The sequence below is a fragment of the Barbus barbus genome (genome assembly GCF_936440315.1).
Source record: "Barbus barbus genome assembly, chromosome: 2".
Taxonomy (NCBI): domain Eukaryota; kingdom Metazoa; phylum Chordata; class Actinopteri; order Cypriniformes; family Cyprinidae; genus Barbus; species Barbus barbus.
This window is the reverse complement of record NC_136730.1, coordinates 27,944,737-28,074,568: the sequence shown is the minus strand read 5'-3', so window position 1 is coordinate 28,074,568 and position 129,832 is coordinate 27,944,737. Positions and strand designations below refer to the sequence as shown.

Here is a 129,832-nt window from a genome sequence, read left to right as displayed (position 1 = left end):
TTTTAATCCAAAAACAAACACATGAAGACTCGTATTCAGTAAGGACACATTAAATACAGTAAAGATGTACATTAGTACAAAAGATTTCTATTTCAAACAAATGCTATTATTTTGAACTTTGTTCCTCAAAGATTCCTACAAAAAAAAAAATGATTAATGTCCAAAAGGAACTTAAGCACCATAACTCCTATCAGCATTGATATAAATAAGTGGTTTCCTGAGCGTCGCATATTAGAATGATTTCCGAAGGATCATGTCACACTAAAGATTAAGTAATGACTGCTGAAAATTCAGCTTTGTGTCATAGGAATAAACCACACTTTAAAATTATTTCACAACATTACAGTTTTTACAGTATTTGTGATCAAATAAATGCAGCCTTGGTGAGCATTAGAGTTTTTTGAACAGTAGCATTTTACAATATTGTAAATATTTAGTAACGTGGTGGTTCTGACTGAGTTTGCTGAGCTTTGATGCTCATGCAGACGACAGAAGTTTAAGTCTGACTCACAACATTGGAAAATCTCATTTCCCCTTCCCTTCTCCCATTATTTTCAGTCTTCTCTTTCATTTCATCTATAATAAAATTGGCAAAAAGGCCAGTAATAAAAATAAAACATGGATATGGACATGGACTTAGCACCACCTTTCTTTGAAAGCAATTTTATAGTGAAAATCTCTTTTAGCCCTCGCAGGGCAGTCCAGATCACCTTTAAGCTTCCGTTCAAACAGTCAAAATTAAATGTTATTATACAAAGGTCACACATTAATTCCAGTTTCATAGTATTTCTATTCATGACATTGAATAGTTTGGCGGATATCTGTGTCCTCGTAATCAGATACGGACTTCTCATTAAAAGCGAAAAGGCTAGTGGCTGCCACGACATGCCACGGCTTTACTTTAAGACTACATCATGCTTTCCACCAAAGGACATTTCTTCCACAACGCTGTCACCACTGGCCTGCTCGCCGGGGATTTAAGACACTGATGTCAGCTTTGTGACGGCTGGTTTAAGTGTACAGCTGAGTTTTACAAGACAGGCCCTGTTGTCTGCCCTTAATTAAGGCTGAGAAAATGGGCCTGATTCACAAAAGCATTCCACACAAGCAAAAGCTGTTTTGCTGAGCAAAAGGAATATGAAATTATGTGAATGGTTTAGGCATCTGACAAGGCCCAATCACTGTTCTTTTAATGGCAATTTAATGATAATTGGATGTAAAAAGTACTGAAGGATTGGAGAAGTCAAATGCACTGAAAGAGCACTATATAATCCCAAAATGAAACTGGAACTACTGACACAAACTGACTCGTGCTGGCAACATAGGCTCACTAGGCTCAAGTCTCACAAATTCCACAAATACAACAGCTGCACTAAACCATCACTCCATTGGGTTACTCTTCATGCGTTCACCTCAAGTTAGTACATTAAGAACAAAAGGCAAGCGGAGATCAGCCTGAACAGGGGAGCCGTGGGTAGGGGGTTAATTAATACAAAGCATTTTTAAAAGAGAGCCCAACACATCCGCACTCAGAAGCAGCGGGGCTCCGTGATAAGCGGCTCATCAAACACACAAGTGGAGCTGTTTCTCAGCTGTTCTGCACCCAGATTAATAGCACCTCAGGTCAGGAGGCCCCCTGCGGTTCCTCAGCACCCCACCGTTCTCTCCAGCCAGATCATTCACTAACGCTCTGCCACGGTGGATAATTGGGGCACGTCGCTGCGCTCTGCTCACCTGTCTGCTTGCAGGTGCAAAGGTGTCAGCGCCTCTGAGTAACGTGCAAGCTACTCCGACGGTGAAGTCTTACACGGATCCACTTTCACGCTGTAGCGTGCAGCTGAAAGCAGCGGGAGAAGCTTTCGGAAGGTAAAGGTGAATAGAAACCCTACAGCAGGATTAAATGGAGATTGGAGGGAGGCGTGTCATACTCTTTTTGTCAGATGCAATGCGGCAACTGGTAACAACCTGTAACCTGTGCCCCCCGCAGCACTCTGTTTCTTTGTGGTCTTCAGGGGTCCCACACCTTTTGACCATCACTTTTCTAGTGAGTCTATATTACTGTATTCAATGGCAGTAAGGTTCAGTTGTTAATGTATAACTTAGTTTTTAAATTGAACAACCTTTTACAGCATATATTAATATGTTCATTTATAAATCAATTATCATTCACTTTTAATTCATAATTTAAATAATTAACAATGATGTGTTTCATAATAATAAATAAATAATTTAGTTACAAACTGAAATTAAACAAACTGTCAACTATTCAAAGGTTTTTGCGGTTTTTTTGTTTGTTTTTAGAAAGAAATTAATACTTTTATTCAATATTACTGATCAAATGTGACAATAACAACATTTACAATATTACAAAATGCCTCTATTTTAGATAAATGTTCCTCTTTTGAAACTTTTCAAACAATCCTGAAGAAGTTTCTGAAGAACTATTAAGCAGCATTTTCAACTGTATCAATAATTAGAAATGTCGATCTAGAGCACCAAACGGTCACATCAGAATTAATTTTGAAGGATCATGTGACACTAAAGACTAGAGTAATAGCTAATATTCAGCTTTAACATCATTCAGTAATAACATAGAAAGCCGTTATTAATAGTTCACAATATTGCTGGTTAAACTGTACATTTAAACAAAAACATGCAGCTTTGGTGAGTATAAAAAACTTCTTTCACAAACATTTGTTTTTGTTTGTTTGTTCTACAATCTTACCAACCCCAAACATTAAAACAATAGTGCAAATAGAAATCAACATTAGATGAATAAATGCTGTAAAAGTATTGTTCATGGTTACTTCATGAAAACTACTGTATCAACTATATTGTTGTTATCAAAGTGTTAATATTTCATTTATTTCTATTATTTTTCCAAGCATGGAAATCACAATCTTAAAAATTCACTGGTATTTCAAATGTTTTCCACGGCGGCAGGAACCTTGGGACTCGAAAAGTCACATCCTGTCTGATTTATTGCACTGCACTTGATAAAAGCCCAGTTAAGTGTGTCAAAATTCATAGTGGAGAGGGGGTGAGAAGGAGAGGAACAGTGGGAATACAAATGGAAGGAAGGCTGGGATTAATTGTCCGAGAAGCGAAATGGCTGTGGTGCGGTTGCTGTGCTTTGAGGGCTGGGGGGTCTCACTTGTTGTTGGGGCTGAGGTCAGGAGCGGGTCGATTCTAATGGTGTCACCCAGCACGCTCACAATTCCACACTCATTACACCATTCACAATTACTGCTACCTATTTCCCCGAGAGGGCTGGGCCAACCATTATCACGGCGACTCAAATGAAGTGGATAATTGTGTCTCTCTGCGGCACATCAGGAAATGGGGGAGAGAAAGAGAGAGAGATGGAGACAGAGAGGCAGAGGAGGAGGAAAGACAGATGGATCAGGAGGTGTATAAGACAGATATCAACAGACAACAAGCCAGTTCAAACAGAAGGAAGCCTTGTCACATTTACGAGCACAAAAACCGCATCGTTTCAGATCAAGCCATCTAAAGTTGGAATAACTTCACCAATTCATGAGGGAGAGACGCTCCGATTCAAGCTCGCTAATAACACAACCCTCGCAAGCGACTGATGTGTACGGGATCTGAAAACACTCTGTGCCACTAATGTTTAAGGAGCCAGAAAAGGGAATTCATTCATGGGAAATGACCAAAAATAGAGGCGTCACTTGAATGCTATATTTATAAGAAATGGAGGCCAACTCTCAGACCGCAATCCTACACAGACTTGTCAAACTGCGTGCCATTACTATCCCTTGTCTTTGCGCACTTGTCATGTAAGACTTGTACTCAAATGAAATATTTATTCTGCATAATAACTTTCAAAGGGGAATAAAGTATGGAATTAATTATTAATCATATGTATATTCAAAGCTTTTCTTTTTTGGGAGCGTTAGATATTCCCAGACAGTCTCAATCTTACAAGAGGCCCCGATGAAGTCTAAGACTCGGAAAAATATACGCTGAAAGACGTCGGTGTCAGAAAAACCGTAAGCATTTGCCCCTTGATTTAACTAGTTCACAGGTGTCAGAAGCGGGATGTTTAGCAACACAAATTACACGCCTCATTTGGTGGATACTAACTGTGCTCTAGTTCTGTGGAACAAAGTGCATTTGCCGTGGAAGGAGAGTCAAGGTCAGGTCATCAGCAGACGTCATAAACTCCCATTAACGGGAGTGAGGAAATAAAGAAGGCCACTGATGAGAGGAAATGCGATCTGAAGCGATAGATATCTCATTTACTGCATTCTGCCCCATTTTGACACAATTTGCTTCAAGCCAGTTAATATGCAAGTTATCCATCTGAGAGGGCGTGAGACAGACCATTTCAGTGTCAATTTACAGCAAAAAAAGAGAATGTGAGTACCCTCCATTCTTCAGAGCTCTTTAGTCTAATTCAATTGTACCTTTCAATACCTTATGATATGCAGGAAGTGCTTGGCTCGCCATATTACATTATGGGAAGATAAAATAGTAAAACGGATTTTTTTTTTTAAAGACGGCAAGTATGCACTGGGATAAAAGCAGATAAAAAGTCAAGCTTACTTTTGCCTTGTCTGGGGGTTGAAAAGTGGCTATAAGTGCTTTAGATAGCGCTTAGCGGTAAATGCAAGGCATCCATCATCTAACTGCCTCAAATAGTAATGGGAGAAGTTATTCCTTATTGACTTTATTCAACTCTGCCTGACAGACTATTCATAACCAGCTCTGGACATCACAGGAGCTCAAAAGGACGTTGCCCCATATTCGCACCTTACAAAGAAAGCAATGTCAACTAAAGAGGTGCGCCCTAATTTGTAGTATATATACAGTGTAAGTAGTGTGTTCACACTTCAAATTTCCCAAAAAAAGAAGAAGCACTGAGTGAGGAATGTTTGCGCTAGATGACAAAACAACCTTCTAAAATTCATACACTAGAGAGATCCTTTTACATCTTATTCATACATCTTTGTAATTGTTTGGGAAATGTACTGAATGAAGATTTTTTTCAAAGTAAATCCCACACTTTTTTTTTTTCCAGTGTCCATAGTGCATAGTTATGGAAGCCCGTTTCCACAATGAAATTAAAATAAATGTGAAAATTTGACAATTCTTTTTTTTTTCTCTCCTCACAATTCTGACTATTTTTCCTCACAAATCTCACAATTGCAAAACGTAAACTTAGAATTGCAAGATATTGTTAACTCACAAATAGTCATACTTGTGTGATAGTGTCACAATTTCCTTTTATTTTTTTATTTTGTGGCAGAAAAAAAACAGAATTGTGAGATATAAACTCACTTGTCTGACTTTTACATCTAAATTCTGTCACAATTGTTAGATTTAAACGAACAAAAATAAGTATTGACCATAATTTGGGATACAACTAAAATGGTCAGGGAATCATGTTTTTAGTGACTTGTTTCCACTAGTCCACGGGTGTAAGAAGAAACTGCACATTTAGCAGAGTGTGTTAATACAGGTGAGTGGTTCCATGTGACAAAATCACAACTAACCAGTGAAGTGTGTAAAAAGGTTCGGTGCTCAAAGAGAATTTGAGCTTCAACGCATGCTTGCACATGGCCAATGCAATAAAGCAACAGAGAAGATGTGTAGCTCCTGTCTTGAGCATCCTGGATAACAGCAGCATTAAATCAGGGCATTTTAAAGCACTGGGTTTATTCCATGATCTACTAAAATGAAACATTTTATGTATTTGTGTGCTGTGGTCCAAAAAGTCCCACAGACCGGCAAGTAGCACATGCATTCATACCAAAGGATACGAATGGAAATTTGGAGCCGACTTTAAATAATCCTTACCTAAAATGTCAGCAGGCATATTTCATAGCATTAATATTTACATCACATCAGAAGAAGGACTAAAATCTGAAGATGTGCGGTTGGACAAATTTAAAATGCATAGATAAATAACAACAGCTGGTAGGAAATCAGGTGGCCTACACTTGACATGCATGAAGACTTGTCAAGCATGAAGAAACAGAAATATTTAAAATAAGCTATGTGCTTTTTAACATGATAACCAATATCATTTTTACAGCAATGGAAACTTATTTTCATTTTATTACATTTTGCCAAGGGCGGTTTGTGTTGAAACTTTAATATGCATCTGGTTAACACCTCAGTGTCATGTGTCTGTACTCTTGTAGCATGTTGCCAGAGTACTGTACATATTTGTTATATTAATTATCATGGTTATTTGTATTAAATATTAATTTACTCTCCTGCAACAGTTTAGGATTAGCACGATTTGTTTTTATTTTTTTGATTAATACTTTTATTCACCAAAGATACTTTAACTTGATCAAAAGTGACAGTAAAAGCATTTATAAAGATTTCAATTTTATATATATGAATGGAATTCATAAAATTTTAAGAATGGAACTATCTATATATATATATATATATATATATATATATATATATATATATATATATATATATATACACACATACACTGTATAAGTGAGACTTATTATAGCATCTTCATATCATTGCTCTTTTATTGATTTTGATTGCTTAAATTTGTCCTCATTTGTAAGTCACTTTGAATAAATGCGTCTGCTAAATTACTAAATGTAAATACTGTTCATTTGAGTTTGAAGAATCCTGAAAAAAGTATCAAGGTTTTCACAAAAATATTAATCAGCACAGCTGTTTTCAGCATCAATAATAAGAAGAAATGCTTTTGAGTATATAAAAAAGCATATTAGAATCATGTGAGAGTGAAGTAATGGAGTAATGGCTGCTGAAAATTCAGCTTTACCATCACAGGAATAAATTGCATTTTTAAATATATTAAAATAGAAAACAATTATTTTAAATTGTAAAAATATTTCACAATATTAATATTTTTACTGTATTTTTCAACAAATATATGCAGCCTTGGTGAGCATATGAGACTTCTTTCAATAACATACAAATCCCAACGTTCTGAACAGTATATGTGGACTTTAATTGCATTACTTGAATGTATACCCACAATCAGCTCAAGACTATCAGCTTTCTAACATCGGTTTAGCACAATAACGAGAGGCTGAACTCTCCATCTTGTGATACCGGTTATTGGAGATGATGAGCCTCTCATGTCGATGAAAATAGCAACTGCTGCCGCAGCCCAATTATGAGCAGAATCTTCCCCGTTTTGTTACCTTGTGAACAGTAGGTCAGATGGGATCGACCGGGCAGCAGCGTTGAAAATAGACAGCTCGGCCCCTATTTGAGGATCAATAGCAGTTGCTAATGTCTGATCTGTTTCTGTCCATATTCAAATACGACGTGCTGGGATTGTAGCGCACGTCGTCTCCTCAAAGTCATGTACGATTAGGCACGCCTGAAAGACACAATGAGAAAGAAACAGTGAGTGAGACAGAAAAGGAAAATACGTTAATTAACGAGGGCCTATCCACGGTTCTGTGTCTCTGATTCAATATTAAAGGCCTTAACTGCATACATTTAAATGAGATCTGTACATATACTGCAATAAAAAGGTAACAGAGAGGGTACTTCCAAAAATGAAAAAAAAAAATTGAATGAGATGAAATGAAACACTGACTAAGAACACATTTTCTAGCTCAGTACATCATGATATAGCTCCAGGCGCTACCTTTTGTCTAAATCTCCACACTGACTTAAACTGCGCATTGTAACACGACACCTCTGATTTCATGCAATATGGAGGATTACTGAATTGAATTGAACGCTCAGCGTTTTTGTTCACATTTCTAAATTAGGATTTTCTGTCTCCATAATGACAGAGAAGTCTCTCTTTTTGCCGAATCAATGCCAGCTATTTATATGAACGGTAATCCTTCACCCGGCTCTGATCTGCCAGCACTGTGATGGTTTAAAGTAATGACTAAAAAACAAAAAAGACACCGAATGAATGGAAATTGGCTTCATTCCATGTAAAATAAGATTTCACTCGGCATCGGGAGACCCGTACAATGCCGAACTACAAGGAGTCTGAAATAAATAATCAATGCGGGCCTATACGTGTGCACGATTGGGGGGAAGGGGGTGGTTAGATGCCCAGCTTTTGTGAAAGTAAAGTGGAAATGGCTTGTAAGGAGATGTTATGGTTATGCTAGCGATTCAAATATCCTCCTTGCTTCTTGACAGAGCGAGTCAGCCTGACAAGTAGGCTATCAGCCAAGAGATCATTAAGCTAAAGGGTTGAAGTGCCATCACCAATGTGTGGGGGATGCCATGGCAACAAGGGTTCACCCTGCTTGAGAGACAAGATAAAAAACAATGAGAGGCAGGGTGCGGGGCCGTGTAACGATCGGCACTGATCGATGGCGCACTCTTTCTCTCTCGCACTTTGCCTCTGTTCTTCCCTCTTTACAGATGGAGGGAAAAAAGAAAGGGCAGCATCATTTAGGCTTTGTGGCTAGCAGAGCTTAGGGGGTCCTTAAACACACAAGAGGGGGGAAAACAGTAAGGACAGGAACACACTGTGAAAACGGCTGTCTGTGATGATATCAATCGGTGAAAAGTTCCTGAGAGAATCCTTCACACCTTTGTGGCATTAGTTCATCCAAAAATGAAAATGATTTCAACATTTACAGTGAGTGATTGCAAACCTGACTTTTTTTTACTCTATGAACACAAAAGAAGATATTTTGCAGTATGTTTCAAAGACTTTGTTTTCTTTTGTCTTTACAATGAAAGTCAACAGAGTGAACCAGTCTGTTTCCGGAATTAAAAATCCCATTCATTTTCTCCACAGAGGGATTGATTTTGAACAATAACTTATAAACCTTTAAAAACAGACCTGCTGTGAGCTACAAGGTTGTTAATCGATGGCACATGCTTTTTTTTAAAGACATCAGTATTTTATTTTTGAACTAGTGTTAAACAGCAACTTCCTGATGAAAAACAACATTACCCATAATTTTTCAAAAAAACTATCCACCAATCAGACAATACATCACGCAAATCGTGCCAAAATAACTATTTTTATCACCCGCCCATAAAACAATGCAAATTGTCCAGTTAGTTTCCCTATGATCTCCAAACTACTTAATATGTGTATAATATGCATATTGTGCAATAAACAAAGTACACACACATATAAAAGGTTTTATGTTTATATATATATATATATATATATATATATATATATATATATATAGAGAGAGAGAGAGAGAGAGAGGAGAGAGAGAGAGAGGGAGAGAGAGAGAGAAGGAGAGAGAGAGAGAGAGAGAGAGAGAGAGGAGAGAGGAGGAGAGAGAGAGAGAGAGGAGAGAGAGAGAGAGAGGAGAGAGAGAGAGAAGAGAGAGAGAGAGGAGAGAGAGAGAGAGGAGAGAGAGAGAGAGGAGAGAGAGAGAGAGAGAGAGAGACTTGCTGGAGATATATGTGACCCTGGACCATAAAACCAGTCATAAGGGTCAATTTTTTGTATACATAAGCTTTCCATTGATGATCCGTTTGTTAGGATAGGACAATATTTGGCCGAGATAAAACTATTCTGGAAAATCTGGAATCTGAGGGTTCAAGTTCAAGTTTATTTGTATAGTGCTTTTTACGATACAAATGGTTGCAAAGCAGCTCTACAGAAAATTAAGTTTCCACAATATATTTATATATTTCAGAACCTTAATATATTTAATTTATGGCAAAATTTGGTAATTCTGTATGTTGTCTGAGCATTGGCATCCTCTGAGGTCCTCTGAGGGGTTGGCATTATCTTTTCTCAGGTGTTCGGTCATCTCAGATCATTTAAGGGTTGGATCCAGACTGAAGCTTCTGTCATTCCTAGTTACCACGGGATGTTAATCCCGTGACAGAAACAGAGAAACAAATAGAGACCTAATTAGCGTAGCTGCTGTTCCATCTAAGCAAAAATTATTTTTTTCAACCCAAGCTAAAGAATAATAATAATGTACTTGATCAGATATATAATAATCTGTATTTGATATTTTGATCATCATAATAATGTATTTGATCAGATATAACTGCAGTACAAGATTATAAAATGCATTATGTGAATGCTTGGCTAAAGAGATGTGTCTTTAATCTAGATTTAAACAGAGAGAGTGTGTCTGAACCCCAAACGTTATCAGGAAGGTACTACCAAAAGTCCAGAGTTTTGCGACCTTAGGAAGCGGGTTGGATTGTAGCGTGGTAGAAGACTAGTTAGGTACGCAGGTGCTAAACCATTTAGGGCCTTATAGGCAAGTAATAATAATTTGTAAATGATACGGAACTTAATAGGTAGCCAGTGCAGAGACTGTAAAATTGGGGGTAATATGATCATATTTTCTTGACCTGGTAAGAACTCTTGCCGCTGCATTTTGGACTATCTGTAGCTTGTTTATTGAAGATGCAGGACAACCACCTAACAGTGCATTACAATAGTCCAGTCTAGAGGTCATGAATGCATGAACTAGCTTTTCTGCATCAGAAACAGGTAGCATGTTTCGAAGCTTGGCAATGTTTCTAAGATGGAAGAATGCTGTTTTTGTAACATGGGAAATATGATTTTCAAGGGACAAGTTGCTGTCTAATATAACGCCCAGATGTTTTACTTTAGAGGACGTAACAGTGCATCTGTCTAGTTGTAAATTGTAATCCAAGAGATTCTGTGTACTGTTTTTTGGTCCAATAAGTAATATCTCTGTCTTATCTGAATTTAATAGGAGGATATTATTGGTCATCCAATCTTTTACATTTTTTACACAATCTATTAGCTTAGATAGTTGAGAAGTTTCATCTGGTCTTGTTGAGATATATAGTTGAGTATCATCAGCATAACAATGAAAACTAATCCCGTATTTTCTAATAATATTACAAAGGGGCAACATGTATATTGAAAATAGCAGAGGACCTAGGACAGATCCTTGTGGTACTCCATACTTTACTGGTGATAATTGTGATGACTCTCCATTTAAATGAACAAAGTGGTAGCAATCGGACAGGTAGGATCTAAACCATCTTAAAGCCTGCCCTTGAATACCAGTATAGTTTTGTAATCGATCTATGGGTGTATCATGGTCTATAGTGTCAAACGCAGCACTAAGATCAAGTAATACTAGCAATGAGATGCAGCCTTGATCTGAAGCAAGAAGCAAGTCATTTGTAATTTTAACAAGTGCAGTTTCTGTGCTATGGTGAGGCCTGAAACCTGACTGAAATTCTTCATCGAGATCATTTAGGGAGAAGAAAAACAGTTGCAAATTCTTCCAAATATCTCCACAAAAGAAAAAAGTCAAACAGGTTTGGAACAGAATGAGGGAGAGAAAACAATGAACTGTGCCTTTAAGCTCTCCAAAATAAAGAAGACATCTGGCAGGGCTTTCATATCAGGACAACCGAGCGTCTCCCACCGTTCTACCACATAAGCACAACGAACGCCGTCAGACACAATCAGGCTCTCTGTGGCTGGTAGAAGCTCCTCGAGACGAGTGATAAACACCTGCTAACCGAACACCCTCCTAAACGTCTCTCTGGGCGCACTCGCTTACTAGCAGCATGTCCTGATCAATCCAGTGAAAGAAATCTGTCAGGAAATCTTTAGCATTAGGTCTGCCTCCTGAATGGGGATCAGGCCCTTTCAGCGGGGCAGGGTGCGGATGGGTCTTAGGAATCTTCCTTTCCGCATCTCTGGGTGTCAATAGGGATTATGAGCATAGCTTTTATCTTTTTGAGCACACAGACTATTTACTCATTTAAATGGATGAATAAGTGTTTTCCCCCCTTCTTCGATAAATAAAAAAATAAAGCGAATTTGAATGCATTCAAATCCTGCTCCAAATTCAAATGCGGCTCCCTTATGCATCCTTTGAGATCTAATCTGTCTTTTTAATCCACGCAATTCACTGAGGGCAATTTTTTAACATACTTCCTTAAGACCTGAACGGATAAACACAGTCTAGCTATTGTCAGCCCAAAGCACCTTTCTGTGCAACTTAAGACCAACAATTCGCTCGACGATTGACTGCTTGCCAGCAGATGCAAAGCAGGTGAGTTTAAGAAGCGTTTTCAGCGAAACGCCTGAGCCTAAAGAGCAGCAGAAACATAAAGAACTTTATTTACTGCTATTTCAATGGCTACAAAAATAGGCCTTTATATCGCCATGCCATCAACATAAAAAGAGCCAATAAAACCTGTGAAGAAGCGCCACAACGACGAACAAATAAAAGCAAATTTTGACATTTCGCATTCAGCACATCTCTTTATAGGTCAGAGGCAACCCTGGCCGACCCTGCATTGTTTCTAAATGCCATTTTGTAAAAGAGGATCTCAGGAATTAATTAATGCATGGGTAGCTGCCACTGTCAAGAGGCACGCATTAAAATCAATGATTAATAAATTCAAAACACACAACAAACTCAGAGGGGAGATGAAACTAGTATTGTGTTCCCCAGGAAGCGGCCCCAGTGCGGGTCCTCCCACAAGCGAGGCGGCCACTCAGATGCCTAATGGAAAGTCGCCGATGCCAGCTGTGTGCCTGTGAATAAAATCACTTTAATTAAAGGCATTACAATGAACAGAGAATACACGGGGCAGAGTCGACAGGAAACGGCCCTCATACTTGACACACACACACACGCACAGCCAAAGCAGCATAATACCTAAAAGGAACAGACGTCCCCTAAGATCTAAACACAAATAAATCGAAAAGCCCGCAGCTTCTTTCTGAAGCTATCAAGCACAACAATTACAGTAAAACACACATAATTACATTACACAGATCTTTCCCAATGTTCTTTATTATCAGGTAATCTGGGCATAAGGGTGGCAGCCTCCGCGTTCTTAGGAAATTTAATTGGCGTTCAGACATCAGATCATTTATTTTCAGACTTCCACAAACCACGCAAATCTTTTTACTCTAAATGCTTAAGTGTAAAAAGAAATCAACATAAGGATGCTGAACACCGAACCGCAAATTGTTCATTCTGCGGCAAAAAGATTTCCAATTGTCTGTATACTTTTGAAATATCATGCAGTCATGACAGCAAAATTACTGTCCACCCCCATAGAACAGACGAAGGGTTCCTCTTAATCTGATATACAACAAAGATGAGCCCTGATTATATTCACCCTCCTCTTCTTGTTTTAAATAGACTGGGAGCAGTGCCCAGAGACAGCTGGGGTGAGCTCAGCCCAGCTGATGCCGGATCAGTGGAGCAGTTTGTCTACTCAACCATAAGGGGGCGGCAAACACAAACTCACTCAGACATATGCAATTCATTCACCAGCAAATAGCATGCAAATGAAGAAATCTGACACATGCATAACCCTCTTCTGTATCAAATATAGAACGACTGCACATGTTTAAAACCAGGCTTAGCGGTGGTTCTCTGGCTCATAAACTTCATGGGAATGTGTCATTGTTTAGAGAAAAACAGTTGAGACTGAGAACAAATGTTTCTGTGTAATCTCTTGTGGAAACGCATCAGAAACATGTCAAGTTGACAAACTTAAGAATATGGTTTGATGCTTAAAAACATAATAGGTATTGGTAACTTACAATCCTTTCCAGATTGCGTTTTACTGCAAACACCCCCACATTGGTTTCCACTGCAGTCTGTGGGTGTATTTTCTGTACTGAACAGGAGAGGGAGTATGAGAGCGAGGAGGCAGACAAGATCAAATAAGCATAAAATGAGACAGACTTTGGGCTTGTCCCAAAACACACACTTGCATGTGTGTATGTGACAGAAAGTGCGCAAAACTGAAGAATGCCAAGGTCCCTTAATGCACACTAAATCCACACCATCTCTAACACTGCAGGTTGTGATGCTATGAAAAGTGTAACACATTTTACTGGTGCAGAGATGTGTGTATATTGTAATTTTGTGATGCATAGGGACTACTGAATAGAAATGTAGGAGTATATTTCATGGTGCAAAGTATTAAATGTACAAAATGCATAAATACAGCTCTGTAAAACTTTATTTGCGTTTACATTTTACAAAACTATGTTGTAAGTGTGTCCCATTGGTAATCAAAAGTCCGAAACTTACGCTATTGTGGTCAAAATATGTCATGCAAAGTAGACATGGTCAAGTGCAAAGGCCGCAGTTGTGGTTATTGTTTTTCACAGCTCACAACTTTCTAAATTTATGGTGTTTTTGTCTACAGAATTTTATTTATATTTTAATAAAGACATTTTGTAAGCTGAACAATTATTATGTGTTAAACAACAGTACGATATCCCACACTGTACATCTATTGATTGAGCTGATCGTTCACTGTACTTCTATCCCTCACAGCCGCCTTTTCATTTCTGTCAAAAATTAAATATGGAGCAACCCTGAATAAGGTCTATATGCTAATATATGTCAAACACTAGTCTGAACAGTCTGTACAGGAGCTTTATATATGCTGCCAAGACAGAAGTGAGTATGACTTCAAAGCCTGGTTTCTGCCTAACAGCCTTTCACAGTACAAGAAAATATTTCACAGGAATATTACACATTCAGACATTTCCTCATGATCAGAGTTGTGCAGCATTTGAACTGAAGGGCGCAGAATTTCAACTCGAATTCGAATCAAGTAGAATTCCAGTGACATTTAGTTTAAAGAATTTCTCATATTCCCTGTTATCATAAACCAAACAAACAATATGTGGGTTAATTATTTCTACATGTCTATATACAATATTATATGTCATTTCAAGCATTTGTATTGCTATAGGACTTTAATAAAACGTGGGCTAATTTAATTTTACATACCAGGGTGAAATAATTCCTCGTCATTCCAATCCAAATTCAGCTTCCTGTGAAACCTCGCGAAAACATTTACTCATGAATTGAAGGGGAGCCACTTATTAAATTCTGAAATGTGCTTAAATCCTGCTTATAATCACAAACAAAGCAGGTACGTTAAGTTGCTGTATTGCAGTTTTTCTTCCGCCTAAAGTTTGTCTAAATGTTTGTAATATGTTTGTCTATGGTTACGTTACACAAAATCTGAAGGGAAAATATCAAAAATATTGAATACTTTTGAAGCGGACTGACCCATAGGTGTGCCACCTTACTAAAACACAATAAATATCATTTGACAACAATGGCTGGTGGAAACTAACCTGATACATTTTAAAAACCCGCAAAAATCTCGTCAAACTGCACATTTTCTTGCGCTTCTGCGCATGACACGCTGAGCTGGGCTTCAAAACCGCGCCCATTCTTGACTTTTGTTGATGACGTCGAGGTGGGCGCCACTCGGCGAGTCACGTGTGTAAACAGTTGCCGCCACGTGGTTTGGCGGGAAAACTTCCGTGACAGTTGAGTTTGACAGCTCACGTGACACAGTTCTTGACATAAGAGTGGTGAAAAACTGAAACTGATATTTTACTTCTAAACAATGTAGTATCAATATATTTATTGCATGAATGGCTGTAAATATTAGTGTTTAATTTCTTTAGCAACACAGGGTCCAAACCAAAAACCCGCATGGAGACAATGAAGTATGCTAAAGTGTGTGTGTGTGTGTGTGTATACATTTATATTTTTATATATATATATTAGTCAACATTTGAAGTGGATCAAAACCTTTCATTAAAGTTGTCCTAAAACCTAAAACCAAAATGTGTTCTTTCTCAAAACAACTTTTTTGATCCACTTCAAATGTTGGCCTATCTATATCTCTCTCTCTCTCTCTCTCTCTCTCTCTCTCTCTATATATATATATATATATGTGTGTGTGTGTGTGTGTGTGTGTGTGTGTATAGTGCGATAAATATATGTATAGCTATGATATTATTTTGATATAAAATGTATATTAATAAAAAAAACATACATATATATATATATATATATATATATATATATATATATATATTAATAAATAGTTTTTGGGTGATAAGGATTATTAGACTGTACTGCAAACTATAAAATAAAGAGACCCACTTAATCATGTTTTTGCTTTTATTATAACAATATTGTATTAAAAGAAAACACAATCACTTCTACTCCATTAGTTGAACTGTTCTTAGTGAAAATGAGACAATGAAGATTGAATTTTCTCATTTGAACTAAAGAAAAGTTGTGTGAATATAGCTTTTTAGCCCCCGCTACCTCTATGAACCGTAGGGGGCTTTTGATGAAGATGGCTCACTAACAACCTGAGAAAAGTACGTTTATTTAGCCTAAAACTGAGTCATCTAAATTAATTATCTAAAACAATTTACTCCCCACCCCGTGTCGTACAGGAGACAGAACAACACAACACAAACTGATTAATGCATGTAGGCTGATTATACATTTCAACCCTGACAGCACCTGAACTACTCAATTAACAATTACAAACAATTAAGCAATTCACTCAAGGACCGGAAAGCTGACTCTATTGCTGGTCTGAAAAGAAACTTGTTCTTGTGTCTTCTCCACTACTAAGTGAAGTGACTTTCAGACATTGTAGATATTTTAAACAAACTAAGAGTTACCTACCAACCAAAGATGTAACTAACATCATTTGACATCAACATCACCTTGTTCAGAAATATTATGTATTATATACTTGATGTGCAATACTGTATATATTGTATTCACAAGACTAGTAACTGTATGTGTTTATATCATTCACTTACTAAATCAATCACATCCCACTGCTGCTACACTTCACTTATTTAACTGTTTTACTCTGTGTACCTTGTCATCTGTATACTACAAACAATGTTTGTTTGTTTGTTTTAATCCATTGTAGCCATCGCCATGTGATGTGCTAAAATAACTGTAAAGTTATATATTATATCTTATAATATTTTTTACCCCCACCCCCCACCCACAACACCACCACCAATTTGCTTGTGTTATAAATTAATATAAACATAAGTGTTCTGTGTCTTTGTGGTAGCATGGAGTCAAATATTGGAGACAATAAAATAGATTTCTTTTATTTTGTAATCTATTTATAAAAGGCATGACTGGCAACTGGGACTACAAAGCTCACTGAATGCTATTTATTTATTTTAGTATTTCAGTTTAAGAATGACTGTAAATATTAGTGCTTATTGTCATTGTGGTAACATGGAGACTAAATTTCCAATGGAAAAAAAAAATCCCATTGAATTTCCAAAAATCAGTAATGACTGGCAACTGGGATTAAAAAACTTAATGCCTTTAAAGTGCTTAATGTTTTTTTCTTGTAAAAGTATTGATATTTTTACAATATATGTATATATATATATTTTCATATTTCAATCTGCCATATGCATGACTGTAAATATTAGTGTTTATTATCTTTGTGGTAACACGGTTCAAATTTCCATATAGTAATTTTTATTTTGTGATCTATTTTAACCATCTATTTAAATCAACTGGGACTTCAAAACAGCTCTGAAAAAGACAGATTTCAACACAAATGAAACACACACCAGCATTTTCTTGAGGACACAATTTCTTCGAAATATTCTTCTTCCTAAACAAATAAAAACGTAAAACAATGCAATAAGCATTGAAATCAGTTATCATGTGTTTTAACCAGAGCTTTGAGAACTCTTTATTGGATCGTGTCACATTAGTCATGGCATTATGAATATTAGTGGCAGACAGGGGACACAGAGCTCTGACTAGGTGTGACTTTTGGTGGTGGTGGCTGGGAGATCATCCAATGGGCACCTGCTGCTGCTGCCACCAGCGTCTGTGCGGAGAGAACAAAAGGAGCCATTGAGCACATAACAGCTGTTGCGCTGTTGCCTGCCTGAGAGCCCCCCGGCCCCCAGGGTCTGTCTGCTGGGGGAAGACCCCTCCTCCTCTTCAACGTTGACCTCCATACAGCTCTTTTAAGAGACTGCATCGTAGCCATCCTGCTGCCACATTGTTAAATACAGACCAGTGACATGGGACTCCATTCACTGTCAATCTGAGGAAGGTGAAGAGCTTAACATGAGGGACACAAAGCTGCTAGGAGTTGATCATTTAGGTTGAGCAGCTTTCATGTACCTCATCTCCAAATCCCTTTTGTTATCAACTGCTTGATCTGCAATAAAACACAAGGTTTTTGTAATTACCTCGGTCTGCATTGCATGATACACAATGGTCATTGTTTGGGAACAGTATGTATTGAAACAATGTATGCATGTAATGTTTCATTGAAATAATGCAAAGCATATTCAGCAGTTTGCCATTTTCAATAACTGAAATAATAATGCCAAAACCACAATTGCCTTAAGCAGATTCCAGTCACCAGCACAGCACCCAAACACTGCCAGACCAAGGCAGCAGAGCGATTGTCAGTGTGCTATGTAATGAATTACCCTCATCTCAGCAGCAGCTGTTGAGGAGCTCAGACACCTCAAGTCCAGCCTTCTGATCGTGACAGACAAAGCATCACACTGACATCTAGTGGATCATGTCCTAGGTCTCTCCGTAACACTCATTCTCAGACTGCAAGCAGAGGGCACTGTGTATGTAGATGCACGAGCGAGACAGCCATTACAGGCCCTGTTCACCATTTTGTGACGTTTTTTAGATCTCATACATGATGCATCTGCTATTTTTGACTCATCTTGTAAAACAGCCTGCAAGTGCACTTTTTTTTTCTCCAATTTGCATGGATTGCTCTTTAATAATCAGATCAACTTAGATATAAGGCTGTTCATAATTCAATTATTCCAGTTCCATTAACAGCCAAATTAGGCTGCTTTACATGTACGTCACATTACACATGCTTGAGTTTTTCGCATTAAGTTTAATGCGGCGCACTTACAGGATGTTTTGTTGGGAAATTAAAAATAGTTGGCAACTAAATTATTTTGCAATGCCTTAATTTCTACATTTCCTCATCAGTCTTGTTTCACTAACAAATTAAGAACTGCTAAACAAAAACATTTTTTTTTCCAAGTAAAATGTTATTGTAAATACACCAAAAACTTTAATGAAATTAAATATATAGTCCACAAGACATTTTATGTTACAAAATTTTAAGTCAACAAATTAAGAAACAGATCAGCATGGTATACGTAAAAACTGTCCGAGACAGTGGCTTTATTTAGACATATATAGAGAAATGTAGCAGCATCTTGTTTAAAAAGAAACCTATAAAAAGTGAATGGTCAAATTTGGTTACAAACACTTGGGAGGCGACCAGAGGAAAATCTTAAATATAAAATCTGAGTCCAAGCTTCTGAAGCTGGTGATTTCTCTGGTCCTTTCTGGCATTGGAGACTCGAGTCCCCATGACAACCTGTCAGGATTTTGCTGGTCCAAATGGCAACCTGAGCCACAGAAACCCATGCCCATATTTGTGTGGGGATCTCTGTGGTCATCTTTCCATCTGCTCCAGTCCCACCCTCTTTTAGCAGCAATCAGAGCCAGTAGCAGCTCTGAGATTTTGGCAGGTAGTCTACATTTGTAAACTAAAAAAAATAAAATAAAAACACCAAACCTTTGGACCATTAAAAAAAAAATTAAAAATAAACTTTTATGTCTTTCAAATCTCACATGGGATAAAACTACACAAAAAAAAAAGCATAAGACTTTTTGGTCTCGAGTCTTATGCAGACGCATTTGAATCGATGCTTGGGCTTAAGCTGTAATGCCTTTGATTTGTTGATTTTCATTTAAATTCATCAGTCAGGGTCGTGTCCTATTCCATACATTAACAAAGTCAGGAGACTGTGCTCTCGGGCTTCTCACTGCTGGGTGGTGGTGTGAGCACTCCAAAGGGAACTGGAGACCTCTGACTGCTCTCAATGTCCACTAGCTGGTAGGAGTGCACCTTTCCCTGAAAAATAAGACAAGAAACGAGAAAACTTTAGGCCAGAGGAAGTAAAAGAAACAGATGTTGCAGCTGGGGAAAACAATTATGCAAAATTCTACAGTGAGAACAAGATAAAGGCTACGGTTTAAGCCCAACTTTTGTTTGTACATGAATACACGCACACACATATTACATACAAATAAACTGGGACTAAAACCCAATTTAAGACAAACTAAGCTAAATGAATTTTAAAAAAAGTAAACTTACAAGCCATTCCAAGTAAGACACATGGGTCTGGATATTGTGCATATCATCTGCTGCTATTCCTTTGAATGTCTTGAGGGTTGAGCTGCCTGCTTCACGGATTGACATGGCGAAAGGGACCATCCATCTCACACACTCCTCCAAGTCACACCACTTCAGCCCTGAAACCGAATAAATCAAAGGTCACTTCCAACCAAGTCAATTTATGTACATGCTGAAATGAACAGAGCCACAGAGAAGAAATTCACAAAAATAAATAAAAAAAATAAATAAAAATCATACCTGAAACTTTCATCACTAGCTCTAGAGAAGAAAAGTGGAAGAGTGCAGAAGCTGCGAGAAGGCCATAAGAGAACTCCAGACTTCTTACATCCAGTATACACAGATCCAAAAGCTATAAAAAAAAATTAAAAAAAGCCACAAAAAGTCAAAATAAAGAGACATCCACAACACAAAGGTTATAAACAAGTCTGATTTTGCTTTAACTGGATAGTTAAACAGGCTTACATGTGTGTAATTTTTTATTGTTGCAAACACGGCAACATTTCTGCTGTAGGTTCACAACTGTCAACCCTCAAGTTCTTTAAAGAAAAACTAACAAAACACCTTGGAATTTCAGTGTTCAGTTCACAAGTTTTAAAGATGCTCCTCATTCGAACTCTGGTAAAGTAACAGTAACTTGTGCTGAACAATGTCTAGAGTTGCATTCTTTTAAAAAGCAATTCGGAAGAGTTCTATTGTCAAAAGGGATTCCCAAAAATAAAAATTGTCATTATTTCCCCACCCTCATGCCAAACCTATACAACTTGATTCAAAATATTAACTTCCACAGAAAAAAAAAACAAGTAGCATGTTTGTGACAGCCATTGTATGGACACACAGTCATTTCTAAAAACAGCTTTCACGTTCCACAGAACTCATACACAAGTTTCTTTTTTTTTTTTTTTTTGGGGGGGGGGGGGGTTATTAGGCTTTTAAAGCACTTTTCCAGTGCAGCTCCACAGATGGACTTTGTAGGGTGCATTCACATACTGGGGGCAGCTTTAAGAAAGCTAAAATCAGTAGCCCGTGTAACCGTTTTAAGCCTTCACACTGCAGAAACAACATGTGCAGAATATAAATTTAATTGAACCAGAGCCTTTTGTGGTAAATATAGTCGCACACCATATTGTGATTTTAATGTGATTAATTGTGCACTCTTACTTCTGCAATCTGCACAAATGTAGCCTGTGGGTACTGGGCCATGAGAACTTCAGCAGTCTCCTTTAGATAGGCCATCTGCATGTAGATGTTGAGCCAAGCCACTGGGGTTAAAGGACTCAAACTCCAATTCAACTCCTGAAGAACAACAAATGGTGTAAAGAGTGGTCCAATACATCATACAAGCAGCAGGGCTGCAGGTTTAGGCACAGTACTGAGATTAAATGATATGAAGAAAACACCTTCATGATGATAATCTCCATGTTAAGAATATCATCCTCTGTGCAGGCCCCATCAGAAACGTAAGCAAACTGATGCACCTTAGGAGGGTAAATTTCCTTTGGAAAAAACGCAAGTCTAATTACATTTCAAGCTTACAACATTCAGACAAATGCAGCACTTCAACTTTGAAACAAGTTTTTAAAAATGTAAAATTACACTGCAAGGATATTACAATCCTTCTCAAAAAGTTCAGGCTGAAATATAAAGGCATCTACAAGTAAAACATACCTCCATTTTGGCAGCAATGAAGAGACAGGAGATGCCAACAAGCTGTAGTGTTGTTTTGAGAACATTGTCTTGTGTGGCCATAAAGCGATCAAAGTAATCCTGACCCAGGTAAAACGTCTCACGGTGTAACTTGTACACCTCACATACCTGGAAAAAACAACAACAAAAAAACCCCAGCAAAGTTCATTGAGTGTCAAAAGCCACCATACAACATCTCAATTTTAAGAAAAGAAACAAAACCATTAATTTCCAGAAAATTTAACCTTGCATGCATATGTTAGGATATGCGTTCAGTGCATGCGTTTTAGGGCTGTAACGGTACAAAACAAAATACAGCATATTCTTTGTACTGCAGTTTGTGTTGTGATGAGGGAATAGAAGTTTTACTTTCACTTTTGAATGCAAAATGCATTTGTCAGAACTATTGTGCTGTTTGCTGTGAAATTTAACAGAACCTTGTATGTTATGACAGGCCTTAAATGCAGTACGCATCTGAAATGAGGGCAAGCCATGTTAAATACATCTGACAGGAGTCAACAATTCGCTGTATGAATACATGTACCATTAAACCCCTATTATAACATACATTTCAGCATAGTACACATGTACTTGTGTGCTTCTAATAGTGCAATTTTATTCATAAATATAAATGGAAGAGACAGAAAAACACTAGAACTACTACAAAAACAACAGACTTTGTGTGAGGGTTAATGCTGCCTTCACATGCTATCGGAAACTTCCTACTTCTGGAGTTGTAATTACGAGTTTATCATGTTCAAGTGCTTTGTCAGAACGAACAGAAATCATGGTGGACAGCCTATTCATTCTCACCTGTTTCTTGAGGAAATTGTATTAAAGCTAAAAAGGTATACATTGGAAGATTTAATCAATATCCAACAGATTTTTGAAAAAAAAAAAAAAAAAAAAAAAAAGTGTCCCATGGTAGCCATATAAACATTCACAGTGCTATCTAGATTGTAGATATTCAGCTGGCTGATTCCTAAATTTCAGCCAAATAAATGCTATTTTCACTGTTCAATACATACAATATGCATTAAATGGTTATTTATATACATGGCAGGGGAAAGCAATGTAGGTGTTGTGAGAAAGACAAAACTTTACAGTACTGCTGTGCTTCTCTCATACGCCATTTTTAAAGTTTATTGCTCGCCCAACTCAGAAACTTAGGGATCAAAATGACCTACGAGTTTCCCAGTAGAAAATATGACTAGCTCATGTCCAATTTCTAACTAGGAAACTCGTATTCACAATAATTCCGATAGCATGTGAAGGCAGCAAAAGACACACAAAGATATTTTTAATCAGTTTCTGGACAGCACAAACATGCAGACAAGAACATGTCATCCTTGTGCATCCATGTGTTGATTAGACATGCCATCAAACGGAGGGTAATTTGGGCTGTACTTGTTACTTTTTAATTTAAGAAAAGGGTGTTCCCCAAGTTCTGAGGTTTTATAAACAACCTGAGGTTTAGACAAGAATGAAGGAACTTGTAGTGTCCCCACCCCTCTTAATGAGATTAGACTAAAACGTGTGAATGGTTAAACAATGATTACAAACCTCCATTAGCCAATCCAGCAGAATCGCTCTCATTTTAGGTTGGAGATTTGGATGTCTCTCCATAACATGTGTATCTCGCAGGTAGAGTTTGTCTTTTCTAAGCAGGTTGTTCCAGACGTCATCTTTGCTTGCCCAGCTGTGTGAAATTACAGATATTGAAAGTTACTGCGTGCAATGTTCCAAAACACAACTGATTCACCTATTGATATGATAGACCAAAATCAACATATTGTCTGAATGCATAAATAAAACTCCAAGTGGGCTGGGCTGAAGATTAATACTGATATGACGACAATTCTCTAGAATGTTAACTTTTGCATTTAACACCATGCATACCACAGGTCAGTCATTAAGACCGTATGAAAGATTCTTGTCAGACAAGATATTCTACAGGCAAATTTTTAGACATGTCAATCTAACATAGCTTAAAGTCTGAAAAGTCATAAATATCTCACCAGAGGGCTGGCAGAGGAGTAGAGCGCGTAGGGGTGACGAAAATGTTTTCTGAGGAGTACTGTGTGAATCCCACACTGCCAACAGCAACCGGTTCCTCGACTTCATCAGGTGTGGGGATCCGCCTGCATGGGCTTGTGTAACCTGTGTCAGGATTCCAGCAGGCCTGTGCAGGAGGACAAGAGGAGAGAAGAACGAACCAAAAACACAGGTAAGCGCTCTAACGGATATAAACAAATACAACAGCCCACCCTCTGCAACTAGGACAGCATTCAAAGGCATTTTGAAAAGGACCTTCCATGACAAAAACAACTTGCTATGTAAATTCAAGCCATGACATTAACCCTAACCACTCAACGATAAAAAGGTGGCTGTTGATGATAAATGTGTTATGCAGGGCTGTGAGCAGCATAGATATTTGATTAACTTGATGGTGTTCTGTTTGTTGACAATGTTTTAAAATATACATTTTTAGACTGTTCTTCCACAGCTGTCTGTCAAAAATATACATCAAAACAGGCAGATATTATTTACAGGCACCAAACATGAACTCCAGTGCGACACTTCAGTTTTTAACAGTGAAAGATTGTGAGGTAAGATGCAAGTAGCTAAACATGTATTACTTGACAAGAGTGGTGTGCTTTTATTCATGTATTCCCTTAAAACCATTTCAAGTTTAATTGAATTCCTTTAAATAAAAAAATAAAAAGACCATTACAACTCAGGTTCACTCCATCCAAAAAAGACATTGTCCAAAACATTGTTATGGCCTTGATATTAGGTTCAAACTCCGTGTATACATTTACCACAGATAATATTGAATAATTTCAGTACATTTTCGCATGTCTCATCATATATTACTTTGCAATCTACAGAAGAAATAAAAATAAGTGAAATTACTTTAAGGTCACTGATATGCTATGCCTGGTGAGGCCTATGCACACACACACACACACACACACCAGCCATCATGACTCATTTATACCTGGGAAGCACATGGTTTCTTTCTTGTCATCTCTGTGATCTCTTCATCTGGATCTTGTAAATGCTGAAAATTCAAAAACAAAATGGTCAGAGACTTAATCTTTAAGAGTTTTTAGTGTGCAAGTATTAGTTGAAGAACGGTGTCCTTACAATAGCCACGTCTGCTTTTCTCTTCCTGAGACGCACTGAAATAGTTGTAGGAGCTTCATTTGTAGTGTTAACCTGCTCTGTTCTTAGCCTGCATCGAAAAGTGATATTGTTAGATTTCCACATTGTCCTGAAACTCCGTGTAAGTCACAAACTGGGCTAACTCGCTGCTACAACTTTTCCATGCACACTGATGGTCAAAACCGCCTTAAAAAGACACAAAATCGAAACTTACACTTTCTTGCTTGGCATCATATCCCCGCGTGTGACCTTCTTGGGTGTCGAGAGCCTAAAATATAAAAATGTTACTTTATAAAAATGTCCGATTTGTGGCGTTTAATCCCAACCCCCCTCATGTAAATCTTCACAAAGCGCTTTGGGCGCGGGGAAGTAGAGCTGGGCACAATGTTCAAGAGGCCAAAACTACACGAAAAATACAACCAATCACTTCAAAATCCCAGATATATGCACTTCACAGTCTATATTTTCAAAGCAACCCCGGTGCATGGTCATATTTCTATCGTTTGTATTAAAACTACACGTTTGCTTAACTCTACCCATGGGAGGCAGAAAATGGCCGAGCCAATCATTATTCCTCATTTCATTGAACCCGCTCTCTGAGCAGCTTAAAGTAAGAAACTAAAATCTATGCAATCCGATATTCCCAAATTTGCTTCCCCAAACCCTTTTAATGCATCTTACAAGTTTGGTGTTACTTTTCCCGATCTTCAACAATAGCCCCACGGTTGTGCAACGCCCGTACCTTATTGTGATGCTCTCTGAAAATGCCTTCTCTCCACGGATGTCCTCGAATGCAAAAGTTAGGATGGTGTCACACAAGGCATTATTTAGTAAAACGGCTCCAATAATCTGTAAGCAGGCAGCATATGGCTAAACTGTGATGTGTTCCGTAGTCCGCTCGCTCTGAGCTGGCGCCAGTAATTTTGCGCCTTGTCTTATAACCCGCCAGCAGTCGTTAAAAGGGGCCGTCAACGCGGGTCATTTAAAATCCCCGCTCTGCTACAACAGCAGCGAAACACTTCGATCGGTGCAGCTGGGGGACTGACACCAGCAGGAGCCAGCACGAGAAATCCTGACGTTATACTTCAAATATTTAATGCCAATAAAACAAAGTTTAGAAACGTGAACATTTTGCCGGCAAAATGAGGCGTGTGTTTGAAGACGTCACTTGGGGGGCGGTACCGAGGTAGCGGAAGTGCGTCGAGCACATGGCTAGCAAGCTCAAGAAGTAAACAATCCGAGTGTTTGGTCTAAATAGTTGGATTTTATCACGCTGTTGTGTTGGTAACATATACAATGCAATGTTTTGGCTGTGCTGGGCTGGCTGTTTGAGATATCAAGTGTTGTCACGGTGATATAGCGCATTTTTGTGGTCCCGTTGCTGCTGTTGGGTTCCGCAGGCAAACCAGTTTCACTATTGACTGGCGCCCCCTTACAAATAGACTATATACTACAATATACAGCAGCGATTTAAATATCATATCAAATGCTCATGTGGAGGACTTAATACATGTAGCTTGGGTGTTGTCATTAGATCCGCACTTTCTATCACTAATATAACCTTTGAGCAGTCACATGACCATCAAAACACACAGATCTGGGGTTTGTTCACTGAAGAAATTAAGTTTTTCAATCTTTTCGGAGGCTTAAAATCAAATGTCATAGGCATGATTCATGTCGGAGCCTTGCCAGGTAATTAACGCATTTATGCCACCAGTACAAACTTAACAGAGAAGAAACACAGAGCTCTTAATGTATTTGTTTGGCAGGAACCCCCTTGAACCGCGCAACTATCTCTGAGGTCACAGAGCAGGCATGTCGACAGGCGGACATTTACCACCACGCAGGACTTGTATGTGTTCAATATAGGAGAAATGTATACATCATCATAGAATTATAATCATATCGCGCTTTCTCATATTCTAAAGTTTATTATAATGATCGAATCTTTTCCATGAATAACCGGTGTCGGGCATCGGTTTAAACGATTCATGAACCGGCGAGAGTCTGACTCATTGAACAGAGAATCATCTTCCACATGTCAGAGTCGTAATGAGCCAAGAACACAGGAGAATTTGAGTGAACCCAAGATTGGAATGATGGGATAAAAAGTTACTTAAAATACATGACAGTTATTAGTTATTAATTATAACGTTTTAATAATCATTCTTTTGAGAATATGTCCAAACTACTATAACGGCACAGAGGAACGATATCGTTGGAATGGAATCACTTTCCTTACTATTTTCTTTCAACTGATGAAGGATAAAATGTCGACAGCGATACGCTTTAAAGAACTTAAGCAATAACTCGCGCCTATAATAAACGATTATCTTTCATTGGTGTAAACAGTGTATGTATCGTTCTTGGTGTAAACATGAAGTAGGACTGAACATGGAATTGCTATAAACAACTTTATTAATGTAATATAGAAAATGGCATATGGCTTTGGTGGAAAGTTTAGTAAGAATTTTTCAACCGGTTCTTTGAAACGAGCTGTTCAAAAGAACCGATTGGTGGAAACGAGTCAGAAAAGTCTTTGGACTACTCTACGGGTGCCTGCAAGGCCCATACCTTGCGTTCTTTAGGAGATATTTTTACATGTTATTTCAAATGTGACTGAACGAAATTACACCAAAACAGTCTTAGACTTCAGAATTGTACCTTCGTCAGTTGTGTTTCTGGCCAGTGTGTGTTCAAAGAGTGACTGCTAATTTCAGACAATTCTGTCTATGACAGGATGGGCTGATCATTGAAAATATGCACGATATTCCATACACCCTTGAGGTGGGTCCAGAAGTGTGTGCATCCATGACAGCTGTGTGTGCAGCAGTCAGGGGCCTGTATCCTTCTTGGCCGCTTGGTGTTCAGATTCTCTCAGCTGCAAACCAATCAGCATTGGCTGCTGCCCTGGCCTCAGGTGTTCACATGACTGTACAAGCCATCACGAATGCCATTCAAACCGAAGTATTCTCTGACAAGATATTTAATGAATATTACCTTCTTCACAGGGCTGGATTTCATCCGTGCAGAGGGGTTTGTGTTCTCACATGTTGCAGATGAAGGCCTGTTAAATGCTTGTGCTGGTGAGCTGATGCGCTACTGCAGACACATTGGAGCAGAGCATATTCAGATCTTTACAGACATCAAGAAGAAGCACAGGTATGATCAGATACGAGTATGTTGCGTGCAACTGGGTGGCCACAGAGCTCTAAAGAGGCACAACACAGTGTGGTGGTTTCTGTGTTATTGTGTCACATGATCACATGAGTTATATTTGAAAACGGTCATTACAGTGCTCATGCCCTAACTTCAGATGTCAGCATAGCTGAGACGGCCCGAGCAGCTGAGTTCTTCCTCTCTGATGGAGTCATCGTCACAGGAACTGCCACTGGAGCACATGCTGATCCAGAGGAACTGAGGGGTGAGTCTGGCAGCCTAATGGCTTGATACACCTTAATGTGACTGTAAAAGTAGTGTGTGTATTTTTATGTTATATACCACATCTTCATTATATCATTAAGTAAATTGTGATGCTACCCACATCCAGTATGTCCTCTTATTCTATGCACAGCATTTAAAAGTTGGCAAGTTTTTAAAATGTTTTCCAAAGACGCCTATTATACTCACTTAGGTTGCATTTATTTGATCAAAAATACAGTAAAACAGTAATATTATACATTTTAAAATATATTTGTTATATTTTAATATACATTTAAAAAAAAAAATTTGATGGCAAAGGTTAATTTTCAGCAGTCATTACTGCAGTCTTCAGTGTCACATGAGCTTTCAGAAATGCTTCTAATATACAGATTTGGTGCTCAAGCAACATTTCTTCTTCTCAATGTTGACTTTTGGATTTGATGTATTAGGCCATACTGTGGCCATCCTAGTATGTTGTGCATGTTTCAATTAGGCAACTTTGATCTGCCACAGTACAAACCAACTTATCTCATATGTCATCTTGACATTTGTCTGCAGCTTCCTAACATCTCACAAAATAAAATCTAACTAGCACTATTGCTAATTAGAAATTTACTGATGCAAACATCATTTGCCAATGTATCTTATGGTGATCAGTTTATCATACAGAAAAACATATTTGATATATGGTCAACAACATGTGTACAGTGCCACACAAACAATTTTCCAGGGCTTTCATGTGACCAGCATGATGCCTGAGTTAACAGGACTTTAGACTTTTGCTTTTTCATGTCCCTTTACACTCCAACACTGCCTTTAACATTTTTTAAAAATACAACATTTATACTTTTGCAAAAAAATATTAGTAAGGACATTTACATTGATAAAAGTCATAAATACAATTCTTTTGAACTTTCTATTCATCAGAGATGCTGAAAAAATATCCTGGTTTCCACAAAAATATTAAGCAGCACAACTGTTTCCAACATTGATTATAAGATGTTTTTTTTTTTTTTTTTATCTTGAGCAGCAAAATAGCATAATTTCTAGAGGATCATGTGACACAGATGACTGGCGTAATAGCTGCTGAAAATTCAGCTTTTCCATCACGGGAATTAATAACTAAATATATTAAAATAGAAAACACTTTGGGAATAATTTCACAATATTACTGTTTTTACTGTATTATTTATCAAACAAATGCAGCCCTGATGAGCAAAGCAGTACAGCTTTAACATTAATGCACTTTTGTGATACACTCTCAGTGTTCAGTCCCATTCAGAGGTTAATATGCTAATTTAGTGGTTAATCCACATCTAATATCTAATGGAGCCCATCAGCCAGGTGTGTAAGTCCTTAAAACAGTGGTGTCCTTGGGCAGAAAGGATGCTACACAGCCCCAGCCTGCTTCCTGCCCTCCCTCAAAACCAGTGGCCTTGTATGGGCTAACATAGACACCAGCGCTGCCAGCTATTTTAAATCCCACTTCCAGATGGCTGGTGATCATGGAAGGCTGTAAACATAGGAATGAAAACCAGGCCCAGCCTAGTCTGCCACTGCCCTGCTGCCTACTTTGGAATTGTGCCTATTGCCTTAGTTCTGATCCATTGGACTGGGGAAGCTGTCAGATGGAGGATGAGCCACAGTCTGCCAGAATCCTCATTACAATTAAGGAACAACATGTTTTTGTATTTTTATGCATGCATGTAGCAGAAAAATGTTCTCACACGTTTTGCTGACCCATTTTCTGATTTGTGTAACAGAGGTTACCCAGTCTGTCCGGATCCCTGTTCTCATCGGCTCTGGTGTAACCCATGATAATGTGGAGCACTACCTTCAAGCAAGTGCCATGATCATTGGCTCCCATTTCAAGAAAGGAGGTTACTGGGCAAATGGTGTGGATGCGGAGAGAGTCAAAAGGTTCATGGGGAAGATGCATGAACTTCGGGAGTAACTGTTGTAATTGTACAAAAAATAAACAATGCGAAGATAAAATATTTATTTTTCACTTTTTAAAAGGTTTTATCAAATACATTCTTGACGATAAAAAATAAAGCAACACCAAAAAGGCATTTAAATACATAAAGTCAAATAACAGTTATGAACAATATAAATCACCGGCAGTAAATCGCAGCATATCGCTGTCATGCAAGTATCACCTTAATATTTGATGTAAAAATGCATTGCCTTATACAGTACAGTCTTTCATTTATTTTAGGCTTTAACACTGAATGTTTTTTTTTTCTTTTAGTTAATATTCATGCACCAGTCACAGCTAAACTAATATGGAAGCACACACACATCATTACACGGTTTGAAAATGTTTAAATCCTAGACTATTAATGCAACTCGCTTGTAATTTTTTAACACATGCTTTTCAGTTATTTCAGTGTCAGACTATCAGTGAGACTTTAATAACACACTGCATTTATCAAAACGTTTTTCTTAATCCACACTAGTCTCAGGGGAATGGTTTCATGGCACGATTTGCAAACATACCCCTTTAAAACGACTATTCATTTATCACAAGGCTTGCTGTTCAGTGGTTTCAGACGCAATTGATTTTTCTCAATAGTTGTACAGGCGCTGAGTGGGCTGTTTGAAATAGCCATAGTGGCGCTCTGAAGGTGAATTGCGTGTTCTTGCGAGGTTCTGCCTGTTGAGGGCACCACGGGTCAGCTTTCTGTGCTCATTATAGACTCTGGCACGCTGCACTGAGAGCAGAATGGTGCTGCAGGGCAAAGGGCTGCCCCATGCAGCTAACCGCCAAGAAACGTGACGTCTGATTGGCACAGGCCTAAAGGGGTAGATTGACAAATCACAAGCCAACTTAACCACAGTTACAACATGGATATATAGGTTACATATCAATGGATTTGTTTTCTTCATATTATTTTGGTATGACTTTTGTGCTTATGCCTAAAGTCATAAATGTGGCCCATATGGAATGTGATTCTCAAATTCAATCCACAGACCTAGCTTGTGTGTGTGTGTGTGTGTGTGTGTTCATAAAATATTGTTTAATAGATAATTTCGCACACATCTTATTTAAATTCCATGGAGGCCAGTAAGATTTAAGGTTTAATTTTGTTATAAGAAATCAATTTTATTCAGTAAGGATACATTAAATCAAAAGTGACAATGAAGATTAATATTTCAAATAAGTGCTGTTCTTTTAAACTTTATAGACCTTTTTCTGAACGCGGAAGTCTTGCCTGGCTAAAACGGTGATTTACATTTTCGGTTTCTAGTCACTTTTACATATTTTCCGAGCCGATAATATAATGTGAAAACTATGAAAATGTTGTTAAGAATTATGTGGCGCCATTGTTTCATCACTTTACAGTATCGCAATGACCGTCTTTTTGCAATAAAGGACCTGTCATAGTTTAATGAGTGGGAAGATGACACGAAATGAGAGTTTAGCTGCATCGGGGCGAAGTTCAGGGGATTTTGTCCACAGAATGATAAAATCAAACATTATTTTAACATATTTTATTATTTCACACTCAGTATTTTAACTTAAGTGCTGCAAGCCATGCATACAGCGCCGGACATGACAGATTTTCTGGTACGCAAAACAAGTACTTTTAAGTCCTTAGCTTATTGCTGTTACTGTGACAGCCAACAACAGCATAGCATAATCCTCCACACATTTTTATATTAAGTTATATCGAAAAAGTTTAAATTCAGTCAATCTTTTTTTACCCCGTCTTAACTGATTTTTATGGAGACCGGAAGACGAGAGCACCCAAACGGAAGTTAGAATCCATCATGGCGCCGCTCATCGGTTGGACCACAAAACCAGTCATAAGTGTCAGTTTTTCAAAATTGAGATTTATACATCACCTGAAAGCTGAGAAAATAGGACAATATTTGCCCAAAGATACAACTATTTGAAAATCTGGAATCTGAGGGTGCAACAAATTCAGAATATCGAGAAAATCGCCTTTAAAGGAACACTCCACTTTTTTTGGAAATAGGCTCATTTTATAACTCCCATAGAGTTAAACAGTTGAGTTTTACCGTTTTTGAATCCATTCAGCCGATCTCCGGGTCTGGCGGTAGCACTTTTATCTTAGCTTAGCATAGATCATTGAATCGGATTAGACCATTAGCATTTGGTCATCAAAAATGACCAAAGAGTTTCGATAATTTTGCAGCAGGCACAATGATATTACACAGCTCCTGAAAGTAGTCCCCAGCTATATCATAGGCTACTGAGCTGGGGACTACTTTCAGGCGCTGTGTAATAGTATTGTCAAAAATATCGATATTTCGATAAATATCGATACTGAAATATCTGAACGGTACCAATATTAATTTCCCGAAGTATCGATACACCGATACTAGCCGAGCTGTCACTTTCACTTCTCTCCAAAGGCGCGTGGACAAGCACCACACGTGACCGCACTCGTCTCCTTCGCTCTGGTTAAAGGATTAGTTCACTTTTAAAAAAACTTTTGCTCATAATTTACTCACCCCCATGTCATCCAAGATGTCCATGTCTTTCTTTCTTCAGTCGAAAAGAAATTAAGGTTTTTGATGAAAACATTTCTCCATATAATGAACTTCATTGGGACCCAAACGGTTCAAGGTCCAAATGACAGTTTCAGTGCAGCTTCAAAGGGCTTTAAACGATACCAGACGATGAATAAGGGTCTTATCTAGCAAAACGATCAGTCATTTAAAAAATAAATAAAAAAGTTTAAGTTTTATAAGCACAAATGCTCGCCTTGCTCTGTTCTGTGATGCGCGTTCGTGACGTCACGTAATACGCAATGACGTTGAAAAGGTCACGGTTGACTTAGGCGGAAGTACCGAGTCAGTGTTTACAAATGTGCGGAAGGAGGACCATATACACATATTCAAATGTCTTTGTGTCAGTTTATCGTTTAAAATGGCCATTTCGTGTGCGTATCCTGGGTGTTTTAATATTAAAAAGCCTACTGACTCGGTACTTCCTCCTAAGTCAACCGTGACCTTTTCCACGTCATTGCGTATTACGTGACGTCACGAACGCGCATCACAGAACAGAGCAAGGCGAGCATTTGTGCTTATAAAACTTAAACTTTTTTATTTATTTTTGAAATGACCGATAGTTTCGCTAGATTAGACCCTTATTCATCGTCTGGTATCGTTTAAAGCCCTTTGAAGCTGCACTGAAACTGTCATTTTGACCTTGAACCGTTTGGGCCCCATTGAAGTTCATTATATGGACAAATGTTTTCATCAAAAACCTTAATTTCTTTTCGACTGAAGAAAGAAAGACATGGACATCTTGGATGACATGGGGGTGAGTAAATTATCAGCAAAAGTTTTTTTTAAAAGTGAACTAATCCTTTAAATAGCAAAAGCGAAGTGAATAGAAAGATGACTGCTCTGGTTGTTAAAGAACACAGCAGGAGCACTATCTGTAGGGATCTATGATCTCCGCGATGCAGAGAACGCGCACGGAATCCAGTCATAAAAACGGAATTTACAGTTTAATGCGGAATGTCACGGAATTTGTCAAAGTTTGGATGAATTAATCAAAAGTAGGTCATTACACTTAAATCAAATCACCATATGGACTAGTATCTGTAAATATTAAGCTGCAAAAGTCGATTTAAATATGAATCCTGCATGTTCTGCGCGTCTCTGTGTGAATGTGCTGCACGTGCGGTTTTGTTTATGTGGCGCTCGCGGTGATTTCAGCGTCTGCCGTCTCAATGAGGACATAAATACATCAACAATATCTCCAGAACTGATCTGAAAGGCACTTTACCAGCATTTTACCATTTAATTCGAGTAAAACTAGCGTCATATCATACACACACAGAACTTTAGAAGTATTTACGGCAACCCGTCAAAATAAAGGTTCGGTTTAACTTTTGGTTTAAATTTGGTAACAATAAAACATAAGGTGAGAAAAAAATAAAACATTTCATACGGCCCTAAACATGTCATTTTTGTTACACTTTTAATAAATTAAATGTTAAATTGATAATTTTCATGATTTTAATGAATTAGACATGCTTTTAGATTAATAGCATTTAATTTGACCATTAAAAAAAACGGAATCCAGAAACATTTAAATGGAAAAAATTGAATGTAGAAAAAAATTTAACAGAATTTGGGGAAAAATAAAACGGATTTCATAGGGCCCTATATCTGGAAATATTTTGGTTATGAAGCAAATGAGAATATCAACAAATAGAACTTTGGATTTTAATTAGTACATGTATTAGTAAACGTTAGTTTCAATTAACATTTAACTAAGATTAATAAATAAATCAACAAATGCAGTACCTCGAGACATTTTTTGTTCATGTAAAATATACCGCATGTTCTGGACTTGTTACATTTATCTTTAAATTAAAAAAATTACCCCCTTAATATTGTGGCAGTTTTTTTCTCCATGGTATCGAAAATGGTATCGAATTTCGATATTTTTCAAGGTATCGTATCGAAGTTAGAAATTCCAGTATCGTGACAACACTACTTTGAATGAAATGTACAGGTAGATGGAACACCTGCTAGGCATTACTGCCGGTCGCACCTCCTCCGGTGCCCACGAGTCAGCTGCAGGTTCATCAGCCAGGAACCACCATTCATCAACGTTTCACTCCTTTAATCCTGGAACGTCTCCTGGTGGCGGAGCAGTGACAGGGACGTCTCCCTGTCACCCCCTGCAGCTGTTATTGAGGTTAGTTGTTTTTTCCCCAGCTCTTGTCTTTCCTCCTCAACCAGAGCCAAAAGCTCCCCTTCTCGGCCTCCTCCGCTAGCTCTTTAATTGCCTTCTTTAGAATCCCTCCAGTCACTCCTACTTCCTTCAGAAGGCGTGTGGTTGACAGCCCCACATAGCCTCGGCATCCAACCTCCACTGGGTAGATGGTGGTCTTCCAGCCAGCCTCCCGGCACTCAGTAACCAGTTCTGAGTACTTGGCCTTCTTGCGTTCGTAGGCGGCCTCCACCCCCCCCCCTCCGCTGGTATTGTGAGCTCAATGAGCAACACGGATTTTGCCTTGATGGACCACACCACTATGTCTGGGCAGAGAGATGTAGCAATGATCTCAACCGGGAAACGGAGCTGCCTGTCTAGGTCAACTCTCATTTTCCACTCCTGGTCAGGGGAAAACGGCCTATATCATTGCGCCTGCTGCACCCATGGTACGGCAGCAAAGTTCCTTGATTATTACGCCGGAACGAGTGTATAGTTCCTAGCCATATCAGCCTAGAAAATCGCAACATTTCATTTTCCGTCGGTTTTAGTACACAATGTAACTGCAGAAGAGTCAATCTTTAAATAGGAAAATTATCTACACTCTTTGGTCATTTTTGAGCGAGATGCTAATGGTCTAATCCGATTCAATGATCTATGCTATGCTAAACTAAAAGTGCTACCATCAGACCCAGAGATCGGCTGAATGGATTCAAAAACGGTAAAACTCAACTGTTTAACTCTTGGGGAGTTATAAAATGAGCCTATTTCCAAAAAAAAGTGGAGTGTTCCTTTAAAGTTGTCCAAATAAAGTCCTTAGCAATGCATATTACTAATGAAAAATTAAGTTGATATATTTACAGTAGGGAGTTTACAAAATATCTTCATGGAACATGATCTTTACTTAATGGCCTAATGATTTTTGGCATAAAAGAAAAATCTATAATTTTTGACCCATACAAAGTATTTTTGGCTATTGCTACAAACATACCCCAACGACGTAAGACTGGTGTTGTGGTCCAAGGTCACATATTATTATTATTATTAATAATAACAATTAAATAACAGTTTACACAAAGCACACCTGCCTATATTACGCAAACCTGTTTTCAAAATGAATAATTAAAAAAGTCTCCAAATCAGAATATTAGAATGAGACAATGAAGACTTAAGTAATACTGCTGAATTACACAAATATCTTTTGTCAGGAATAAGTGACATTTTATGTTCAAATGTAATAGTTATTTTTAACTAATATTTCACAAATATGTAGTTTTTATTGTATTTTTAATCAGTTGCAGCCTTTTTGAGCATGAGACTTCAAAAACATTATAAAAAATGTTACTGAGCACCAAACATTTGAACAATAAAGCATATAAACATGTCATTTTAAATGATTTAAATAATGAATATTAGCACTAGAAATTATACTTGAACATTTTTAATTGTTGTTAAATGTACCTAGCCATGTCCTCTGTTTCTTCATCTGAGCCAAGGTCTTCCTGATCACGCCTCATTTGGTATACAGACATGCTGGGGTGTTCGATCAACAGGTTCTCAAGAACGTTTGTGTCAGCGGAACCAAGTGACTGATTCTCTGCACAGGAAGCATAAACGACTTCAATTCAATAGCGTTACTTCAGTAAGCTGTACAATATGAGGGATACTGGAGCTAGTTGTCAAACAGGTGTTTTTCTCACAAGGACGATGACTACCTTTAAGTTTTAGAGTGTAAAGATAAACACGTGTATGCAATTAAACCACCACATTAGGATACATTCGGACAAAATAAAGAAGGTTGTTTGTAACTGCTCAACAAAAGGTTAGTTTTGTCATGTATTTTTAAATGTTACACTTTTTTTATCATTTATTACAATATGTCACAATTGTATGTAGCATTTACTTTTGAAAATTTTAACTTTTTTATCCCATGTTGAAAATGGTCTTTCATATGTCTAGTGAACTGGCAGGTTTTACTTGTATATCCAACACACACAGGTGCTAGAAATAAAAGTATTGACACTTTAAGCTGATACGATGTGATTACTAATTGACATCAATAAACCTAAGAATTATTCTTTATGGTAAAAAAAAAAAAATCAGTCACCTTTTATCAGTAATTGGAAAGTATAACCAAAATAACTCACCGTGTATCTTTATAATAACCCACTCTCCATCATCAAACTCAAGGAGGTTCGCACAGTTTTCAGTTTCTTCTACGACATCGCTGTCTTTCTCTTCTCTTCCTACCAGCTGTGCAAGGAATCTACTGATCATTTTCTGTTATGGCTTTGTCAGATCGCTATCTGTTAAAAATATACATCACAAAAAGAGTTATGTTGCCCTCTAGTGGAATCGACCCCCAATGCAATATTTCTTCTGCAGTAAAATATTGAAATGAGCATATTTTGCATGCAAGTATCTTTCCTTCTGTTGCTAAAGTTGTTGATGGAAAGTAACGTGAAAAGCGTTTCAGGTGTCACATCAGACACCATAGACAGCTTTATGTAGTATTAAATGTAAGGTCATGTTCTGCTGGCCTGGTACAACTAATGCACTTGGCACGAATCAGCTGATTGAACTGAGACATGGTGTTCCCTTCCACAGATGGCTTATTTTTAACATTGTCTGGTATTCCTTTCTAAATTTAGCTTGATTTTAGACTAAATTCATGTATGAATCAGATAATCAACGCTCCTGTAAAGGATAAGATATGTGCAGGCATGTCATCCTGCTCTGCTAAAGGCAAACACTAGGAGTTATTTTGCAAACTTGACTCTATGAGCCCACCTTACATACACAAAACTGCCATTTTTTTCAGGTTTGAATAGAATCCAACTTACAAACATAACTTATTTTTACACACCAGATGACTTAAACCATCATGACATTTCACAAAATCCTAATTGTTTATAGCACTTTGTAAGACCCTTTTGAATATATTTAGTTTATTTGAAATATTGGTGATGAAAACATCGGTTTGACTTTTTTTTCTTTCTCATTCCAAACAAAGGGCATGCTGGTTCATCTACTGTATTTTATTTTATTTTTTTGTATTTTTTACACGAGTTTACAATGTTTCTTGGTCGTTTTTTAATCATCAGTCAAGAGCTATACACTGTTATGTTTATTATTAATAGCCTAAAATGATCCACAATGAAGTGGGACAGGAAGGACTGATCAGCTAAAGCGTCGAGACTTGTTTACAAGCGCTGACTGTACATTTCTTCATATCTACAGAAATAACTCTACCATAAACATAAGAATAGTTAAATAGGTGGATAATCGAAGAAGCCAACGACATTAATAAATAACAAACTGCTTTTGTCTATCTATTGTCCTTCAGAAAGTTTCAAATGGAGCGTTTTAATAAACTAATAAAGTGTTTAAACACATTTGAGTGTTTAATTACAAAACAATCATCTTAATTAAACTGTAACGTACAGGTCAGTGTAGTTTTATCGACAAAACAAAACACATTCACAGGTTACTTTAAACTGCGAAGAAATTTGACATTTCAGAAAGATGCAGAACATTTAAGGTTTGCTCACCTTATTAGCTGTTAGAAAAGTAGTTTTTGCAGCTTGAAAACTTCTGTGTTATCTTTATTGTGTCGCAGTCGCTCCTGTCGGTGTACAGTCTGGACTTGTTTATGTACCCGAGGCTCCTCCCCCTTGAGCTTGACTGTACTCGACTGACGTCGATAAGCTCCACCCACGAGGCTTGGCGTCACAGTGGTATTCGCACATGCGGATGTCCTTGTTTACATACATACTGGATGTCTCACAGGTGTTCACAGATATCTTAAACAACACTGAAGAAAAACATTGATTTATTCACAGCCGCAGAGCTCACTTGTCAAACTGAATGGTCATGGTGCTGCACAATATAACTAAACAAGCTAAACCTTTCAATTAAACCTAATATAAAATTCGGAATTTAAGAGTATGACATTTTGTTTCAAAGTGTGTAATTATTTTTATTTTGCACTATATAGCATATGGACAAAAAAAACAACACTTTTTTTGGCTCACCTTTGCTTTGCTCCAAGACCTGTTCCCCCATCTGAGTCTGGTTCCTCCAGGTTTTTTTGTTTTGTTTTTTTCCCCTCCTTCATTCTGTCACTGATGGAGTTTTGGTTCCTTGCCACTGTCGCCTCTGACTTGCTTAGTTGGGAACACTTTCACCCTGTCTGGTTTCACAGACAAGGCTTAAGCCTAGTCCTAGACTAAAATGTAAGTCTGAGCTGTTTCAACTGAAAGAAGCTTGCACTGACTGATCTTAAAACATGTCAGTGCCTTTGTTTTGTCTTAAGATGCACACCAGTAATGCTTTTTTTTTCTAAGGCATGTTAATAAAAATGACTTAAATGTCCTAATTGAACTATGGCCTAATCCTGGTTTAGGCTAAACCCTGTCTATGAAACCGGGAGCCTGTACTATGAAGCCGGATTAGCTGGCTAGCCAGGTAAATTTCAGTTTGCACCAATCCTGGATTTTAAGTACCATGAAAGTGTCTAGGCTTTTAGCTGCATTCATTGCCATAGTAACTTACACTCCACAACTAACCTGCGCTGGGGCAGGTTATGTTCTGAGTTGGAGATCTCAAACTACAATTGGACCAATTAGATGTGAGCAAAGTAATATGTAATACAACTAAAAAATAAATAAGCAAAGTAATACAACTAAAAAATAAATAAATGAATTCTCTGGCCAAAACCAAAAATTGAGTTATTTTATATGATTTATATTATTATTAATCCATTACACACAATCAATTTTAGTTTAACAGTTATTATAACTCATTTATTTTAAATGAATGTTAATATATACAGATTGTATATAAAATGTAGAATCAATAGATAACACTTTAAAAATGACTATATGACCTTACGTGTTTGAGTCTTTATCGCTGTATATTTCCAACTAAACTAACTTAAGTTTCACTTGTGACTGCAAGATAATTTCTTTTATTTGTCTTCTTTCATGAACAAGTACTTTTTTCATTGTAAATGCATCTAAATTAATCATATTCTTCAATCTCTTAACCTTTAGCAAAACTTTTAACCAAGGCTCGTGATTGGCTGTTTGCCAGTGATGTCACAAATTCATGTGCACGTGCTCCACAAACTCAGGATCAAGCCTGAGTTGACAAAGAAAGTTGATGATCAGCATCATGGTACCAACAAAGCTGGATTGGAGTGGTTTGGTTATGTCAACTCGAAACTAATCCTGTAACTCTGAATTTGTTCATCTACCATCAAGGTATAGGCCCCGGGCCTTTCATTTCCAGCGGTATCGTCGACTTGATTGCACAGATTTAAACTGACCTGAGCTGGACGATGACATCACTGAACTCAATGATGAACTGCCTTTAACTGAAAATTGAGTGTTTACTTTTTTTTTTTTTTTTTTTTTGCACTGACACACTATTTTCCTATTTGATACTGTAAAGCTGCTTTGACACAATCTGTATAGTTAAAAGCGCTATATAAATAAAGGTGATGAGGCCTCCAACTCTAAACTTGACTTCCACACTTCGGGGGGTTAATAACAACAAGTAGTCCAGTCATTCCACTTTACGATTAACAGTTTATTTTTCCTCTTGTTTGCAGTTACAACATTACGATCACAGCTGTTGAAAACTGATTTGCTTCCCCTGATTCCATTTCCTGTCAATGCTTAAATGTGTGTCACCACAGGGGGGCGCCGACATAACAAATTCATCAACCAATTAAACTGGAATATTTATGAAATACACAATTAAATAATACAAACAAATATCATTAGCATGATTTAACATAAATAACTTAAAGTTCATCCAGGGCCAACAATAAGACAACACAAAATAAAAACAAAATATTAAAGTTGCCATAAAAGGTGACTTGACTCCTGGAGCCTAAATCTTTTTCTTTCTTTCTTTCTTTCTTTCTTTCTTTCTTTCTTTCTTTCTTTCTTTCTTTCTTTCTTTTTGTCACTTTGAAGGGTGGTGTTGTGACACACACTGCACAAACTTAATGTGGCCCTCCAGAGGCCAAAACAGCGTGGGACAATCTTCTGAATAACATAAGCCAATGCCAATTCTTTATTTTATTTTACCTGTTTATCTATGTAGAAAAAAAAAACACTTTATGAGAAACATCTGCTAATAATTACATTTTAAAATGAATTCATCTCATTTGGATGACTATCCTGGAACTGACAGGATCTTGGATGCATACACTAATCTACCTAATATGAATTATGAGTGTGAGATGCGTTGTCTGTCGTGTTCATATTAATGGTCATGGTGGTAACACAAATTAAAACGAGAGGGCTGGGGGCCCGCAAGGCAAACAGCTCTACATCAGATGAACGGACTGTGGAAGTGTGCAAATGTACTTGAGCAATCCCACACTGATTTCACCCAGAGTGACTTGAACAGGCGACTTCTAGCTCCTCTTTGAAGAAGAAAAGGTAAGCTTTTTAAAAACAAATTTCAATTTATAATCATATCAATATGTGACAAAATTATCTGAAAGTGAATTGAAATATATTTTGGTTTAAAATTATAGCCTGTATTTTAATTATTTTGTTTTTTTTTAAGATAAAATTGTTTAATCAATAACGCTGAATTTCTAACAAATAATTAAAAAAATTAGTTTTTAAATTAGTATTTATTTTTCTATTGTTTGTTAGCAGAATAGTGCAATCTAAATGAAGGCTGTATTACTGTGAGCAATTAAATTAGCATATCATGGAATGATTTTATATAGTTGATAGTGTTCTCAGATGTTGCATGTGAATGGGCAACTCGTTGATTAAAGTACTTCATTTATGTTTGCTATCAGCGTGCCTTTCTGTTCTTCTCATTTGTGTGTAAAAGGGCAAATGATCCATTAGTGTTTATTTCCAGGTTTCTCTTGACATCACAATGAGCAGTCGAGTGGATGATGTTATGCAGCTTTGCTGTGAGGTCTCGGCCAGCAGGAAGATGAAAGCAGCTGTGAAGAGCTCTGGAAAGGGAGCTGCAGCGGCTGGTGGAGGTGCTTTTGTAGGGGGGATGGTTGGAGGCCCAGCCGGAATAGCTGTTGGTAAGACTATGCCTCTGTTTTCCATGCAATCTACAAACTTTCATCTACTTTCATCACAGGGTGGTGTTATAATATAATTTTTAATGGCCTAGTGCAGTGTTACTCAACCGTTTTTGCCTTCAGTATAAAGCTACTCCATCAACACCAAACTAGATAAAATATATATTATTATACAGTCCATGGCCAAAAATATTGGCACCCTTGGTAAATATGATCAAAGATGGTTGTGAAAATTAATCTACATTGTTAATGCTTTTGATCTTTTATTTAAAAAAAAAATGAAAAAAAATCTAACCTTTCATTGGATAATAAGAATTTAAAATAGGGGGAAATATCATTATGAAATAAATGTTTTTCTCTAATACACATTGGCCACAATTAACAGCACTCTTTTATTCAATACTTTTTAAAACCTCCATTTGCCAGTTTAACAGGTCAACATTTTCTCCTATAATGCCTGATGAGGTTAGAGAACACCTGACAAGAGATCAGAGATCATTCCTTCATCCAGAATCTCTCCAGATCCTTCAGATTCACAGCTCTATGTTGGTGCTTCTTCTCTTCAGTTCACCTCACTCATTTTCTACAGGGTTAAGGTCAGAGGACTGGAATGGCCAGCAGAAGCTTGGTTTTGTGCTCAGCTACCCATTTTTGTGCTGTTTTTGAGGTTTGTGTTTGGATTATTGTCCGGTTGGAAGATCCAAACATGGCCCATCATAAGATTTCTAACAGAATCAGTCACTTATTGATTTTTTTATCTGTTGGTCTTTGATAGAATCCATGATGCCATGTGTCTAAACAAGATGTCCAGGACCTCCAGCAGAAATATAAGCCCACAACATCAAACATATAGCAGTATATTTCATTGTACACATGGGGTACTTTTTATCTCTGTGTTCACCGAACCCATCTTGAGTGTTTGCTGCTAAAAAGCTCATTTTTTAGTTTCATCTGACCATAGAAGCCAGTGCCATTTGAAGTTTCAGTCGTGTCTGATAACTGAATATGCTTGAGTTTGTTTTTGGATGAGCTAGGAGAATTTTTCTTGAAACCCTCCCAAACAACACGTGGTGATGTAGGTGCTGTTTAACATTTTTTTTAAGGTTTTCTGACCCCGAGACTCAACAATTTTCTGCAATTCTCCAGCTGTGGTCCTTGGAGAGTCTTTAGCCACTCAAACTCTCCTTCTCATCGTGCATTAGGACGATATAGACACACGTCCTCTTCCAGGCAGTTTCATAACATTTTATGTTGATTGAAAATTCTGTCAATTATTCAATTATTGCCCTGATGGTGGAAATGGAAATTTTCACTGCTCTAGCTCTTTTCTTAAAGCCACTTCACTAATTTGTGAAGCTCAATTATCTTTTGCTGCACATCAGAAATATATTCTTTGGTCTTTCTCATTGTGATAGATCAGTGCTTCCCAAACCTGTCCTGGATGACCCCCAGCCCTGCGTATTTTGTATGTCTCCCTTATCTAACATACCTGATTCAACTCATTAGCTCATTAGTAGGGACTGCGAGACATGAATTGGGTGTGTTTGATAAGGGAGGCATACAAAATGTGCAGAGCAGGGGGGCCTCCAGGACAGGTTTGGGAAGCACTGTGATAGGAGGGAAAACAAAGCCCAAATTCCCTTAATCATCTATTTATATTTCTGTGAAACAGGAAGCCATGGCTGGATAGTTTCATGTTCATAATCACCCTGCAGTGCTCAAAATGGTGAATATGAATGGGAATATACTTCAGAAATATTTTACTCATAAGAATTTCTAGGGGTACCAATAATTGTGTCCAATGTCTATTTGAGAAAAACATTTATTTCATAATGAGATTTCCCCACATTTTAAATTCTTATTATCCAGTGAAAGGTTAGATTTTTGTGATTTAAAAAAAAAAAAGATCAAAAGGATTAACAATGCAGATTAATTTTCACAGCCTTCTTTGATCATATTTACCAAGGGTGCCGATATTTTTGGGCATGACTGTAAGTGATAAATTAAAATAAAAATATACATATTACAAATATATTATAAACATACACTTAAAAAAACACTTCATTGATTTTACTTATTCTAATTATTTATAGCCCTAATATATTTTTTTACTTCGAAGTTAGAAGTTTTAGTTTTATATATGTTTATCAAAGCACAACACATTTATTTGAGCCTATGGTTATTTGAAATTGTAACAAAGCTATAGCTATTTACTCTTACGAACAAAGCTAATCATATTCTGAATCATATTCTGTGCATCTCTTAATACATTGTTTTACTCTATGTGGTACTTTGGGAGGTCTCTTGGGAACTTGGATGATCAGTGGCCAATTCAAACCTCTTCCTGAGATCATCAAGGAGCTGCCGCCAAAATATAAGGAGAAACTGTATTCTGATGTCATGGGTGCACTGGGCACACTGGACTGGACAGACGTGACTGGCCTCATTGTTGTGGTTATGGGCAGTGCCACTCTGCAAGAGCAAGTGCTTGCTGCTATCCTCACTTATGCCACAAAAGAGCTGAAGGCTGAAGTGCAGTATGGAAACTGACCACTAGAGGGCTAATGTCACCACCAGCCAGTGTTTCTCAATCCTGCATCCTGTTGCTTTTGTACTCGCTTCTGTTTCTCTGCAGCTCCTGTCCAAACTCCTTTTTAACAATAACATTGTAGCCTCATGAAAACGATTAGTTATTTCTGTGCACAATGCATGTTATTCTAATTAAACGGGTTAATTTGTGGAATGTTCTGTGGTCGTTTTCAGTTAAAACTGTATTGCTTCTTTAAAATATATTAAACAATGAAACGAGTAGCATTTTAAAAATTAAATGACATGTTGCATAATTTTAAGTGTTTTTTTTTTTTTTTAATCCCAAGCAAGACTATATTTTTGTAGCTACTTTTCATGCTAGGTGAATGTCATTCTGGAGAATAGTTTACCAAACATATCTAAGTCTTCGCCGACTAAATGCAGTCAAGGAAGTTATAAAGTAACACGCAGAGAACATCACTGAGCACAGCACGGAAGTGTTCAATAGCCTACATCACACTTATGAAAATGAGACCGAAAGTAACTTTAAGCTGCAAAACCCCTGCTCTGGTTCAAAGACAAACAGGTAGGAACTGGAACATGTCAAATATATTTACTTTATAATAGGATTTACAGCGCGTCATTATTTTCTCAAACAATTAACCGTAGCAATACCTCGGAATGATCGAAGAAATGTTTGTTTCATTGGCTGTTTTTTTCTCCCTCTCTCTCCCGTTTTCTTTATATGTGTGGTGTGACAATATGGTTTATCGTTGTTTATCACCAGGTTTTGTAACACTTCAAAATGGCAAATCGAAAAGATGATATAATGAAACTTTGCTGTGAAATCTCAGCAAATAAGAAGATAAAAGCAGCATTTAAAAACTCAGCGAAAGGCGCTGCTGTTGCTGGAGGAACTGCTTTTGTTGGAGGGCTGATCGGTGGTCCAGCCGGGATAGCTGTTGGTATGTATTACGTTTTATGCCTGTTTTCCTTCTGCATCTTTTCCTCCTAGTTTCATACATATTTTCATTTTTTCCCCAAGCTGTTGCTATAGTATTATTTTATATTAATTTATCTAAAAATGAGATTATTGTGGGTTTATCAAATATAGGGGTTAGTACATGGTATCAGACAAAGCTGTGGAGACACTGGTATTGCTATATTTTGTGACTCTTTATGTCAGTGAAAGATGCATATGTTGTCTATTGTCTTTTTTTAATTCTGGACCTTGAGTCTGTAATAAAAGTTTGATTGATTGATTGATTATATACTCAAGGTGCTGCTGTGGGAGGTGCGCTGGGAGGATGGATGACCAGCGGCCAATTCAAGCCCCTTCCTCAGATCCTCATGGAAATGACTCCTACACAGCAGGAGCAACTGTACTCTGAGGTCATGACCATATTGGGTACACTGAAGTGGACTAGCGTCCCTCAGCTAATAGCTCAAGTTAATGGGAATGCCACTCTACATGAGCAGGTTCTGGGTGCCATACTCAATTATACTAAAAACCAACTCAGTGCTGATGTGCGGTATGAAGACTGACCGCTGGAGAATAAATGTCTCTGGTTTAGTTTAGGTTTTATCTCTTTAATGCATAATTTTTTTTAGTTTTTTTTTTTACTGGGGGATACTTTTTACTGGGGTTTAGCCATTAAACTTTTTAGCCTATAACTTTTTAACTACTCGCTTTTTTTTTAGAAATAAGTATGCTTATGGATGTTAGGGCATTACAAGTTCTAAACATATTAATGTCAGAAGACCAAAACACTGGCTTATTTGTTACAGAGCTAGTTTCAATGCTTAAGGACAAGCTAGAAGAACAAGTTGCGACTAGTTTGCATTCTTCATCTCATATGTGAGTTTAAAACACTATAGAATGTATAAGATGTCACTATACGGAAGTAGAATATTACAGGCCTACATGTTTAGGCTACACAGTTTACAAATCAGAAAAATAGGCATGATCATGATCAGACATGATCAAAAGCACATCCTCTGTTCATTTAATTTGTCAATACAAAATGTGTAATGTAGGTGTTACTGCATATTGAGATGAATGCATAAAGAAAAACATAAAAGTGACTGTGCAAATGTGTCTTTTTAGCCCAAGTCAAAAATGTGTCAAACAAGTGCAAAATACAGAAGCATAGAAAAAAGTTATTGTTCCACTAAAAAGACACTAAAAAACTAAACCTAAACCACAGAAAAAAATTAACAAACAAAAAAGCCTGTGGCCATATATTTACATACACATACACACACACATCAATGCATGTAAAATACGGCCACTGAAAAAGATAAAATATCCAGCAAGTAGCAATTATGTGGGTGAAAACACCTTGTTGATGTCAGAGGAGAATGGCCAAACTGGTTCGAGCTGAAAGAAAGACAACAATAACTCAAGCTGAAAACAATAACTCTAATAACCACTCATTACAACTGAGGTATAGGGGAGAGCGGGGACAAAAGTAACACGGAATGAAAGTAACAAACTGATTTTCTCAGTTTACAAATCAGACAAATAGGCATGATCATACCTCTCTTCATTCAAGTTGTCAATGTAAAATGTGTAATGTAGGTGTTGCTGCATATTGAAATGAATGCATAAAGAAAAAATGAAAAGCGACTGTGCAAATGTGTTTTTTTATCCCAAGTCAAAAATGTGTCAAACAAGTGCAAAATTCAGAAGCATAGAAAAAAGTTATTGTTCCACTAAAAAATGAACTAATCCTAAACCTACCAATTATGTGGGTGATAACGCCTTGTTGATACCAGAGATCAGAGCAAACTGGTTCGAGCTGAAAGAAAGGCAACAATAACTCGAGCTGAAAACAATAACTCTAATAACCACTTGTTACAACTGAGGTTTACAGAAAAGTATCTCTAAATGCAAAACACATTGAAGCTTGAATTAGATGAGCTACAGCAGCAGAAGACCACACCGGATGCCACTCCTGTCAGGTACGAACAAGAAACTCAGGCTACAGTTTGCAGGATAACATGCCATGTCACAAAGCTCAATTCACCTCAAACTGGTTTCTCAAACATGACACTGAGTTCATTGTACTCCAATGGTGTGGTGGATTGAGAGATTTGCATAATGGATGTGCAGCAAAGTGATGCTATCATTTCGATATGAGCCAAAATCTCTGAGGAATGTCTCCAGCACCTTGATGATGTAGCATCTGCTTATGATCCTTGATGGTCATTGGGACTTCATGTCTTAAGAGACCCTTTTAGCCTTTTGAAATTTGCATATAATTCACAGCCTAGCCCCACATTCTACATTTATATGGGTGCTAAATTACCAGTGACTGTCCCCCCATTGTCAAAAAGATGCTAGACAGAATTTGTCTGTTCTCTCTCTCAGAATCTGTTCTCTCCATCGGACTTCAAACACATTCCAGAGAACTAAATGACCCTCGATACCAGACACCAACGGCCCCCCTTACAAAATATAACTGTAGTGTAACTGCAGTAAACTTAAGTACAACTGCAGTAAAGCTACAGCATATAAAAGGATAACTGCAATAAAACTGTGATTTGCAATTTAATGAAGTTTAAACACAGTACTACTACAGTACAATATTGTTCAACAGCAGTAAAATCTGCATTAAAAAGAAGCACAACTGGAGTAAAATGAATTAAAACTGCAAAATGGCAACATAATAAAGTAGACAAACAGTACAACTGCAGTTCAGTAATGAAGTTAAATTCATGTTTACTACACTGTGCTGCAGTTATGCTGTATTGTGCAACATGTAGCCAATTCTGTAGTTATATAGTACTGCTGTAAGTACTAGCTAAAGCAGTGGACCACTACTATGCAACATTAAATGATGCTGTTTAGGTGTGTGGTACTCAAAAGCTCTCGTGAACCATAATAAATTCCTTGTGTTGAGTGCACTTGTCCTTTATTATTGTACGGGGTGGGGGGATAATTGCAAGATATTCTGCATGTAAGGGTGCATCTATAATGACAGTCCATTGAGATCACCTAAGATGATATTGATTTTAATTTAGCAAATGTAAATATTAAATTCAGTTCAATTAATTGTTTTGCTTATTTATATGCTTTCACAATAGGTCTTACAAAAATATACATTTCATTTGTCACATTAAAAGATTTAAAGAGTTAGATTAAAACATCAAGGTAAACTGCAGTTTTACAAAAAATCTAGTAGGCATCTGTATGGCGTTCTTACAAATCATATAGGATAAACATACAATCAAGTTTTGTTTGATTTGTACTAACTGTTTCCAAAACATTCATTTTCTCCCCCAACACATTACATTGTGTCACTACAACAAATAATCAGAATGAATCTCGTTCATATGTATTTGGTAAGGGTAAAACGACAAACCCATCTGGTCTTTTTTCAATTTCTAAACATTTGTTTGTTTACATTTACATTTAGTCATTTTGCAGACGGTTTTATCCAAAGCGACTTACAATTGGGGAATACAAGAAGCGATTCATCTTGAAGAGGCAATCAGACAGAGGAAGTGCTCGTAACACCAAGTCTCAGTCATTGTTCAGATAAGTAAATGCTAGCAAGGGAAGGAGAGAAAGATAGAGGGAAAGATTAAGGTGGTCTGTATGCAAGCATCAGTGTCTTGAACTTGATGCGAGCTGCCACTGGTAGCCAGTGCAATGAGATGAAGAGAGGTGTAACATGGGCTCTTTTGGGCTCATTGAAGACCAGTCGTGCCGCTGCATTCTGAATCATTTGTAGAGGTCTGATTGTGTTTGATAGCAGTCCAGCCAGAAGAGCATTGCAGTAGTCCAGCCTGGAAACAACAAGGGCCTGGGTTTGTTACTTCAGCTGGAAGCACTGCCTTGTAGCCTGCACAGAATGTGACCTTCAGTATGTGAGAATCCATGCAAACATAGTCTGTTCGCTTTCTGAGAAAAGCTTGGATTTTATTTGTTAATCTTACTAGTAAAACTGTTCACTAGCGGCTGGTGTTTGAACAACAACGATGTGTTCAATTTTTGCAATCGCTTGACCGATAGTTACCAAGGAGTTGCATCTGGAGTATTTGGAGTCATACTTATCTGTGGTGTAAAGTGTTCCATCACAAACAAACCTCTGAATGTATGTGGCTTGGTTTTGTTCTGTATGAATTTGAGAATTCTGTAGTAAGATCTGATGAGACAGTGGAAGCTCTTTCACATGACCATGACCAAAAAAACTGCAGCTGTTAACCTGTGACATATTTTTGCATAAGGAATAACCCCCGAAGGGCTGTTGAAACGTAGTCATGCGCCATGGAGTCTTCTGCGATGTAAACTTTCAATAATATTTTTAACTCCTTCAGTCTTGCTAGATTCTGAGTTATCTGCAAAGGAACATGTTGTGTTCCATTGAAAAGTTTCAACAATCTACCATTATGTCCTTCAAAGACAAATGTTGGTGTCAAGAACAAAGGGCCATGTCTCCTGACACTCTCGGCTAAGTGAGTGAGGAGAGGAATGTTATAAGAGACTTCCTGTTTTCCATACAGAGACTCAGTTAACAATACAAACTCACAAAGAGCAAGATGAGCATTGTCAATATTCACATGTAAAATGTGAGAACTAGTTAACAGATAAATGGCAAAGACCAGTAGCATCCAGTGGTGGAAATACTTGGTGGGAATTAAACCCATCATTTCAAAAGGAGAAATTAGAAGAAAAGTTCTCCACTCACTTCCTTTCCATTTTAGCCGTTCACTGACTGTGGAAACTTCACACTGGACTTCAAGCAACATGGATTCTGTGCCTCTCCACTCTTCCTCCAGACTCTGGGACCTTGATTTCCAAATGAAATGCAAAATTTACTTTCATCTGAAAAGAGGACTTTTGACCACTGAGCAACAGCCCAGTTCTTTTTCTCCACAGCCCAGATAAGACGCTTCTGACGTTGTCTCTGTTTCAGAAGTGGCTTGGTAGCCCTTTTCCTGAAGACGTCTGAGCGTGGTGACTCTTGATGCACTGACTCCAGCTTCAGTCCACTCCTTGTGAAGCTCTCCCAAGTGTTTGAATCGGCTTTGCTTAACAGTATTCTCAAGCTTGCGGTCATCCCTGTTGCTTGTGCACCTTTTCCTACCCAAATTCTTCCTTTCAGTCAACTTTGCATTTAATATGCCAAATAACAGCCACTCCTTTCAGTAATGACCCTCTCTGACTTACCCTCTTTGTGGAGGGCGTCAATGTTTGTCTTCTGGATCATTTCCAAGTCAGCAGTCTTCCCCATTATCGTGGATTCAAAGAACAAGGGATGGTCATTTATTGAAACTCAAATGTAAATATTCTAATATTTTGAGATACTGATTTTTAACTTTCATGAGCTGTAAGCTCTAATCATCAAAATTAAAACAAAAAACTTTCGAAATGTTTTACTTTACATGTAATGAATGTAAAATATATGAAAGTTTCACTTTTTGAAATACGTTACAAGAAAAATGAACCTTTTCACGATATTCAAATTTTTTGAGCTGTACCTGTACTGCAGTTTCTCAACACAGTTAGTCTACATTGCATTTAGGTGATGCTCCGAAATAAATTAAAAGCATTATGAAAAGTATAACACAAGTTAAAGGGCCAGCACAAAGCAGCGGCGCAGACTGCGGAAGTGTGATGTCACTCGCAGACCAATTTCTCAAACTGAAAGTAACTTCAAGAAAACAAAGAGGTAGGCTAAAGTCTGACAGTTAGGCTATAAGATGTAATGTTGTTTACGAAACAAAACTAAATATTGCCAAAAACAGACGAAGGCTATTAAATTTACATATTTTATGTAGCCTAACTTGTTTAGATATAACTTGTCCAGCTTTTACTTTACTTCTTTAGTTTGTTGTAGTTAAAGACTGTTTCTTTGATAGAAACCATTGTTTATGTTCGAGTCTACGAATCTGTGCAGTGTTAAATCTTCTTACATTTGAGAATAGTCAGCACTTTGATTGATGTTTCTCCTCCTCAGGCAGTGTTTGAACACACAACAATGAGCCGCCAAATAGATGATGTTATGGCGCTCTGCGGTAAGATATCAGAGAACAGGCAGATTAAAGCGGCTGTACAGAACTCAGCCAAAGGAGCTGCTGCTGCTGGTGGAGGGGCTTTGTTAGGGGGGCTACTCGGAGGTCCACCCGGTATATTTATTGGTACGTACGCTTGCGTGTTTGTTTTCTTGTCGCTTAAAAACTTTGACACACTTTACTTCTTAACCACAGAGTGGCGCTATAATATCATCTTCTATAAACAATTGTATGGCTTGTTCTCTGAAGCCATGCATGCTAACTTTTTTTTTTTTTTTTGTAGTGACGTCTAAGCAAACACTCTTAAAAGGTTCATTATTGGGTTCCATTGTTTAAATAACTATGTAGAAAATGTTGTTATAGACATATTATTGTTTAGACAACTTAATATGATCAACTTTACATTTCAAGTGAGAAAAACTTTATTTTATTGATTAATAACTGTGGATGGTATATTAAGTAATCCTAGTGCATCTTTAGCCGTTTGTTTCTTGTCCTACTTGATCTCCTATTGTCATATGCAGGTAGTGTTTTGGGAGGTGCCATGGGATGGTGGATGACTAGTGACAAATTCCTTCCTCTTCATCAGATCATAATGGAGATGCCTCCTAAACAGAAGAGAATACTGTACTCTGAGGTCATGGCAGTACTGGGCAATCTGGATTGGGTTGACCTGGCTCAACTAATTTTTTTAGTGATGGGTAATTCCTCTCTACAAATGCGAGTACTTTCTACTTTAATCTCTTTTGCCACAAAAGAGCTCGGAGCCAAAGTGGAGTATGGACGAAAATAGCATGTTAATTTCACCTGCTTAGGCTAAGCCAGGCGTGTCAAACTCAGTTCCTGGAGGGCCGCAGCCCTGCAGAGTTTAGTTCCAACCCTGCACCAACACACAAACCATGCAGTTTTCAATTGAGCCTGAAGGACTTGATTAGCTGGATCAGGTGTGTTTGGAGCTAAACTCTGCAGGGCTCAAGTTTGGCACCCCTGGTCTAAGCCAAGTTTTACTATCTGAAGAGCTTTTTTAGGTTTAGGTTTTTTTTTTCTGAAAGATGTTTTTACTTTTAATTTTCTTTATTATAAACATGCTTGTAGCTGTGATCAACTCCTTTTCCAACATTTCTATTTCAATCCAGTTTACCAGAGCCACAGAGTTTCATTGTAAACCCCACCATGTTTAAAATATTTAAATGTTTAAAATACTCAAAATAAATCTTAATAATTAAGCAATAATCTTTTATAAAACATGTAAAGTCAAGACCACCACCTGAGCCATTTCAGTACAGTTCCGTCATCATTACTCACACCACATGTGTTGTGTGACTTTCCACTATATGGACCAATGGATTCTGCGAAAAAAAAATATTTTATGTTCTACAAACAAAAGAATAGGGACTTTAAGAAACAGCCACTGATGGAATGGCAACGGCATTCCGACGTCATATTACGCATGCCCGATTTGAACTTACAACGTGACAGTTTAGGTTGGTAAATGTTACGTTTTATGGTGTATATATATATATATATATATATATATATATATATCATTGTAATTGCATCAGTATGTGATTCTACCATTAGTCTTTAATTTAATCTGTGTTGATATGTTTTAAAATGGAACTGCTATTAACGATTTTTCCATTTTTACAATGATATGTCTGCTGTTAGTAACGACATCTCAGGTAGCACTGAGACTAGAGGTGATGTGAATCAAACAATGTAAGTATTGCATAAACATCCTCCTCATAATACTTCAATAAATGACCGAAAACCGTGTTGTTTATGGTTGCTTAGTGCTTTTTACATTCTCGGCTACAGCAGTGTAACAGCTTACTTCCGGTCATCGTAGCCATTCCATTCGCAGCTGTTGCTTAAAGTCCCTAATGTCATACAGGTTTGGAATGACATGAGGGTGAGTAAATGATGACGCAATTTTTTTCATTTTTTTGGTGAATGATCCATTTAAGCAAAGTTCATGTTCAGATTTAGAAGTAAAATAGTGTTGTTTTTTCATATTCATTTAAATTTTATTTTCTAAATCTAAAACATAGGATAGGACAGGACAGGACAGGACCGGACAGGATAGGATAGGATAGGATAGGATAGGATAGGACAGGACAGGACAGGACAGGACCGGGCAGGACAGGATAGGAAAGGATAGGATAGGATAGGATAGGATAGGATAGGATAGGATAGGACAGGATAGGACAGGACAGGACAGGACAGGATAGGACAGGACAGGACAGGACAGGACAGGACAGGATAGGATATAGTTGGGACGTTGTGACCTGAATCAGAATCATCATTGCATTTTCATTGTTCTTTAAGGCTAGAATACACTACACAAGTTTTAAAGTCTGAAAAGATTTTAAAATATGAGGCATCATACACTTACTGACTTTGTTAATAGCCGAACATACTACAAGACTTCAAGTTGTTCTGATCACAACAAACTCATGCATAAACGTGTGCTTTGTTGGTAGGAGACACGTGACAAATTAAAACAATATGCATTCTAAAATTGGCTCAAAATATCAAACGTGTTTGATATCCTCTAATTGGATAGAATCAGAAACTGAAGGCAAAAAATCTGAGTCAGACTGGCTCAGACTTTTGGCAACTAGCATCAACTTGTCCAAACTGTCGAAAATCAGGACAAAAGTGTAGTGTTTTCCAGCCTTCATGCAATAATCCATTCATGATAATATTTGCATTGGTGGAGAATTAAGCTATGTGTCTGCCTATGCGGGATCTACCAAAAATAACACTATAACAGTGACTTAAATGACTTTATTTTGACTCGATAATAACTATTTGACTATTTTCACATAAATGCTGAAAGCTATTGTGTTATTTGGGGGCTACACACTGTGCAAGATAAGCTGTAACACTAACTGTAACATGATTAACATATTGTTATTTCATAACTGCAGAATAACCCATTAAAACAAGTACCACATGTTAATTTATGTATGTTTACCTGGCACCTTATATGCACTACTTTTTAAAACTTTAGAATTGGTAAGGTTTTTAGTTTTTTCCCCCTTCAAAAATGTCTGTTATGTGCATCAGTGCTGCATTTATTTGATTAAAAACACAGTAATATTGTGAACTATTATTACAATTGACAATAACTTAATATATTTTAAAATGTAATTTATTTAGGTGTATGTAATTTATTTAAGCAGCCATTACTCCAGTCTTCTGTGTCTCATGATCCTTAGATTACATATGGTTAACGCAGACTATTTTAAATCCAATTTATTTTTTTATATTAAGAGGCGTGTGAACTGGATAGTCCCCATGAAATTGTATCCCATCATAATTTGATCTTGATAATGTTGTAGTATACTGGCCATATTGCTTCTTGAGTGTGGAAGAGATAGAGCTTGTTTTCATGTTTAGAAAACACTAATAGAAAGCTAAGTTGATAATATAAAGTCTGATGATGATTTCATTTTATTATGATTTAGTTTCTTTTTTTCTCATCACATTTCTTTGAAAATGAGAAGCGACTGGCCATTAAACCACAGTGCCTCACTCTTTCTGTACTGTGCACTTTGGTTTGTGGTATAGTGCAGTTCATGTGGTTTGCTGGAAATCCGAAAATTTGTTCTTAGAATTGCATCTCTGAGGTCAGCTACACTCGCACATAAAAAAAACACTACAAATATAAGTACAAGTACAAACACCAATTTATCAAATGTGTGCGTTTGTTTGTAAGTCAATGGTCACCAACATTCCTCAAAATATTTTCTGTTGTGTTCTGCAGAAGAAAAAAAAAGTCATACAGATTTGTAACAACATGAGGGTGAGTAAATAATGGCAGAATGTTTATATTTGGTTGAACTATGCCTTTAAAGGCAACAAAACCCTGTAACATTTCAAATTTAAGTCTTTTCAATGTAAAAAGGTTTTGCAATTTCCATATAGTTCATTATATATCTTGTACATTTATAGTCACAGTTGTGAATTTAATGTTAGGCCTGTCCTACTGCCTGTAATGCAAAGAAAATAAGCTTGTAGTAAGATGCTTATTTTCACTACCACTCCATTAAGCATGAGAGAAATATTCTTTGAACTTTAGAATGAACTTTGCTTCACTCCGATTCCCAGAATCAAGCTCTCAGACTGTAATCCATTGGAGTTTCTATATCACACTGCAGTGGACTCACAATCTGTCAATATTTTTTTTTAGAATTTTGATCAGTTTGCTGACAGTTTTCTTTGGTAATGGGTCTCTGATCATGTGGGTTGCGTTTTAACACAATTTGTGGGTTTCCTGAACTATTTTCATCTGTCCAATAATAGGAACAAGTGAAGTATGTGAAAGTTGATCTCTGCTGAACTGGTTTTGTTAGTTACTGATACATTTTTCTATACACAGTGTGCCAAAATTCCGTCATGGAAAATATGTTGGGTAATTTGGGTAAGAGAAGTTTTGAGAGTTGTTTACTCTCTTCCTGCTACCATATGCATTGTGTACAGTTCTCATGAGAGGGAAAAACTGCTTCAGCCATTATAACTCACTTAGGAGTCTGTCACTCTTCAGCTCTCTTGCCTTAGTAAAATTATGCTGAACTGATGCTTTCTCTGATTACTTTCAGAGTAATTGCTTGAGACCAAGAGATTGTTTAAAATAAATCAATGTTATTTTTGTTTTGTAAGGTAAGGTACACAGTTAATTTGACTTGTTCAACCAGTGTGCGGTTATTACACTCCAAAACAAGATTCACAAGGTTCTATTGAGGTCCTTTACTAGTTCTATTTAGAACCGTATTCTTCTGAAGAACAGTTTTATTAGTCCAGGTGATATGTGAAAAAAAAGTTCACTTTTTCATAAAAGCATGCAATTTGGTACACTTGTATCGTTTGCGGCCCTAAACATTTTCAGAAATGGAGCCATTGCAAAAACACCCAGTGGTTGCCATGGGGACCATTTTACTTTCCGCCATAACAAAATTATGTATTTTGTGTCATATCTCCTAAGCCAAACATGATAACACAGAAAAGGTGATGTCTACCCCTATGTTTTGATGATGAAGGATTACAATGATACCATATATAATAACATAAACTGTTCAAGTGAAGAGTTAATGGTCAAATCAGCAATGAGCATCACAGTATCACAGCATTTACAAAAGTCCATATTATGGCTATTCATTTTTTTCTTTCTTTGATAATTAACTAATATTTTATTCAATAATACATTAAAATATTTTTTTCAAGAATACTATCATATATATATATATATATATATATATATATATATATATATATATAAATCATCTCAGGTAAGTGTATTTCCAAGTGTGTTTTCTCAGCAACAATCTAACATCACACGACGCAGACAGCAACGCAATCAGTTGAACAGTTAATGGTTAATTTAGTTACTTTATGAGAAGGATTACAATGAAATTTCAAACATATTTAATGTAAATTTTATTTACATCACTCTCAATCACAATCAATTTTCAATCACTCTCTGGGGGCCAGAGTTGTCTATTATGTTGTCCACAAGGGGAAAGCCAGAGTCCTGCATGCGGACGGGTACACGCAGGTGAACCGCTAATATTTGGTGTAACAATATTTATGTGTAGAGTGTGGTGCAGATGCGGGCCGGACGATGACAAGCACGGGCGGGTTGCAGGTCCAATAACCAAGACTATTTCGACTCGGTCCAGTACACGCTGAGCAATGTAGCCACTTATCGGGAGCTGTAGTGATTATATTAAAGGGGGTGCTCTTTGTTTCTTTTCTGTATTTAATCTATTCACAATTTGAATAAAAGTTTTAATAAATGAGTTTTTTCTACCTACTGTAGGAGATTTAATGCAGGTGTGGTTCGGGTTGCAGTTTTGATGTCAAATGGGTCGGTTATAGGATTAAATTAGTATTGCTGTCAAATAATGTGTTGCGTGTTCTGTTAAGTACTGCAGTGTTGGATGATCATTTCACCAGCCAGGAAAGGTGAACAAAAATGCCTCTCTGTGATGTTACCACAAGGCATCACTTACTTACAGATCTCAGGTTTCTGGAGGGGATGTAGATTCGTAAGAGTGAGGAGGAAGTAGGAGGGTGCTAAACCTGTAGCTATTCTGTATGCAAACATCAATGTCTTGAACTTGATGCGAGCCGCAACCAATAGCCAGCGCAGGGAGATAAAGAGAGGTGTGAAGTGGGCCCTTTTGGGCTCATGGAAGACCAGTCGTGCCACTGCATTCTGAAACATTTGTTTGTTTGCATATGATGGAAGTCCAGCTAGAAGAGCATTGTAATAGTCCAACCTAGAAATGACAAGGGTCTGACCAAGAAGTTGTTCAACATGCTCTGTTTGGAAGGGCCTGATCCTCCTGATGTTGTGCAATGCAAACATGCATGATCATGCAATCTTTATAATATGGTCCTTGAAGGTCAGTTGGTCACCAAAGAATAATTTTTGATGAACCTAGCGGGATGATGAAATCATGCTGTAGAGTCGGAGTGGCAGGGAAAATGAGAAGCTCAGTCTTTGTCAGGTTGAGCTGCAGGTGATGTTTTTTCATCCATGCCGAGATGTTTATCAGGCAGTCTGAGATCCATGCAGCTACTATTGGATTTTCTGGTTGAAATGAATGATAGAGCTGTGTGTCATCAATGGTAGAATTTAGTAGGAGAAACCATGTGCTTGTATAATGGGTCCCAGTGATGTAGTGTATATGGTGAAGAACTGATCCCTGAGGAAAACTTGTGGCCAGTTGATGTTCTTTGGATACCTCTCCTCCCCAGGAAACCCTGAAAGACCTACCTGTGAGATAAGATCAAACCAGTGGAGTGCAGATCCGGTGACGGTAGACAGGATAATCTGATGATTCACAGTGTCAAAAGTGGCAGATAGATCCAGCAGAATAAGAAGTGATGATTTGGAAGCAGCTTTCTCTAACGGCTGGGCTACAGTGACCGACAGCAAAGCAGCCTCATTGGAATGGCCGCTGCTGAAACCTGATTGGTTAAAGTTCAGGTGGTCATTCTGTGAAAGAAATAAAGTAACTGTGTCTATAATGGTGTGAATGGTCCATCCAATTAGAATAACAAAGGAACAGAATTCCTCAGGAACATCTTGCAGATTTCAGGATTGCCAGTGGGAAGGTCCTACAGTATTGTTTCTAGCCCTTTTGTCTTCAGGTACACAATTATATCCCACAGTCAGAACTTTGGGAGAAGCTAGGATTCATACAAGGGTTAAGATTGTTTGAAGGAAGACATGCTAACATCACTATTGAAGAACTGCTATACCATCTTCAATAAATTCTTCTCCCCAAAAAAAAATTAATCAAGCATTAAGTATTGAACACGTAAGTATTAAGTATTGAACACGTCACAATTTTTCCCAATAAATATATTTCTAAAGGTGTTAAAGTTATTGAAAATGTTTGTATGTTTATTGCTATCTTGGGTAATACTGTCTACTGTGATAACTTTGATAAATTAAACTCCAGGCCTGCTGTTTCAGTGGCGTAGATGGTAAGGCGCGTGCTTTGTGACACGATTGATCCGAGTTCAAGCCCACCTTTTGCCAAACATTTTTTTCTCCCTTTTCAAATCTCATATCGCATCAGAAAGGCATTTATTTTCAATAAAAATGAAGGAAATAATCAAAATGTTGAAAATAAAGTATCGGGTAGGGATAGGGTAGGTGTAGGGAGGGCTTTATTGTCCCAATAAGGTGGCATCCATTTAATAATTTGAATTAAAATTATAATTTACACTCAGTATGTTATTATTGCGTACTGTTTTATAATGTACTACAATACTGAGGTGCAGATAATTGCCAATTGCCACTATTTGCAATAAGTAGTATAAATAGCAGAAAATCTTGCTATTTTAACATAGTGTAAATAGAATCTATAGCTATTTGCACTTAGTATAAATAGCATATCGTTAAAAAATACTGCTATTTTCACTTAGTGTAAATAGAATCCATTGCTATTTGCACTTAGTGTAAATAGCATCTGTCACTAAAAAAATATGCTATTTACACTTAGTGCAAATAGCCGCTGCCCAAAAAAAAAGCTTTGTGAATTTAGTATTTTTTCATTTCATTACATTGTTTAGAGCAGTGGTTCCCAACCTTTTTTAACTCACGGCCCACACAGCCAAACACATATGTTTCCGCGGCCCACTGCAAAAGAATTTAAACGATCCCGCTTTTTGTGTCGGGTTAACTAAGTACTCGGAAGCAAGGCTGTTAATTGTCTTTATTGAATAAACTGGTAATGTATTGAATAAACAGAAAATATACATAACGGATCAGCAAGCCCCCACAGGCTCGGGTTGACATTTCGAAAACGGGAAAACCAAATCCAGGCAGAGGTCGGCAGCGGGTAGAACGTCAGAGGGAACAGGCAGAGCTGGGTTGAAACGAGCAGTCAAAACCGTCAGAGAAATGGAGCACTGGACAAAGCAAGACTAGAGTCAGACTCGAGTGACAAGCGCAAATCGAGAGCAGGCAAAAAAATTAAATAAAATAAAAAATAAAAAAAGACACATTATAGGGAAACGGAACTGCAATATGTCAAGTCAAGTCAAGTCACCTTTATTTATATAGCGCTTTTTACAATGCAAATTGTGTCAAAGCACTGCACAATATCACAAAAGGAAAATAATGTGTCAATAAGTTTAAATAGTGTCTTTGCAATAAGGTCGGCGATATCGCTGGAAATGAAGCGTCCCCAACTAAGCAAGCCAGAGGCGACAGCGGCAAGGAACCAAAACTCCATCGGTGATAGAATGGAGAAAAAAACCTTGGGAGAAACCAGGCTCAGTCGGGGGGCCAATTCTCCTCTGGCCAACAAACCAGTAGTTCAGTTCCAAACCGCAGCAAGTCAGATTGAATGGGCTCAGCTGGTTCCAGTGGTCTTTTCCGATGGCTGTCTAAGTGGTGGGGTCCTCAATGGGGATCTGTCTCTGGCGTTCATCCAGGTGTTTGGCCTCTGCCTACGATCAGGGACACATACGTCATCTCCCGGCGCTGATCCTCCATCTCAGGTGTTCGGTCATCTTAGATCATGTAGTGGTTGGATCCAGACTGAAGTTCTGTAATTCCTGGCTACCACGGGATGTTAATCCCGTGGCAGAAACGTAGAGACAAGCAGAGACATGATTAGTGTAGCTGCTGTTCCATCTAAGCAAAAATAAATTGTTCAACCCAAGCTAAAGAATAATAATAATGTACATTTGATCAGATATAACTGCAGTACAAGATTATAAAATGCATTATGTGTATGCTTGACTAAAGAGATATGTCTTTAATCTAGATTTAAACAGAGAGAGTGTGTCTGAACCCCGAATGTTATCAGGAAGGCTATTCCAGAGTTTGGGAGCCAAATGTGAAAAAGCTCTACCTCCTTTATTGGACTTTGCTATCCTAGGTACTACCAAAAGTCCAGAGTTTTGCGACCTTAGAGAGCGGGTTGGATTGTAGCGTGGTAGAAGACAAGTTAGGTACGCAGGTGCTAAATCATTTAGGGCCTTATAGGCAAGTAATAATATTTTGTAAATGATACGGAACTTAATAGGTAGCCAGTGCAGAGACTGTAAAATTGGAGTAATATGATCATATTTTCTTGATCTGGTAAGAACTCTAGCCGCTGCATTTTGGACTATCTGTAGCTTGTTTATTGAAGATGCAGGACAACCACCTAACAGTGCATTACAATAGTCCAGTCTAGAGGTCATGAATGCATGAACTAGCTTTTCTGCATCAGAAACAGGTAGCATGCTTCGAAGCTTGGCAATGTTTCTAAGATGGAAGAATGCTGTTTTTGTAACATGGGAAATATGATTTTCAAAGGACAAATTGCTGTCTAAAATAACACCCAGATTTTTGACTTTAGAGGACGTGACAGTGCATCCGTCTAGTTGCAAATTATAATCCACGAGATTCGGTGTACTGTTTTTTGGTCCAATAAGTAATATCTCTGTCTTGTCTGAATTTAGTAGGAGGAAATTATTGGTCATCCAATCTTTTACACTTTTTACACAATCTATTATCTTAGATAGTTGAGAAGTTTCATCTGGTCTTGTTGAGATATATAATTGAGTATCATCAGCATAACAATGAAAACTTATCCCGTGTTTTCTAATAATATTTCCAAGGGGCAACATGTAAATTGAAAATAGCAGAGGACCTAGGACAGATCCTTGTGGTACTCCATACTTTACTGGTGATAATTGAGATGACTCTCCATTTAAATGGACAAAGTGGTAGCGATCGGACAGGTAGGATCTAAACCATCTTAAAGCCTGTCCTTGAATACCAATATATTTTTGTAATCGATCTATGAGTATATTATGGTCTATAGTGTCAAACGCAGCACTAAGATCAAGTAATACTAGCAATGAGGTGCAGCCTTGATCTGAAGCAAGTAGTAAGTCATTCGTAATTTTAACAAGTGCAGTTTCTGTACTATGATTGGGCCTGAAACCTGATTGAAATTCTTCATAGAGATCATTTTTTTGCAAAAAGGAGCATAGTTGAGTAGACACAACTTTTTCTAAAATTTTTGACATAAACGGAAGATTTGAAATGGGTCTGTAATTTGCCAGTTCATTTGAATCTAGTTGTGGTTTCTTAATAAGAGGCTTAATAACCGCCACCTTGAATGGTTTTGGGACGTGACCTAAATATAACGATGAGTTAATAATATTGAGAAGCGGTTTTTCTGCTACGGGTAACAACTCTTTCAGTAGTTTAGTGGGTACAGGATCTAATAAACACGTTGTTGGTTTAGATGTACTGATAAGTTTATTTAGCTCTTCCTGTCCTATAGTTGTAAAGCACAGCATTTTTTCTTTGGGTGCGATGAATGAAGCTGAAATACTAGACGCAGTAGAATCTACATTTGATATTGTATTTCTGATGTTATCAATTTTATCAGTAAAGAAATTCATAAAGTCATGACTATTAAACTGTGGGGGAATATTTAGATCGGGCGGTGTCTGTTTATTTGTTAGTCTAGCCACTGTGCTAAATAAGAACCTTGGATTGTTTTGGTTATTATCTATGAGTTTGCGGATATGCTCTACCCTGGCAGCTTTTAGAGCCTGTCTATAGCTGGACATACTGTTTTTCCACGCAATTCTACAAACTTCTAATTTAGTTTTTCTCCATTTGCGCTCAAGAATACGAGTTTCTTTCTTGAGAGAATGGGTATAACTGTTGTACCATGGCGCAGTGCGTTTTTCTCTAACCTTTTTCAGTTTGAGGGGGGCAACAGCTTCCAATGTATTAGAGAAGATAGTGCCCATGTTGCTAGTCATTTCGTCTAGTTCATGCGTATTTATGGGTACACAGAGCAGTTGAGATAAATCAGGCAGGTTATTTGTGAATCTGTCTTTGGTGGCTGGAACAATAGTTCTGCCCAGACGATAACGCGGAGCCATATAACTAATATCAGTAATAGGCAGCATGCACGATACAAGGAAATGATCAGTAATATCGTCACATTGAGGTACGATATCTATATCAGTAAGATCAAGTCCATGCGATATAATTAAATCTAGCGTATGATTAAAACGATGAGTGGGCCCGGTGACGTTTTGCTTGACTCCAAAAGAGTTTATTAGGTCAGTAAACGCAAGTCCTAACGCATCATTTGTATTATCAACGTGAATGTTAAAATCTCCGACAATTAGTAGTTTATCAACATTAACTAGTAGATCTGAGAGGAAATCTGCAAATTCTTTTAGGAAATCTGTATATGGCCCTGGCGGTCTATACACAGTAGCCAGAGCAAGAGATAAGAGAGATTTATTTTGCATATCTAACAGTGACACATTAAGCAGAAGTAGTTCGAATGAGTTAAACCTCCTGTATCCTGTTTTCTGAGTAACATTGAGAATATCACTATATATTGTTGCAACACCGCCGCCACGACCAGTCTGACGGGGCTCATGTTTATAACAGTAGCTTGGTGGAGTAGACTCATTTAGACCAAAATATTCATTTGGTTTAAGCCAGGTTTCAGTTAGGCAGAGTACATCAAAATGATTATCTGTGATCATTTCATTTACAATAACTGCTTTGGGTGCGAGTGATCTAATGTTTAAGAGTCCAAGTTTTAAAAATTGTTTTTGTTCATTTATTTTGCGTTTTTCTGGTTTGATCACGGTCAGATTTTTTCTAGATCCTGCATTGAATTTATATTTTGATCTCGCTATTCGGGGAACAGACACAGTCTTTATAGATTGGACAACGCAATTACTTCTATTTTTTAAGTGGGTTGAACAAAAGTCATCATGGCAGTTATTTGAGAGTTGGCTTACTAGTCAGATGGAGCGTAGCATCCTGGAGATGTTGTCCGACAGGAGTTCCGCTCCGACTCTGCTGGGGTGCAGGCCATCAGCACGGAAAAGCCTAGGACGCTCCCAGAAAAGATTCCAATTATTAACAAAGAGCAGTTTCTGTTCTTTACACCATGACGATAACCATTCGTTTAAAGCATTCGTTTATATGTAAATAAATTTAAAACAACAACCATGAAACAAATTTAGCTAAATGGATAACATGCACAAAAAAAAAATCTCAACTTGTTTACAAGACAATTAGACATGAAACTATAAACAACAATCTTTGTCACTCACCTAATGCGAAGGTTGGTGTTGTTTAGCATTTACTAAGCGCTGTATGTCGGGCTGAAGGGAAGAAAGTTGCAAGCGGAGATCAGGCTCGACGTTAAGCTTATTCCGGTATTTTGTCTTGAGTGCCACCAATGCAGAAAATCCTGCTTCACATAAGTATGTTGTCGGAAATGGCATCAAAAACTTAAGAGCTTTGTCAGAAAGATCAGGATACTCGGAGAATGTATGAATCCAGAAATCCGTCAATGTTTTTTGAGAAAACGTCAATTTTAAAGCACTGTCACAAGACATGTCAATGAGGCTGTCGTGCTCTTTTGCACTTAAACTTGTGACGCCTCCCTCACACAAGTTTGCAAAAGGATTTTCCATCCAGGCACATGAAAGTTATCTGAATCAATACTGACATTTCAATATATACAATTGAGTGTTAAAAACCATAATCAGAGACATGGTTTGACAAATTCAGATTTAAGTAGCTTTATTGGCATAGCTTTATCCATGAACACATGGGAGTCTAGCCTAAAGGAACACGGCTTATAAACCAACATGTTTTAATTGAGTTGGTATTTCATTTATTTATTTTGACTGTATGTGTAAATTAAAAGTATATAGTCACTGCCTGTGTGGCCGGGCCAAGGCCACGGAGCCTCCTGTCCCGCCATGGCCTCCTGAGCCTACTGATCCGCCCTGGAGGCTTCCCTTGTCTCCTCCCTGTCCTGGCCCTGCTCCAGCCTACAGGGCGCCCGCCCGCCCCTCCCTCCCCGATATCACTGTTACGGTGCGAGACGCACCTTCCGGGAGGGGGGGGGGGGGGGGGGGGGGGGGCGATATCGGTCACGTGCCACGTGTTGGTTTCTGTTCAGTTCCTGTTTGTCCACATTTGGTTTTTCCTGTTCTAGTTTAGTTAATCATCGTTTATTCTAGTCACCTGTTTTGTATTAATCATCTTGTTTGCTCCTTTGTTTCCGTTCCTTTATAAGTCCTCAGTTCTCCCTTTATCTTTGTCTCTGTTTAATGTTCATTAAAGGATATACGTGTTGATGCTACTTCGTTCTACTGATCTTTTGATTTGTTTTCTACAACCACTATCCGTGACAATTATAAGCTATTAATAATTAATAATAATTAATATTAATAAGTTTTTCCACCATGTTTCATATCGACTTAAGAGTTTTCCACTTGTAAGTATGATTTAGTCGGTCATTTGTTATATTTCAACTCCTTTTGAAGTGCACAATATTCCCTTCTCTTGTTAAGAACTGAATTTTCAAAAAGAAAAAATGTTCAAGCAATTTGTAATACGTCATATATATATATATATATATATATATATATATATATATATATATATTAGTCCCAACACTTACAGTACCAGGATGATGAAGATGAAACAAGGGTGGACATTTCAGCAAGACAATGATCCCAAATACAGCCAAAAATACTCAATTGGTTTCATAAATAGAAAATAAAGCTGCAAGAATGGCCCAGCCAATCACCTGACTTGAATCCAATAGAAAATAAGAACTAAAGATCAGAGTTCATAGAAGAGGCCCACAGAACCTTCAAGATTTGAAGACTCTGTGGAACAATGGGCCAAAATCATACCTGAGCAATGCATGCACTAGTTTCTCCATAAAGGAGGCGTATTGAAGCTGTCATTACCAACAAAGGCTTTTGTACAAAGTATTAAATAAATTCGGAAATTAAGTTATGTGTAGTAAAATGGAATGGCTACTGAAATGTATTTGTCTTGTTTATGATGAAAATTTCATATCAACAGCACCTTCAGAAATATATTTATTGGGAAAAATGGTGACGTATTCAATACTTTATTGAAGTATTGAACACGTCACAAATTTTCCCAATAAATATATTTCTAAAGGTGTTAAAGTTATTGAAAACCTGGACTAAAATACTGATTATGCCCTAACAAAGGATGTAATGTTTGTATGTTTATTGCAATCTTGGGTAATACTGTCTACTTTGATAACTTTGATAAATTAAACTCCAGGCCTGCAGTTAGAAGTGAGAATACTTCTGTTGAAGATATTAAATTGAATAAAATCCACACTATTAGCATTTATGAATATTTTAATTATTTCTTTGGTTTATAAATAAACATGTACACTCACAAAATATGGTGTGTGTGTTTAATACAAAGTATTTTATGATAATGCTTATTTACTGTACTGATTGCAAAAAAGTCACATTGATCCCTTAATACTAAACTATAAACATTTGTTATACAATAAAGTTAGATATATAAATACAAATATTAAAATACAAGTTAGATATATAAATACAAATATTAAAATACAAGTTAGACATATAAATACAAATAACATACACATACAGATGTGCAAATCAGAAGTCATAGAAGTGACTCATATACTTTAGTGCAAAATACTGTTATTTATCTCTGTCTCTGTGCTTCTGTTCTTGGGAGAGGTTCAACATAGTTCATAATAGTACTTCATCACATCTGTCAAGTTCAGAGTCCACTGACAGGAGGATTCCTGTGCTCAGGCTTTATGTAGCAGTATGGGGAGTAATCCTCATCCTCCAGGCTCTTGAACCACTTGGTGGGCACCTGGTATCCCTGCTCACTGGACTCGTCATCACTGGACGTCTCATACTCAGGAAGCGATGACGTGTCCTCTACAGAGTTGTTCTTCCAGTGCTTTCCCTTAGCTCTCTGCTTTCCTTGTTCTTTTCCCTCTTGAACGCTGCTCACACAGGCCCGGCAAATTCTCACCGGTCTGGAGGAGATGTTCGGTATCAAGGTCCGGCTCTTTGAGCAAGCTCCACATACTATATAACCGCATCTCCGGCAGTGGTGCCTCCGATTGGCAACACTGAATTGCTTTGAGCAGCGCATACAGATGGCTGATGCCATGTCAGGGATCCAGGTGGCAGCGAAGTTCTCTGCAGCAATGTCAGCGGGGAGGCCCTTAGCTTGCACTAGGAGGGCCTTGTACTGCTCAATGTGTCCCATCCACCCGTTCTTTTCCTCAGGCGAGGCCGCCGACACGTAGAAAGACTTGCGTGGCGTGCGGATGAGCCATTGGTTGGGCATGGCCATTCCGTCTTCCAGATCTTCCTGCTGCACATCCTCCAAAGGAATGATATTCTGCTTACTGTTCCAGCGACCGGACACCATGATGCTACCGTAGACCAAAATGTCATTGAAGAGGAAGAATGCTTTGGGTTTGGGTCCACGCCTGCAGAGCTTCGACAAGCAGCCCTCTCCCACCAGAATACGCCCTGGTTTGAGAAGCATCTTTCCTGTCCGGCCGAAGGTGCTCTCCACTGCCTGCATTCGCTCAAGGTTCTGAATGTTAAAGGTCAGTTGTTCTGCCATTTTGGTACTGCCTGTAAAATGTAAAAACAATGGTCAAATTGATTTTAATGGACTTGTAACCATTGGATGAATTTATCAAACATGTAGGTTTAGTTATTCGTTCTTAGAAGTACTTTCAAAGGACTTTCACCCCTGATTACTCTAATTAACAAAATTATACAACACACACACACACAAAATAAATGTTTAAACATCTTAAATATTAATTCAACAATACCTGATTGGTGTGGAAAAAGCAGTGAATTATCGTTGGGTAAACAGACGCTGTATCTGTTTGCAGTTCTTTTGTCCTTCAAGTTCCAATAAAAAAATTGTTATAAAAATATTCCTCTGTGTTCAGCACTACAAATCTCGTCTTTCTCTAGGCAGGTTGTTCGAGACAGCCCTTTTATAGCGTCGTCAGCTTGTCTTTCCTGTTTGAAAAGGGGAAATTCCAGATCTGCTCTGCCGTCTCTACTATTTTCGAGGTGTAACCTTCCTTGTGCTTGACTGGCATAAACTAAAATACATATTCAAAACAGATACAAAATAAAATGTTTTGACCCGATGTCATGTCACTACAGTCCTTTATAGAGGTACACTGCAATAAAAAAAGTTGTTGTTTCAACTTAAAATAATTTGTTACCCCCGCTGCCTTAAAATGTTTAGTTTAGTCAACTAAAATATTCCAGTTGTCCCTTAAATTAACATTGAGTAACTTCAAATTTCAAGTTGACTAAACTAAAAAATGTAAGTCAGCAGGGTAACAAATTATTCAACAGCTTTTTGAAACAATTCTTTTTACAGTGTAATATATGCTGCCAAGACATTATTTAGACCTCTTGTTCGTCAAATTGAATGTAACACTTATAATAAGTGCTGTATTTTTTGCACACCTGTCTATTTCACAGATCAGGTTGATTAATTGATTTTAAAGCTGAAATGAAAATAGATAAATATTAGATGAAAAACTTTACAAAAGTTTAAAATATGTTGCCTTTATGTTAGTAAAATGAATAAAACGCACATTAAATATTAAAATAAAATGCACAACCAATACACTGAGACAAGAAAAGCAAAAATGTGACATAGTGGTCAACTACAAGCACGATTCTTTCCATTTAAAAATTCCTGTTCTCAGTACTGTCCAGATGTTTCCCATTACATTCTTTTATCGTAAAATAAAAGAGGTAAATAAGTGCAGTCATTTTTATGGGTCTTATTCAAATAATTATGAGATGAAGAAAAATGTGCTTATTCATACGCACTTCCCATTACAGAGAAAAATGTGTTTGCTGAAGTGAACAAATAAGTCTATATTTGTTGTCTATCTGATAAACAGTATTGGGTCAGATAGCAGAGAACTCCATTATCAGATTTACTAAGCAATAGTGTCAAAACAACAACAGATCTTCAACCCTTAAACCAGTCGGATGCTATAACCAGCCTAACAGAAATTTCTGCAAAGTGACTGTAAACAACAGGGTTGCTATATGTGCAAGGCCTTATGTTTAATGCACAGCACAACCTGAAACTTTACGTGCAAAATTAGTTTGTTTTATGAAAAAAAGAAGTGATTTAGAGGAAGTGGACATCCTTATAATGCAACACACTTGACACAGTGATTTCAGAGGAGACATTTAATGTAAGAACCTCTTTTCTCATAAAAGACATTGCACACCAGAATGATGAATGGACTTCATGGGAATTTGCAAGAATGATGACACCCATAGTTGTCTTATTTCAGTACATAACAAGCAGTCATAATCTCCTTTAACTCAAACACTCTCTGTACACAAAATCTGTACTATGCGCTCTCAGAAAAAAAAAGCACTAAGCAATAAATATATAATCATTAAACAAACTCTGACGTATCTAATTTGAAAACCTGTTTTGTGTCTTGTATAGGAACGAGGGATTTCCCTGGCATTACTAGAAGAGGCGTATACGAGTCAACTAACAAGGAAAAAACCTTGACTAAATATCAGGCCCAGTTTCACTGTGGGGAAAAAAAAAAGTTCCTTGTTTTGTAAGCTGGCAAATATTACAACATATACTTCAGTGAAACAAAACCACATAACTTACTCAAGTAAAACCAATTTTACTTGAAATGCTTTTAACTGAAATCTGAAGTGGTGCCAGTTCAAGAACAATGAATTCTGAAAAAAAAACTGCTACTAACAGTACTTCACTTACAGTTGTATAAAAATAAACATTATATAACCTAGTTAAATACCTCCCACTATGAGGAAATAATCATACAATATAAACATTCTTAGAGTGGATCAACTATCATATCATCTAACATTAACAAAAGAGTTTAGAATTTATTTTTAAGGAAGAAGCACTTTTATTTGAAGCATTTGCAGTGCTGTCTAACCCTGACGATATAGTATGGCCATAAATAAATAGTTTGTGGGAACCTTGTATATAAATGAAGTGACGGGTACAAAAAGAAAAGAGGTCAAAATTAATTTTTACTCCCTTCTCCTGCGAAAAGGCTCCCCCTGGTGGACAATCAAAAACAACTAATTTTCCTAAATGGCCCATATAGTTTCATACCTGGTCAAAGCATAAGAAAAGAAAGAAAAAAAATAAAAATAAATAAAAAGTGTACTAACAATAAGAAGCAGCTAAAAAAAAAATCCATAATGATTAAATGTCTTCTCTTAATTCTCCATAATGAGTCCACAGTTAAAGTTGACATGATGTTTAAAACGTTTCATTACAAGTCAATAGTTCATTTTACTTTGCTGACCGCTCACTGGAGCGCAGTTCAAACTTGCTGCCATAGATGTGCGTTACGAAATCACCAGTCTCCACACTGAACACACTGAACACAAGAGAGTAGGGGAAATGTCAATATTCAAAGGGAATAAATGAAGAACATATGCTTTACAATGAATGAGCGGCACTGTCTGAGAGGTTAAAGTTAATCAGCGATCAAACAAAATAGAGGAACAGATCTTTCTACACAATATATTTTTGACAAGACTTTGTTCTCAGGTTCATTCGGCACAAGGGTTCTGAAAGGTGGCTTACGACCGAGGAAGAAGTTAGAAGTGTTTTCGTGACAGAGAGGACTCACTTTTGGTCTGGACTAGGGCTGTCATGATCAGATTTTTACTACACTATTATCAAGGTTAACAACAAATTCATGATAATGATATCATTGTGGTCTATAAATACATAATGCTCAAATTCGTCTTTAATATGTCAACAAGAGAGTTACTGGAATTAATGTGTACATTTTTGGGTGAACTGTCCTTTTAACAGGGTATCGGTCTTAATTTTTTTTAAATATCATGGTTGTCCCCTATACCAGTATATTGTGAAACCCCTAGTCTGGACAATGATAAAACAACACAGTTTTACATAATGTTTTTGACTTGATTACCATAGTACATATAGCCACAGTAAAACCTTTATAGTTAATTGCAAATTTCTCATATTTCATTTTTTTGGACTCCACCCTACTTTAGCTTAATGGACAAAAGTGGTATGGCATTTTTGAGTACTGACATTCAGTAGTGAAATGATGTAAAACCTGTAAAAAAGAATGTATATTTACACATATACCTTTTAGTTTGTCCTCTTTTGTAATGATTTTGAAGACATGCTTCAGTTCCTGTACCAGGATGCCAGTTAGACCAACATACGAGGGGCATTTTGATCTGACAACTACAAGGAAAAGAGATGTGAGAGAGAACATGAGGTTCCACTACATGCTAAAAATGTCACCATTAACTCAAATCAGAATATACCGCTGCTAAAGCAAAAATGTGTTCCTTTGTTCACCAACATTTTCAAATGTGCATGACGTTGTACCTGTTAAGACAGCACCGTGGAAATCAGCTTTCAAGAGCTTCTGCTGGATCATCTGTGGGTTGCTGCATTCAAAATAAACAGGCAGCACATTCATGGAGCGTTAGCAAGACTGGAAATTAAATTATACCCAAAAAGCCAGAAATTCTGAAGAGCACCTTTCGGAAATTATGACACACATCTTACCTTCCTGCTTTCAATCCATTACACAGATCCACAATGTACTGTTTCCATAGCTCATGCAGAGGCAAGAAAAGTTCATATCTACAATCATAACCAAAGATGCATGAGTGATTTTAGCGATAAGCAGTACTTTTAGTCACATAATACAATACCACAGGGTGAAGGAGAGTACACTTTTGATGTTCAGGTTTGAGCTGGAATATTTTCAGCTGTCTTCTTTCTTTGGCATCAGTCCCTTGGCCTTTCTTGTCTTTCCCTTCTTCTTGTTCTTCGGTCTTTTATACTCCAGGACCACTGCCTTGCCCACCAAACTTTCCTCAATGTCTTCATCCTTCATTTGGGAGAGGCTATTCCTTAGGAATGCTTTGGTGAATGCATCCGCTGCCGCGCCTTGGTGAGACTGTGATAGAGCAACATATTGACAAGTTTATAAAGTTTTTGTGCATCATATAATGTGAGTGCATCTGCATCAGTGAACTGTTCCATGATTTCAAATCTTTACAGATCCAAGGAGCCCCCATGCAGAACCCCAATATAAAAAGCTAAACTCAGTAACACTTTATGTATAAACAGATTTAACAGAATTACTAGTATACAGCATGAATGAGGAAAATAATGCTTATGATAATCAACGTGATTCACCTCAACTCCCAAAATGTTGCATTGCTCTGATGGGATTCGGGAGTGCAATACACCTGGGAAAGTGAAACAAGTTAAAATAGTATAAGAAACATTATGAGGTTGATTTTGTTGTCTTTTGGTAAAGAGTGGGTAAATGACCGTACAAAATCATCACCACACTTACTTTCCATAGTTCAAAAACACACAGGATCCAAAAAAAAAAAAAACCCCACACACTGCTGCTGTGAAATCACACGTGCTGCTGACAGGACAGACCAGCTGACCACAGATTCAGACCCGAGTAATCGAGCACGGCATCGCTCACCATAGATTTACAGTCTAAAATAAGAATAAATAATGCTGTGAAGATGATTTATGTCTAGCTATATGCTGAGTATGATGTACCATTATGAAGTCATCATAACATCCAGTTATGGCACAATTTTGATAAGAAAGTATGAGGTAAAAAATATTAAATTCCGATATGAATGATACAACGTTCATAATGAGGTCTATAACATACATTTATAAATTTCAATTCATGCTACTTTAAACGGGTTTAAAGTGTGTGCAGTGTCCCTTTAAGAGAGTGTCGGTTTGCTCCGCCCAGGCAGCGTTTGAAAATAGTTACAAGTAAAGGGAGGAGGCCGACAGTTAACGTTAGTTGAAAACTTGGTTAACTAAACACTTTTTTATTGATATCCATTTCTCGTTTACTTTAGCTAGATCGGCGTTTTACGCTTCAGTGATGTCTGAGGAGCTTGTGTGTTCAAAGCCGGAGGAGGCGAGAAACGCCGAGACAGAAAACAGCGTAGAAATCGTCCTCACACTGACCAGCGAAGACCCACCAAATAATCATGATCCTAATGTCAACCAACAGACAGAAAGAGAGGCAGAGACCGTCTGTACTGAGATCAGACCAAACCACAGTCGGGTTTCTAAAGGTTTGTCATGTTTACACGGTATATGAATGTAACTGTGTGACCTCTTCCATATATAAAGTTACTTTCTATGTCATGTAACGTTACTCCCATTAAATAAAAAAATATGTATCCAGTGTCAGGCTTTGAGACTGCTGTTTGTTTATTAATTTATTTAATATCAGTTGATCTAAAATACTTTTGTTTGGAAATTGGATGCAAGTCTGTAGGCCACTTTATTAAACTTCCATTGCTGATGTATATTGTTTTCAGAGTTATTTCAGACAGAAGAAGAAGATGGTGATGATGACAGCGGCACCCATTACTTGAATAGTGATGAGAGACCATGTACTCATCTACAGCGAGCAGAGAGGCCAGGAAAACTTCCGGACACCTTCCAGACAGACCATCTTCTGTACTATGAGAGATTCAAAGCATATCAAGATTACATGCTTGGTAACCATCCAAACACTTCTGACAGACACCCACAACAGTAAATGAGTTAATAAGTGTGTTTATAAACCTGAGTTGTTTGACAGGTGACTGTAAAGCATCTGAAGTCAAAGCCTTCACGGCTGAGTACCTGGAGAAGATAGTGGAGCCATGTGATTGGCAAGCCATATGGCACACTGATGTGTTTGATGTGCTGGTTGAAGTAAGTTCATTATAGCATGCTTTTTGGGTATTTACAGTTAAAACATGAAAAGTTAATGCTTATGATTGAAGCATCTGCACAAGGGAGTGTTTAGAAAGCTGAGGGTTGTTGTTGTAGGTTGTTGATGTCGATTGTAAGGAGCTGAAGGCAAAGGTGGAGCTGGTGCTGCCAATGGAGTGTGAGACCAGAGGCTGTGATCTTACTGAAGAGTCCATGAAGAGCCTGCTAGAGGCCACACTTCATAAAGTGCCTCTTCTCGAGCTCTCGGTTGTTTATGATGAATCCGGGGACTTTGATCAGACTGCTTTGGCCCTCGATCACCTCAGGTTCGTTAACCCTTTAAAGGCATTTTGTTTTCCTATTTTTGAGCAGCTGTGCTATTCAGTTTATGTTGGTAGTCCAACAACCATGAAATAACAATGAACAATAGTAGGATTTATAGTAGGATGTAAATCTGTAAATGATTTGAAATACATATATTTATATATACACATACACTACAGTCAAAAGGTCAGTTTGACAAAAAAATTAAGTTAGCCTAAATCATATTGTGAAATATATGCAATTTAAGTCTGCAGTGTCTTTTACAAATCATTCTAATATGCTTATTTGGAGCTCAGGAAGCATTTCTCATTGTCAAAGATAAAAGCACTTAATATTTTTTGTGAAAGCTGTGATATTTTTTTTCTCCCAGTGTTTTTTCTTCAAGGACATGTCATTCTTTTGAACTTGGTATTTAAAATATAAATAGTTTATAACATTCTAAATGTATTTACTGTGACTTTTGACATATTTAAAGAATCCTTACCGGATAAAAGTATCAAGTGTATGTTTTTATGTATATACCCACACAGGTTTTAACTACATAGGCTGTAAACTAATTAGTAAATTTACTTATTTCTTAATATATTTTTGTTCATATTTCATTCCTTAATACATGAACTAGTGTACATTTATACATTTTGAAATGTGGAATTAATATCTTGGTTTGAGTATAATGAAATTAAATTCGGTGTGTCATAATTTGAGTATCAAAAGAGTGATGCGAATGGACCGGTTTGTGATTCTGAAGAGGTTTCTCTATTATACTGAGCTGACCGGTTAAGCAGGTTTTCCTGTCACTCTCACCCCCCCCACACTGTCTTTCTCCCCCTCTCCGTCATTCACTCTTGCTCGTTTCTGTCTAATCCCCACAGGTTTTTCTATAAGCATATCTGGAGGAAGTGGGATGAGGAAGATGAGGACGATGACTTTGATTACTTTGTTCGGTGTGTGGAGCCTCGTCTTAGGCTGTAAGTGTCCTCTGTGTGTCCTGTCTCTCCCCCTGAAGCATGACCGCATAACACTGAATAAATCTGTTAACCCAGCAGCTCTGTGGCTACTGTAAAGAAGCTCTGACCACCGGGTGGCAGTGTGCACTCAGTAATGAACAGTTCATTATATGACAACACTGTAAATTGCTTCGACTAATGCAAATAAATGTACTTTGCAAATAATTTACAGAGTCATTATGAAATGTGCTATTTAATCTAAGTATAGGATATCTAATTTTAAAGTCACATTTGCAAAAACAACAGTGACTATATGTCAGACAAATAAATGAATCTAATGGAACCATTGTGACATTTATTCTTTTATTTTTTTAAGTTTGATTGCAGTTGTCTTTGGTGCCACTAATTATGCAGAAATTACACATTGTCACCTTTAATAAGTACAGGATTTTCTGTCTGCTAATGGCCATATTCATCTCTCCCTCGTATTTTCCACAGGTACTATGATATCTTGGAGGATCGCGTTCCAGCTGGTCTTGTAGCTGAGTATCACTCGACACTGGCACTCTGCTCTGAGAAGTTTCAGGAGTTTTCCAGCCTGAGAAGTGGCCTGGACAGCGACTCTGAGTCTGAGCAAGACAACGTATCCATGGTGGAAGGACTGCGTCTGTATGAGCAGCTGGAAGCACTTAAACGCAAGCTGCGTATTATTGAAAACCCGCTGCTCAGGTGATTATTACTGCTGCGTGTGTTGAGATTTGAGAAATGTTTGTACATATGTACCCACAACATGGCTTTGCTACTCAACCCCAAGTTAATCAGGAGAGCAACATATAAATGTGATTAATATTGCAACCAGGCGTTTTTTGAAGTATTGACTTATTTACGTTTTCCAAACCTCAGGATCAATACGCACTGCTCCATAATTAATCATCAGTCTTTCCTAGTTACCAGATACCAGATGGGATAGAAGACGTGTCAATGTGAACAGCTGTGTTTGAGAGAGTGTGCTGTTAGTTCTTTGGGTTGCTCACCCATTCCACCTGCGTGTCCTTTGCAGGTATGTTCTGGGCTACAAGGTGAACTCCGGTCAGCAGTCATGCAGGGCAAAGGGGCCACGTCCCGCTGGCGGCCGAGTGGTTCATTTGGTATCTGCCTCGGCCACAGTTCAACAGCTTCAAAGCTTGATAACTGACAAACTGATGCCCCACTATTCAAGTGAAGAGTTTGAAGTGCAGGTGTGTGGATGACCCCTTCTCTTTTTTATGACACAGATGCATGCTGGTCAGAAGACCTTGTACTCGCCTTTTCAGGATAATGGTCTTGTATTCTCTTGTACTGGCTTTGTAAATGGGGATTTTGGAAGGGGTTTATGACATCTTAACTGTGAAAGGGAAAACTATATTCACACACACGTGTGTGTGTGTGTATGTGTTTTAAATGGATTTAAGTGTGAAGTGGTCCCTGACCTGACCTGCATGTGCAAAAGAATAATAAAGACATCATACAGCATGCTGTCATACAGAACATAAAGGCCACTGAAAAAATCATTTTACTATACGGTTTTATTTATTTGTTATATTTATTAACGTTAGTTAAATACATCAGTTAACATGAACTAACAATTAGCAGCATTCATTTATGTTTATCAATGTTAATCTCAACATTTACCGATACATTGTCAAAAGTTTCATGTTAACTTTAGTCAATGCACTGTTAACAAACATTTACTTTTTATAAATTAATCTAGTGTTATTAAATTAGACCTTATTGTAAAGTGTTGCTGCATAAAATAGTTTATAAGAGATTTTATGCAACTCCTGTCAGTATGGAATTGTGATGCTGATTTAGAGTGACGGAAATCTTGCATGAATTCTGATATGACTGTTCAGACTGAGGTTACATTGCAAAACATCCGACCTGTATCTGATTTAAGACCACATATGGAAGTGACCCAAATTAGAAATGAGATTAGAAATGTTAGAAATAATAATAATAATAATAATAAAAGATTCCATGTAGTTTGTGCTGTTCACATTATGAAAAAAAAAACCCAAAACAGATCTGAGTCACATATGAGCAAACAATAATAGGATTTGGGCCACGTTTACCTGCATTCTGAGCAAAGCCTAGTTCCAAGCCATGACAAGACATTGAGTGGGAAATATGGTATTTGAATTAATCAGACAGAATGGAAAAGGTCACTTCTGCTATCCGGGGAGCTGAATCTGGATGGAGGATGGTCTGATCGTTTAAATAAAGTAGTTTCAGATAGGGAAGGTAGAGTGCAAATCCTCCCCAACTGCTGATATTAATGCCCTGCTCTCTTTCTCCCACAGCCTCTGATCACTCTTTTAATTTCCTGGGTTTACCTCCTAAAGGTTAATATCTGCCTGAGTTCGCTGGCCACCTCAGAACTCTCAGGAAAAAAATGAAAACATCGATTTCACTCGTGCTAGTATAATTTTATGACCACTAGGACTCAGTGAATAATTTTGCTAGTGAAATCTCATGTGTGCTTGCTCGCTTCTCCATCTTCTGTTTGGATGTAAGATTAAAGAGCGGTTTGTGGGGAAAGTTGTTAGGACGGTCCGATCACTAATGTGTCAGGTGCTATAATGCAGGATTTGTAAAGGTTTGTTAAAGCACTATGTTCATGCACTAGCTCGTGTTTGATCTCTCGTTCTGTGAGCCAGTTTATCTCTCAAGAACTTGTTAAAATGTGTGATCAGATGCCTCTACTCAACCCCACTGAGACGCACTCACTTAAATTTTTTTGTGTGTTTGACTGTTTTTCTTTTTTTCCTCCACTCACTGTGATTTGAAATTCAGTTTTTGGTGGTTTTACTTCAGGACAAAAATGATTTGAGTTGGACTAATGTGGTGTGTGTTTTGATCCCAGTTTCACAGTGACCCGGTGCTTGCGGTCAATGCGTGCTATGAGGGGGATGTGGTCATCGTATGCCCTGGCCTTTACAGCATCACCAGCTCCATCAGTATTGTTGACTCCATCGAGGTTGAAGGTAATCACATGATGGCAATAAAGACCATTCACATTCATTTTACTATTATTTAAAGGTGCAACAGGTAATTGTCTTCAGAAACATTTTTTGTTACGCTGAATGAAAGTCTCTTCACATCCCGATAGCAATCAAGTTAATTGGTCTAAATGTATTTATCTGTATTAATATATTCTGTGGAAGGGGTAGGACCAAGAAATGTTTGTCCAATCAAAACTCGGTCCGAGCGTTTTGACACACCTGAATCAGATAACCAGCTCATTAAAAGAGAGCTACGTGCATGAACTGTGTTCCCATTGACATGGTCCCTACACAGTGTTCATTGCTCCCTACTCCCTGAGCAGGGAAAATCTGTTGAAGTTTATTTCACTTCGGATCATTCATTCACGGATTTGCTCTGCGCAGCATCTTCACACACAGACGATACTTACTAGAGAAGTGCGAAGTGAGTCATAATATACCTCTGTAAATAAATGCAATTTAAATTCACGTCTCGTACACTTTATTGCCCTTTGTATGGAACATATATGCTCACTTTGAACTGGAATCATGGTGAAATATCTGGTGATGTCCACTTCGCAGGGCACTTATGACTTACGGTCGAACAGAACAACCGTCGGACGTGATAAGATATACATATGAAATGTGCAGAGCAGGGAGGGCACGAGGACTGTAATTGGAAACGGTTGATGTAGCCTATTGTAGTAATTTAATGTTGTGTCTTGTATCCTGCTTTTTGAGCATATGCATGTTTAGGGGACGTGGCTTTGGACAGCGATTGCAGGAAGGGTGGGACGTTCGCTTTTAATGCTATCGTGCTAAAGTTAGCATTTTCCGAGATCTCCTACTGCACCTTTAAGTATTAATTGTAGTCATTTGCAGTCACCTGCAGTCATCTGCAAATAGTCACTAAAAGTGGCTATAAAAATATCAAAGAAATGCTTTTATTTTGTGTCTGTGCATCTAATTTTGCAGTGTCCATTTGACCCCTAACACAAACAGAGCAGCCTTTTTTATTAATTCAGCAGGAGGGTTAAAATTAAAATTCTGTTTACTCAATTTTGTGTTATACCAGACCTGTATGACTTTTGTCTCTGAAAAATGAAAATGAATCTCCAAAATGTTAAAAAAAAAAAGTCATAAAAGCAATTCTTATGACCCGTCCCAAATATTACAAATCCATATGATTTGCCTTGTGTGAGGACAGTGACAATGAAAAATTTAATTTTGGACAAACTATCCCTTTAAAAGTTTAATTAGTAGTAATGCATTGCTTTTAAATTTGCAAATATGAGTTGCTTTTTCAAATAAGTAATGCAAGTTACTTTGTTTTCCCATTTATTCACTGACACCTCTCCTGTCCCGTGTTGAGAAATTGGAAGTGAGGTGCAGAGACACTTCCTTCAGCCGAAGGCTTATTAATTTCACCTTTGGTGTGAAAGGGCCTTTACAGCTGCCAAAAATATAACTTTAGTTTTTTTTTTTTATAAAAAAACCAAATAAACAAGCCCAGGCCAGGTGACAAAAAGAAACGTAATGCATCACTTTCTATAAAGAGTAATGCAATTAGTTACTTTTTATTGAGTAACGCAATATTGCATTATTTTTAAAAGTATCTTTCTCCAAAACTGGTAACATTAGTGGTGTCTGTTTGCCCAATCTTAGCTGCAGAGATGTAGAGACATTGACCTTTATCATCCGATTGATCTGGAAGGTACGTTTTTTTTTTTTTTTTATCACAGATATCTACCTCCATTTAAAACACAGAGGAAATCACCTGTATTTTGTACTATTCTTTTCCCTTTAATAAAGCTTTGATGCATGCTTCATAACACAAAGTCAATAGTCTGGCACCGGGCCTTGTTTGTCAAAATGGTTCCCTGGACGTGTATAAAACGAACACCGCAGTCGGCGTGTGATATTAGAAAGCCTGGCGAGGTAATTGAGCTCGATGGCGAAATAACCACCTTTCAATGATGGGGGGCGGAAATTAATGCATGAGGAATGTGGAGGCAGGCGAGCAGAGAGAGCACGGGGTCAGGGTCGAGTCTCTTTATGCAAATGGACGACCTGCAAAGTCAGATAGTGATGAAGTCAAATGAGGAAGAGGAAAGAAGGCCTGGAGGACGCTGTTTAAATATGGAGGTTTTGTGTGCTTGGCAGTTCCTCCTGCAGCGTCAGGGAAGCCCTGAAAGAGGAGATAACGTACAGGCGGCTGCTGGCTCTACTACAGGAGAAGAGCAACTCAATTAGACCACTGCAAAAACGTCACACATGCCTCTGTCTCAGGCTACGGCTTTATCGCCAAGATTATTTGAAGGAGCTCTAAATAGTTTTGCATCTTTTTGAGTCAGTGATTGAGTCATTGAGACCTGCAACGGTGTTGCATTATGGAGTGCAGTCTGTGATTCGCTGTTTTTCCAATTCAAAGCGTCCCACTGCTGTCAATTACGGAGAGATCTTCCAGCAAATCCACTGTTGTAACATGCAGACGTAGAAGTGAGGATGGTGCTGTGACCTTATTGGTCTATATTCAGCCTTTGGCATTTGCAAGAAGTGTGTGAGAGCTGACCAGGGTGCTCAAGTTCATCTGGGCATTGTTAGAAACTCTGGGAGAAACCTGCTTCAGGACCATCTGTCAAAGAGCAGTGTGTAATGAAGCCGGGCTGTCAAACTCTGCGGCTTTGAATCACTGCTCTCACTGACCTGCCACCACTATCTCAAACTGAGATGGTGCTAAGCTGACCTCTCAGTCATCAGTCTGCCGGCTGCTATAAACTCAGCACGCCTGTTGATGGTCATTTAGCCACATTGTTACTTGGAAACCATGCGTCTAGACGGAGAGACAGTCTAATTTCCATAGAGAATTAGGTCCTTTATGGAGAGGCTTTTTCTATAATGAGATGTTCTTTGCTGGATGGTAGACCTAGTGGTAAATGACAGTGATCCATCAGGGTTAAGGGCCTGTCAATTTCCCTTCAGCATTTTTTGTCATGCAGGTTCAGAAAATGTTTTATTCAAAGAGTGCAATTTTAACAGGTTCTTGTTACTGGCAAAACTATGCTATCACCGGCCTATTTTATAACAAGGTTATTTTTGGGTTTTGTGTTATTTAAAATAGGCATAAATAGCCTTAAACATCCATTCAGTGATTGTTTTTGCTTATTTTATTCTATTTTATTTTGTAAAATACATTTTGTGCTTTTTGTAAGTTGCTTTGAATAAAAAGTGTCAGCCAAAAATGTAAGGGGTGGACATAAAAGCACTTTTTCGAGAGCCATTTCCCTCCTGTCTTCCCTCAGGATACGGTCTACCAGACGAGGTGGTGATCGAGAAGCGTAACAAGGGTGATGCGTTTGTGGAGTCAACTGGAGCAAACGTCAAACTTTTGAATCTAAAGTTCATACAGCGCGACGCCATTGAAGGCATCTTGTGTGAGTTTCAAAGAAAATCGTCCTGTCTCTTTCCACCCTTTCCAGCTGTTTGTCAAAGAGTCTTGAGCGACTGCTGCTGTTGAATGGACAGCAGTATGTTCAACGGAGACCTGACATGCATTCTTTGCTCAGACGTTTATTTGGCCTCTACAGCAACACAGTAACAGGAGAGCCATCTTATGTTTTTCTTGTCATTTCATTGGTGAGCCGTTCTGGCATGCCTAGCCTGGAGAGCCTTTAAATCTGTATCCCTGTGTGCTGCTACACTAAAGGTTTGCTTCCTGTGGGTTTTCCGATCTGGTCAGAATAACAGGCTTGTTTATTATCCACTGTATGTCCTGCTTGCTTCCAAAACAATATGTTCCCCATCGTATTATTGCCAGACAATATAAATAAGAAAAAATGTCTGACACAATTTCAGATTTCTTTTTTTTTTAAATTACCATTTAATCACCATTTTGACCTAAATTAATTATGTTTGCTTTTATTTTGATCTTTCTATTCATTCAAAATGCATCCTGGTATTCACAAAAATATTAAGCAGCACAACTATTTACAACATTGATAATATTAAGAAATGTCAACTAAATCAATTCACTAATTCAAATCACTGGCTACCAATAGCTGCTCGCATAAAATTAAGGCATTAATGTTTGCAAACAAAACCACCACTGGCTCTGCACCCCTTTACCTAAATTCTTTACTTCAGGCTTATGTGCCCTCTAGAAGCTTGCGTTCAGCAAAGTGAACGTCGCTTTATTGTGCCATCCCAAAGAGGCACAAAATCACTTTAACAGACTTTTAAATCAAATGTTCCCTCCTGTTGGAATGACCTGCCTAACTCAATTCGAGTAGTTAAGAAAACCCTTGCTACGTGGACTAAGCTAACTGAGACTTGTATATAACACTTGCATATCATTGCTCTTTTGTTGATTTTGATCGCTTCCATTGTCCTCATTTATAAGTCGCTTTCTAGGATGATTTCTGAAGTATCATGTGACTGTAAAGTCTCGAGTAATGGCTGCTGAAAATTTAAGCATATTACATTTTAAAACATTCAAATATCATTTTTAATTTTTTTTTTTTTTTTTATATTTCACTTTTCACAATATTTTACTATAATATTCCTGATCAAATAAAGGCAGCCTCGGTGAGCAATAAGAAATTTCTTTCAAAAAAATTTAAAAAACAGTTGTACTAACCCTAAAACTTTTAAACAATACGGTGTATTCTCATCATAACAATTATTAGTAAAAGGACAGCAATAGATTACCCTCATAGATTTATAATAAAACATTTTTAAACATCATAAAAACAATGCCAGAAAGGGGTGTTTTTATATAATCTTATTGATCTACAATTATATAGATATCAATTTCTAGTTGTTCAAAACAGTTTGAAGTGATTCACAAATATGAATAAAACATTAAATAAAAGATGCTATCTGCCTTAATGTTTTCATACTCAGAACTCAGGATGGCACATCTAATTGTTGGTCTTTTGGAAACTCAGTAGTCAAAGAAAAATCATTCTGATATCACCAATGTTATTTCATTTTATATTGCTTATACTCAATATAACCTAGCACTATTCTATATCTTTATATGTGACTGGAAACTTTTCCTTCTTGCATGTCCAGTCACCGTCCTCCAATGTCTTTTCGATTTGTCACCCTTTATCTTTCATCAGGTGTTCGCCAGGGGAAGCTGGAAATGGAAAATTGTGTGATGCAGTGTGAGACCACAGGTGTGATTGTGCGATCGGCGGCCCAGCTCTGCATGAACATGTGCGACCTGTACGGCTCCAAGGTGAGCTGCACTAGCACACGGTACCTCACGTAAATTATAAAATGACTTCTTCACTTATGAAATGAATGTATTGCTCTACAATACTTTACAGTAGTTATTACAGCATGAAATAGAGATGTGAAAGGTCTTACCAACAGCCATTTTACTAAAGAGCCTCTTCTTCACTGACCAATACCGTTATCGTTCTAATAGTCGCTGTGCGCTCTCTTCAGGGTGCCGGTGTGGAGATCTACCCTGGGAGCGTATGCAGTCTAGTGGGCAATGGCATACATCACTGCAAGGAGGGGATCCTGATTAAGGTGAGGAAGATGGATGAGCTTCAGCTCTTCTAAACCCCTATAGATTAGCCCGTCTGGCTCCTGGTTACTGCTAATTGTTGCCCAGGCAACAGCAAGCATCTTACCTGACCCAAAAGAGCCGCACTTTAGCGCTGTCTTAGTATCGTATTAATGATCTAGTGGATTAATGCATTTAGAAGACCTCCAGGGAAGTTGGCGCCTTTAGTGTGTTAGTGGAGTGGGACTTCACTGGCCACCGTGGGGCGTCTTTGATGGTAATAGCTTTAAGCCGTGTCACCAGAGGTCAGTATGCTCACACAGTTCAGAGGAAATCTTAGAAAAGCCAGTGAGCACCCTGGAGTTGTAGACATGAATCTTTGTGGAAAATGTTGCCAGTTGGCTTCATTTGAGAAAGTGTGTCTTGAGAAAGCCATCGCATAATATTTCAGCTCAAGTCAGTGTTAGTGTTTCACCTGAGAGCAAATTAGATTCACACAGGTAGCAGCATCCCAAAAGGATTTTTCTGTAATTAACTCCAGCAGAATAATTGGATTTTATCTACCTTCCTAAAGCTTTGTGCGTTTGTGTACATGCTGCGCCTTCCCAACCTCAGTCTTTTATTCTTCCTCACTTTGCTTAGGCCAGAAAGAGATGTGACAGTGCGCGTGCACATGTTCATTTGTGTAGGCATGCTGCGTGTTTACCACCCCCTGCTTCCCCTTTGGCAGGATTTTGCAGACGAGTTGGATGCCATGCCTAAAATCACCATGGTGAATAACATGATCCACAACAATCAGGGCTACGGCGTTATCTTGGTCAAGCCAGGTGACGCTACCATGGAGGATCTGCCCGCAGAGCCCAATGCCGCAGGTACCATTTTCTTCTTTTGTCTGCTTCTGCCTCCTCAGTTCATTATCAGCAGGGCATATTCTCAAATTAACACCAGCTAGTTCATTAGGGGTCCTATTATGCTTTTTCACTTTTTGAATTTTAGTCAGCGTGTAGTGTGTATGTTTGGGCATAAAAAGATCTACAAAGTTACAAATCTCAAAGTCCACTCCAAATGGAGATATTTCGTTTAAAAAAAAAAAAAATCCCTTTTCAAGAGCTACAACGAATGGCTCGTTTGGACTACAGCGTTATTTTCCAGTGTTTGTGATATCACAAAGCAGTCCATTAGAATATCATTAAAATAAATCCCACCTACAGAAATTTGAAAGGTTGGCGGGTGGGGAGAAAGCTTGGTTGAGCACTGCACGTTTCAAAATCAAAACCCGGTGCGGGTGTTATATCACTGTATTTCTGAAGGAAACCGACTGTCTTCAGAAAATTTTGGATGTCATTTTAATTTCATCTTGCATGTAATGTCTACTAAAGCAGCGTTTGTGAGTGGAGCTCTGCTTTGTGTACAGCGTTACCGGGGAAACCTCGATCTCTTCCACTCCAACAGCGAATAGCAGAATGAATTTGCATATATTTGCTGCCACGAATAGTGTAAATCTGTGGGACTATGGTATAAATAAATTTAACTGTATAACTGTTTCACTGCAATTCATGTTATAATGTTAGAATTAAAGAATAAACATAATACATATTACCGTTGAACTTATCTGGACATAGTAAATTTAGTTATTTTTAAGCTGTTGTTGACATCCTATCTAAAACGTGATTTAGCCAAAAAACAACAACAATAACGTTACTGCTTTAATATGTCTTGCAATATCCGAACGTGCAAAGGTTCTGCGCGATCCTCAATATTCTCGGGGTCTGAATTTATATAGCGAGATTGATGAACTTGCTGCAAGGGGCGGGACAGTACTGAAACACCGTCTAAGCTGTTTGCCAATCACAACGCACTGGGACAGCTAACCAGTCCCAACACATTTCGTTTTTCGGAAGGTGGGCCTTGATCAAACCCTGAACTAATCGAGCCGTTTGTGCCAGGCTGGGGAGAAAGGTATTGTAATAATGTAAATTATGTGAAAAATAATGTGATTTTCGAACCACCAAGCATGAGAGCATGATCTAGTACACCCCCAAAACAAAATCAAGACTTTGTAAAAGAGCATAATAGGACCCCTTTAAGGGCGCTTCTCTTGAAGAACCTAGTAACACCTGAAGAAGTAGAAACGCTAGTAGAAACAGAAAAATTGTTGCAAGCATTATAGGGATTGTTCACCCGAAATGAAAAAAAAAATTTCCTTTTTTGGTTCTAAAGTAGTGTTACTTATTTTTTCATAATGGAAAAGAATTAACAGCTGTTCATAGTGACCAGCTTGTCAAGCTCCAGAATGATGCAACACTAAGAGATTCAAGATAAACTGTTAATATTTGTTATTTGCTGGTATTTGAGAATTTTTTTTGTATTAATGTAATGTTTAATCTTTAAAAATACTAATAATACTTTAAGTCTCCAGCAAATATTACTAATAATTTAAAATCCAATTATTAATTAGTAAATTAATAAATATGTTTTATACTTTACATCATGGATTCCCAAACCCAGTTTTTTTTTTATTTTTGTCAGCTGAACCCCTTTGACATAAAATGTTTTCTTGAAGTACCTCCTGATATTTTATGTTAATTTTTCAATACTTTTACACATTTGCATGTTTGTGGTTCACAGGTGCCATATGACATGTAGGTAAACAATTAAAGTGTTTTTGTATTGTTTTATTAAAAAAACTTAATAGCTTTTCATCAAATCACAAAGCACCTGCAGTGCTGTTACTAACCCCAAATTTATCTGTTATCGGCCATAACACAATTATCATTATAAGTCGGAATTGGTGAAATAATGCATTAAAATTATTTACTGATAATCTTGCTCTCAGTCAGCTGTTAACCCGAGAATCACTACAACTGGATCATTGGTCAGTGAGTTTAACCTAAGAACCAGTCCAATTTGTAAGTCAGATCAACTGTATGGCTTCAGAGATGACTCATATAAGTCATTGTATTGATTACTTGCGTATTTATTTATTTATTTTTCACAGAATTGGTCACTATGAACTGTCGTTGTATGCATAATGGGAATTATTATTATCATCATCATTATTATTATTATTTAATTTGATTCTGCATGTCCTTGGTTTCTTGTAATGGGAATAGTGTAACCTTGATGTTTGTGGCTTTCACACATCTCATCTTCTTTGCCACAAATTAAATAGGCCACGACCAGTCTCCCCATTACTGTAAATGGCTCTGTGCATGCCTGCATGCGTCTATATAGCTTATGAAGGAACCCTCAGGACTCAGTCTGGCTATGCGAAAACTGCTCTACTTTCTCCTGTGGTAATATCTGTGAAAATATATTCGCTTGCATAAAATTTGTGTTAAAAATGCCCCCCTGGGGCTGTTGGAAGGGCTGTCTGTAATGACTGCCATCCCGACGGTACCTTTCTTCAGCAGGATTTGCTTTTTTCCCCTCTCTCAGCCAGCTCCATTTTGAGAAAAGGAAAGAACGGAAATACGCTTGACAATCAATGAAGGGCAGTTTTGAATGCAGTATGCTTAATTTTTGAATTATGCTCGGCAGAAGGCATCTCAGCTTCAAAATAAAAGTAGACCCTACTTCTCCCTCTGGTTCCTTTGTTTCTGCCTCTCCCCGTCTGCCTTTGTCGGTAGTGACTTTCTGTTCTGCATTGAAACCTCGCTTACATGAAAAGACGGTGCAATGGATTGGTCCTTAGCCAATTTTGTATGTGCAAATTTAGATTCAGATGTATCCATTTGAATTAAATATAATACATATTGGAAAGAAAATGTCTAAAAAAGTCAGCAGTTATAGGAAATTTAAGCCTCTCAGGAAATTTAAGCCTCTCAGTCTAGTATTACAGTGTAATTTGTTCTGTGTCATTATAAACATGACTATGTTTGCCAGGAACAGCAGGGTTTAGTTTGAGTGCAGAGGCCCTACATTTAGGGGGGAGTCGTAGATGTTTCAAACACATCCTTTTATTGTACCCTATCATTTTCTGGCTGACTATAACCATCTATATTGCTCTCTGATGGAAGGGTGAATGAGAGCGCTTTGTTGACACATCAGTCTGTGCTTCCTGCTTTCTGGTGATGAATTAAAGGAATAATTCACTCAAAAATTGAAATTGTCATTTGCTCTCCCTCATGTTATTCCAAACCTGCACGATTGTTTATGCGTCACAACTGAGATTAATCTCTGTTTATTCCAATTATATTTGCACCAAGATTTCTCTAGTTATGATTTACTGTTTCCTTTAAGGTTTGGTGTTTTAGATTAAAAATGCTAACTCTAAAAAATTCAAAACCATATCTATTCTGAAACCTGTTGTGTGCCTCTTCTGTTTTGTCAGATGAGAACGAGAAAGAATTTGGGGACACAAGAGTACAATCAGAGGCAGATATAGATGATGATGATGTACCTGCCATTGTCGTGGAGGAAGAGTGCCCAGCCATCAAACATGGCCACTCCGGCCCTCCAGACTTCACTGAGGGAAATGATGCCATCAAACAAGAGTTGGTTGCCACATCAGCCAAGAAACATGTGCTTCAGAAGAGCCGGATGAAAGCACTAGGGGCTATGCAGGCTGATGAGAATCTACTCTCACAGGAAATGTTCATTTCCATTCATGGAAATCAGTTCAAGCACAATGGAAAGGGAAGCTTTGGTACCTTCCTGTACTGAAGGCTTCTCTATGGCAAGCATGCACAGACACACTTTACGGTTTAATTATTTATTCTGTATTTCTTCAATTTTGCTGCAAATTTACTTTGTGAGCTTTCATTAATTACTGTGTGAGTGAAATGGCAAAATTAGTTAAATGTGCTAAAACTTGTAGCCTTTTAAACTTTCTATTTTTATCCTGTGCCTTTTTGTATTGAGTTTTTGTTTATCAGGAAGTTTTCAAACACTGAAACATTTGTGCATATAATAACACAGAAGAGCAGCACCATGGAATTTTATTGTTCATACCATGTCATGTTTAAGAACAAACCAGTTTTTTTTTTTCACATTTTGTCCACATTCTAGTTTAATGGTTACTATAGTCACTAATAAGCACTAAAATGCATTCAGTCACTAAAAAAGCAAAGAGCAAAAGTAGTATTTTTTTCCCCTTAATTGACTCTCTATATTTTGTAGAAATAAAGTTGTTTTATTGTCCCAAATGGCAACGATCTGCTTTATGTTGTTTACTTTAAACAAAAAAGCATGGAAGAGTAAGAGAGTTACTGGTTTTGCTGGTCTATGGGGTTCCTTTTGTAGCAGCTTAATTCTCATTGATTAAATTCACTTTGATTAATACTCTGAAAATTAAAGGCAAACCACTTTATAATGGAGACCATTTGATTTAATCCAGCATGCCCTGTCAAAAAATATGGTTTTGTTCTTCTCAAGGAGATGCCGCTTGAGATGCATTAGCTGAACTTGTTCTCCAAAACCAGCTGTGAGGCTTTCATTGTAGGTGGGTAAAAAAAAAATGAACCACAAAAAAGCATAATCTTTAAAGTGCATTTATGTGAAATATAACAATACAAATTCATTGGAGGAAATGAGATGAAGAACAATTAAAGAATGTTAATGGTTTGTCTTTTCAGAGTTATCCATCCTTATACCCTCCTCTAGCACCATGTCAAATTCAGGTTTACACTAAATTCATCTATGAATTTTAATTAAATGTCCTTTTTTAGACTTGGTACTTGCATATTAACTGTCACCTTAAACTGTTGTCTAAAGTGTGTATTTAGGGAAGGCCCCTTGTCTTTTAAAGCACACTTATGGGAAAGAATTCTCATGTTTATTACCCGTAAGTTTTTCTCCGTTTCATAAGATGTCTGTGTTTGTTGTGTAGGTCAAAGTCTTTGAGTGGAATCGATGATAAAAAAAAATGCATACACCTTTCTTTTTGAAGGGGGCATAAAGGACCTAGGGATTATTGATTCTTTTTTTCCTCCCGATTCTTCTGGCATATTTTAGATGCAACAGAAATGGAGGGGAAAAGAAGTGACAGGCTTCTTTTGTGCCAATTGTTTTATCTTCAAAAGAGGTGTCACAGTCTGGACAGACTAAAGCAAGAGCTTGCAGCCATGGAGGACTCTAAAAAGTCTCCCATTTTGAAGCGGTGTCCTTCAGACCAGCGAGCGGTCCAGGGAAAAATGGCAGCATCCATTGTTAAAGGTAAGGGCGGCTGTCAAAGCCACTGAAGGTGCAGTTAGTTTCAGTGTGTCCACCCTCTCGTTGTTTTTCTCCTTTGTCTTTTACCTCAAAACTAAGGTGACCTACAATATCTACCAGTTGCTCATTAATTTGTGACAATGAGCATTTCACCTTCTAGAGTTTGTGATGCTGCATATGAATGCTAGAGAAGCAAGCTGCTCGTGTACACTTTAAATACAAGATAGCAGTGAATACAGTCTTGTTAATTAGCAGCGCTGTCTGTTAATTAAATGTCAGGGAGCATCGTCCTTCTCTTGAGGTTGGACTTTTCTGGGATACTGTTATTTAAAAACTCCTTAGTGGAGTGAGAGAGGCTGTGTTTTGTAAAGTTTTGACAGAAATAAAGGTTTGTTGGTCTCGTCCTGATTACCTCTGTGCAGAACTCTATTCAAACTGGACAAATGTATTGACCAGGGGCTAGAGAGTTCTAAGGAAACGAGGATGCAAGAGTGACAGCTCTGATAATGTCAGGAATAAAGTGGTTTTGTCAGGTGGTTTTTCTCCCTTTGTGCAGGCTACTTGCCTGACCTTTAACAATGATTTTAAATTGTAATTTGTTAATATTCTCGCTCTTTTAAGTAGTAGTATTATAAGAAGCAGGCAAATTGTAAATAGTTGAAATAAATAATTTTATACAACGATTAGTTCTGGTCCTTAAATTTGAAATGCTGACCTTTCCATTGTATCACTTAGCTTGTCTATATTTGAGCATATTCCAGACAGTCCGTATTAATGGTTTCTGACACTCTGCAGATTACATTGTTCAGAAACTAAACACAACTACACTGTGTTGCTTCTGCTACAACTTCATTTGGTATCATTTCTTCTGGCGGAGCAAAAAGAGACAAAATAACCCACGGTATTGCTGAATGGGAGTTATTCAGTGTTAGCGTATTATTCAACTGTTGAATAATTTCTCTCTCAATTCCAGTGTTTGTCTGAATATAACTTTGATAGACTTTGGCCATAAATAATTGGAAAATTTTATTTAAAACAACAGCACTCTGTGAGTGTGACTTTCTTGCAAGACTGATAAAAATCTCCCTGTTTCATACTTGTGTAGCAGAAAAATTACTAGCTGTGCACAAAATCCAAACTATCACAGGTACTTTTCAATTCCCACCTCCCATATTCCCACCTCCGATGACTTCTGGAATGCAGCATTAGGAATGTTGGTTGATGTACTAGTGGTACAATTTCAATGGAATTAGTTGTTAGGTTTTATAAATACTATGCATTCAGAAATAATACTCTTCACTTATTAATTTGGTCAACTTTATAATAGAGAAGTGGCCATGTTTGAATGCAGAATATGTCTACAGTGGGTGCAACTGTTGTTACATCACATTGCTTTGTGCCTCAACAACTTGAGGCTGTCTACACTGGTCAAAACAAAAGTTCCAAATCCATTTGTCCTGTTGTCGGAAGTAGTGCAAGCACACGGAGTAAGTCAAAACTCGAGCGGGGCATCAGGTCCTCGTGTAATGTGTAGTTGAGCTTGTGATCAGCTTTTAGCTCTGAGAAAACCTGTCACAGATGGCAGGCCCATTATCTCCTGGCCAAAGTGGATGAGTGGTTTAAGTCCTCAATGGACTACTTCATTTAAATCTCCATATTGGCTCAACTGTCCAGTCAGCAGACTGTTATTGCCAAATCTGTAAAGGAGCTACTCAAGATAAGTGACTTCACTCCATTATTATGAGTCAGAGTACAAGACAAAGCAATAACACCGTAGAAGGGTTTAAAAAAAGAAAACCTCCCACCACCACCCTAATCCACCAGCCATCACCGGCACAAATCTGAATATAATACATTTCCAGCTAGAAATGCGAACAACAAGCGATAATACTAAATCGATTCTTTCAGGAGAGGCTCAAGTTGCTCCTCTCTCATGCCCTCCATCACAGCTCGCTCTCTATTATTAGATCAGGGGGTCAGGTGTAAGGTGTCGAGGCGGGACGTGTTGCACACGCTTGGATCAATGAAGTGTGCGCACATTTAGAGGATCACTTTTCCAGAGTTTCCAAGCTTTAATTACTGCAATATCTCACACCATCTGTCACTCTGCGCGGGACGAGGCAGGAGGTCCGATTCTGTTGTTCAGGATTAAAGGCTGTAATTGTCAGCTCATATTCTGCACTTCTTGCCAGTGTGTTTTGGATGCTATCGACATGCACACCCCCTCAACACCACCTCCCTGACCATTTTCTCTATCAGCCCCCTCTTCATCATCTCCGAGGAGGGACAGCAGCCGGGGTTGGCGGAAAATGTGTATACTTCCATTACTGCTCACGCTGTGAGTTCAATGAGTTTGGCTCTGGAATCTACAGTACCCATCCTGTCACAAATTACATTTTATTTCCCCTTCATAGGCTGTCTTGAGTGCTACAAAGTTATTCGTTTCTTCAAGCTAACTCATTTTAAAGGTTTTTTTTTGAAGTGGGTGACTTTGTCAATCTGTCAAAATCCGGGTCCTAATATTTTGTAATGTAGAGTTCTTGTATAACTTATCTTTCACCGATTATCTGTCAAGTCCGTGTGAGCAAGTCAGTGTGTCAGGTGACAACTTGACAAGAATATTGAAGGGCTCCCGAGAGATTCAATGCCTCACACATTTATTATTGAAGCTGTGACTTTTTGGCGCAGAAATCTAATATTTCAATATTTTAAAGAAAATTTAAGTTAGGACACCAGGCCTGGTTAAAGAACCCCCCAAATTGTGATTATTGCAAGTAAAAACATGCCTGCGTACGAAGATCCACAGCATTTTTTACTTGCTATACATGTTTTCTGTCTGTCAAAAATATCTTTGATCTGAAATGTCAAATAATTAATCAATTCTGCATAGGAATATCAGAAGAATCTTGTGTAACAGGCGAGGAAGATGTGAATACAAAATCTTTTTTGGGGGGGATTTTTGGATGTTATACACCTAACCAAACTGAAACACTTGCCCTTTATCTTCATTCATCTCATAGCTTTATGACATTATTTCATTCTCATCTCTCCCTTGCTGTCTGTCTGAAGAACCCAAATATGATTTTTGACACATATCAAATAGCAGAAATCAATGTTGTGTCTCATGCTCTTTGAAGATCATCCCTCTCACTGGTGTACCATTTTTGCCAGGTTCATTCTGTAGTTTCTGCTTATTTCGAAAGAAATACTGGAGCTAAAACGCATTGCACTTAATTTTGTCATGTAATGGTTTTGTCTAGCTTTGTTTTATGCAAAGATACTACAAAATAATGTAATGTATAACATCATTTTTATGTCATGCTATACAAGAGATATGGCAAGACCAAGATTAATTCATACCATTTCATGATTGCAGGATTTAAGCTCATTAATAATTAACAGCCTTTGCATGAGAACAAATTATTTCACTGTATGTTTGCCTCTATAGAAACAGGCCAGCACAGACCTGCAATAGACATGACATGGGTACCAAGAGCTGCATTCTATTTAGTAGAATTTGACATTCTTTTTCCCTCCATTGTGATGAGGCAATCAGTATTGGCCTATAAGTTATATAAGTGGGTACCTAGGACTCCTATCAATTCGGAGGCCTTTGTGAAATGGTATGCTCATCTTTATTCAGTCACTTGATCTTTTCATCACAGCTACTGACTTTCAGTGGAAGGAAGCATGGCAGGCAATTCAACATCAGAGAAGCGAAATCAAGAAAAATACATTTATGTACATTTCTATACATTTGTGAGTCTGGAAACTGTTTGGAGTAGGAGGTGAAGAACCTGTGTAAATACTATGCTCATATTGCTCATAAAACACAGAAGGCAACCATAAATACATTCGCTGTAGCTCATAATATTTAAGTGTGAATGAGAAGTGACTCTCTTTAGGGTTTAAAATTAATTAAAAAATATATTACAAATATATAAATATAGATATACACAAATCAAGGCTGAAACTGAAATATATCAACCTACATATATATATATATATATATATATGATATATAGACATAAGATATATATATATATATATATATATATATCAGCATTGATTTCCATGAAGTGAATAAACTCTTGCGCATTGACTGGAATGGGAGAGCTCTGGTTTTGCTGTGTCACATGGTTCACATGAATTATTAGTCAGATAACAAACCCAACAGAATGGCTTAGACGTGCGTTTCACACATATAACCCACAATAGTGATGACATCCCGAGAGCTCATTAGTTAAAACACAAGCTCTGAATGTCACCACATGACAAATAACTAAAAGTGACAGCAAATATAACAACAGCATAAATAAAAGCAGCAAACTGTGAAACAATAATAGAAACACAGTTATCTGCATAATTTATTCATTCTACACCATGCTCAAAAATGCTCAGTGCTCACATTCAACAGAAATGAAGGAAAAAATGGAAACGCTTACATTGTGGTTATTTTAGTTTTTTTCTGCTCTCATTTTAATGGTGCTTTAATGGCATTTTTGAATGGAAGAAACACATCCTGTCAAAGTTTAAGATTTTTCTCTGGATAATATGGGGGTGGGGGGATTCAGACACTTCTGACATAGAGGCACTTAGAAATTGCACAAGAAATTGATTTGCCAACTGACCTTTCTTCAATGATCTGCTCTTTAAGAGGTCTTTGTAAATAGTTCATACTCATTTTTTTTCTTTTCTGTCCCTGATTTAATGCATTTACTTGGACAAAATCAGTTTTCATTGTGGCCTTTATTCTCTTTTGTACTTATACCTCAATTAATTTTGTTTACATTGAACCTGTTGCACTAAATAAACTTCTATACACATGTATACACATTATGGGACCCATGATGAGTGATTTTTGCCAAGGGCCTGTCAAACCTTACAAACAGTCCAGCCTAACAATTATAGAAAACATTTGCTTTACCACCATATTGAACATCTCTAGGGCTGCAGAGGTGCTGATAAAAGTCCAACCTTGCTGTGTCTTTATATGTTTTTGGAGTTTGGCCACAACACATGCAGTATGGGGAAGCGGTGAGCCATGGGATTCTTGTTATGTATGACTTATTTTTGGCCTCTTTGTCTCAAGTGGTATTCAGTGTTACTATACAACAGCTTCAGGAGTGTGATCCTATAACTGTTTCACAGTGTTGCTGCATAACTCACATTTAATATTATTTAATCAATTTAAAACAATATGTAAACAGATACATTCTTGACTCTAGTCTTTAATGGCAAAGTTAATTGCTTGAACAAGCAATTTGCTAGTTCTGCAAAACTTCTAACTAAGGTTTTTTTTTTATCCAAATTGCCCCCAAGCATGGACAGTTGTAGCACAAACACTCTATTCCAGGTTCTTTTGGCTCTGATTGTTGCATATTGTCTCCTGGCAGGGTTTTCTGTTCCCACTGATATTTCCTTCCATTTGCCCTCATTAAGGTGTCAGCTCCCCGAGTCCTTCACCATCTGCTGGAGCTAGACTCAAAGCCCCAAGGTGGACAACAGTCACAGTCCCTTCTGAGGTCAGAAAACCATCACCTTCTGTTTGGACATGCCCACTGACACAACACTGAAATATGAGCCTTGAGAGAAATTAACACGAGTGCAACTTCTTGGTTTTTAACTTCAATGTGCTTATTGTTTTGTTACAGTACATTTTTGAACATATTTTGTGCTCTTTAAAGGTAAGGCCTCTTTCATACCCCGTGAAAACTTTTGGTACACATATTAACAAGCAGAGAGGTGATGCATAGTGCATGACCTCAGCAGAAGAATTGGTGAAAATGCACTATAAATCTATTTATCTATTTATTATTTTAATCTCTTTTGTCAATTGTAAAATTGTATTATTATTATTATCATATTTATTTTATTTTTGATTCATGAAAGTATATATATATATTTTTTATTTTTTTTGGTGTGGCCATTATTATATGAAATATTCAGTAGTATGTTTGAAATTGATTTTCTATACAGAGATGTTTGGTTACGCAGTAGAAAGTGTGAAAGCACAACATGAGCCTGCTATTATAGTTATGCTGTTGCTTCGGTTATAGACTGCTTGGGCATGTGATGTGAAACAAACCTGAAGACTACTTGAAGCATTACTGTTGCTTCTCTAGCTGTACGTGAATGTGTCCACTCTAGTTTTTCTAGCTGAGTACTTGTTAGTGTCAGCACAGAGTATGACAGACTAACCATGAAAAACCCCTCAGTGTCTTATTAATGATGACTATAAGCTGGATGTTTGTTTGCTGGGCTCAGAACAGCGTGGCTTCTCAGCCAACTAATGTGCAGTAGTGCTCCACACACAGTCTCCAGAATGGAAAAGGAATCATGTAGGAGTAATGCATGAAGTAACGCATAACATTCAGTTTGACAGATTTTTCTGAGATATTGTTATGCACATTCTAAAAGTGTTTTTTTAAAACTCCCAGGGGTCCATCTAAAATTGCTAGAAAAAAGTAAATTGTGAGCAAATTTCTTACAAAAACCATGGCTAAATGAGTTTGAGCTAAATCAACAGCAACGATACACATTAAAATGACTGTATATGCATGTCAAGTCTTTTCCAGTTTGATTCTTTTAGTGCTGCTTTGGAGCATGTAATTCTTTATACTGTATTTCTTAAATGATATTGACAAATGATATTGAAATAATACTGACCTTTTGATGTCTTCTGTCTAGTGATGTACTGTAGACTTCTCCAATTATTTAATCTGCATAAACCCATCCCTTTCTTACAATCAGCTATAAGCTCACATTTAGATCTGCCCCATCCAATCAACAACCAATGAATTGAACCAAGCCTCCACCTTACATTTTTGTCTAATAATCTGTTACACTCAGATATAAGTCAGAGAATTACAGATTTATCACTAATTAAATTACCCTGTGACTTTAATTTCTTGCTAATAAACCTGTCATAAAACAGTTTTCTTATGGTCAATAATGCAAAGACTAATGACTGATGACCGTGGCCTCTGCCTCTCGATGCTAGATGATCGAGGTGATTGTGTAATTCAAGTAGCAGAGATGGGTCTAGTATGTCATCATGGGCAACCCAAGATCTTTCCTCTTGGTCGAACCCCTCCTAGTCCATGAGGGAATCTAGGCGACTGCCCCGTCGGGAGTCCAGGATGGTGTTGACTCTGTAGATGTTCTCCTTTGAAGAGTCCACTGATTTAATTAAATTAAATTCAAGTTTATTTGTATAGCACTTTTCACGATACAAATCGTTGCAAAGCAGCTTTACAGAAAATTAAAGTTTCTACATTATATTTAGTAATAGCTTATCAGTGGTGACTATCTCAAGTTGATGTCCATATGGCAGAAATGTATGGTAAAAATCAAGCAGTTAAAGTCATGTAATCATACAGATGGTGAACACTATTAAAAGCAATGATTATATGTTGCAATCAAACTTATAGGAAAAGTTGGTAGTTTTGTGTTGTCTGAGAGTTGGCATCATCTGAGGTCTTTTGGGGGTTGGCATCATCTCTTCTCAGGTGTTCAGTCATCTCAGGTCTTTGTAAGGGCTGGATCGAGACTGAAGCTTGTGTAATTCCTAGTTGCCACGGGATGCCACAGAGAAGGTAATAGAGAGAAATTAGCATAGGTGCTGTTCCAACTAAGCAAAAATTATGTGTTCAACCCACGCAAAAGAATAAAAATGAGCATTTGATAAGATGTAACTGAAGTACAAGGTTATGAGATACATGATGTGAATGCTTGGCTAAAGAGATGAGTCTTTAAGCTAGATTTAAAAAAAGAGTGTGTCTGAACTCTGAACATTATCAGGAAGTCTATTCCAGAATTTGGGAGCCAAATGTAAAAAAGCTCTACCTCCTTTAGTGTCTTTGCTATCCTAGGTACTACTAAGAGTCCAGAGTTTTGCGATCTTAGGGACAGGGATAGATTGTAGCGTGATAGAAGACTAGTTAGGTACGCAGGAACTAAACTATTTAGGGCCTTAAAAGTAAGTAGTGATATTTTGTAGCTGATACGGAACTTATCCAGTAGCCAGTGCAGAGAATGTAAAATTGGGGTAATATAGTTAGATTTTCTTGACCTGGTAAGGACTCTAGCAGCTGCATTTTGGACTACCTGATGCGTGTTTATTGAAGATGCAGGACAACCACCTAGCAATGAATTATAATAGTCAAGTCTAGAGGTCATGAATGCATGAACTATAGCTTTTCTGCATCAGAGACAGGTAGCATGTTCTGTAACTTGGCAATGTTTCTAAGATGGAAGAATGCTGTTTTTGTAACATGAGAAATATGATTTTCAAAAGGTGCTATCTAATTTAACACCCACATTTCTGATTGTAGAGGAAGTAACAGTACATCTGTCTAGATGCAAATTGTAATCTACGAGATTCTGTGTACTGTTTTTTGGTCCAATAAGTAATATCTCGTTCTTATTCTAATATAATAGGAGAAAATTATTGGTCATCTAGTCTTTTACATTTTTAATACACTCTGTTAGCTTAGATAATTTAGAAGTTTCATCTGGTCATGTTGAAATATATAGTTGAGTATCATCAGCATAACAGTGGAAACTAATCCCATATTTTCTAATAATATTACCAAGGGGCAACATATATATTGAAAATATCAGAGGGCCTAGGACTGATCCTTGTGGCATGCCATACTTTACTGGATTTAATTGAGATGATTCCCCATTTAAAGGAACACTCCACTTTTTTTGGAAATAGGCTCATTTTACAACTCCCCTAGAGATAAACAGTTGAGTTTTACACGTTTAGCTTAGTTTAGCATAGATCATTGAATCGGATTAGACTATTAGCATTTGGTCTTCAAAAATGACTAAAGAGTTTCGATAATTTTCCTATTTAAAACTTAACTCTTCTGTAGTTACATCGTGCACTAAGACTGATGTAAAATGAAAAGTTGCGATTTTCTAGGCTGATATGGCTAGGAACTATACTCTCGTTCCGGCGTAATAATCAAGGAAATTTGCTGCCGTACCATGGGTGCAGCAGGCGCAATGATATTACACATCGCTTCCTGTTCCTGCTTGGAGATCGCTTCCTGTTCCTGCCTGCCATGCTGCTGTTTGTAGCTCCGTGTAGGTTTGTTTATCTGAATAAATCTCAATCTTACTCTGTTGTTTAAATCGCTAAAGTATAATTTAATTCTCACCATATTTCTGATTTAAGACTAATTCGACATCATCCACCTTTAATCTCTAAATCTGAACCGCGAGCGCTGCACATAGCAGCGTCTTAGAATTCTGTTAGCCTATTAGCATCTCCATTCACATTTTCTTCCTCTTCTTTTCTCTCTCTCGCTCCTTTTTTTACGAGTAAATCAAACAACTGTGGTGAGCGGAATTACTCCAAAATCACGGTGAGTAATGGATTCTCCTTGCATCGTCATATGCACGGTTTGCCACATGTACAGTTTATCTGTCTCTGTCAGCAGCGAGGGATTCACATGTGATAAATGCAGGGAAATAGTTAGGCTGACAGAGAAGATTTCAGAATTAGAGACACGCATCCAAACTTTAGTTGAGGACAGTAAGAATGTGATGGCTGTAGATACTGCTTTGGATGCGACTAGCTCAGGGACTCCTGTACATTGTTCGGTTCTGGTTTCAGCGCCTCTGCAGCAGGGCAACTGGGTGACTGCATGTGGCATAGTCAAAACACCATGCTTCCGTTCCGATCAAAACATCAGACAGGTTCTCCCCACTCAGTGACGCACCCACTGAGAAACCTGATGAAAGTGCTCTAGTTATTGGTGATTCTATTGTATGGAATGTGAAAATAGAGACACCAGCCACCATAGCCACAGCCATATCACCCTGCAGCCCAAGACCGGTTGCCCACTGAAGCTAAGCAGGGTTGAACCTGGTCAGTACCTGGATGGGAGACCTCCGGTGAAAAACTAGGTTGCTGTTGGAAGAGGTGTTAGCGAGGCTAGCAGGGGGTGCTCACCCTGTGGTCTGTGTGGGTCCTAACGCCCCGGTATAGAGACGGGGGCACTATACTGTCAAAAAAAAAGCACTGTCTTTCGGATGAGACGTTAAACCGAGGTCCTGACTCGCTGTGGTCATTAAAAATCCCATGGCACTTCTCGTAAAGAGTAGGGGTGTAACCCTGGTGTCCTGGCCAAATTCCCTCTACTGGTCCTTGTCTGTCATGGCCTCGTAATAATCCCCATACACTTGATTGGCTCAATGACTCTCTCTCCTCTCCACCTGTAGCTGGTGTGTGGTGAACGCACTGGCGCCGTTGTAGTGTGGCTGCCGTTGCATCATCCAAGTAGATGCTGCACACTGGTGGTGGTTGAGGAGAGACCCCCCCACATGATTGTAAAGCGCTTTGGGTGTACAGCAATACACAATAAAGCGCTATATAAATGCATCATTCATTCATTCATTCATTCATAGTCCAATGTTTACTGGGAGCCAGAGCGCCTGACATCTTGGCAAATTTAAAAGTTCTGGCTAATGCTAGATTCAGTAAGAACCTAAATTCAGTAAGATTGTTATCCACATCAACGTTAATGATGTTCGACTTTGCCAGTTGGAGATCACTAACAAATAATGTTAAAAAGGTGTGTGAACTTGCAAGTACAATATCAGACACTGTAATATGCTCTGGTCCGCTCCCTGCTTATCGGGGTGATGAGATTCATAGCAGACTGTCGTCACTCAATGGCTGGATGTCTAAGTGGTGCCCGTCTTCATCCTTCCTGGGGTGGTGGCGCTCTTCTCTCTCGAAATATGGCACATAGTCTTAGAGATTGTAACATTCTAAATAAACATTCTAAACTCTATTGGTGTTAAACAACACTTGTCAGGACCTACTCTTTGTCAAAATCATACTCTAGATTTAATACTGTCACATGGAATTGATGTCAGTGGCGTTGAAAGTTTGCAGCAGAGCAATGATATGTCAGATCATTATCTAGTTTTGTGTATATTCCATATATTCCATATACAGTGGGTACGGAAAGTATTCAGACCCCCTTAAATGTTTCACTCTTTGTTATATTGCAGCCATTTTCTAAAATCATTTAAGTTGGTCCTAAGTATTCAGCCCTCCCGTTAAAGGATTGTTAGCCTGCATTAATTAGGTCAACTGGAACGTGGAACACTTCCTAAAACACCCAATGTACTTGTTATATCATTAGAAGAATGGCATCTACGCTAATATTAGTCTGTTTCTTTCTTATTCCGAGGTCACCATAGTGAGAGTAAGAGGGTTTTCTGGCTGTCTGGGTATCCAGAGCCAGGTGATGTATGGCTGTGTCCTTGAAGGACAGATGTGGTTCTTACTCCCTGGCTGGTAAGTCACAGTGAAACTGAATCAGGTGAAGAGAGCCCAGCAAGTTTAACAGGTGTTTAGTCTTTTGGCTTCCCGGAGATACTCAAGGTTGCAGTGGTCTGTGATGACTTCAAAGGAATGTTTAACTCTTTTCAGCCTATGATGCCACTCTTCTAAGGCTCGATGTCATAGTTGTGCTCCGCCAGGTACAGCTTCTTAGAGAAAAAAAGCACATGAATGGAGTTTGGGAGGCTCACCCTGCCACTGAGACAATTCGGCTCCTACCCCTGTGGTGGACGCATCAACCTTGACGGTGAAAAGCAGTTCTGGATTAGGATGCACCAGGGTAGGAGCGGTACAGAAAGATTTCTTAAGCTGGTTTAAGGCGCTAGTCGCTTCAGAGTTCCATGAGAGAGAGCCACATGTTTCAGCCTGGAGGTTAGAGGTGAGTAGATTTTACCAAAATTGTTGATGAACTTCCTGTAGAAGTTTGCAAACCCCAAGAAGCTTTGTAGTTCATTGATGGATGTGGGCGGTGGCCAATTCTCAACTGCTTGTACCTTTCTCTGGTTCATCTGGATGCCATGTTGGTCAATGACATAGCCAATATACTCCGTTATTCCGATATACTACTCCATGGCCTTTTGTTCCAAGATGGACAATGGGTCGACTTTACCACATGGTAATGTAGCCCCAGGAAGCAAGTCAATCACACAGTACCATGGCTGATGTGGTGGTACTTTGTTTGACAGTTGCTTACTGAAGACATCCTGGCATGACCGATATTCTGGAGGAATCTCCTGTGGTTTAGATGTGTCAGGACTCTCAATGGAAGAAAAGCATACGTCAACATAAGGAGGAGTTGGTTTAGGTTTAACAGACTTGAAAGTTGTTCTTTTAACAGTCTTGATAGAGTTTTCAAACAGCCAGACAGTTTTCACTCCATTGTTGCACCTCACTGGTGTTCCAGTTCACAAGAGAAGTGTGTTCTAATAACCATTGGCATCCCAGTATGATGTTGGCAGTGGAACCCTCCAGCACCATAAATGAGATCCTTTCCTGGTGCAGACATCCAATGCAAAGTGTCACAGTGGAGAAACAATGACAAATTAAGCCATGACCCAGTAGTTTTCCCAGTATGGAGTGCACATGTAGAACCTGAGGACAATATTTCCTTTGGAGGTGAAGCTTGTGAAGTAGGTTGAGTGATATTAAATTTCCAGCGGCTCCAGAATCAATGAGGGCTTACGCTGAAATAGATTGATGGGCGGTCATTAGAATAACATCTGAATGGGCAATGGTATATGGACAGTACTCACTGCTGTGTGTGGAGATCTGACTGGACACAAAGGGATGAGGTGTCCCTCTTAACCACAATATAGGCATAAACCCTTGTCAATTCGGTGTTTTTGCTCTGCACTAGACAGATGATTTTAATTGATTTGCATGGGTTCTGATGCTGGAGTTACAAATGTTGTGGTTGGCAGAGGATGCAGCGCTGGTTGATCCAAGGAGCAGACAGTGAGTCGCTGTGAGATTTGAATCAACCGCTGGATGAAGCTCTCTAGTTCAATCACGTCATCATAGATTGCCATTTGTTGATGAATGCTGGAGTTTAAACCGACAAAATGCAGTGATTACTGCTGTTTAATTCCAACGGCTGACGGCTACCAAAGTGCAAAACTGAAAAGCATAGTCTGTGACTGAAGATCTCCCTTGGCGTAGCTGGTCGAGTTGATCATGCACAGAGATAAAGCATGCGATCTTGGCACGATCATTGGTGTGCTGTAGCAGGATATCACTGCAACCTTCTGCCATTCTGAGTAGGTCACTGTTCGGGCTATGCGACTAATTTGGAGAACAAGTTAGTATATGGTCTATAAAGCAATGCAGAGGTATTTCAGTGAATAACAGTCTTATCTTTGCAGGTTTGGATGAGCTGGTGTTGGTGAGCCATATCTGGAGCAGTGTTGACAACTGCTTTCAATTGAAAGTAACTAAAACTTGTGGCTAAATGTCACTAGATGGCATCATAATGGCAAATTCACTGATCTATATAAAGATGAATATAGATCAGTCGGCAAGATGAGAACTTGAAACGCTCTACAGAGAGGAAGTGGCACAGCTGGCGAAATGGTGTGGTGCTAACAACTGTCCCTCAATGTGAGTAAGACAAAAGAGGTTGTGATGGACTTCAGGAGAAACTCTGTTGACCACCCCCCAATGACCATCGACGGCTCAACCGTGGAGAGAGTCGGCAGCACTAAATTCCTGGGGGTGCACATCTCAGAGGATCTCACCTGGACCACCAACGTCACGTCACTCAACAAGAAGGGACAACAGCGCCTCCACTTTCTCCGCCGGCTGAAAAGGGCAAGTCTCCCGCCACCCATCCTCACCACTTTCTACAGGGGCACCATTAAGAGTGTGCTGACCACCTGCATCACTGTCTGGTGTGGGAACTGCAGTGCTGCTGACCGCAAGACCCTACAACGGACAGTGAACACTGCTGCAAAGATCATCAGTGCCCCTCTTCCCTCCATCCTGGACATTTTCCTTGCACGATGCTCCAGCAAGGCCTCCAGCATCGTGAAAGACCCCACCCACCCCTCCCACAACCTCTTCCAGCTCCTACCATCAGGTAGAAGGTACCGGATTATCAAAGCTCGCTCTGTCAGATTGCTCAACAGCTTTTTTCCCCAGGCTGTGAGAGCTCTTAACTCCAATCTCACTGTCCCCCTCTGACCCCCTACTCACCCAACTCATTAATACAGTTGACAACTTTTCCTAAGTGCAATTCTGAGTGTGCTACACACAGGTGAGTGGGCTATACAAACCACCTGTAGTAACGCACTCATCCCACTATATGCACACTAGAATGCACACTTTCTATGAACACTCCCTGCTACAAAGACTCAATAAAAAAAATGTTTGCTTGAGCATTGCACTACAAAATAATGTTTACTTGAGCATTGCACTACAAATCTTTTTGCACTATGCGCTGCTTCCCACAAAATCTCTCTTTAATCTGCACAACAATTTAATGTAAGAAATATATATATACAATTTTTATTGTAACAATTTATAAGCTCAAAAGGGAATTGTATATAAATAATTATGATTAATTACCATTATTTAAATTGGCTGACAGTAATAACTGTTGCAGAATTAAATTGCCATCAGCTCATCTGTCCGTCCAGCGAAAATTCAGTGTAAGTTCGTATCAACTCTAAGAAAGGGTATTTCCTTGGCCACAGAAAATACTTTCCTATTAATGCATTAGAGCATTGTAGTAAGGGTCAAAATCGTAAAGAGACATTTAATATGCAAGGCAGAATCAGAAACTCATGTAATTTGTGCACACAACTTTTATTAACTAAACACTAATGCAGACTAGTCTAACAAACAAACAAACATACAATCACTCATACATGGGAAAGGCTAATGAGCGTTGATGGATGAAACAATCAGGAAAACCAGATAATGCAGTTATGGAGAAAGTCATTTAACCACCTGAGTAAAACCATCAGCACCATTTATAATGGGGTATTTAACTTATGCTAAACCTCTGTTTCGTTTAGTTAAATGTTATACTTGCACTGCCTTTGGTCAGGTCGAGTGTCCGGAATGCAGTCTCAGATGAAAGTCTCAAAGTCTCTTTGGTTTCAAAGTTTTGGACTCCCAATCACGTTCTTCCGGGTTGAAGAGTGATGAATTCCAAAGATGTTCTCAGGTAGAAATATTCTTTCCAGGTAGAAAGTGGAAAAGAGCGAAGAATGAGATCTGCTGAGGTCCAAGGAGCTTGGTTGAATGGAAAGACAAGGCCGCAAAGATCTGGCACAAAAACTTAGAGGGTCCAGAACAAGTTCTAGCTCACATCCTCTTAGGATCTAACAAAACCGCAGACTGCTTGGGCATCTCTGAAGTGAGAGCTTATCTGCTATAGAGGTCACACCTCTGGGGTGTCAAATACTCAATGGAGTCCTGGATTTTTGGACGGAAAGTTTACGACCCTTTGTCTCTGAACATGGTAATTTGCATAGGTAATTCGCCTGGGTTAATGCACAAACTTCTAAAGATTCTTAGGACACTAATATGTTGCATAGGTATCAACATGTAATATTCACTCTCAATTAGATCATCCGAAGACAAATTGATAGAGACTAAACATGATGCAGCTGAAGTGATATTAACTAGTGATCTATCATAAGCATGCATAAAACAGTGTATAATACACAAAAACATATACAAGAACAGTAATAATATACACAATGACCTAAAGATATGTGTGTTCATTCAAAGAAGGGTTTTCTATGAATTAAGTAGAGAAGAGTCCATTTTTATGGTGTAATGTGTCTTTTCTAAGAGGAAGTGTTGCTCTACCCGCATTCTTTTGAGCAATAAAACCAGTGTTATCAGATGGGTTGCCATGGAACCAGAGACCTGGAGTCGTTGACAGACACACCAGCACCAGTATGTGTATTAGGGGGGGGGGGGTCTGTGACCATTTGTTAATCTAATAACTAATTGATTTGTTAAATCAAATTCAAAATTGTGTGTCTGATTGGTCAAAATGCTACATTATTTTTATTTCTATCTTTTTGCACAATTTCATGTACAGTATATATGTAAAGTTCTTGTAGTCTCAGTTTGTGTATGTCTAGGCAACTAGGTATAGTAGTTATAGTATTTATAGTATATGTATAGTCAGATGCTCTTTTTTCTTTTTTTTTCTCTTATACTTGCATTGTTGTATGTTTATCTTATGTTTAACTAGTATGTAGCACCGTGGTCCTGTGAGACAAGACATTTAGTTCCACTATATGTCCACACATGTAGCAGAATGACAATAAAGCTCAACTTGAACTTGAACTTGAACTTAGATAAAGTTTGTACAAAAAGTTGCTATATTCTTTTTTAAACTTTTGAAAAAAGTATCAAAAAGGGTGGAGAAGTCGCTAAATCTAGCTACAAAATTGCTAAATTGGCAACACTGATCTGGAGATTGGATGAAGATTTATTCATAGTGTTTTACATGCATGCACAAGTTATTATTGCATAAATTATCGGATTACATTAATCATTCTGTTTCGGCCATATTGGCCTTATTATGCAAAGTTTATGAAGTTCAGATTACTGTGGCATTATTTTAATAGCAACATCTTAAGTGATTTTTTCTGTGCTGTGAGGAGTCTGTGAACAGTTGGAAGTTATGAAAGGAATCTTTGGATATGTTGCCCCCTTGGACAATGATCAGGACTACCACTTGATTTTTCTGTAGATTTATTTGCCCCAGTTTTTTTTTTTTTTTTTCTGTGACAGATTCGGGGTCGAACTTCAACAATGACCACACACACTCGTAACACTTTCCTTATCTCTCCTCCCACAGCGCCCCTAGCTATGTACATATTGTTTTCTACATGTTATTCTCTTTAGGTTGTATTACTGCAAATTAACCACAATAACAATTTGCACAAGGAGAAAAAAAAAAAAGATAACAATAACAATTATTTGAGGCCATTACAGATACAGGAATCTTTGGATATTCTCTGCACTGAGCAGACTGTGGCTTGGTGTCTGTTTAACTATTCAACTTCTCTCTCCGAGCCCCAGTGTATCCAGGGCAGATGTTTTCTTCTTTCAGATCTTATTAACAGTGGGTGGGCAAACACCATGTTGAGCAGCGAACAAATGTGTATACTGTACCTGCATTAATTAGCTTTAGTGTTCGGCTCCGGCCCTTCTCTAACCTTTATGCTGGTCGTATCCCAGTCTACTCTCTTCTTACTTCGAGACAGTGTACTATGAGTGGTAAGAACGCAGCTTTGACACTTCGAATATGAGATGTGTGGTATAGTGAAAGGTGTAATTATCAATATGAACATGTGGTTACTTCTTCTGATGTGTATCTGCCAATAAAGAGACCTCTTTTGACACGTGCAGTGCAGTGGTGTTGGACATGTCAGGCACCAGGAGGCAAACTTCACTGTGCTGTTCTGCTCAAGATGGGTTTTCTGATGCTGCTGGCTAATTACACCAGCGTCCTTTTCAGGTCAGAACTGTAAAAAAAACCCCACTGAGTGGGTTTCTTTGCAAGCTATATTTTATGTCAAACTTATTTTGACATGTCTAATAATAACGAAAGATGACAGGCAGATCTTTGTAGAAGTAGCTTCTCCAACTGACAAGAGATAATTTTGGTCACAAACCCACAACTTATGGAGCAAATGCTGTGTGTGATATTTGTGATATATTTGTGATTTGTGATATATTTGTGATATATGTGATATTTCACAAAAAAAAATGTGATTATAAGCAAACTGTTGAAATTGCAAAGTGTCAGCTTTCAAATAATGTCACTTTAATTTACAAAATTCAAACAATAAATGTTGGTTTGACACTCTTAAATGTGGTAAAATATAAATAATATCTTATAAATGCATTCTATTTTTACTTAATACTTAATAACATTATTATTATTATATATTATTAATATTTGTTTGAATAAATGTAACATTGAAACATAATTATATAATTAGAAAGCAGAGAACATTTAGTGCATAAAACTTAAAATATGTTTCTGGGTCTAAAACTGATGGAGCAGGTCATGCATATCCACCTAGTGCTAAACTATATGCATCTGTTTTCACATCTCTCAGTAGTGCACAGACACAAGTTAGCAGAAACAAGCCTGCACTGGGGCACAGTTTATCACAACAACATGCTTCCCGCTCTCTTTCTCCCTCTATCTCGCTCTCTCTTTTTCCCACTTTCTATCTCTCTCTCTGAAGCTTAGGCAGCCTGTGGTGGTGTTTGCCATTTGATGTGGCTCCTCTGTTGTGGCGGCAGAGAGGAGAATTCTCCTTCCCTGCAGGAGCATCAGACTCTGTATGCGTGGAGGAAAGCTCCAGCTGAGATGCCGGCTCTTTGCAAAGAAAGCTGGGAAAGGAACACATACAGGTGGAAAAAGGGGAGCGAAAGAGGTTTCTGTTTCTGATATGCAAATGTAGACACTGTGATAAGGTTGCAGAGAGCGAAAAAAGACTTTGAAACAACTTTTAAAGTAGGAAAGGTGTCTTTATTTCAGTCAAAATGGAAGTCATTCTATTGAGTAGCCCAGAGGTTGGAGACACTATGATGTGCAGGACAGAAGAAGATGTGGAGTGTAAAATGTTTTATTTTGTTGATGGAGATGATGTGCGAAATATTCAATTTGTATTATTATTATTATTATTTTTTTACATTGGCAGATTGGTGGTTAATTTGTATGAATTTGTACTCTAATTTTAAATCTCATTCGTACATTTTTTGTACAATCTGCTTACATCCCATATACTGTTACATTTAGGGGTGGACCTTCATGTTTTTTCCCTAAAATCTGGCAAAATATTCACAGTGTATGTACATAAATAAATAAATAAATAAATAAATAATAATTAAAAAGCTAATTGTGCATTGTGCAAAAATAAAATAAATAAATGAATAAATAAAATGAAAAGACTATGCCAATGATAATTCAAAATTAGTTAAAATTAAATATAATTTTTAAGACAATAAAGGTCATTATTACAGAAATTATGTTGTGTTCTTTCATTAATTAATTTATTAAAGCCCGGATTCATTTGAAATACAAAATACATAATTAAAACATGTCTGTCAAGACCATGTACAAGTTTTTGTAATCACTACACCGGCCTGTGACAAACTCCGCTAAAGAACTGTAACCAAGAAAAATGTGCAAAATATTTCTAGAAATAACCATGGTACTCCAAAAGAGTTGGATAGTGGAAGTATAAGTGAAATCCATTATCCAAACGTCCAACTTTCATATTCCTCAAAAACCCTTTTTGACTGTTGAAAAAAAGCACAAGGCTAAGAGCAAGCTGATTTAAAATGAAAGCTGCCCTTTCTCTTTCCCTCCATATTCTTGCTTACCCAGACACAACTAAAATAGATTTTATAGCCTCTTTTGGTAGCAGCAGGAGGCAAAAAGGCTTGGATTCATATCAGCTCCTCAAATCATGGCCAAATGACAGTGTATTATTATTGACAAGGCTGAAATGGTGAGAGATTTGTCTGAGAATGATTATTAGGTTCTTGTATCTGCAAAGTACTAATAACAGTTATTCCCCTCCATCCACTTTCTTTTGAAAATAAATAATTATTCAAAGTGCACAGATCTCTGTATACACAGCATTTTAAAAGCACAGTCCTATCTCCTTAATGAATTCATTAGATACCGCAGGCCGAGGCGATTCTTCAGAAGAGGCTCTCCGGTCAGAAGGTTCCTGATGATTCCAGGTGAAGTCCATTCAGAAACAAGCGAGAGACATCAACCAATATCTCTCGCCTGCGAGTGCGACCGCACAATTGAACGTGGGCTTATTTGTTTTCTTGTCACTGCTGAAGATAACGTATCACTGTACTGCTCAGATAATTACTCTTCTGTGAATCTAAGGGGGGATAAAGATGTTTAATCTTCTAAGACTCATTACTCACTGCAATGTTAATGGGAATTACAGAGAAGAAGCGAATGGAGGCAGGGGACTTCAAAGATCAGCTCCTGCATGTTGAGTGCTGGATTGGGAAGTGTGTGTATGTGAGGCTGGTGAAGACGCACTTGAATATAGCTTAAATGGTAACACTTTATTTCGATAGTCCACTTTAGACATTCTACTGACAGTAAGTAACTTTGCAACTACATGTCAACTAGCAGTCATTAGAGTATTAGTATACTGTCTGCTTAATATCTTCTAACACTTTATTTTGATGGGTCCACAACATACAACATACTGACTATTAGAAACTTTGTAAGTATATGTCAACTTATTCTACTAACCCTAAACCTAATCTAACAGGCTACTCTGAAAGTTAGTAGACATGTAGTTGCAAATTAATGATAATTAGTTGACATGTAGTTACAAAGTTACTTATAGTTAGTAGAATGTCTAAAGTGGACTATTGAAATAAACTGTAACCGCTTAATTTTCTGGGATGCATTTTAACATCCACAATCATTCTGCACACCATTTTATGGTCTTTTTGAAGTATCCATATAAAGAGCCCTATATATACTCTTGGAAAGGTTTCCATTCTTCTCTCATGGATAAAAAGCAAGCCGGTAATTACTCTACCCCAATAGCTCTGGTAATTACTTTACCCCACCTGTCCATGTAAAACTAATCCAATGTCACATCAAGTCACATTTATTTATATGTGACCCTGGAGCACAAAACCAGTCTTAAGTAGCACGGGTGTATTTGTAGCAATACCCAAAAATACATTGTATGGGTCAAAATTATAAATTTTTCTTTACTGCCGAAAATCATCAGGATATTAAGTAAAGATCATGTTCCATGAAGATATTTTCCTACCGTAAATATATCAAAATTTAATTTTTGTTTACTAATATGCATTGCTAAGGAGTTCATTTGGACAACATTAAAGGCGATTTTCTCAATATTTAGATTTTTTTTGGACCCTCGGATTCCAGATTTTCAAATAGTTGTATCTCGTCCTATTCTAACAATGAAAAGAAATGATTTCGTCAATGAAAAGCTTATTTATTCAGCTTTCAGATGATGTATAAATCTCAGTTTCAATAAATTGACCCTTTTGACTGGTTTTGTGGTACTGGGTCACACATAGCACTTTATAGATTGCTTTAAAGTAAGTATTTAAAATATAGTATTCAACACGAAGAATTGGGGTCAGTGTTGTATTCAAATAGAATTACAACTTTTATTTTTACTATAAAGCAGCTCTAAGTGTTTTCATGTTTTTACTCATGGATGACTGACCTGAGCAAACTGAAGAGCTGAAATGAAAAAGATTTCTAAGTCAAAGAAGGAGTCCCACACCACATACTAGGTGTTATATAATCGCCACAAACCAATGGCAGTTTGAAAGAATTTACCAACCTAAACAAACTTTTCCAGAAAGTTTGGCAACTTTTTTTGAACCCCTAAAACACTCCAAACTATATTTTGGAGTGTTTTAAGTTGAAGTATATCAGGACATGTTTTAGCATGTTAACCCAGTTTCAGCTAAATTTGATACTTTTTCCCTTTTAAAAAGCAAGTGTAATGTATCAGCAACCAGCAGCATCACAGGGAATATTCAAAACTGAAGTCTCTAGTCTTCTCGTAACCTGAAGCGAGTAAATAATGAGACGTATTTCTGAGTCAGCAGGAAATGGGACTTTGGCCGCTTCTCATATGTTTGAGGCCTAGCAGCTGGAAGTGAGACAAATAGTCCCGGTGAATAGACAGTGACTGAGGTGGCTGTTGTTTCATTGTAGTTTCAGATTGTTATTTCTCAAGCGGTCTATTTTTAGCAAAGTCACTTATTCACGCTCAACGGGGGGATATGGGCAGAGATGGATGGGACTCTGGCATGATGAATATGCCATACACATAATGTGTCACTCCCTATCTCTTCACCTATCAGTCTGCGTGTCTCCGTTGGCCCACAGAGGTGTTTGAACATGACTGAGCGACACTGGAGCCTGTGAGATGAACGAAAGCCACATTCCGAGCCACTGTTTGTTTTTGTCGCCCACTGGCTCCCAAACATCAGTCTGACATTCTTTAGATTGTCAAGGACATTTGAATAAATCTTAGCAATCGCTTCTCACTCGAGGTGCTGTCAAGTGCCGCTGAAGGTCTTCCTTTTGCACGTCTGCTTATGACATCACCAGAACATCCAGTTATGACATTATTAATAATAGTAATTATGAAGTCAAAACATTTTTAAAAATTAAAACATGCACAGATGAATTGTTCACAATAAGATCTATAACATTTACTTAGATCTTCAACATTTACTTGATATTTTCAAAATTAATTACTAAAAATAACTACTAAATAAATTAAAAATAAAATAATTACTAAATAAATGAAAAATAAATAATAAATACATTTAAAATATATAAAAAAAGTTTTTAAAATGATTTAATTATTTTAAATGTTATGATAATGGAAATGTAATTGAAACAATATTATTTAAATTTAAATTAAACAAATTAAAATTAAAATTAAATGAACAAATATTCAATAAAAACAAATACCTCAAAAAGATATTGAACAGTAGTAAAATAAATAACTAGACAATAAAATAGAGTCATTGAAGTTTTGAAGTATTTAATAGATGCTTTTTAAAGCTGATACGTCTATACAAGAAGAGTGAATGATTTTCCTATTATTTTGATTATTAATGTCATAATAGATAGCAATAGGATTAAGTCAATAGGCTGCATTTACACTGCATGATAATATGTATAACATTAATATCCTAGTATTTTATCATTCCCTCACCATTGAGCACAGCCACATCACCTCAAGCAAAAATACTGGTAGGTTATTTAGTTACTTAGTTTCATTTTTCAACTTTCTAATGAAGTACTGTTTTTGGCAGCAAATAATATTCCCTGACCTGGAGATTACTTTGTTTATTTGATCATCAATAGACACCATGTGGTAGATTTTGATAGACTGGATGTGAGAAACTCACACATGTGAACAATTTGTGAATGAAATTCAAGGAAAATGGCTCCTTTTATTGTGTCACTCTCCAGCTGGGGATGAATTAATTTATTTTGGCAGAGGATAGATGGGTCTCTGCTTGCATATATTCTATTGACCAGCCTCCAGTAGACCCACAGAGTAAGCAGTGACACATATTTGGAGACCCCATCTGTTCGCTCCCTCTCTCTGTCTCTCACTACACTGGAAAAACATATTTAGCATACTATAAACTCATTGTACTATGACACGCGCTCAACTGTCTGTGTGACAGTTTAGCTCAGAGTAACAAAACACCAGTTACTTCTGCCATTAGAGAGCAGTGTCTCTTCTTATCCTGTTGGCTGACCAGGTTGTATTTGTCTGCTAGGATCCCTGAGGTCCTGTGTGTTAATGAATGTGAGGTTTGGTTAACCAGTCCATCAAGCCTCTAAGTGTCAGCAGCCTCAGCCGTTCTCCAGACTCTTTAAGGGCTCACATTAATTCCTGTTGTCATGCTGCATATTGGGTTTGTTTTACACAAATGCTCTTTTCTTCCTTCTTCACCTCTGCCCATTCATAACAATTACATCCCTGGTTTGTCACTGGTATACAAGCCTTAACAGATTGATGGTTGCTGTACCGAAGTGTAATAAAGCATCTTAACAACAATGGCAAAAACACCACTGGAAATTCAACATACACCAGGGAATATAACGGAAAAGTTAATGTGTGGCTCTCAGCAGAGCAGTCTGCTTATATAATGTGTTCAGACGCCAGGGGTTGTGCGAATCTGTTAGGCCTATAAACCTAAAAAAAGACAAGATTCAAAGTCTATATGGATAAAGTTGTACATTTTTTTGATTAAAAATAACAGAAATATGTATTTCTTTTCATTTTAAATGATTTTATTTCTACTTGGACTACTGTTAATTTTTTGTGTGTTCAGTAAGTTATTTATTTTAAAAGAAGTATCTTATGTATACCAAAGCTGGATTTATTTGATCATGATACAATAAAAATAATACAATTATTCAATATCATTACAATGATAAAATAACTTCTATTTTAATATATTTTAAAATGCAGAACTGAATTTCCAGCAGCTATTACTCCAGTCCTTAGTGTCACATGATAATAATAATAATTAGTTACATTTATATAGCACTTTTCTGGGTACTCAAAGCGCTTTAGATAGAAGGGGGGGAATCTCCTCAACCACCACCAATGTGCAGCATCCACCTGGATGATGCGATGGCAGCCATATTGCGCCAGAACGCCCACCACACACCAGCTTATTGGTGGAGAGGAGATGAAGCCAATCAGTGTATGATTAGGAGGCCAATGGGGAAATTTGGCCAGGATGCCAGGGTTACACCCCTACTCTTTTTCGAAGGACATCCTGGGATTTTTAATGGTTTAACGTCTCATCCGAAGATTGTGCTTTTTACAGTATAGTGTCCCTGTCACTACACTGGGGCATTAGGACCCACACAGACTGCAGGGTGAGCACCCCCTGCTGGCCTCACTAACACCTCTTCCAACAGCAACCTAGTTTTCCCAGGAGGTCTCCCATCCAAGTACTGAGCAGGCTCAACCCTGCCTAGCTTCAGTGGGCAACCAGTTTTGGTCTGCAGGGTGATATGGCTGCTGGATAAATGATGACTTTCAGAAGTCATTCTAATATGAAGATTTGGTGCTTACTAACACCAAATAGTATTGTCCATTTGTATTGGTGCACAACCCTGTCACAAACATGAATAAAAAAATCACGAAAAACTGAAACACTAGGGACCAGTTCTCACTATAAACTAGTTGCTTATTAGCATGCCTATTATTAATACATTGGCTCTTTATTAGTGCTTATAAAGCACATATTCCACATGACCATATTCTACATCCCTAATCCTAACTCATTCCTAAATTTAACATCTACCTTACTAACTAGTAATTAACTAACTAGCAAATTATGAATTTATTGAGGCAAAAGTCATAGTTAATGGTGAGAATTAAAATAAAGTGTGACCTAAAAAGTAGTATACAAAAAGTCCCCGGTTGACCTAGTATTTCTGGTGAGATTCTGAAATGTGTATGTAGTATGTCTGGATTATATTCATATTACAAACTTTCATACTATATAGAATGTACTTTTTAATGGTCGCTAAAAAAAAAAAGTACCTATGTAGAGAGTATGGGATTTCGGATACAGCCATGGAGTAACATATTCTAGAAATCATCTGTAGAACACATTTTGTTGGATTGGCAGGAATACTTCTGGTTCACCACAGATTGCATTTCTTCATTATTATATTTCTCTCATATAAATTCTCTGTGTGGAACAGGATGTTTTCCACATGGACAGGCCTTACAAATGGGACTAAAGTGGCTGGAGCAGCTTCCTTTTTCCTCCTTTTTTCAATTGTTAAAATGTAACGTAGAAAACATAGTTCTTGATAGAAAATCACCAAGACTCAAGCATTCGCTAACGGATTCTCATTTTTGGACATATAATACATAAAGGTCATATTTGCTCTTTTTCTTTTATTCTTAATATGGCAGAATGGTTATAAACTTACAAACTTACAAAACTTTACTTGGTTAATTTCTAAGGGGGGGCATGTTGAGCTGTTTCTGTACAAAATATGTTTGCAGACATATTACTCTGAACTATTAATGAAGCATAGACCGCAGTGACCTGTATTTTCATAATGCTCCTGACTTCCTGGCATATGCCTTGATACTGCAGCTGAACCTCATCATCACGGTATGAAACGAGTGCCAAAAGACATGCCCACATCACTGATGCTATCATAAAAATCCATCCTTGCAATACAGACACGGGAAGAAGCTCTCTCCCCTCCATTAAAATGGATAAGTCAGCGGTCCACCTGGCCTCATTGCTGGAGAGATAACATTTTAGAGAATCTGAAAGAGAAGAGGGAATATGCTACAGCTACAGAGCGTAGTGTGCTTTCTAATGCAATGCTTTCATTGTGTCACTGTCAGCTGTCAGTGGGAGTCGAGCTGAAGGGATGGATGTAAACACACAATGTGCTAAACGAGGGCATCTTACACAGTGTTATGGAGAGTTGTCATATCAGCGCTGTGGTGAGCAGCACAGATCCAACTCCCAGTTTGCTTTTGCGTGTCAAATTGACAAAGAATTTAAGATGCATTTTTTTCTCTGTGAACAACTTCTGTCATTCAGCCTTCAATGGGAACGTGGGACGTGAAAAGCAGCCACCTATCCAGCATTATTTTATGCTAATTAGGTAAACATTATGGGTAGAATGTTCTGTACATAATATGAATCAATTCTTTCAAAGACGACATGACATTTAGGACACACAGCAGCTGAAGAACAGCTTCAGATAAAATAGATATTGACAGTGTGTCCCTTCATGTCCCTGAACACACAAAGCAGTATTCAGTTTGAGAAGACTGTATTGGCCTTATCTGTTCTCAGACAACCTATAGTGAGGCATTGAGAAGAGGATCAGATTCAAATATGTTTTAAAAACAGACACATTTTCTTTTTGTCATCTGCAGCTGTCCTGTCCCTTGCCGTCAACACACTTGTCAAATCAGTATTGATACAACTATTACAGCAGATAAAAAGCCCATTGCACTGATTCGTATTTGACCTTTTTGTATTTTTCTGCTTCACAGTTGTGAACTAGTTCCTTGTGAAGACAAGAAAAATCAACTCAGATAGTTTTCTCACATAATACCCCAGCAAGCCTCTTGCTGATAGCCCTTTTAATATTGCAGCACAGGCTTTCATCACTGTCTGATATCTTTTTGCCACAATCCTTGAAAACACAAGAAACACATGGCACGATACGGTTTGATTCTGCAGTGGTGCATTGAAAAGAAAAGAGAACTAGAGCAAAACAAATCTGAAAAGTAAATAAAAGAGTCCCTCAGCGCAGTGCATTGGAGGATGCCATACAAATACACTAAATGTTCAGAGGCACTTTTTCTTTTATGCAGTTTCACTTCAAACCATTACATCTGCCTTTAAGATTTGAGCTGAAGTATATCGTGTTTGGTTACTTCACATTCAACCAGGTGTCCTTTTCATTTTGAACATGCATCACGTCTCGCTTGCAAAGTTCGAAATGGATGTTGCAACATATCTGTCTTTGGATGGCTATTTTATGTATTTATGGCTCTAGACAAGCACTTCAGGGCATGACTTTCTAGAGCTGTAAAACTACAGCTTGCTTTAATTCTGTCCAGTTTGTCTGTGTTGTATCATTTCTGTTCAGTTTATCTGCTTATTGTATCTTTACAGTATATGGATCTATAATAAACAAAATAACTGAGTTTTTGAAAGAAAATATGAATGCTTTTTTTGTTGTTGTTATTTCTCAACTAAAACCATTAGCATGAAATCATGCTTTTCTTGACTATCAAGCTATTCATATATGAATAAATAAACACAAAAAACACCTGACTTGACAGATTGTCGTGTCCCAATTCACATACCATCCGTACTAAATAATAGCCTATTCGAAATTAGAATTATTGTGCTTCAGATTCCCATTGGACAAAAGTCCCATTGGACTTGTGTTGTGTTTTCATCCCTCGTGTGCTCAGTTTGACCCAGTTTCTGTATCTCCTTGATTAGTCTAGTTCCTGTGTGCCCTTTTTTGGTCATTGTGACAAAGCACCTGTTTGTCACTGCTGAGGGAGCGGCACTGGCCTGAACACACACTTACACACACACACACGCATACACTCCATTTACTCTCCGCCACTTGGAGGTGGCCTGAGGAGGAGTGGAGCTACCATCTGGTTCTACTACTTACTGGGCAAGCATTGGAGGCATACCTGGCGATGGATGAGGAGCAGGCAGAGGTGTACGAGGATCTGAAGGAGGCGTTGCTGGGGAACTTCAATATCTCACCAGAAACCTACCGTCAGCGGTTCCGATCACCTACTGTTCCAGCTGGAGAATCACTAACGGAGACTTACCATCGCCTTAAGAACTTGTATCAGCGATGGGTTCGACCAAGAGTGCACTCCAAGGAGGAGATTGGCAAGGCCATAATTCTGGAGCAGCTACTAAGGGTGTTAATGTATGATGCTCGCACCTGGGCACGAGAGCATGAGCCGACTTCGGGACTGGCGGCAGCTAAGCTGGCTCAGCAATACCTAAAGGCTCATCGCGGAGGTCCTCACACTCAACCGTCTAAAGGTACTGTTTGCATATAAATGCACAAGGCCCAAAGTCAACAGGGGGAAAATAACTCTTATGCTTTTACTGTCAGCAGCCGGGGCACAAAGCAGCCGTATGTCCCGCTCGTAAAGCTAAGCTGACAAGGTACTGTTATGTTCCAAGAGAGGGGGACTTGGAACTAGGCTCTGTGAGGGAGAGCCTCACTACATGTGATGTGACTGTTAATGGAAATTCCCTTCAGGCATTGTTGGACACTGGCTGTTCTATGTCAATGTTAAAATCATGTTATGTGACAAATGTTGACTATATGAATACTGCCTCGGTTCAATGTGTGCACGGGGATGTGAAGCGGTACCCCAGAGCTGAGGTTTTGGTAGAAGTACAAGATCAAATGTACCTGCTAAATGTTGCTATAGTTGACAGTTTGCCTACGGACATGATTCTCGTACAAGATTTACCAGTGTTAAATGACTTGTTACAAGCCACAGCTAAAGATTCTGTAAATGTTGCCACTACCACTGAACCCCCTGTGAATTTGTCATGTTCTGCCATTACTCGGTGGCAAGCCAGGGCAGGTCTTCAGCCTCTGCCAGATCTTGATGGTAGTCTGTAGCAGGGCGGGACCAAGGGTCCAAGAAAGTCACGCCGACAAAGAAGGCTTGAAAAGTACCTCGGTACACCAACCCCTGAGGCACCTGTAGGGGGTCTTGATGTTAATGGTTGGCAGGTGCCAGGGAATATTGCTGAACTGCAAAGAAATTATGTGACTTTGAAACCATTGTTTGAAAAAACTGCTTCTGCTAATCCATCTAATATGTGTAATGAAAGATATGTGCTAATGAATGATGTGTTATATGTGCAAGCTAATGAAGTGACCCGTCTTGTTGTGCCAACTTGTTGTCATCCACTTGTCTTAAATCTAGCACACACAGTTCCTTGGTCTGGCCATTTGGACCAACAAAAGACATACGCACGCATTAGCTCACGCTTTCACTGGCCAACATTATACACTGATGTACTGACACATTGCAACACATGCACCACATGTCAGAAAACCAGTGCTGTGCCCCAGCGGAACAGAGTGCCCTTGCAACCTGAGTCAGAGTCCTGCAAGAGCATATCTGGACTCCTGGCAATCATACTCCTGGCAAGAGCACCTACAGCATCTGAGACAGACTCTGGAAAAGGTGTGGCAAACCCTATCCCATGGATCGAAGACTGTGAGGCAGCATTCAAGACTCTGAAAGAGAAGATGTGCTCCAGTCCGGTCCTGCAAAGTCCTGATTTTACCCAAAGTTTCCTGGTCCAAGTAGATGCCTCTGCTACAGGACTTGGGGTAGTCTTGGTCCAGGGAACCCAGGAGAACGAGAAGCCCATCGTTTACCTCAGCCACAAGCTGTTGCCAAGGGAGACTCGTTATTCGGTGGTGGAGAAGGAGTGCCTCGCCATCAGGTGGGCCCTGGAAAGCTTACGGTATTACTTCCTCGGAAGAGAGTTCAGCCTGGAGACAGACCACAGAGCCTTGACCTGGTTACATTCGATGAAGGATCATAACGCCAGAGTCACGAGATGGTACCTGTCACTGCAGCCCTTCAACTTTAAGGTACGGCACAGACCTGGCAGGCTGAATGTAGTTGCCGATTACTTGTCCAGGTTTCCAGCCGGCACTCGGCTTGAAGAGGGGGGAGCTAATGTGACAAAGCACCTGTTTGTCACTGCTGAGGGAGCGGCACTGGCCTGAACACACACTTACCCACACACACGCATACACTCCATTTAGCCCCCCCCCCACCTGTTATTTCTGCGTTCTGCGAAGTGAGTGCACGCGCTGAACCGATCGCCCACGGACATTTCTCCACATCACAGTTTCCACCGTCGCATACCCATTCACCTCACACACACATTATCCGCATCTTGTATTTTGTCCTTGTATTTACATTCGAGTGTTTGTTTGTTTGTCAGGAAGTAGTCGGTCTTTCGGTGGGTGAACGCTGCATCGGCCAAACCGAGCAGACAGAGGGCGCCTACTTTTAAAGGCACAGAGTGCGTTGCGCCAGTGCCGCCGGAAGCCAGCGAAACCATCGTCTGTTTGTACATTTATGTGTAAATTATGTGTTAATTATTTATGTGCTTATGTGTTTCAGTAATGATGAATATGTGTATTTAAATTATTACCGGTAAAGAATTATGATATAGTGAAGATTTAATGAATTTTTGAAGTGTGGGGAATATAAAATGTGTAAACATACCTGAATACTTACCTGCTGGTGAGTGATGCCAAAGAAGGGGCGGAGTCTGGCCTATAAAAAGGGAGGTCAGACTCACACATAGTTGCTTGTTAACAAAGTCGGCGAGAGTGTTACAGTGGTACCTCAAGCTAACCCTTATTTTTTGTATATTGTGGATACGGTGTGTGTGTAACAGAAGGACCAGGCTCCTCCCAGAGCCAGTTACCCCGATCCACTTCACCTGAGTTTTAATCACCTGCACCTGCACCTCATTATCACCAGCCACATATAAACTCAGTCACCAAAGTCACCAGTTGTCCGATCTCCGGATTGCTACATGGACCGTCTCTGCTTCCCATAAGCTGAGTATATCTACCTGCAAATAACTTACCTGTCCTTACTTACCTTCTGCCTTGTCCTCTTCCAGTCCTCCTCCTCGTCTGTCCCCGGTGGCTTTGTTGAATCCTCGGATGTCTCTGCCTCTCTGACGCTGCCAAACTCCAGGATCTGTCAAGACAGAGAGACTGATTATGATTGACATTCCTACTACTTTAACCTCACGAATTGACACTCACCAAGTCCGAAGAATCCGCACTATTGCTATTTGCTGTTCACCCTGTAAATAAACACCTTGTGATTTCACTTACCTCTGTGTCTGACCCGTTCCATTACAGAAGATCGGACCAAGACGGCTACACCATGAGTGTAAACGATCCATTTCAGGAACTGGTCGACACTTTGAAACGGGTATTAGCCCATCCGACTTCACCATCACCACCGGCCTCTGTTACCACACCCGTCACTTCCGCCTCCACCACTTCTTCGGCAGTAATGTACGCCAGTCCCATGGCCCGACCAGCGCCCTATTCAGGTGATCCAGAGGAGTGCAATGGCTTCCTTCTCCAATGTACCCTAACTATTGACTTACATCCTCAGATGTTCCTGTCCGATCAGGCGAAGATAGCGTTTGTGATCACGTCGCTCACAGGACCCGCATTGAGATGGGCGGAGACTATTTTAAGTCAAGCAGGACCCCCCACGCACTCTTTTGCCCAGTTTCTCGCCCATTTTAAAGAGGTGTTTAGCAGCTCTCCTGGTGATTCTTCAGTTGGAGAACAGTTATATAAGCTTCAACAGGGTAATATGACTATTCATCAATACGCCCTGAAGTTTCGCACCCTCGCGGCCGCGAGTGGATGGAACGAGCCTTCACTGATAACTGCTTTCCGGCAAGGCTTAAATACCCGCCTGAAAATTCATCTGGCAGCCTACGATGACACCTTTGGGCTAGAGAAGTTTATTCAACTTGCCATCCGCTGCTCCAACCGGATGCGGGCCTGTACATCGGAGACCACGACCGTTACAGCCATTGACACTCCTCCGAGCCACCAGCCAGAGGTTAGACCCATATCTGAACCTATGCAGACTGACACTTTCCGTTTATCGCCAACAGAACGACAGAGGCGAATTACCAATGGGTTGTGCCTGTATTGTGGAAGTTCTGACCATAGTATTCAATCCTGCACCCTTCGTCCGCCCAGGCTTTGGGTGAGTGGTATGCAACCTCACATACCCAAGATGAACCCCTTAACCACTTGTGCTAACATTGTCCTTGTAAATCACCTAATGCCAGTCACAGTCCTCTTGGACTCCGGCTCAGCGGGGAACTTCATCTCGGGGAAACTCAGCTGGCAACTCCACCTCAGACCCATTGCAACCGAAACCACTTACCAGATCCAGGCCATAACAGGTACTCCACTCACCCGTCGCCTTGTGAAATTTTGTGTCGGTCCCCTAGTGCTGAGAATGGGGCAGCTCCATCAAGAGAGTATTCATTTACTAATTTTAGAGGAATCCACTGTAGACATTGTTTTGGGTCGACCCTGGCTGGTTAAGCACAATCCAGTTTTATCTTGGACCTCTGGAGATGTTCTGAAGTGGGGTACTAACTGTTTCCCGCAATGTTTCCCACATATGCCTAAGCCATCTCCACGTCCAGTTGTTGAATTATCTGTGCAGGCCACGTCCATAGAGAGCCCTGTGGAGAAACAATCTGTGGAGGTTCCACCGGACTACGAGGCTTTCAGGGATGTGTTCTGTCCCAAAAGGGCATCTCGGCTACCACCTCATCGGCCATGGGACTGCGCAATCGACCTCGTTCCGGGTGAACCAGTACCACGGGGAAAAATTTATCCCCTATCACTTCCCGAACAGAAAGCGATGGAGGAGTATATTGAGGAGGCACTCAAACAGGGTTACATCGTCCCTTCCATCTCCCCTGCTGCTTCGAGTTTCTTCTTCGTGGCCAAGAAGGACGGAGGGCTCCGTCCATGTATAGACTATCGTAAATTAAATCTCATCACGGTTAAATATCGCTATCCCCTTCCTCTTGTCCCTGCAGCATTGGAACAACTTCGCGGTGCCACCATATTCACCAAACTGGACCTCCGCAGCGCGTACAACCTCATCCGCATCAGAGAGGGGGACGAGTGGAAGACCGCCTTTGTAACCCCTACTGGGCACTATGAGCACCGGGTCATGCCCTATGGGCTTGTCAACGCCCCATCTGTCTTCCAAAGTTTCATGCATGAGGTGCTCCGGGAGTTCCTTCATCGTTTTGTAATTGTCTACATTGATGACATTTTGATCTACTCCCGGAGCCTGGCCGAACATCGCCACCACGTTGCGGAGGTCCTTCAGCAGTTGAGGAAACACCAGCTCTACCTCAAGGCAGAAAAATGTCTATTTCACCAACCATCCATACACTTCCTTGGATATATCATCAGTCATGGTGGCATCCGCATGGACAAGGGGAAGGTGGAAGCCATTACATCCTGGCCACGACCCACCACGATCAAGGAATTGCAGCGCTTCCTGGGTTTCTCAAACTTTTACAGAAGATTCGTTGCCAACTATAGTTCAATCACAAGCCCCCTCACTGATCTCCTACGAGGAGGTAAGAAGTCCCTTGCCTGGGATGTGAATGCCACCAATGCCTTCAACCGTCTCAAAGAAGCCTTCACTACCGCACCACTCCTCGTCCACCCTGATCCAGAACTGCCCTTCATCTTAGAGGTGGACGAATCAACAACTGGAGTAGGTGCGGTATTATCTCAGCAGCAGGGGAAGCCTCCCAAGCTCCATCCATGTGCTTTCTTCTCCAAGAAGCTCAGCCCGGCGGAAAAAAACTACGACATCGGCAACAGGGAGCTTCTGGCCATCAAGCTTGCCCTGGAGGAGTGGAGACACTGGTTGGAGGGGGCGGCTCAACCATTTCTCGTGCTCACAGATCACAAGAACCTCGAATATCTACGAGACGCCAAAAGATTAAATCCACGCCAAGCAAGATGGGCATTGTTTTTCATCCGTTTCAATTTCCAAATCTCCTATCGTCCAGGATCCCGTAACGCCAAGGCGGACGCTTTATCTCGTCTTCACACCAAGGAGGATTCTCTCGAGGAGCCCGAAGGTATCTTGCCCTCCAACATCATCGTAAGTCCCATTGCTTGGTCCTCTCCGCCAGTGGTCTCCGACACTCCTCCTGCCAATCCGCCGGGCTGCCCACCGGGTCGTCAGTATGTTCCCAGGACACAACGCACTTCCCTCATCCACTCCTCTCACACTTCACTTGGTACTGGTCACCCAGGGGCCAATGCTACTCTCTCGCTGCTGAGCGATCGCTTCTGGTGGCCGAACATGGCCAGGGATGTGAGAAGGTTCGTTCAGGGCTGCCCAGACTGCACCATATCCAAAAGTTCCCGTCTTCTCCCTTCAGGCAAGCTGGTGCCCTTACCCATTCCCAACCGCCCGTGGTCACACCTGGGAGTGGATTTCATAACTGATCTTCCACCCTCCGACCATAATACCTGCATCCTCGTCATCATCGACAGATTTTCCAAATTCACCCGTCTCGTTCCTCTACCTGGACTCCCCACTGCCATGCAAACAGCAGAACTTTTATTCAATCATGTATTCCGTTACTACGGCCTCCCTGAAGATATAGTCTCGGACAGAGGTCCACAATTCATCTCCCGTGTATGGAAGGCCTTCTTCGCTCTCCTAGGTGTGACCATCAGTTTGACTTCAGGTTATCACCCTCAATCAAATGGGCAGACTGAACGCAAAATCCAGGAAATTGGGCGCTTCCTGAGAACCTTCTGCCATCGCCGCCAGAATTCTTGGAACCAGTTCCTAGGCTGGGCCGAGTACGCCCAGAACTCACTCCGTCAATCTTCGACTGGACTCTCTCCCTTCCAGTGTGTACTCAGTTTCCAGCCTCCATTGTTTCCCTGGTCCGGAGAACCTTCCGATGTGCCTGCGGTCGACCACTGGTTCCGAGAAAGCGAGGGAGTCTGGGACTCAGCACATCACCACCTGCAACGGGCAGTACGCAGGCAGAAGATCGCCGCCGATGCTCGTCGTTCAGTAACACCCACCTATCTGCCTGGACAGAAGGTGTGGCTCTCCACACGAGACATTCGGCTACGCCTACCCAGCCGTAAGCTGAGTCCCAGGTTCGTTGGCCCCTTCACCATTCTGGAACAGGTCAACCTGGTCACTTTCAAGCTTCAGCTCCCTGCACAATATAAAATTCACCCTACTTTTCACGTCTCCCTACTCAAACCATATTACCCTTCTGTTTCCCCAGAGCCTGGTCCGACCGAGGAACCCCCTCTCCCACTCATCATTGATGATGGAGCCATCTACAAGGTCCGAGACATCCTAAATTCCCGGCGTCGTGGTGGGAGACTAGAATACCTCGTGGACTGGGAGAGGTACGGTCCTGAGGAGCGCTCCTGGATCCCCAGAGATGATGTTCTCGATCCCAGCCTTCTGGATGATTTCCACGCCTCCTATCCGGATCGTCCTGCACCTCGAGGCCGAGGCAGACCACCACGACGCCGAGGTCGGCCCCCAGGAGTGGGCCGTGGAGGGGGGGGGGGGGTACTGTAACAGAAGGACCAGGCTCCTCCCAGAGCCAGTTACCCCGATCCACTTCACCTGAGTTTTAATCACCTGCACCTGCACCTCATTATCACCAGCCACATATAAACTCAGTCACCAAAGTCACCAGTTGTCCGATCTCCGGATTGCTACATGGACCGTCTCTGCTTCCCATAAGCTGAGTATATCTACCTGCAAATAACTTACCTGTCCTTACTTACCTTCTGCCTTGTCCTCTTCCAGTCCTCCTCCTCGTCTGTCCCCGGTGGCTTTGTTGAATCCTCGGATGTCTCTGCCTCTCTGATGCTGCCAAACTCCAGGATCTGTCAAGACCGAGAGACTGATTGTGATTGACATTCCTACTACTTTAACCTCACGAATTGACACTCACCAAGTCCGAAGAATCCGCACTATTGCTATTTGCTGTTCACCCTGTAAATAAACACCTTGTGATTTCACTTACCTCTGTGTCCGACCCGTTCCATTACAGAGTGTTTGTAAATACAGTTTTCATCAAATATACGTTTCATCATTTTTCTATTTGTTGTTACTTTGGTACTTTGGTATATTTTTGTGCACACCTGTATATATTCTTCACTGTGGACCATCTGGATTATTGGCACTGTAAATAAATTACACCCTGCATGACGGTGCTGTGCGAGTGAGCCATCGTTTTTGTGTTTTCACGGACTAGCGTTCCCTTTTCCCCTCCCCCTGTAGTGAGTCATGGTACTTGCTTCATCACAGTCATGTTCCTGTTCTCGTCTAGTCATTTATTAAACTCTGTTCACCTGTGTCTAGTTTATCACCTTCATTATCTTGTGTATATTAGTTGGCCTCTTGTTGTTCTCCTTTGTCTGGTATTGTTGAATATTATCCTGTGTGTTAGAGTCTCTTAATTGTGTGGATTACTATAAAGGATTTGTTGTTACAATCTTGGTTGTGCCTTCATCTCCTTAACAACAGTAGTGTGACACTAACCTGATGAAAAAATATTTATTTAATGTCATCCATTATATATTTCATTTGCAACAACATTGAATTTTTATAAAGATACATTTGGTCATTAACTTATGTTAGGTCATGTGTATTTTTGAGTCCAGAGATTATAATGATGTGTTATGGAAAAATACATAAAAAGGAACTGGTGTCATCTTGATGTATAGTTATGGATTGTAGAAGCTAATCTGATTTTTTTAGGAAATACTTTTTACAAACTTTATTTTATTTTTTTACACTTAATACTTATGGAAAGCTTGTGATTAAAGATTAAAGTGTTAATACACCAATTGTTTTAGACACTGTGTAGTGGAGTTTTTTTTTCAGTTGTTATAGGTAACATTTCAGTTATTTCAAATCAATACAATTTTTGGTCCTACTTTATATTAGGTGGCCTTAGTGGGGAAGTCGTGGCCTCATGGTTAGAGAGTAGGACTTGTAATCCAAAGGTTGCGGGTTCGAGTCTCGGGCTGGCAGGGATTGTAGGTGGGGGGAGTGAATGTACAGCGCTCTCTCCACCCTCAATACCACGACTGAGGTGCCCTTGAGCAAGGCACCGAACCCCCAACTGCTCCCCGGGCGCCGCAGCATAAATGGCTGCCCACTGCTCCGGGTGTGTGTTCACGGTGTGTGTGTGTTCACTGCTGTGTGTGTGCACGTTGGATGGGTTAAATGCAGAGCACAAATTCCAAGTATGGGTCACCATACTTGGCAGTATGTCACTTCACTTCACCACTTCACTTCACTTAACTACTATGTACTTGCATTTAAATTAATAATTTGGTACAATGCACTTATTGTGTACATACATGCTTTTACATTGTACTTATATTTTTAAACATACCTATATGTAATTATATCTGTAATTAATTTCTGTAATTACATTTATAATTACACTGTTGACCCATCCCTTACACCTTAACCCACCCTTAAACCTACCCATACCACCAAACCTGTCCCTAACCTTACCCGTATCCCACCTCAATAGCAGCAAAAGTGTTTCGCAATACAGTATGAACACAGTAATTACATTGTACTTATTTTTTGATGTAAGTGCATAGTAGTTAAGGCCACCTAATATAAAGTGTGACCCAATTTTTTATTTATTTGGTCAATCATGTGTAATAAGTGGGAAAATGTACAGTTATATGATTCACATTGGATCCTGATCACCTGACTTAGTTTATTTTGCGATAATAAATGGCTGGCTGTATAATAGGAAGGGGAGGGAGGGAAGGGGTGTGTGGCCAAGTATGGTGAGCCGTACTCGGAATTTGTGCTCTGCATTTAACCCATCCAAGTGTACACACAGTAGTGAACATACACCCGGAGCAGTGGGCAGCCAATGATGTGGTGCCCGGGGAGCAGTTTGGGGTTCGGTGCCTTGCTCAAGGGTCTCACCTCAGTCGTGGTATTGAGGGTGGAGAGAGTGTTGGTTATTCACTCACCCACCTACAATCCCTGCCGGACCTAAGACTCAAACTGCGACCTTCGTGTTACAAGTCTGACTCTCTATCCATTAGGCCACGACTGCACTAAGACTTTTTTTATCCTCTATTAAAAAAAATAAATAGATAAATAAAAATAAATAAATAATAATAATAGTAATAATTTTAGAGGAACTGCTCCAAGAAGGGTTTAAGAAAAGCCCCAGTGATATGTAGTGGATCTACAGATGGCAGGCTTCCCATCTTCCTCAACAAGTTTCTCTATTGTCACTGGAATATATTTTCAGAGGCTTTATTAATCAAAGCAGGTAGCAAAAAAAAAAAAAAAAAGTGAGTCACATAAATTAAAGTCAATGAGCAGAAGCGTCATGTAAAGTAAGCACTTAACGAGGTGAGATCAGACAGATTGGAACAGCAGTGGAACCTTGGGGCTCTATTCTTGCAGCAGGGGGTACCGGCAGCCTTGTTCATTTAACAAGTGTTAATCTGTCTCTGTAGAGGTGTTAAAAAGCCTCAGCATTTAAATTAGTGCTCCTCCTGCATCCCACAACATATGCAATGTGATCTGTGTAAATAACGAAGTCTTTTAAATACACATAGGTGAGAACAGGGCTTGTAATTTTGTCTTTGTCATGTGATAGGCAAAGTGAATTGGTAACAATAGACGTTGTCAGTTTTTCTACCATTTTTCATGGGTGCATTTGTGTGTTGAAATTGCTTTAATTGCACTGTTAGGTGGGTCAGACACAATGATGTGCAGGTCATGTTTGGCAATATTGCTCTTGTAAAAGCCATCATGCCAGGGTGGCGGGCCATGTGGGATGTGAAGTGAATATCTGCTGCTGCTCATATGCCTGTTGAACCCTTAATAGCAGGGAATTTTGTTCTATGAAACCTTACTCCATCTGACTGGTCACTGCTGCCCTTTGTCTTTTTACTTTGGAGATACAAATATTATTAAGCCTTATGAATTTAGTAATCATGCTACATTGATAGTATTTCAATGGTGGATTATACTGAATATATATCTGTGTAATGCCAAGTTATATATTTCTATGAGTAATAACATAACAAGCATGCATACATTAAAATCATGCAAATTAGTACTACTTTTTCTTCATAATTGATTGCTTGAGTTGTGTGCCTGATGCATACTGTTAACTACAGTGGATCTTCAATAGCCATTTTTAACCTTTAATTTGTGTGATGTTACAGCCAAACCATCAAGGATGATTACTTCGAACTCATTCTCTCTAGATGACTGTATATGCCATTGTTTATTTTTTGTTTTTATTTTTGACAACATTAACTTACCATTATTTTTCATTAACTATTTTGTTCTTGGTTAAATTGTTACACTAGAAATGGCGATATATTAATATAAATACGCATATAAATAAACGAAACAAGTCTTATTATTTACCTATCTACAAAGATATTATTGCGGTGAACACGTTTAATATCTTTAAAATTAATTTTGGAAATAAAAAATTGTGAATGATTGTATTGCTGTATTCTCAAGTTGTAAGGAAAACGGGCTGTGAGAAAGGATCACCTGTAGTGAGTGATTGCATTTACCTTGAGACTCTAGTCTAGTGAGACTCCAGTGTCATTTCTATGCACACATTCTCTCAGACAAGTGCACTTGCTTATAGGTTTGTCTCTTTGATTGCCTCACTGTCGTTGTGGATTAACTGAAGGCACAGTGAGGCGATGCTGGCATTGGGACCACTGATTTCAAGCTACCCATTTTGCATTTGAAATGAATGTAGGGAGAAGACAAATCGTTTAAAGATTAAACCTTAGAGAATAGAAAAGGTTAGTGCAATAAAGGAAACATGCTGCCTTCAAATGAGAGAGAGAGAAAAAGGAAGGAAAGAATGAAATACAAGCAAAAAAAATGTTTCTATCAGACAGATGGCAATAAGCATTAAGAGTGGCTGATCTGATTGCACTGACTTGAAGAGGTAAGGTGATAAAGTGCCTCCCATTTCTATATTTGGGTTAAAGATTAAATGGAAGGAAATTGAACCTTTTTGTCAAGCGCTGTAGAATAGCTTCCTCCACTTATGCTTGGCAAACTGTCTCCTTCACCCCTTCTTCTGTGGATTAATGCGTGTATGCATATCTGTCAGAGAGATCGAGAGGAAAGCAATTTGATGTGTATTTACGTCTCTGGGCATGTGTAACTGTCAGCTTCTGTGTGTGTCTGTAGAGGCGTAAAGCTGTTGAGGGTGAGCATTTGTATGAAAGTGCAGTCAGTTTTCATTAGCAAAGGCTCATTGCGCTGGGGGGAAGCGCATGCTATAGAACCAGTGATAACAGCCACAGCGGCTACTCGCAGAAACTGGTTTGCCTCTTCCATTGCTTGCAGAAGAGTCATGCGGGTGTATGGTTGCCGATCATATACTTTCCACTGCCACACAGAAAATAATTCCTCGATTGCATTTAGAAAGGGGCTGTAAGTGGGCAGGTATAAAAGTGTGAAATGGTTATGGTTGTTGAACCAATCTT

At 38.6% G+C, this 129,832-nt stretch overlaps 8 protein-coding genes, 1 long non-coding RNA gene and 1 pseudogene across 12 annotated transcripts; 5 read left to right on the top strand and 5 right to left on the bottom strand.

Moving 5' to 3' along the window:
* Positions 1-18,928: 18,928 nt before the first annotated feature.
* LOC306879061 (G1/S-specific cyclin-E1-like) lies at positions 18,929-25,962 on the bottom strand. Its single transcript, XM_079431748.1, has 12 exons — positions 25,577-25,962; positions 25,049-25,102; positions 24,817-24,904; positions 24,668-24,730; positions 23,685-23,848; positions 23,230-23,365; positions 21,649-21,795; positions 21,381-21,476; positions 21,142-21,276; positions 20,221-20,332; positions 19,942-20,099; positions 18,929-19,698 (listed from the first exon to the last, which is right to left on the bottom strand). The coding sequence occupies exons 2-12, from the start codon at positions 25,066-25,068 to the stop codon at positions 19,582-19,584; spliced, it is 1,236 nt and encodes a 411-aa protein (XP_079287874.1). The 5' UTR covers positions 25,069-25,102; positions 25,577-25,962; the 3' UTR covers positions 18,929-19,581.
* Positions 25,963-25,976: 14 nt separating this feature from the next.
* LOC306881421 (uncharacterized protein F13E9.13, mitochondrial-like) lies at positions 25,977-30,248 on the top strand (the record flags this gene model as incomplete). Its single annotated transcript, XM_079435518.1, has 7 exons — positions 25,977-26,020; positions 26,369-26,526; positions 26,604-26,686; positions 27,574-27,754; positions 27,846-27,996; positions 28,131-28,258; positions 30,021-30,248. The coding sequence occupies 7 exons, from the start codon at positions 25,977-25,979 to the stop codon at positions 30,209-30,211; spliced, it is 936 nt and encodes a 311-aa protein (XP_079291644.1). The 3' UTR covers positions 30,212-30,248.
* On the bottom strand, positions 29,277-38,636 carry LOC306879069 (tumor protein p53-inducible nuclear protein 2-like). Of its 2 annotated transcripts, XR_013784983.1 has the most exons (5): positions 38,512-38,631; positions 37,108-37,266; positions 36,422-36,557; positions 30,757-31,054; positions 29,277-30,211 (listed from the first exon to the last, which is right to left on the bottom strand). XR_013784983.1 is itself a non-coding variant. In XM_079431761.1 (4 exons), the coding sequence occupies exons 2-4, from the start codon at positions 37,235-37,237 to the stop codon at positions 30,826-30,828; spliced, it is 495 nt and encodes a 164-aa protein (XP_079287887.1). In that variant the 5' UTR covers positions 37,238-37,266; positions 38,512-38,636; the 3' UTR covers positions 30,242-30,825. The 2 variants fall into 2 exon arrangements, 1 of the variants encoding a protein (XP_079287887.1); XM_079431761.1 differs by lacking the exon at positions 29,277-30,211 and having other exon boundaries at positions 30,242-31,054; positions 38,512-38,636.
* Positions 38,637-41,775: 3,139 nt separating this feature from the next.
* On the top strand, positions 41,776-44,582 carry LOC306881412 (protein C19orf12 homolog; annotated as a pseudogene). The gene is made up of 2 exons: positions 41,776-42,032; positions 44,317-44,582. The product of its transcript is annotated as a protein C19orf12 homolog (transcript).
* Positions 44,583-45,089: 507 nt separating this feature from the next.
* On the top strand, positions 45,090-47,164 carry LOC306879146 (protein C19orf12 homolog). The gene is made up of 3 exons (XM_079431892.1): positions 45,090-45,147; positions 45,349-45,526; positions 45,841-47,164. The coding sequence occupies exons 2-3, from the start codon at positions 45,367-45,369 to the stop codon at positions 46,104-46,106; spliced, it is 426 nt and encodes a 141-aa protein (XP_079288018.1). The 5' UTR covers positions 45,090-45,147; positions 45,349-45,366; the 3' UTR covers positions 46,107-47,164.
* A 4,017-nt stretch (positions 47,165-51,181) lies between these two features.
* On the top strand, positions 51,182-52,938 carry LOC306879140. Its single transcript, XR_013784991.1, has 4 exons — positions 51,182-51,241; positions 51,530-51,710; positions 52,109-52,434; positions 52,554-52,938. It is a non-coding gene; the product is annotated as an uncharacterized lncRNA (long non-coding RNA).
* Positions 52,939-66,280: 13,342 nt separating this feature from the next.
* LOC306882721 (pleckstrin homology domain-containing family F member 2-like) lies at positions 66,281-67,929 on the bottom strand. The gene is made up of 2 exons (XM_079437564.1): positions 67,784-67,929; positions 66,281-67,577 (listed from the first exon to the last, which is right to left on the bottom strand). The coding sequence occupies exon 2, from the start codon at positions 67,564-67,566 to the stop codon at positions 66,697-66,699; it is 870 nt and encodes a 289-aa protein (XP_079293690.1). The 5' UTR covers positions 67,567-67,577; positions 67,784-67,929; the 3' UTR covers positions 66,281-66,696.
* Positions 67,930-70,192: 2,263 nt separating this feature from the next.
* On the bottom strand, positions 70,193-71,633 carry LOC306881403 (ribonuclease P protein subunit p29-like; the record flags this gene model as incomplete). Its single annotated transcript, XM_079435497.1, has 4 exons — positions 70,193-70,403; positions 71,038-71,226; positions 71,374-71,435; positions 71,557-71,633. Coding segments are annotated over 4 exons (441 nt in total), but the record flags the coding sequence as incomplete, so codon positions are not given.
* On the bottom strand, positions 71,557-72,461 carry LOC306880655 (ribonuclease P protein subunit p29-like). The gene is made up of 3 exons (XM_079434337.1): positions 72,359-72,461; positions 72,196-72,248; positions 71,557-71,953 (listed from the first exon to the last, which is right to left on the bottom strand). The coding sequence occupies exons 1-3, from the start codon at positions 72,363-72,365 to the stop codon at positions 71,759-71,761; spliced, it is 255 nt and encodes an 84-aa protein (XP_079290463.1). The 5' UTR covers positions 72,366-72,461; the 3' UTR covers positions 71,557-71,758.
* Positions 72,462-72,773: 312 nt separating this feature from the next.
* On the top strand, positions 72,774-89,123 carry LOC306880526 (SHC SH2 domain-binding protein 1-like). Of its 2 annotated transcripts, XM_079434087.1 has the most exons (13): positions 72,774-73,118; positions 73,368-73,550; positions 73,634-73,749; positions 73,867-74,075; positions 74,946-75,041; positions 75,519-75,749; positions 76,081-76,258; positions 77,923-78,043; positions 81,343-81,474; positions 83,164-83,282; positions 83,495-83,581; positions 84,289-84,430; positions 87,892-89,123. In XM_079434087.1, exons 1-13 carry the CDS (start codon positions 72,923-72,925, stop codon positions 88,221-88,223), a joined length of 2,142 nt encoding a protein of 713 aa, XP_079290213.1. In that variant the 5' UTR covers positions 72,774-72,922; the 3' UTR covers positions 88,224-89,123. The 2 variants fall into 2 exon arrangements, with proteins under 2 accessions (XP_079290213.1, XP_079290214.1); XM_079434088.1 differs by lacking the exon at positions 81,343-81,474 and having other exon boundaries at positions 72,790-73,118; positions 87,892-89,117.
* The last annotated feature ends 40,709 nt before the right edge of the window (positions 89,124-129,832 follow it).

Bases quoted from the DNA above. Each gene is read 5' to 3' on its own strand.
- LOC306879061 (XM_079431748.1), bottom strand. From the start codon at position 25,068: ATGATGCCAAGCAAGAAAGT. The intron at 23,849-24,667 runs GTATAAATGAGT...CCTCCTGCACAG, and splicing joins AGAAACCATGTGCTTCCCAG to GCCTGCTGGAATCCTGACAC. The intron at 20,100-20,220 runs GTATGATTTTTA...ATTCGGTTTCAG, and splicing joins GCTAGTGATGAAAGTTTCAG to GGCTGAAGTGGTGTGACTTG.
- LOC306879069 (XM_079431761.1), bottom strand. From the start codon at position 37,237: ATGATCAGTAGATTCCTTGCACAGCTGGTAGGAAGAGAAGAGAAAGAC. The intron at 36,558-37,107 runs GTGAGTTATTTT...CTTCCTGTGCAG, and splicing joins GGTTATTATAAAGATACACG to AGAATCAGTCACTTGGTTCC. The intron at 31,055-36,421 runs GTACATTTAACA...CTACCCCTTTAG, and splicing joins GAAACAGAGGACATGGCTAG to GCCTGTGCCAATCAGACGTC.
- LOC306879146 (XM_079431892.1), top strand. From the start codon at position 45,367: ATGGCAAATCGAAAAGATGATATAATGAAACTTTGCTGTGAAATCTCA. The intron at 45,527-45,840 runs GTATGTATTACG...TATATACTCAAG, and splicing joins TCCAGCCGGGATAGCTGTTG to GTGCTGCTGTGGGAGGTGCG.
- LOC306882721 (XM_079437564.1), bottom strand. From the start codon at position 67,566: ATGGCAGAACAACTGACCTTTAACATTCAGAACCTTGAGCGAATGCAG.
- LOC306880655 (XM_079434337.1), bottom strand. The intron at 71,954-72,195 runs GTGAATCACGTT...GCTCTATCACAG, and splicing joins GCAACATTTTGGGAGTTGAG to TCTCACCAAGGCGCGGCAGC.
- LOC306880526 (XM_079434087.1), top strand. From the start codon at position 72,923: ATGTCTGAGGAGCTTGTGTGTTCAAAGCCGGAGGAGGCGAGAAACGCC. The intron at 73,119-73,367 runs GTTTGTCATGTT...TATTGTTTTCAG, and splicing joins CCACAGTCGGGTTTCTAAAG to AGTTATTTCAGACAGAAGAA. The intron at 74,076-74,945 runs GTTCGTTAACCC...TAATCCCCACAG, and splicing joins TTGGCCCTCGATCACCTCAG to GTTTTTCTATAAGCATATCT.